Raw genomic sequence first — 144,179 nt, 5'->3', positions numbered from 1 at the left:
TCCTTGTGCATCAACGCGTTTCGGTGGTGAATGAGAAATTAGACCACCTTCATCAGGACAGTTGTAATGACAGTTTCCCAATAATTCTAAAGATTTAAAACAGAACCATTCTTAGTTACAGATAGTAATCACAGCAACATAATACAGTTCTTCTTAAAAAATATAGTGTGTATAGATTTATACAACCCTAACAAAATGTATCAACACTGCTTCCATGTTAAACAAGACAAACATTACACATTGTTAAAACAACATAACATAATAATCATACACATTACCTCAGTATGCTTATATATAGGAAACTAAATTCATAGTCAATACATTCACGGTGGTCATTTCACTGTTTATCTTTTCTAGACAGTAACATATATAGCTTGTACAGGTTAATCATAAATCATCAAGGGACATTGTAGTGCCCTTTCAATTCTCAAATCAATTGCACTAAATACTAAAGCCCTTTTGGTGCGTACACTTAATGTAACTAGATCCATTATAGACAAGAGAGGCGGATAATACGATACACTTGATATATCACCTACCTCAGTCATAAAAACCGTTTGGATTATAGTAAGGGGTACTCAGCCTCCTTTCCACTCAGAAAAGATATTCATCCAGCGAGATATCTTCTCAAATTAATTGTTATAATATAGTCCTATACAAGAAAATGAGCAAAAATTAGCAGCTGGTTTTTGTAGTAATGTATATAAATCACTCTCTATTGAGGTAGATGTTATTAGGCGAGCTAAAGAGTTTGAAATAGCTCTTGAATAATATTCAGAGTGCGAGACTTTTTGAAGATCGTCAACATATATAGACTGATCTCAATGACTGTTTGGGACAGATACTAATCGCTCTATAATACAAATAGATATAAGGAACCAAAAACTTCTAGAATGTCTGGCCTATTGAGCACATAATATATACGAACATTGTTTGAGTATAGTAGACCCAATTAAATGGTCTGTATATATACATATTAGTGGTATTCTTAGAGTATTTCAGACAGATTTATGAGGCACTATGAGGCCACGGGCAAACTTCTATAATGACATTTTTCCTGTACATCAAGAAGAACATGTCTGCAGCTACTATACTGGTAACTGATATGAATAAAAGTAGAAAAGATAAGCGTAACACAAATCGCAAAAAAGTGCTCGCCATCTCTTTCCCATGCAGAGAATAGGGTAACAGAAATGCTGGTCTATAATATGGTTTCTGAACCACCCATCTATAACATAGGTCTATAGGCAACAAAGTCATAATCATATATCGCTCGGTATACAGCTGATCGCAAGCTGATAATAATACACTCCTCAGTTGTACTTACATAAATATGTAGTGTTATGGATCTTAACACGCGGTATCAGTTGTTCGTATATAATTTAAAAATTGCGCTGCAGAGACAAAGAAGGAAAACAGAAGCCATGTCTAACTATTTGCTCTCTGTCTATTAACTCCATTGTTATGTCAAACCCGGGTCTAAGAGAGTATCACTTACTTATGATTTAGTAATCCCGGCGAAGGGGAGTCCCTGTATATTCTATGATTCTAAACTCCCGTTTCAGGCAGTGTAGATCTGTGGGCAGAATATTCGTAGTTAGACACTACCCAAAAATGCAGTTTGTTTGCCAACTAGTCCTATATAATCGATTCCTTAAACACTCATTGGTGGTACTTACTTAATGAGAAGTGCTTAGATTCTCTCCGGTAAAAGGAACCCGCAACAGTTCAAGCGTGCATTCCCTAGGGAGCACATATAACGAGAGTTAGAATACTGTTAGCGGAATTATTGAAAAAGGCTTCGCTCTCTAGCTAATAGGCATTAGTCACTTTCCATACCTGTTGGCGCCAAGATGTAAAGCGTCCCGCGTGTCAGCAACTATGAGTCCACAACAGCAAACAACACTGCCGCGTCCATTGCCGGTTTAAATACATCCTCCCTTTCAACGCTTTGCGTGACGTTCCGATCACATGACAATGAGTCCTAGATATAGAGAACGGACTATTCGGACGGTAATCGGAAGCAGAAAATACTCTCTTCCTTCTAAATGTAAACAGATGTAGTGCGTAAACAGACGCCGATACAAAGTCATAGATCTGTCGTTCTTTGGCCTTATTATTATGGAACTCTCTAAAAGTAGACGGCACTATATGGAGCTCCATGGTGAAAGTTATGATGAACCCATGTGGTCTAGGTGTAAAGAAACACCACATATATCATTTCATTAAATACAGATACAGTGTGTATTTAATGCAAGGCCCTAAAATGCACGTATTGCGAGCCCATTTCGCTTATAAGGTCGCCTATTCCCGTAGGTGTAGCCAAACAAAATTCACTCATATATGATTAATGAATGATTTAATGATTAGATGATTTCATATTAAGAAGCCGCCACTATAGGTCGACTAACCACTAGTTATGATGTTAAATGTATGCCAGATATATGGCATCTTTTTCCTCCTTACAGCAATCCTAAAAAGGGTTACTATAAGTGGAGCTGACTAGTTCCTAGACAATATCACTGCTAAACATACGGGAAGTGCCATAAATAGCATTGCTGCAGATCCCCATGTATGCTAACATCAGTCTCCTCCCTGAATAATAAATTGATCCAAAAGTGAATCCATATGAAGGCTATCTGAATCCAGATGTGCATTCATATGTAAACAGCTAATGCTAGAAAGGAGGCTGAGTACCCCTTACTATAATCCTAACGGTTTTTATGACTGAGGTAGGTGATATATCAAGTGTATCGTATTATCCGCCTCTCTTGTCTATAATGGATCTAGTTACATTAAGTGTACGCACCAAAAGGGCTTTAGTATTTAGTGCAATTGATTTGAGAATTGGAAGGGCACTACAATGTCCCTTTTTTTTTTTTTTTTTTTTTTTTATTCCTCATATACCAATTTGGGTGCTCTAGACGGAGATCCTCTCCCCTCCCCCTGGCATTACGATGTTACGACCACAAAATTTGACGCCAGAGAGAGTCGGAAAAAGGTACTCCCTTCTAGTATTTACTGTTTGCTTTATCCACCTCAGCCTCTGTAGCTTGGCGACCCTCGGGTTGGTTGAGGACTAAGCACCAACAGTACCCAGGTGAAATCATCGGAATACTCTCATCTGTTCCGCCATGCCACCAGGGGCTCCCAGATCTTAGACTCAGAGGAAACATCGCATGCTATATCAGACTCACTAATATAAATGATATACCTTAAGCAACCAGAGAAAGTGGGAGCATCTTCAGATTTCCATGCTTTACATATTTCTCGCCTAGCCAATAACATCACGTAGAAAATAAATTTAGTCTGCTGATTTGCAAGCTGGTAACCCGTCCCCAGACCAAACAGAATCATTGCCGGAGAGACCACAATCTGTGTTCCTAGTACATCCATCAAAAAACCCTCAATTTGTTTCCAAAACAAGTTAAGGCTAGGACATTCTACGAACATATGCATGTCATCTGCCTCTAACAAATTACACCTTGGGCAGCTATATTGTAAGTTTGTGATCCTTGTCATTCTTTTTGGGGAGAAATACACCCTGTACAGTGTAAACAGATGGTTTCGTTTAAGTGGAGCGGATTTTACTATTCCGTTCAACAATTAATTTGAGAAGATATCTCGCTGGACGAATATCTTTTCTGAGTGGAAAGGAGGCTGAGTACCCCTTACTATAATCCTAACGGTTTTTATGACTGAGGTAGGTGATATATCAAGTGTATCGTATTATCCGCCTCTCTTGTCTATAATGGATCTAGTTACATTAAGTGAACGCACCAAAAGGACTTTAGTATTTAGTGCAATTGATTTGAGAATTGGAAGGGCACTACAATGTCCCTTGATGATTTATGATTAACCTGTACAAGCTATATATGTTACTGTCTAGAAAAGATAAACAGTGAAATGACCACCGTGAATGTATTGACTATGAATTTAGTTTCCTATATATAAGCATACTGAGGTAATGTGTATGATTATTGTGTTATGTTGTTTTAACAATGTGTCTTGTTTAACATGGAAGCAGTGTTGATACATTTTGTTAGGGTTGTATAAATCTATACACACTATATTTTTTAAGAAGAACTGTATTATGTTGCTGTGATTACTATCTGTAACTAAGAATGGTTCTGTTTTAAATCTTTAGAATTATTGGGAAACTGTCATTACAACTGTCCTGATGAAGGTGGTCTAATTTCTCATTCACCACCGAAACGCGTCGATGCACAAGGAGTAATACTGGGTCAAGAAATTAAGGAAAATTCTGTATCATTGTTTGAATTTAGTCCTCAACCTGTACCTCCTTTTTTATTGGAATGTTTGACTGATTTATTGTATAGAAGTTCCGTCCTGTATGTTTCCCATTTTTTAACAAAATATAGTGTATGTGAATAAATTGTCTAGATTTACTTTTACTATAGTGTTTTCACTGGTTTTTAATATTGTTTACATTGCTTCCTTGTTGTTCATGTGTTCTGATATGGTGTATTTCTATATGTTTGGTCTGTAAGAACTAGTTGTTCTATGTTAATTCGCCCAAAGGGAATTACACTTTGACTTACTGTCGTTCATGGGAGCTCACAAAGCTTGTGGATCTGATCGTATTTTGGAGAAATCATTGCCTGTCTGATCTGTACAAGTTGTTTCTTATTGATTTCCTAACATTGGAAAGGAGTGTTTATTTTGTTCTCTGTATATCTTATATATATTAATATATTACTTATTGTGAACCTTATAACGGATGTGTAGGCAAAACAGCATGCAAATTGAACCTTGTAATGATGACACGTGGAAGCATAAGTCGTAAGTCTGGTATATATTAGTAACCCCAACCCAGAGCTGGGAGAAGAGCTATCCTACACAAGCTCCGTTCCTTGCAACTGTTGTCCCTGAACTCCCTACGTTCTTCAGATCATGACAGGGAAAGAGAATGGTAAGTATGAATGATGTAACACAAACATTCCACCAAATCCCCATACCTCTAGTTAAGTTTTTACATGAACAAAGTGAAACTCCCTATTCCATGGATGAGGTGGAAGAAAGTATTCATTATATGCATGAAAGCCATTGATGGAGAACGTATGAGGGCTGAAAGGAAAAATAGTATTTTACTACAGTGCTTGGCATCAGTATCAAGTAGATTTTTGAACATTACTAAAAGTTGCATCACAGAATGGACATGGGGAGATTCCTGTGTATTAAAAAGCTTTGTTAAGAATGGTACACAGATTTAAACTTACTACTAGTAACGCATTGAATAAGCTCAAGTTTTATACTAAATCTCAGAAGGATGGGGAGTCCTTTGATGAATTTCCTACAACTGTAAGAGCACTTTCTATGACATTCAATTTTGGACTCATGTCTGACGAAATGAGTAGGGATCAGATTGTGATACATGTAAAGAATAAGAAGATAAAAGAACAATTATGGGTCATGGGTGACCCCAAATTGCAAGATGCCATTGCCTTGGCCAAAGCATTAGAACAGTTTGAGAGATGGATGTCTTCTGTGATGAACAAAAATACTAGTGAGGGAGATGAAGTGAGTATTGCAAACTGTTCTGATTCTGGAGTGAGTATTGTTAGTGGGGTTCGCTCTTACAACTATAGTTCCAGTAAAAGAGAAAAGAGAACTACTGTGTGCTATATATGTGGCAGTGCCAATCATATTCCTTAGTTTGCTCAGTGACCTGCTGTTGGAAAAAATGTGGTTGTGTGTGACATTTTGCTCCGGTGTGTAAGGATCTTAAGAAAGGAGCCACACCCCAAAAAGGGAAAGCGTCTTGTGTGGGAGATGGCAAGGAGCAAAACAAGAAGTGTGAATGTTATAAACATGAGGGTATAAACATAAGTAAGGGTATAGCATTGTCCATCAGGAATTTTAGTACTGGTGATGTTGCCCTGGAAGTTAAAAGTCCACCTAATTGTGTTGTTAAGATTTTGAATGTTGATTTGGAACTTATGGCTGGCTGTGGTTTTCCATGGACCATGATCACCTAGGACTATTTCTGGGAGAAATTATGTGATATATTGGACATGAGCAGACTATACAAATCAGACATTATAGCTGAGAGTTGTAATGGATCTGCCATTGATATTGTGGGTTATGAGTCCGTATTATCGAAGAAATTGAGTCATCTGAGTGTCTATTCTCTATAATTTTGGTGCATAAGGCGGGCAAACAATTGAAGCTGTGTATTGATCTGAGAGTAGTGAATGCAAATATTATTGTGGATTGTCATCCTCTGGGTGATATTAATGAAGTGGTATACATGTTAGAGGGAGTGGTTATGTTTTGCATTCTGGATTCAAGGTCAGTGTATCACCAGATTCAATCAACGGAAGATTCTAAACACTTGACTGTTTTCCTTATGCCACTGGGGCTGTATCATTTCAAGAGAATACCATTTGGATTTGCCTCAGCTGCAACAGTATCCCAGAAAGAAATGTTCCACATTTTTAAGGATATGGATAAGTTTGTAAAGTGTTTTCAGGATGATGTCCTTATATTCTTAACAAATTAACAGGAACTTTTGGGACACATTAGAGAAGTATGTGAGAGATTGGAAGATCATGGGTTAGCTCTGAAAAGAACAAAATGTAAGCTGTTTTGTAGCTCTGTAGAGTACTTAGGCCATACATTGTCTGGTGATGGGGTTGAGCCTAAAAAAGTCTTTAGTGATACCATTGTTAAGGCACAGGCACCATACAGCAAAGAAAATCTACTTTCCTTTGCGAGGTTGTGTGAGTACTATAGTAAATTTATCAGAGACTTTGCAACCCAAAATTGAACCCATGCAATAATTGGCAGGGAACGATGCTACCTTTGATTGGACAGACATACAGCAACAGGAATTTCAACAAATCAAATTGGATATTGTGTAAGCGCCTACATTGAAGCCTTCCTGCATGGCTTAAAAATGTATTATCACGATGGATGTGAGTTTAAATGGCTTGGGGGTTGTTTTAGCTCAAAGATGTGGGAAGGAGGAGTGGAATATGACATTTTCCTCAAGAACTATGAATGATAAAGTGATAAGTTTTGCAGTATAAAGAACAAGTTTTTGGTGTGTGTAGGTGTGATTGAACATTTTTGGAACTAAGTGTGAGGGAGTCTTCAGAACCGATCTTTAACTACTAGTGAATATTTTGTCACCAGGGGAATATGGAATGCCACTGCTCATTTTGCAAGATTTACTTTGAGACTGCAAGATTATAATTTCAAGGTGGAATATGTACCAGGGATGAACAATATCACAGTAGATTGTTTATCAGATTGCCGTGAGGTGCTGACTGTGAAGGGTGTGAAAGAATGGAGGTGGATATGCTTGCCACTATTAAAGATGTTGGTTTGGGTAATAATAATGGACTAAATGAAGAAATGTGCTTGGAAAGTGAAACTACGGATGAGTTATGGCAAAGGGTTAAAGGGTGTGTCATGGAAGGTGACCTAGGAAAGGGAAGGTGACTCCTGAAATTTTACCATTTTGGAAATTGTCAGGTGAGTTGAGCTTGAGGGAGGAATGCTTTTTAAGGATGGTAAATGTGTTCCTCTTATGGAGATGCAGGATCTAATCTATGCTTTGCACACAAAGAGCATCTGGGGATGTCTTATATGAAAGGGCTTATTAGAACAAGATTTTGGTGGCCAGAGCTAGATAGAATGGCTGATAGAGTGGTAGGAGAGTGTGATCTGTGTGTGAGTGGTGAGAGGACACTTAAAGTGGTTTCTGCAACCTTAAAGCCTGTGACATGGCTAGAGTTTTCATGGCAGAAGATTGTATTATATATTTCTGGACCATTTTTCTCATTGCCACAAGATGCTCAGTATGCTTTGGTGTTGGTGGATAGCCATTCAAAATGTCCTGAAATTTAATTTGTGATGCAGGCTAACACTATGATGGTGACAGAGGTTCTTAAAGAAATGTTTCTAAGGGAAGGTTATCCAGGGGTTTTAATAATCAAAGGAAATTGAAGATTTTCTCAAAATGTGCAAAATTGAGCATGTTACTACAGCTTTGAATGAACTCCAAGAAAACGGCCAGGTGGAGATATGTAATGTGTGGGTATGAGTAGAGAAGTGTTTTGAGGGAGAAATTGAGGATTTGTTGCACAACACCTCCCACTGTTACGGAGGTCAGTGATTTTACCTTAAAGGAAGAGGTCCTGTTTCTAAATAGTGTCCATGATGGTTCAGGGAGACGTGTGTTAAGAGGGATGGAGAAATGGATGTCAATCAAGTGGTCAGGAGGGTGAGCAAAAGCAAGGAAAGTTGAAGGAGTAGTATGATTTGAAGTAGAAAGTGATTTTATGGTGGGGGATTGGGTGGGAATTTGGCTATGTGGTGTCAGGGCCGGACTGGCTACCAGTCTTTCCTTAATAAACAATGCAAAATAAAAGTTTTTAAAAGTAAGTTTTAAAGCTATTTGTTTTGCGTTGTTCATTGAGAAGCTCCAGCAGCTCCCCAGCAACAAAATCAGCCCTCAGCAGTGAACCTGGACCTACCACATCAGCAGAAAACGCCCTGTAGCCAGTACGGCTCTGCCTAGTGTGTTGGTAAAAGTTATGCCAAAGTATGGTAAAGCTATAAAAATAATAAAAGTTAATACCAATAGTGAGTTCACACAAGACAGGAAAGAGTGGAAAGTAAGGTGAGAAGCTAAGTGCAAAGAGAAAGTGGTGAAGGATGTTGTTAGGAAAGAGGATATGGAAGAGGGTGGGTTGGTTAAAATTCATAATTCCAAATGGGATTGGAGTTGTGATACAGAGGCGCAGAATATTATAAGTAATGATGACTGTGTTCAGAGAGATGTGGAAATCATTGATTCTGGGTTGAGCAAGGTTGTGGAAATGAATGAATTAGTGGCCTCTAGGGTTAAGGATACAGGTCGGATGAGACGTGACCCAGGGAAGAATGCAGAATTTATATGAATATGTCTTCTTCTGTTGAGGGGTTTTATCGTTTTAAGGTAAGAAGTACTTTGAAGGGTTCTTTTCTTTTGAAGGAGGAAGATATTTTGCATATTTATCTTGTTATATATATGTATATTTATGGGCACTTTGTTTATTCTTAATTGTGTTACCAACTGTAGCTTTGAGGACTGGCTAGAATTTAGAATCTGTAATGAGCATTTTGCTTGGAGCTTTTCAGACTGCTGGACCGTGGATGCTGTGACACTTCAATAAAACCTTTTTTTCCAATTTTAACTTGGATATTTTATTTTGCAACAACAACCCAGGGCAGTAGGGCAGTTCGTTTAACTACATTACTATCCACAGGCATAAAGCACAGTTCCAAGGAGAGCAGTAGCACCCCCAGTGCTAATGAGCTCTCTAGTTTATCAAACACATTAGGTTAATTGTAGACAGTAATCAGATTTCTGGCATACAAATTTTCCCACTGTCCATTTTCATATCTGCCTACAATTCCCATATGGAATGTTAGCACTATTATAAATGTCTGCAAACTAAATATCAGAGCCAGGAGACTTGCAATTGTTACAAAATGGTTGTCGTCCTTTGTATCTCTTGTTTAGATTCCTTGTGAATGTTTATCTATATGTTCTATACACAGTGAAATAATGGTCCTGACTGAATTGTATCATCCCACTCCAGGTATCCAGCATAAGGTCATGTAGCTGAGACTTCATTGTATGTTGTTAACCATGTACAAGAACCAGAGTTTCTTCATCACAACATATTCAATCCTGATTGGTACCCTTCATGGGAGTTGTATTTTTCTGTAGAAGAAATTATTTAAACTATGCAATGCTGAGTTAGATAGTTCAGATGCCCTTTTCTCACGCCGTAGAAGAGCTGCTTTCATTTGCTATGACCATAAAAGTTAAGACTCTAGGGCAATTCCGTTTGATAGTTATTTGACTGAATCTGCCTTCACACTGAAATGTTCTGCCTGCCTTCTCTCCAATTTCCCTGATTTCTCTAGCTTAGCATATCTGTGAATTTCCCTTCATGCAAAACAGTGTATGCTTTGATTTACTTTATGACTGACAACTTTAAAGAGTTTGTCTTTGTATTTGTGATTTTAAATTGATTTGAATCATACTGGTTAATGCATTCCTGAACAGATTACTGATTTAGACAAATTGAGTGGTTTGAGTCTGTAAGATTGCTAATAAGTACATAAAGGTTCATGATGTCTAAATCTGCCACTCTCCATAATTGTTGCGGGGAAAAATATGCTTCACTTTATTTAAATGTTTTTTATTTGTTGTGTCACACCTTCGGTCCAGGACTAAAGGTCTATCTACTTGAGTGCAACTTGTAATGGAGTTTGCACCAGAAATCTGCACAGTGCAAATCTGCTGCACAATGGTAATATGGTCATTTGACATGATGAAAACACACAGTTCTATTTCACGGATACACTTAGGGCCTGATTATGAGTTTGGTGGCGCAGCGTCGGGTCCGCCCTGAAGCCAAACCTGTGGTCAGGCCCACCAGATTATGAGTGTTTCTCGTGTCTGGCAGGCTTTTTTTAACATTCCCACAGCGGACCCTCAGAAAATGGGCACTGCAATGACAACGCCAAAAACAGTTCCGGCACTGCATGGACTGTAAAGTCCAAGCAGGAATTGTGGTGCATGCACACAGGGGGGCACATGTTGTGCCCCCATGGCCCTGAGGCACAAGGGGGCTCGTAGAGTCCCCTTTGTTTCCTCTCCGCCATGGTTTTCATGCAGTAGGAACCGCTTTTGTAAATATTTTTGTCCACCCTAAGCGTGGAAGGGTATTCTCAGATGTGAGACCCTTGCTCATTGCACCATCAGGATTCAAGCAAACCGGGCCGAAGACGGCTGTAATGCCAGAAACCGGTCCCCGGGAGCTTGTTTCCTTCCCAGTGTAAGAATTGGCTTTTGTAGTTTGGTTTGCCCTGTTCCCATCATGCACTGGGACAGGAACAGACTAATTTGCATACAGCCAGGTTCTGAAACTGGGATGGTGCAGTGAGCTAAAAAACGGTGTTGGATCTAGCCCTGATCTCTTGACTGGGTGAGAGCTTTCTGCTTAATTCAGAGACTCTGTCCCTCACCACCCCTTGTTGTAAATATTTTTGTCCACCCTAAGCGTGGAAGGGTATTCTCAGATGTGAGACCCTTGCTCAATGCACCATCAGGATTCAAGCAAACCGGGCCGAAGACGGCTGTAATGCCAGAAACCGGTCCCCGGGAGCTTGTTTCCTTCCCAGTGTAAGAATTGGCTTTTGTAGTTTGGTTTGCCCTGTTCCCATCATGCACTGGGACAGGAACAGACTAATTTGCATACAGCCAGGTTCTGAAACTGGGATGGTGCAGTGAGCTAAAAAACGGTGTTGGATCTAGCCCTGATCTCTTGACTGGGTGAGAGCTTTCTGCTTAATTCAGAGACTCTGTCCCTCACCACCCCTTGTTGTAAATATTTTTGTCCACCCTAAGCGTGGAAGGGTATTCTCAGATGTGAGACCCTTGCTCATTGCACCATCAGGATTCAAGCAAACCGGGCCGAAGACGGCTGTAATGCCAGAAACCGGTCCCCGGGAGCTTGTTTCCTTCCCAGTGTAAGAATTGGCTTTTGTAGTTTGGTTTGCCCTGTTCCCATCATGCACTGGGACAGGAACAGACTAATTTGCATACAGCCAGGTTCTGAAACTGGGATGGTGCAGTGAGCTAAAAAACGGTGTTGGATCTAGCCCTGATCTCTTGACTGGGTGAGAGCTTTCTGCTTAATTCAGAGACTCTGTCCCTCACCACCCCTTGTTGTAAATAGCTATGAAAACCGTGGCGGAGGTGAAACTCGTAATAAGCTTGGCGGGACCGCGATATTCTTACCAAGAATATGCCGCCTCAAGACCGGAACAACACCACCAGGGAATGGAGGTTGCCTGGTGGCTGCAGCGGCCAGAAGACCACCAATGACGAGCCCCCACGAGTCTGTCGGTCTGTGGACCACCATACTCATAATTGAACTCTTAGTGTATAATGTCCTCCAAGTTCAACCCCATTTAAAAGAAACAGAGGAGCATATTTAGCATTGTGTTGCAATTTAACACAAGGGCGACACAAAACCTAGATGAGATTTACTAAGCCACGAAGGCCACCTTATGGGGCCCTGATGTGCTTGGTAAATCTAGAGTAATGCAAGTCAGCACAAGTTGTTGCCTTGCATTTCTCTGCCTCAGCAAGGCGTTCCACCCATCTGCCCACGGATATTGGTGCATTCCCTGCTTTACCATGAGTGGAAGACCTGGAAATGCATCACAATGCTAAGCCTTCCCAGGATAGGCGTAACAAGGAGAAATATCTTTATTTTTCCTAGTTTTTTTCCTCTTTCTACATTTGCTGCATATTTGTTTTAATGCACAGGAAAGTGTCCCTGCCACACAAGGTAACGCAAGGGTGACGTAAGAGCGACAAGGAGAAATATCTTTATTTACCCTTGTTTTCAATCCTGCCTGCAACCCATAGGTGCAAGGGTTCCTGTGTTGGACTTAGGCAGCCAAAAGTGTGCCAGTACAGGAAGAGGGCAGGAATTCACCACATCTAGATAGATATGGCACATTCCTGCCTTTTCAAGCAGCGAATCAAGGTGTCTTGCCGCATTGAGTTCCGCGAAAAAATTATAAATATGGCCCTGAGTTTATAGCTGAAGACTCAAACAGTGCATCAGGTAGCCTTGATGTGTATATAGGAAATTCTCTCTGAAACAGCCCAGTTGCCTTGTAGGCGAATTATAATTTACAAGGAGCAAACAAATACTTCGATTGGAAATCAGCCTCGTCTGTCAGCCAAAATTGCCAACCCTTCACAAATTATACAAATACATATTCTTTCTAAAACCCTTAAGTGCTAAATCCTTGACTTGAAGTCGAGCTAGAGAATTAAGGAAGTCGTATTTAAAAAAAAACTGTTTCTGTTATGTTCAAATTTAGATGCTTTGTTCTGATATAAAAAATAAGCATCCTATTTACATACACATTCTGCCTTTTTTATTGCACCTCTATTTTGTATAGCACTGTGAAAAAATTGTTGTGCTCACAGTGATCCAGTTACTCTGTTTCACATGCTTAAACCGTCTTAATTCCTTAACCATGTTCATATGCAAGATAAAGAGCTGTGGATTGCGTAATCATTGTTTGCAGAAAAACTGGAATTTATTTGAGGTCTGAAGGTTAAGCAAATACTGCAGTACTAATTACATTCTGGATTTAGCTGTGCAAAGGTGTTTGAAAAAACTTTCGATTTCTGTTTGCAAATTCTGTTTATTTTAACTAGTCTTTTTATTTGTTCCTGGGACTAGTTTAATCAGAACATGTCTTGTGGAAAGCTGGTGTTTGAGCAGCAATTTGTAAAATGACGCACATTCACACACACCTTCTTCTTGGCTCTCCTGTCTAGGCAGTGCAATGTATTGGATCTAATCCTTCTCTGTTCAAATTCAGATTATGTCCTTGTCTGCATTCACTTTCTTCCTCCCTTTTACGTAAAGAGTTCTCCATGGGTCTTCGCTTTCTATTGTTTGACTTTCACATCTAAAGTTGTGCTGATAATTCTCCTTCTGTTGCCAACAAATTACTGTTTTAGTAATAGTACCCTGAGAGGGCAACAGGCATGTCTGACTACTTTTTGCACCCCTGGGGCACTTTGGTGTCACAGAATGGGCCACACACTCTTGCAGGACCCCTACTGCAATCAGGTCATCTCAGCAGAGAAGTACCAGCAATGTGATCTCCAGGGGGTGTTTACTGATTTGCATGGGGAATGGGCACATGCAGCATGGGCACTTCTGCACCTGTGCTGAATTATAGAAAGGGCCACTGGAATTGTGTGATTGTGCAGCGATTTTCTCATAATTTTACATTTGCCACATAATCCATCATCTGCCGCATAATCTGCAGATTTTAACAAAAAAGAATGGGTTTCTAGCTCAAATGGTTCAAAAGATACTAAAACAAAGGGACACGTATTGCCGCTCAGTGGAAGGCCCTTTGCAAAGCTGGACTGGTCGCCTACCTCTTGCTTATTGCTAAATATGGGTGTTAAACTGGTACTAATTAGATGCAACCAATGCCCTGTCAGTGTTAATAAGTGTAGGCATGTCAAAATAATGAAGTAATGCTGTACAAAATGTGCCGCATTATGCCACATAATTTGCCTTTTCTTGCCACATAATTTACTTAACCCTGCTGCATGACTGGGACCTCTCCTGCCGCATAATTCCTGATTAAAGAGGCAGGCACCATGGCTTGAGGCAAAGGAGCTGGTGGAGGAGTGAGAATACTGAGCTGTGCACCTCAAAAAGGTGATGCACAGGCAGTGCCCCACCATCAAAGAGCGCCTCTTGGCAGGAGAAAGAAGGGTCTTTGTTAACTCAGTGCTGCAGGGGCTCTCTTACCCTCTTTGAACTTCAGATCAGTTACCAACACCACAGTGAAAAGCAGACCGGTGACTGCAAACTGCATGTCAGCCTTTCACTAAGGCACTGCCCAAAGGACAGACACAAGATTGCAGCTGTAGTGTTGTGATAAGGTGCACTGAGCCGATCTGCACGGATGTATGACATTACAACGCATGCTTTTACCACGCATGCTGTTACAACGCAGTTTTTACAACGCATGCTGTTACAACGCATAGCGCTTTGGGGTGCTGGATAGTGAATAGTTCAATTTACTATTCCAACTCCAGTCCCCGTGGATAGTAGGGAAGGTGATGGATAGTAAATTAAAACTATTCCCTATCCTAAAGCGCCCCCCAGTGAAATGCGTTGTAATGGTTTCGTTGTAAAACCTGCGTTGTAAAAGCACTGCGTTGTAAGCGTTTCGTTGTAAAGGATGTTTCCCGATCTGCACACAGTGCACCAGGTGAAGGTGCACCATGACGCTGACAAGGGCAGAGTGAGTTCCCCTGTAATATGGGCAAAGGAAGTCTATTGACTAAAGTGCCAGGAATAGTGGTAAATACATCATGGAGAAGTGACGCCATATGCCTTTGACCCATACCTATATTACATACAGTTGCCGCCATATGATGCTGATCCCAGGAAGTGAATATGCATGATCTTTGCTTCTAGTGACATCACAGTAATGCAATTACTGACGTCAATAACGTTGTGCAATTACGAACATGTTACCAAATAGATAAAAGTCGGGTCCGCATACCATACATCATAATGCACGTAGAACTACGCCGGTGTTAATCTTCCAGATGAAGCCTAGATCAATTTATCAGAGAAAGAAATGCATGGAATAAATGGGTAACACAAAAAAGTGGTTGTTGTAACAATGACATCTTCGTGTTACTCCCTATTCCAAGATACAGTGGATCAGTAGGGATTTGCTTCTACTTCACGTGGACAGAAAAAAGTGTAATCCTTGCAGATATAGATGTAAAGCAGTTCATTTACAAGGCCTCAGGCAACACCCTAGGTATCACAGAAAGTGTTCTGTGCAGTGTAACCCATCATCACCGATAACCATATCAAAAATATGGAAAAACTAATGTACTTGAGGATGGATCAGCAATTGACTACCTACTACTGGATTCAATCAAATAGTGCCTAGTGACATGTCAAAAGGAATAGCTTCCATCACAGTTTTTTTTACGGAGGGTGGCATTGCTTGCCCTTCATGCCGCTGTGTGTGATATTGTGATTATAGATGAAGACAGATGGCGTAACTCAGCAGACATGGAATTGTTGCATTATATCTGGCTATAAACATATTTTCAGATTTATTTATGTATTCCTATAATTTGGCCCATTGTGTGCAATATTTGTTTTCGGATTGCACACCTACAAAAGCTTGAAGTGACTCATTTTTTGTTGTTAGTACTTTCCAATGTATTGTTAGCTGACTAGTCTCTATCGTCCCAGCAACTTGAAGACAGTCTGTATTGTAGTGCTCACAGAAGTTTTTTTTCCCAAGTAGGGGTTTACCAAGGGTTTAACTTGGGACATATATTTAGGTGCTTTTCGATCTGGCTTTTCTCACTTAGCAGGTTTAATTTGGAAGAAGCCATGTATGCTATGTCACGTGCTCACTGAATACTTCCTTGTTAGTATCCGTAATTTCCTTGCAAATAGTTTTGCATAGTCAGGGCGATTTGCAGAACATGTAATTGTAGACCAAACATACCGGGTAGGGGTCCCCAATAGTTTGGGCACAAAGCTTTATTTAAGTGCATGTAAAGTGTCATCAGCTTGGATGTCGTTTTGTAAGGCCAGGTGTAGCACCACTACCCTATCTTACCTGGTATCATGGTACTTACCTTGCTAGTGCAGGTCTCACAGTGAAGAGGACATAAGCAGCAAAGGTAAGTTGAAAAGCAGTGGAGGCTCCTCCGTTATGACGGAGGAGCGTTGCCCCACTGCCGGAACCAGCAGACACATGTAAAAAAAGTATAATGAAGCAGTTATAAAACTGCTTTATTATGATTTTATTTTACTCCATGGCCGAGGCTTGAGGGTGGGGCCAGCAGGAGCAGTGTTAGGGCCAGGACACACTGTCAGTGCGCATATCGGTTTGTCTGGCCGTCCACAGCCGGCCAAACTGACATGCGCACTTGGATATCTCCAGGCTATTGCTTGGAGATATCACAGGCTCAGGGGCACAGGCTCTCAGTCTCTGGTGGAGCCTGGAACCAGCCCGTTCCACCCAATCCCAATGCTCCTCTCATGCTGGGTAATAGCAGCATGAGTTGTGTCTGTATCGGCGCAGGGGACTCTAGGAGCCTATGCGAGCATCGGAGCTGAAGAGGCGGTGAAGCGGCGGCCGTCAGGCTGAAAGTAAGTTTTGTTTCTGTTTATGTTTTATTCCTCTCCCTGCCCCAGCGATTTCCCCTGCCTGTGGCACCTACTACTAAAAAGGTTCTGGAAGTAGCACATTGGGTAAACTGTTAGGTCAATGGGGTTCAAAGAGTGCGTTATTTGTATCTCTGCAAGCTGAGGTATTTTGGTGAATCAATGTGTATGGTCATCTGCACATGGAAACCCAGAAAATGAATAATCAGTTTAGATTCTGTGAGCATTGCCTATCAAAATAGTGGAAAATCCACCAGGTGACTCAATTTTCCAAAGTTGTGAGCAGGGTAACGAGGTCCAAGCATGGGTGTGCCAGCTTCAGAGTCCATTGGCAAAGTTGTAACAGTCTACGAACATGGATCCTTGTGGCTATTCACAAACAACTACATTTGCCACTTGCGGAGTCTTGTGACTCATCAACATGGTTGTTAAGTTGTCCCTCTGCCTCTGCCACGTGTGAGCTGCTACACTCTGCCCCCGGCCCCTGCTCACAATTGCAGTGCATTTATCTTGCAGTGCTCATGACATGTCTGTCCCCGAGAAATTTGAATGCAGGGCTCACAATGTAAATTCTGCTTTACACATTACGCTATGGTAAAATCTTTTGATAAAATGGAATTTTATCTAACAATGGCTATGCTGGTTACCCACAGAAGATCTTTGACATATTTCCGTTTGAATATGTTTCCGCAACTCGTAGCAGGATGGCATAAGCCACAAGACCCTCCTATATGCTCTTGTGATGAGTTATTTGCACTGGACACTTTACATATTGTTTCAATTTGCCCCAAATAGAGCATGTTGCGAAAAAGTATATTTGCCTATTACTTGTTCATTCGAATTTTAACCAAGCAAGACCCGCTCTCTTATCTTATACCTACAATTTTTAGAACATTTTACTGTTTTTTTTTATATGTATTGAGATATTTAATAGCTATGTATCGTGCCTGTGCTTGAGACTGAACTTGCATGAATCATTTTATGGAATGCTATTAATTGATGTTTTTATTGTACTTTTATGATTACTGATGCTAATCAAATAAAGTAATTACTGATTGACATGTCTGACACAGTTTAATGTGTTCATGCACACTGCTCAGGAGGAAGAGGAGAAGGACTCAGAGGTCTGAGCGATGAGTACTGGGTTAGATAGCTACTCTGCAAATGGATGTCGGGATTTGACATGTGAAGGTGTACTGCAGCTGCTTCCGCCCCCACTGGCATTTGCAATGATGTGATTTGCATGCACTATCATGTAAATAGGAATTGTATGAGGGAGGCATTCTAGCAAGGAATGTTAGAGATCTTTCAAATATATACTAGTTCAGTTATGACTAGAGACTTAAGGAGATGGGAGGCTGATCTATATACATACCAATAAAACAATTGAGAGTTTCTCTGGTGTCTGGAACAAATCATTATATTGGCTACGATTTGGAAGAACCAGAAGAAATGACTTATGAAAGGCTTCACATCGCAGCGCTGCCTCGAGTGGCTTTTGTTTAGAAGAGTAGTACCACTGTTCCTGAGGCTGTTTTCTTGGACAAAAGGGTCTTGTCCGGATGTAAGTTGTGGCGCTGGCGCTCGAGGTGAATCGGAGACAGAATTGAAGTACTTGTGCATTTGACGCGCATGTCGGTTATCGGCATCGGGACATGGTACTGGACGACACGTATGTAAGTTGTTCCCACCAGAGCATGGTGAGTGTGCTGCTATAATGATGAGATGCACATTTGTGCAGATTTGTACAAATTAATTGTAAAGGGAGCGAAGATAATTAGACGCTCATGCACATTGCCAGTCTGATGCTAATCTCTTGTCAAGTCTGCGCATGCGTGAAACACGTCACATGCGTCGGCCATTTTAAAGTCAGGCCATGAAGGTGTTGTGCGATCGGCAGAAATGTGCACATTTACTGTTAAGCACTGTTGTGGTTCTAGTTGTTATTTTCTGTTACTCTTCCTATTGGTTGCTAGGCACGCGCCAGCATAGGATTGTGCATGTATTTAAGTGACGTCATGTGGTTGTGACTGGAGAACCTCCTGTGACTCTGCAAAGTCACTGCTCCTCTCACAAGCTCTTTAGTTACCAAATTTTAATAAATATACTTCCATCATATCTTCGTGTGTTTCCTTCCTGATTACACACTACAAGCACATTCAAACATTTAAATATTGATGAGCACAGCAGCTAGTACTAGTTCGTCAACAGCAAAGAAATCACAAAGTAGATTTCATCCAATGCCAATGGAAGTGACAAAAGTTCATGGAACAGCGTTAACAGCAGAAAATGAAAAAAAGACAATAACAAGAAATAAGACATTCTTCAAGAAAGCTAATTTTACTGAACATGAAAGTATGTAATCAAATACTTTTCAAGACAAACAATTGAATAGGAAGTCTGAAAGAGCTTAAAAATACCTGTTTGTTTTATTGAACCCTGCTAATTGTTTTTTTGTTCTAAAAGGGGGGATAAATGTAATGATGTGGTTTGCATGCAATATGATGTAAATAGGAATGTATGAGGGAGGCATACTAGCAAGGAACGTTAAAAGATCTTTCAAATATATACTAGTTCGGTTATGACTAGGGACTTAAGGAGATGGGAGGCTGATCTATATACATGCCAATAAAACAATTGGGAGTTTACCTGGAACAAATCATTATAGCATTGATGGAGGGACGCATGCCTCTTGAAGTGCAGCATGTTAGCTATTATCAGTCTGTCATGGCACTAATCAGTGCATTCCTTGGGCCAAATTAGTATCGAAACAGGGCAATAGGAGTGGGATCCAAAGCCCCACCCACCACAGCTTCTGACTCTGCCTCACTTCCTGCTTGTCCATTGTCGTACCAATCGTGTCCTAGCTAGCTGTCTGGCTTGTCATTTCTAGTGCGGAATCATGCCCTAGAACAGTTGTCAAAAGAAAAAACAATGGAAGTAAAAAAAAATCTATGTAGTTCTGTGGTGTGTGAATGAGAGTGAATGATTGTGTGTGTGTGTGGGGTTGTGTTACTATGCTTGTTCACTTGGATATGATAATACTCATGCTATAGTGACTTGATTAACTTTGAGGACCTAAACCCAGCCCCCTTCTACCCACATACACACAAAAGGCATTGCCTTCTAAATGATAGAATATTACTTTTGGAACATCTTTGCCAATTTTCACCACTTTTTAAAACTTGATATTGTGGGGGCCTGTGCTTCATCATGCATTTATTTTTTTGGGGCCAGCAATGCCCCTGTAGACAGGAGGCGATACTGCAGCCTTAAACACACCAAGACGTTTAAAACACGTCTTTTTCTAGCAGCTGTCAGATGAATCATTTTAAGAAAGCGACCTGCAGAAAACCCTGTATCCTTGAAAGAAGCTTGGTTTGAGGTGAAGAATAAATAAGATGAAAGGTCATTGACATGTGCCTCACTAGGTCAGGGTTCCACAAATTGATGAGCCTTTATCAGACCGACCCACTCTAGGCCTGCTCACCAATGCCCTTGCTATCTCTTTATGTGCCATCAATTGTGGGGAAATTACACACTTGTTGCGGGTAGGGCCTACAACACCTTTCAGTAGTCAGGTTATTATGTGTGTGTGCACTTGCTCTGCACTTTCCACTGCTAATTAAAAATGCACTGCAACAACTAACAACGTTGGTGTCTGGCTCATCTATTACCTGATTGAAGATTAAGGAGTTGTTTTCGAGGTCTGCGCTCGCCAAATACTGCGACCATAGCAGTTGGGAGTCTGCTGTTTTCATATATATATATATATACATATATATATATATATATATTCCCTGAAAAAAACATAGGTTTTAGGGACGTTATAGTTAGTTGGACATGTCTCTCATACAAAACCATAGAAATTCCCCTGTTATAGTTAGTTCAGTTAACTATAACTTGCGCCCCCGCAATGCACTGCTGATGACATCACATATTACATAATTCATGACATAGTAGGTGACATCACTGATGACATCTCAAATGACATCACTGATGACATCATCCAAGTGAAAATCTGATCCACCTCCTCACACTCTAATATAACCTTTGATACACCCACTGTAAAATGTTTTTTTCAGTGAATTTCTAAGGTTTTTGAAATGCTAATTTCTAACTATAACCTGCCTGAAACCTATTGGTTTTTTTCAGTGAATTTCAAAGGTTTTTTTAAATGCTAATTAATTTCTAACTATAAAGTGCCTGAAACATGTGAATTTTCAGTGAATTTCAAAGGTTTTTTAAAAGCTAATTTCCAATTATAATGTTTATTAAACCTATGTTTTTTCTGTGATTTAAAATTATCATCCCATTCTCAACCTGGTGAAAACGGACGATATCGCTAGTTTTCCATCGATAGCTTCTGCAAAAAAAATCGCCACAAATGAGAGCGGCAACTAACGCTAATGATATTCAGAGTAGGGTTCCTGCGCAAAAATAACACAAAAACACCACTTCCCGATATTTTCAACGACCAGTCAAATCTGCGATGCGATCCAAAACCAGGCGAAAAGCCGTGTCAGCAGTAAGAATTTAATATCTGCTTTTTACAGGTGTAAAGCAGGATGACTACCTACAGTATGAAAGGGAGCCCAGCCCAGAGCCACATCCTAAGACCAACACATGTCATAGAGCTACTGATAATGCAACTCCGACACCCAAGAAGGCCACAACACCCACCGCCACCACCCCCAGGACCTCCCTCCGGACCACACCCCCCAACTACCACCGAGGCCGCGCAGAACAGGACAGCAGACCTTCCCTAAATGACATGGCCCCTCAGCCTCACAATAGCTGAATGTTGGGAGATGTGGGAACCAAGTATGTGTGAAGAACGCAAGTAACCCATCAATAACAATGCACACAATGCCAAGTGTGCAGTGATGTGCTGGACAGACTCCACTATGCAGAGCACAGAACTCTCTATGTGTGCTTGTAGTATTGTGGACAGTGGACGCAACCATGTTACCTCAGGCAGTGGGGAAGATCTCTGTCATGTAGCTGTGTCGTCCCCCCTGTAAGAGGAAGCAGAAGGGGAGTGGGCTGGTCCAACGTACGCCACTCCAGCGTGTGGTGTGGTTCACTTCTGGGAAGACCAACGTGTCTGTTAGAGCGGCGGCCCTCACCCTGCAACAAGGCTGCCGCCATGACTGCTGGCCTCCATGACACAGGCCCCCTGCGAAACCCAGCGGCACAGCACCGCAGAGTTTTGCCTGTACAGACTAATGCCTTCAATGTACACTGCGGACAGCAGGGCTCATAATTCAGATTGAGTCGCAATTGCAGATGACGCAGTCCAGTAGGCAACTGACATTGCTCCCAGTGCGGCCCACCCGGACAACGCATCATCGCAGGTTGCGCAGACACTGAGTGCTTCAGGTGCCACAAACTCAGTGCACCACAAGTCACTGCCACATAGCCTTATTAAGGCAGAATTCATTAGACAAAAGACATTGCTATTAGTGCGGCCTGCCCGGACCACGCATCATCGCAGGCTCCGCACACGCTGGTTGCTTCATGTGCCACTAACTATGCAGCTCAACTCAACCCCACGTGGCTGTGGGCCCTTGCTGACCGCTGCCTTCTGCCTACACTGCGCGCATCAGGGCTCACAATTAAAATTGAGTCTTGATTCATTATTTGAAGAGTCCAGTAGGCAACTAAGTATAGCGTCCCTAAAACCAACATAATATCCTTTTAGTATCCTTGCTTCAAGAACTTTTTTTATATCAGTTATAGCTTTAATACAATGACCAAATTCATCTTGCATGTCCAAAGGAACACTGAATGGCAGCCTACACTGCAGACAGCAGAGCTCACAGTTCGAATTCAGTTTTGATTTATTAGTCAAAGACTGAAATGTACTCTATGTCCTTGGATTTTGTCAAGAGTAAGTGACCAAAAGCATTCCTCGATGTCTTTGCTGACTACTGCCTTCGATCTACACTGTGGACAGCAGGGCTCACAATTCAGATTGAGTCCTGATTGCAGATGATGCAGTCCAATAGGCAAGAGACATGGCTCCCAGTGCGGCCTGCCCGGACCACACATCATCGCTGGCTGCACACGCACTGAGTGCTTCAGGTGCCACTAACTCTGTGGAGCTCAAGTCAACGCCACGTGACTCTTGGCACTCGCTGACCACTGCCTCCAGTCTACACTGCAGCCAGCAGGGCTGACAGTTCAGATAGAGTCGCAATTGCAGATGACACAGTCCAGTAGGCAACAGACATTGCTCCCAGTGCAGCCCACCGGACCACGCATCATCGCTGGCTGCGCACATGATGAGTGCTTCAGGTGCCACTAACTGTGCAGCTCAAGTCAACACCATGTGGCTGTGGGCCCTTCCTGACCGCTTTCTCCGGCCTACACTGCGGTTAGCACAGCTCACAATTCAAGATTAGTACAGATGTAAATTGTGTAAGAGACTATAATCGGTTAAGAAGACCAAATGCTCCCAATCTGTGCAGCTCAAGTCAACTCCACGTGGCTGTGGATCTTTGCGAACTGCTGCCTCCGGCCTACACTGGTCAGCAGGGCTCACAATTCAAATTCCGTCTCAATTCATTAATTTCAGAGTTCAGTAGGCAACTAACTATAATGTCCCTGAAACCTACATATTTCGGCAATGTATTCCATGCATATTTCATCTTTTCTTCCAGACGCCTACACTGCGGTCAATAGAGCTCACAATTTGAATTCAGTCTTGATTTATTAATTGCAGAGAGAATTGTACTCTATGTCATCAGATTTTGTCAAGAGGAAGTGACAAAAAACATTCCTCAATGTCTGTGCTGGCTACTACCTTCGATCTACATTGCAGACAGCAGTGCTCACAATTCAGATCGAGTTGCGATTGCAGATGACGCAGTCCAGTAGGCAACAGACATTGCCCCCAGTGCGGCCCGCCCGGACCACGTATCATCGCTGGCTGCGCACACGCTTAATGCTTCTGATGCCCCTACCTCAGTGCACCACAACCCATGGACCCTTTTTGATAGAATCCTTTGTATATGATTTCAGATCAGCTGCCCCTACCTCAGTGTACCACAAGTCATGGACCCTTTATGATAGAATCTTTTGTGTATTATTTCACATCTGGTGCCCCTACCTTAGTGCAGCACAAGTCATAGACCCTTGATGATTGAATTTCTGTGTATGATCCGATAATTATTGTTGTACTTGTTGCCAGCACCAACCATTCCCTGAAGACTGGCTTACACTCACCCCAAACGCATCCAGCACAGACTTCACTGGACATGTGACCCTGGTTATAAAAAGGGGCAGAGTGCATATGCCCGTACCGAGTTCCACTATCTATCTAACTGTGTCCCTGTGTTCATTATGTATGCATGATACTGCCCCTGGAACCCACCACATTACATTGTGCTGTGGATAGCGCATGCAACCAACAAAACTTCAGTTATGTAACTTTGTCTCGGTCATTGTATAAGTACATAGGTAGAGACAGGATCATTAGAGTAATACAAGGAGAGTGTATAGTGTATAGTGAATTTATGAGTGCTTGGCAGAGTGATTGGATAAGTACTTATGTTGGTGGAGCCTAACCCCCGAGCACAAACTTGGCTCTAATTGTCTGCCCTCCATGTGCCAAAAACAGAAATGTGGGCTTTGCATGGCCCTGTATTACTACAGATGCAACACTCCACTGAATGTGCAATAAGCATCCATATCCACACAGATATGTCATGTCCATGATCTTTTATGTGTGGAAGTATGAATGAATGTAAGGTCCGTGATTCCCCCTACCTTCCATTTTGGCCATGTTGTGGGACTTGGGTCACAGGGCGATTGCGGCCCTCATGGCAGCAACGCTACAACAGAGACACCTGCATACAGGCCAGGATGGAACCACTCTCACAGCTCCAGAGTCATTATTCACAGCCTCACGCAGTACTGGCATACGCCAGACCAGCCCACTCCGCTTACGCTTACAGGGAGGAACGACAATGCTACATGTCCCAAGTCTTCCCTCTAGTGATCTGCTGATCACAGGTCTAGTTGTCAGCATGCCACAGCCACTCCCGGACGGCTGGTTTACACCTACACCACACCCATGCAGCACAGGCATCACAGAACATGTGATCTTGCCAATAAAAAGGGCCAGGCGCAGCATGTGCTGGAGGCCATTTCCATTCTCTCCCATGACTTGAAGTACACAGAGTTGGTGGCAGCCGAGGCACTTTGCCTGACACGGATCTCCCGCCACGTGACAATGACTTGATTTCCACTGAGTTAGTACCACCAGAGCTGAGCAGGTGTGCAGCCTGCGATGATGTGTGGCCTAGATACACCATCCTGGCAATCAAGACCGGATTTGAATTGTGAGCTTATCTCGACCACATGTATGCCACGGCGGAGAAAGTTGCTTTGGCATGTGGTGGGCCCTCTTGGACACACGCCGGTGGCGGAAGTTGAGCAGAGGCTTGTTTGCGCACCTCTGGGCAGTGGGAGTGGATGGTGTGCAGCAGCCTGGGTGCACAGGGGTGGGCAGAGACCTCTGGGTGGTGGAAGTGGAGAGAGAGGAAGGGAGATTCTCATTTGTCCAACCTCACATGCATCTTTTTTATTATAATTGTGAAATTTACATTCGCCTCGGGTACCCCGTCCCCTGAGGCACGCCCATATCTACATATTTTATTAAAAAAAATAACAAAGGGGAGTGGGGTCGCATGGCCCCCCTGTCCCAGGCCTTTCTGACCCCGGGAACCCCATCCCCCGGGGCCTGGCCTCTCTGTTGGGGACTGTGGGGGGAGCCCCAATGTTACATGGCCGTTTTTGCAGCTTAGCTGCAATATCCGCTTCTGTAACAAAATCGGCCGAAACCTGCCGTGCAAACAGCTCGGCTGCACCCCCAACCTCCTCCCCCCCCCGGGGTCCCGCCAAGCACCTTGCCAGGGCCGGTTCTTGTTCCCAGTCAAGCCCTTGACCTGGCCCTGGACAGTGAAGGTACCCAGGGCCATCAAGCGCTCCAGGAGGGTGCCAAGTGGCCCCCTCTATCTATTTTCAAAGCCCCAGGGTGGTGGTGGTCCCCGGGAATGGGGGAAGGCTGTGTGCCCTCCCGCACCTAATTTACATAGCCCGAGGAGGTGGCGGTATGATTATACGATTGCCCCCGGGACCTGGCCCACCTGGGGGCTCATTTAAATGAAGTGGGGGAGACCCTCGTAATTTTTTTTTTTTAATTCATCCGAATTCCCGCACCCTGCTTGCATTCCGAAGTTTTAAAAAAAATAATTGGGGTGTTCTTCTGGGACCCCCTGAGCAGGCCTAGGGGGTCAGGGTGTTTCTACCCTGCCCCCTTTTCTTCATTTTTTACTTTCTTTTACTGTTTTCGTGTGACTCGGATCTACCGAGTCACAAGATGGCTGCCAACACTTCCTGGTTTGGAGTGTTCGCAGCCAATTAGAAGGACACACGTGGTCGGGAGGGTTAGCGAACCCACCGTGGCCATAGATATCAATATTTTTATTTTTGGATTTTCACAGCAACTACTGAACGGATTTGCACCATTTTACAAAAGGTCGCTTTCTGAACCAAGAACTACCTTTTTGCCAATTTTGGTGTAATTCCGTTCAGCAGTTTAGGCTGTAGCCTTGGCTAAAGTTTCCTATGGGAAATGTATTTTTTGACTTATTTTTTGAATTTCTCAGCAACTACTGATCGGATTTACACCATTTAAAATAAAGGTCGCTTTCTGAACAAAGCGCTACCTTTTTGGCAAATATGGTGTAATTCCATTCAGCAGTTCGAGCTGTAGCCTTGGCTAAAGTTTCCTATGGAAATTAACATGGAGAAAATACTTTTTGGGACCCCCCTTTTTTCTCAGTCCCTGCTTGACGAATCACCCCAAAACTTTCAGAATAGGAGCTGACCTGGATAGACCTTTTTTTTTTTAGAATTTCGCGAAGATTTGTCAAACGACGCCAAAGTTATTAGCGAATCAAAAAATGCTTTTCCTATGGAAACTCGTTTCTAACTATAACTACCTACTGGCGACCGCCAATAGGATATAAATATATATATATAATGCAAAAAAGTTCACCATGGGGATATTTGTTGAGCAAGTACTTTATTGTCGATAGTCAGTAATACAAGTGCCTTCATGGTGCTTCCAAATGCATTTCCAATTATGTCTCTTGTAGTGTATCTTGATTTGATAGACTTGTGGCCCCAATACAGTTCAGTTATCCTAAGATGTGATATTTGTATACAGGATGTTCTAAACTGTTTTGTTCCTGATGCAGCCAACATGTGTTTCACTCATTTCTTTGGCGTAGGAGATGTAATCAGAACTGTATTATCTGTACAGATTGATACCCTGGATAATCGTATGAAGCACCATGCTGCCTCAATCCTGCTCCTATTTAGGAAAGATTTGAATGTCCACCTTGTTAAAGAAAACCAAATTACAAAGAATAGTTCTTATCTTTTCTCAGAAACCAACTTCAACAACAATAACCTTTTCTTTACTGTATTCATGCCTTTCTCCCTGCCTTTTGTTTATGTTTGGACACTATGAATAGCACATACACATGCATTGCATAAGTCCACGAATGAGTACGATTGAGTTGGGTAACAATAAACATCAACCAAGTAACAAGAGACAAGAAACCTAATATCAAACCACCAAGAACTTCTTGTTACCCCTCGTTTTGCCAAGGCCAGACTGGGTGGACGCTCTTTTTCAGTCAACGCAGCCATCCTCTGGAATTCCCTACCCCTACAAATAAAGAAGCCCCATCGGAGCATAGCTTCCGGGCCACAGTGTGCTGACTTTCTTACTCCTTTTCTCCGCGCAGCGCCTGGACACTCCCGTTGGGGGTAGCCGCGTGCTTTACAAGATACATAATAAATAAACCATTCAGCATCAAAACTCCCTCAGTGGTGAAAGCGCAAAAAAGAGCCTAGGAGTAATTAGGTTATGGAGTGCATGTCTGGACCCTACATCCGAAGAGCCAGAGCCAGCAGCTGTGTCCCCTTGTTACTGGCTCCTGAAACCTGGAGAAATCTCCCCCTTCTCTTTAGGGACACTAGGTCAGTCCTAGAATTCAGGAAGACACTGAAAACATGGCTTTTCACATAGTATTCAGAGAGGGCCCCTCCCCCTTCTCATTAGAGGCAGGATACCTTCCCTGGTGAGAAGTGATCTCTAATTGTATAATTAACAGAAAATACCATAACTATCACATCATATGCAATCACCTAACACACACTGAGTTGCTACCAACTATTAATGCGAGGACTAGGTCTAGCCCTTTCTCTGCATCAGTGATGGTCAAAAAAAGTAAGTTAGAAAATCCATTCACTGTGACCCATAATTTAAAACAATGTTGCAAAAAGTTGTAATAGCCGTATTGCTTGAATTTTGCATTGTATTAACACAATTTCCTTAGACGTATATCCACATGTCGAGAGATATCAGGCGAAATTAGAAGATAGTATCATTTGTATGTAGCTGGGCTAATAGTTGCACGAAGATTTTTCTCAACAATGCTTACAGTTTAAGTACTTAGGTTTCATTAATATGTGTGCACAAAATGCCCACCCTACTCAAAGATCTCTTCTGTAGTTGCAGCCCAAATTTCTGCAAATAGACACAATTTATGAATACATTTTGTACCGTTTTTAGCCTTACACCTCCTTCTGGAAAACATAATTCACTTATGAGGGTAGTTCATGTACCTACTGAACAGCATTTCATGTCAGTCTAGACACATTTCCTCATCATTTTTAAAGGGTTTAGGTAGAGGTGCTTTCTTTTGCATATGCTTGATAAGTTGGTCATCCAGCCACAGCAAGGTATCCAAATGTACATTTAAGTTTTCTAGATCAGGGATCAAATGTTCTTTCCTAAAAATACTATTAGTGAAACATCATTTTAATGTAGTTTTGACACAGTAAGTGCAAGAGAGATATAGAACCTCATTTAGAGTTTGCCGAAGTAAGAAGAGGTCGGAGTTCTAACAGTTCATAGTTGTGGCTCCACTGCCTCATTAAAAGTCAGAGTAATTTCTGTGCTGCCATTGGGGGCCTCAGCAGGCTATTCTGGCAGAAAGAATAGGTCTAGAGACTTAGCATCACTAAGAAGTCAGTTCATAGTGGTGTGCCACCCTCTCACCCCTCCCCGCAGTGTGGAGCCTCACTGGATCGGACTGCAGGGCTGCTCTGCGATGCATTGTGGTATCCTAGAGGGAAAGCTAACAATGGCCCTGATACATAGGGAAGAAACAATGGCCCTGATACACAGGGAAGAAACTCCCTGCACCTCATAGCCAATCATTTTTTAACTCAGTCTACCCCTTTTGTTGAGAGATCAAACTAAATATAAATGTGGAATGGGCAAACACATGGCATCCGATTGGCATGCATTTGTACCTTCAGAGTGCCTGCCACATTAGCGTATGCAGTGATGTGATAGATATCCTCCCAAAAAAGACTGGGGATCTCTCAACATTGTGGACATTATCCACCAGGTGAGTGAAGCCTAGAGCCTCAAATGACCAAATGACTGCCAGGTCCTACCAAAATACTAGATGAGGCCTACAGTTTTATAACACTCACATAACTAAGTGGGATCAAAAGGTTTAAACAAAAAACTTGTTAAAACCCCAGTAGCCACAAAGTCTTTACGTCATCTGTTGGAATCAAATGCAGTAAAGATATGACTGAAACATCAAGATTCTGTTTTGGGTTACATTAGAGCACTGTCCTTGTATTAATTAATGAGAGGTTATCAATATTACCTTGTTTCCATGAAAAAATTATTCACAATTAAATTATTTTTTAATATGCATTTGTAGATAAAGGAGCACCAGGAATATGGAAATAAATTGACAGAAAAACCACCAGACTTCAAGAAAATATCCAATCTGCATCATTAGGGCAATAAGAGGTAGTAGGGAAGGACAACACCTAGGCTATCCGGAGGACTGTTAGTTTGTTAGAAGGTGATACTGTGTGACAATACATTTAGAAACAAGGCACTAAACATTGAAGCATCCATGCTCCACTGGAGAATTAAGCCCCACTCTAAAAAGGATGCCCATTTTAGTGGATGTCAAAAATGTGCACAGTGTAACATTAAGTAAAGGCCTTGACAGCATATATGGGCCCTAGGTTTCTTCACTGGATGTGAGCTGGAAAAATTTGCACAATCCCTAGTAATGGTTCTCTCTTTAGCTCGTCTTACATATTCTGGAAGCATTTGCTTTCAGTGTGGCCACTAACATTTGTAACCTTCTGGCTAGGACACTATATAAAGCGCTATCTGCTCTTGTGCGATACATATCCTAATCCTCTAGAAAACATGCATTGGATGGATGGGCCTGCATTACCATTGGATTGTAGGATCACCGTATAGCAGGCATAAGAGTGTCCTGTGAATGCTTAAAGATATTACTTAGTCAATGAAGTGAGAATATCAGAAAGCACATCATTTAAGCACAGTTTAATGCAGGGTTTCTATGAAGTACACAATTTAAATTGGTTTAATTTAGAAACAGGTTCCTCAGGCAGTATGCCCATTTTTCCTTTTAATGCAAGAAAATTGTGAGATGACATCAACATGTCTCAAACTCATAACCCTAAAATCTAAGACTATCAAAAAAACATAACCCAAATTCTGCGTAATTACCAGTACATATTCCAAATTGTCATATTCTGTCCCAGGTACTAGCATGGACAGGCACATTCTGATAGACATCTCCTTGTAGAAGGACAATGTAAGCCTTTTGTCTCTGAATTGAAGTATCTCTTGTGTTTCTCCCTAGTGCTAGCAAGCCATGACAAACTTACCAGTTTGTAAATGAAGGAGTGTTTGGTACGCTGATTTGGTGTTTGGGACCCTTTAGGACGAGAGGGAAAACTGTATGCTTACATATTTCCTTTTACAAACCATGTGCATTGCTCTTGGGCATTGAGGAGATATTGTAATGTGCACAAGAATGTTATGATCAATTCTCATAAACAAGAGTTTTGTGATCATTTATGGCATCTAGGATTCTCAAAAGTAATGGCCTTGCACATATTGCAGACTTTGTAGTAAGCACTTGGACTCCTTTTGGACTGACCCTGTGTTGAGCTGGTAAGAGTCCCAGGCACACCCTGCCCATGTCATACTTGTGTCAAGTAAACCGAACTGTCAAGCACTAATCTCTTGTTTTTGTGTCCATTTCTAGCAGGGGCAATGTGGATCCCACTCCACCATCCCAACCTTAGCTTCCTTTGATATTATTACTCCATATGGTTGCTCTGGGCTGTTTTCTGCCTGGACGGGGAGGACTACACCTACCAGGCTACACTACACCTTACCAGCTGCCTGGGGAAAAAGAAGGAAGCGCGCTTGCTGACCCCACAGAGTGGATTTCTCTAGACTGTTTTCGGCCTGTAAGTGGAGGACCACACCTCTCAGGCTAAATTGCACCTTGCCAGTTGCCTTGGGCAGGAAACAACCTTTACTACGCGGTTTTTCACCGCAATACGAACACAACGCGGTTTTTACATAGACCGCGTTGTTACCATGCAGTGCCTCTACATTGCAAGTTGTTACAATGACTTGCTCTAGATGGCGCTCTAGACTAAGGAATAATATGATTTACTATTCCAACACCTTTCCTAGTGTTGCACACACTGGAGTTGGAATAGTAAATCATACTATTCATAAGTCCAGCACGCCATCTAGCGCAAGTTGTTGTGCAACCTACTTTTCATCCCCCCAAAGAGGCGTAAACAAAAAGCCCTGGCCGGCTCATTTTCGGGCAATGCCCCAAAAATCTGGAACTCCCTACCAGCAGATCTCAGGATTAACCCCTCCTTCGTGAACTTCAAAAAAACCTCAAGGATCTCCTCCTCGCTCTGCACCTTTAACCTCCGGCTCAACACATCGTTAGCCACCAACTCCATTTTGATATGCTATTTGATATGTGTCTGTTCTTTCTTATTTTCTGTGAACTTGCTGTAAAGCGGTCTGATGCCCTCGGGTCCTGCCAGTGCTATATAAAACTCTCTAAATAAAATAAAATAAAGATCCTTTATTGCTGCCTCAACAAGCAGCCCTTTAAAGATCATCAATATATCACAAAGCAAACAGAATGTTCAGAATACATATATATCCAGTGCACATAGACATCCATGTGTGTGTTCCCTTTATTTTGTAAGTATTTCTTTATTAATAAAATTTATCATTCACTATGTCTGTTAATTCCATTCTCTGTCTCATTAAGTTCTGTCCACGTCAGCATTAGGTTCTAGATTGCTGTTAGTGGACGTTGGAGCTGGGCGAGGAACAGAGGCTCTTGCTGTACCAGTGTTTCAACTTAAAATAAAGCTTCAATACAATTCACTCTTGTCCGGCGACAAGTGGAACACTGGTAGTATCCATGCGTTTCTACGTCTTAGGACTTGACTGAGAGATTTCACTTAAGGTGCCCTTTTAATCTACAGAGAACCGTCGGGGAGGAGCAGTACTCTTCCCCACTTGGACTGAGCCTCTGTTTACAGGTCATATGCTTGAAATTATCGCATTTTTGACTGTTTGCTGTTTTTCACAGTCAAGCTTTGCTGTTGGTCACGCAACTGTTTTATTTCAAATGTTACGAGCGCTCGTGCTTACTTGATTCTTTGTGCTCCTGCGGAACCTGGAACTTTCATTGTGGGTTCGCAACCACAACTCCATGGAACTCTGTGTGTTCGCAGCCACAATACCGTGTTATCACGTAAAGTATCCAGGAATGCGATTCACGTCTGGGGTCATGTTGAGTGACTTTACATGCTGCCATCTTGTCAGACACACCCATTACTATTTGTCTTCAGCGCGGTGATACGCACACCTAACTGCGATTATTAAAGGCATTTTATCTGCAAGGGCATCCTTCTCCTATGCAGCAACGCTTGCTACGCCCTTTCAGCTTTAAGTATTTAACTCTGCACATCTGTTGTTCCAGTGCATTTCCATTGTATGCAGTGATACGCACACCTCAAAGGAATTAATTACACGGTGATGCGCACATCATTTGTTCAAAGCAATTAATACACACATCTCAGGCAGGCAGGTCGCTCCCCACACTGCTGCACTGCTCTGCCTGCATTGTTTTTGCCTAATCTTGTATTTTTCCAATGTGCCTAACTTGCTTTCTTGCCCAGACTTGTTTTTATTCCCCTGTGCCTGTACTTGCTTTCTTGCCCAGACTTGTTTTTATTCCCCTGTGCCTGTACTTGTTTTCTTGCCCAGACTTGTTTTTATTCTCCTGTGCCTGTACTTGCTTTCTTGCCCAGACTAGTTTGTATTAGTCTGTGCCTGTACTTGTTTTCTTGCCTAAACTTGTTTTTCCTTCCTGTGCCCAGTTCTCCAGTGGGCTGCCCTTTTTCCCGCCGCTGTGTCCCTGTGGCCTCGCCCCACACCCCTGCAATCCAATTCGCAACCCTGCTCCCGCCTCCCAGCTACTCCTCCCTCTCACATCCCCTTATATGGAGGCAGTGCAGCGGACACGCGCAGAGGGCGGGCCGCTGGTGCGCCAAAGGTGTGCCTAAGGCAAGCCCGTTTGCGCTCGTCCGTGCCCAGCGCCAGGATTCCTGGACCCCGCAAACGCCACGACGCCTGACACCGCTACGATGCCAGAACCCTCCACGCACTGACACCTGCATCCTGGCCACCCCAAACCGCACCCACAGAGCTTTCACCTGCCGGAACGCAGCTTCACAAGCATCCGCCCCACCATGCTGCCGACCAGGAAAGAACCCAACCACCTCAGATGCATCCTTCTCAACACCCGCTCCACCCGCAAACACGCCATTGAAATCTGGGACCTACTCTCCAGACATCGCCTTCCTGACGGAGACCTGGCTGAACCCCGCCTCGACACCCGACATAGCCATAGCCGTCCCAGAAGGGTACAAGATCACCCCCAGGGACCGCACCAACGGAGCAGGAGGAGTAATCGTCCACAGGAACACTCTCAGAGTCTCGACCAACACCGACGACACCCTCAGCACCGCGGAACACCTGCACTTCCAGATCCACATCGACCCCAACACCATCCTCAGGGGAACCCTCCTCTACAGACCCCCCCAGACCCTGACCACAGTTCAGCGACTCCATCGCCGACTTTGTCAGCACACATGCCCTCGCCTCGATGGACTACATCCTACTCGGGGACCTGAACTTCCACCTCGAGAACAACAACGACACCAACTCCACCACCCGGATCGACAACCTAGCCAACCTCGGACTCTTGATCTTTCTGCTGCATACCACTAGATTTCGTTAGCTAAGGAGAGTAAGTAGCTTACTGCATTCATTTCCCCTTTTGAATGTTTCCAGTACAAAACACTCCTGTTTAGTTTAGCCTCTGCTGCTGCCATTTTTCAAAGGTCAATGTACCAATTATTTGGCAAATTTAAAAACGTTAGTTGTTTCCAAGATGACATTCTTGTTTTGGGGGAGGATAGGTTGGAAAACAATACGATTTTAAATGAAGTTCTTGCTGTTTTGGGGAAAAAAGTGTTGACAGTAGAGCCTTCTAAATGTAAATTTGCTGTTGATTCTATTACATAGTTAGGTCAAGTCCTTAGTTGTGAAGGTGTTTCACCTAAGCCTTCTTTGATTGATGCCATTCGCGATGCTCCCAGTCCGTGGAATAGGGAAGAGGTTAGCTCCATCCTTGGACTTGTGGAGTTTTATTCCAAATGTGTTGAAGATTTCTCTACAGTAGTGTTTTGCATTAGGCAATTACTTAAAGGCAAAGTTAAAATTTTGTGGGACAAGAAATGCTAATCTTAAGGGGTTTGAACCTGATTTGGATAATGTGGTCACTGTGGATGCTAGCAACAAGGATTTGGTGGAGTTTTATCCCAAATAAGGGCTGATGGTAAGGAAAACATTGCAGCCTATGCTTCTTGTGCCTTAGCTCCTACTGAGGAGAAGTTTTCTGTAATTGAAAAAAAAAACCTTGCATGTGTGTGGGCTATGGAACATTTCCGTTCATTTGTGTGGGGAAAACCTTATGAGAGACCACAAACCTTTAGCTAAATTACTGACTACAAAGGGGTTTTTGAATGTAACAAATGCAAGATTATCAATGCATCTGCAAGACTATATTTACAAAGTTATATACGTCCCTAGCAAGAAGAATGTTATCGCTGATTTTTTTATCCAGGTTACTGTGATGGGTCTCCACAGAGGATGGCCCTGCATGTCTCGGGGGCACCGGAAGACTCCGACCTCAGCCGTCTCTGGTAACTTCAGGGGGGCAGAGCCCTGCAAGTCAACTAGTCCCGGAAGAGGATCCAGGCAGGTTGTCGGAGGCGAGTGAGGAGAACACAGGAGTGGAGAACGAGATGGAGGAGAGCAGCGAAGCAGAGCGGGAGGCGGAGGAAGCAGAATCGGGAGGAGGAGGCCAGCTGAACAGGATGAATGAAGCAGAGGAGGAGAACAGAGGCATGAGGAAGAGGTCAGAAACACCCAGAGGACAGGAGAGGCGTCCCTGGAGAAAGGCTCCACGGGCGAGGCGGCTGCGACCATGTCCACGGGTCACGGCTTCAGGCAAGTGCTACGGGAGACAGGGCACTTGCTGGGAAGGTGGTTGTGGTCACAAGGCACTCTCACAGGCTCAAGGGAGGAGAGGGAGGGAGCGGGACCGTTCACCATTCCCCTTTCACATAAGGAGTCACTACCGGTCCCCTTTCAGCGTGGAGACCGGCACCATCCAGTCAAGAATAAAGGTCACATCACGTCACTGTATATAACTGCACAAAGGGGCCTTGACAAAGGGATCACATAACGGGCAAATACCCTCTTCAACCAGCATTCCCCAAACGGTGTGAAGAAACACCAATGACCCTCACCTTTTCTAAGGAGGGACAGGGGACCCCAGGAAGGAAGGGATGACACTGTAGTCAACCGTAAGAAGGGCAGAGACCAGATTACTGACAGCCTCCCCTTACTCTTTTTCCTGAGAGGACTTGTGACACAAAGAGAGCCACCAGCGGACGCAGGCGCAGGACAAGAAGGGAAGGACAAACCGGAAAGGAGAAGAACACAGGAAAACATAACAGAGATTGTCATGTCTGAACCGTGCTCCCGGCCTCAGTATTCACAATAAATCCTTTAAAACATGCAACCGGTGGTTTGTGATACTTGGGTCGGTGACAGTTACCCATTGACATGCAGGAGTGTGAGAGTTGTGACTCGGATGTAGAACAAAATGCTTTAATTCATGACCATGGTATACTCAATATAGGAGAGAAGGAATGGTTGGAACGTTACACTTTAGACAAAGATTTACAAAATGTATCTGAACTTTTTCAGTCTGGTTGGCTAAGGAAAACTGGTCTACCTGATGTTTTGAAACCCTTTTGGGACCTTTCACGTGAACACTCTGTTATCAAGGGGTCTATCTACAGAGGAGACAGAATTGTTCCTCCTTCCACTTTAAGGTCTGATATTGTCAAACTATGTCATGAAGAACATGGCAGTATCGTTAACACCAAACAAAGGATCAAACAATGGTTTTGGTGGCCTGGAATTGATATTCCTATTTAAATAATTGTGCGTGATTGTCTGTGGTACACCAATTCTGACTAATGTCTTGTTACCCTGAGACCAAAAATGTGTGAGTCCATTATACCTACTAAGCCATGGCATACCATTGCTGTTGATATCATGGGACCTATTGGTTTTGAAGCAAAATATATCTTTGCACTCATTGATATTATTTCTAGATGGCCTGTTGTCAAAATTGCCAACAAGGTTTCTTCCGGTGAAGTTTTGAAATTCCTTGACAGGACCTTCATTGAGGAAGGTTTTCCTGTTCAAGTTATTTCGGACAATGTTGTCCTATTTTCATCCAATATTGCTAAAACATATTTCAACAGAACTAGAATCAAACATAGGACAACTTCTTTATGAAACCCTTCTGGTAATGGCATGATCGAGAGGTTCAACAGAGAGTGTTGAAGGACTCTATTCAAATGGCTGTTCGGAATGGTTGTGATTGGGAGGTTCAAGTTTTTAAGACCATGTGGATGTATAGGACTACTCCTCATGACACTGTAGAAGTGTCCCCTTTTGAAGTTATGAGAGGTCGTGGTGTCAGAACTAAGTGTAATCCTGAATGGATGTTGGAAGCTGCAACCAGCTCTGTGCCAGCGGATGTTGTCAAATATAGGATTGCTCAGAAACATAACAAGTATAAATAAATGTATGACTTTAAACGGAATTCAAAAGATGTTTTTTTATCAAGGTGGGTTGCTGGGTAAAAGTTAAAAAACCCTGGAAAGTGAGGAAGGATGAGAGCCAGTTCACTGAGCCTTTAAGGGTCAACAAAGTCTAAAGAAATGCAGTGCAATTAACTGATGGTAAGGTCTGGAATCTTAAACGTGTAGCTATTTTTTGCCACAGTTCTAACTCCATCCCGAACCCTTCAGTCTCTGCTGATGCTCGTTCAAGGAAGTTGCTGGGATCTTCTAATACTCATTCTGATTAGGACATAAGTGTTGATGATGCTGGTTTGTCTAATTCCGAGGATAACACCAATAGAAGCACTATGTTGATGTAAGAAAGTGGCTCTGTATATACTGGACCAAAGTAAGGTAAAGAGTCCACAGAGTCCGCAGTCCCCGGAGGTATGGCAGAGGCTAAAGTTAGATATAACCTTACTCTTTAAAGTGCTAGCTTGGTCGAGCAGTAAGGCAGTATCAGAGGACAGTGTAAAGCATTTGTTGTACACACCCAGCCAGCAAATGGTCTCACACACTCAAGAACTGAACTCTAGGCCAATTGTTTTATATAAAAAATATACAGTTCTTTTATTTTAGAACCAACAAGGCATCAAAATATACTTTTTTTTAAAGTTTCCAAAACCTTTATTGTAGATAAGAAGGTACGGTGCATCAGTGCAATAAGGACATCCAATACAAAGACGAATAGGCACATAAGCGAAGGGCACCTTCCCGTACATGTTGGTATACATCCGTAGAAATGAGGAATTAACAACTTCCCCCCACATAATTTGTGCATGCATCGTACCAAGGTGTCTTATTACTACAGGAATCAATCTAGAGAATAGTCTAGAGAATAACAGTGCGACAGGTGTTGCAATGCTCCGTACTGGTGTTACTTGCTATGCGTCCATGCAGTTCAGCTGCGGTAGGCCTACGCCGAGTACTGGTTCGGATACGCCCTCCAAACGGTCCAATCCATTCTAGTGCATGAGGTGGAACTCGCGGTGTAGTCAGTCCATATGTGTCGTGCCCAATGTACATCAGTGTGCATGTAGACGATATCTGGCAAGATCAGTGAGCTGTCTGGGTATCTTCTGCTGGTGTACCCCCGGCCTCGCCCGATCCCTCGGCCCCATCCTCATGCCGCCTGAGAAGGTAGGTTGTGAGGGGTCCCCAGACATCTTTTGGGCGTGATATTTGTGGCAATTGTTCCGCATAAGTGTGTAGCTGGTCTTGCCACGAAGTCATGATGGATATCCAGGCCTTGAATTTGGGGGCGCGCCCCGACCCCATCTACATGCCACCTGGCATTTGGCTAAGAGCAGACTCAGTGCCAGAAACATTTTGTGTGTGGTCGTAATGGTGTGCACTAGGCCTAGCAGCGCCACTAGTGGGTACGGTGTGAGCTCTGCCCCTAACATATATGACAGGCCTTCAAAGACCTCAGTCCAGTACTTGGCTAAAGTGGGACAGGTCCATGCCAGGTTGAAAAAATCCGCCCCCTCCCTCCCACAGCAATAGCAACAATCATTATCTCATAGGCGGAACCTATGCAGTTTGGCCGGGGTGTAGTATAGGCGGTGTAAAAATTTTAAATGTACCAAGCGCAGCCTAGCATTGCCCGTTACCGTATTTGTCTGAGTGCAACTGACCTCCCACTGCTCGTCCGTCAGTGGTTCATCGAAATCTCCGTCCCAGTCCGCGCGTGCTCGCAGTGTGGTCGTCAGTGGTGCGTTCTGCACGTGTTTGTAAAGCAGTGACACAACGTGGGCGTGCGGTCCCCAAAGAATTGGTGAGATGTGCGGAACTGCCCCTGGTTATACAAGTCTCCCCAAGTATGGTATGCTAGCTTGGTTAACATTTTGCTCCCGATTTCCTCGCGGGTAACCTGTAATCGGGGTCATTCATCAGAGTCATGCAAGGCGAATACAGGAACGAAGTTCCCATGGCGCTGGCCAGGCGTTTCCACATCGCCACTGTGCAGTCCTCCGTGGACGGATCGCGTTCTCTCTCCTGTACTTTCGTATAGATATTTCCAGAGGCTTTCTCGGGTCTAATGTACCCGGCCTCAACCGCTAGATGCGCCATATATGGCGGTGGGTGGTACCAATAGGCGGCGAAGTGACTCTGAGCACAGTCATAATACTGCTCGAAGTTAGGGATCTCAAATCCACCTTGGTGGTACGGCAGCATTAGCATAGCCAGACTAATCCTCGCCTGCTTTTCACCCCATATGAGCCTAGTCAATTGAGCCCTTAGGGCACGGAAAAAGTGTTGCCCCGGGTTGTATGGGATGTTAGTGAATAAATATAGAAGTTTTGGCAGCACCGCCATCTTGATGAGGGAGATCCGGCCCGCCATTGACAGCGGGAGGCGTATCCACTTGGTGATGTTATCTGTGATTTGATCCAAAGCCGCCCCGTAATTGGCTCTGATCAGGGTGTCACGCTGTCTGGTAATTCGGATGCTGAGGTATTTCAGTTCCTCAGTTTCCCATACAAGGTGGTAGTCTAGTTGGTACGGTTGCGTTTTGTCCGTTAGAGGAAACACCACAGATTTGGTCCAGTTCATTTGTACCCCAGCGATGCCACCAAGTTTCGTAATTTCGCGTAATATGGGATTAAGGTTGTCGTGAGGTCTCTTGACATAAAGCGTCATGTCATCCGCGTATAGCGAGATGAGTAACTGTCTCTCTGGGTAAATTAGCGCCCGATGGTTATGGTGTTGTCTGAGTTTGGCTGCCAATGGCTGAATGGCCAGCGCGAAGAGAACCGGGGATAGTCGGCAGCCCTGGCGAGTGCCTCTGTTAATGTTGAAAGGTGTAGAACGAGACCCGTTCAGTAACACAGTCACGGTCGGCTGGCAATATAGCAGCTGCACCCAATCAAGAAAGCTGAAGGGCATCCCCATGCGCTCCAGAATGCCTAGTAGGTAGTCCCATTCTAGCGAGTCGAACGCCTTTGTGGCGTCGAGAAATATGGCGGCTGCTTCACAGTTGGGGTCTATATCTTGCAATACCACATGAAGCATGCGCAAGTTGTGAGACGTCGCACGGTTGGGGCCAAACCCTGCCTGGTCCGGTAGGATCAGCCGGTCCATCAAAAGATTGAGGTGCTTAGCCAGGACTTTTGCCAAGATTTTGCCATCGCTATTTAATAGCGACAAGGGCCGATATGAGTCGCACTGCTCGGGGGCTTGCCTGGTTTAAGCAGGGATGTGATCAGGGCTTCACGCATGGAACCGGGTAAACTGCCTTCCTCCAATGCTGCATAATAAACATGCTTAAGGATAGGGGAATTTAAATGGGCGTAGGTTTTATAAAAATCGATCGGAAGACCGTCCGAACCGGGGGCTCAACCGGACTTCATTGCCATGATCGCTTCGGTTATTTCATCAAGCTCTAGTTCCAAGTTAAGGAATTTTTGTTGAGTCGGTCCAGTCAGGCTATGGCAGTGTCTCCTAAGTAAATATTTAAGTCCAGCGGCCTGCTCCTATGTGAGGTATAAAGTGCAGTGTAATAATCCCTGAGGATAAGAAGTTGGTCTGGGAGGTTTCTGTAAACGGTACCCTGTTCGTCCTGCAATGCAGTAACATAGCTAGCAAACCGAGGAGGCCTAACTAAGGACGCTAAAGCTTTCACTGGGTGGTCCCCTTCTCCGTAAATGCGTGCTGTGTGCGGTTTCCCAAGGAATTTACACTCCCTATCAGCTACCGTCTCGTATTCATTTAACTTGTCCCTCATTTGGGCTTTAAGCTCGTGGCCTCGCGAGTTATTTTCCAGTGTGTGTTCTAGCTCGCGCAGTTCAGATTCCAGCTTCCTAAGGTCTCCCCGCGGGGATTTAAGGATCCCTCCCCCTTTGGCAATGCACCAACCCTGCACGGTGACTTTGGAAGCCTCCCATACTGTTGTGACGCTGGAGAATGACGTTAGGTTGCAGTAAAAAAAACTATCGAATGTCTTGCTCTAATACGGCCTTAAAGGCAGAGTCGCTAAGGTGAGAGGGATTGAGTCGCCAGTTCAGATAGGGGGAGCAATCTACGGGGATCCGGAGCTCCACAAGGACTGGGGAGTGGTCCGAGAACGTGCAGGCCAGGTGTACCGCTTGTGTCAACCAGTGTGTAAGTCCTGCCGCCAGAAAAACATAGTCTATGCGCGCCCAGGTGGAGTGTACCGCCGAGTAATGAGTGCCTTGTTTGAGCGTGGGGTGCGTGTGTCTCCATGAGTCCAGCAGGTGGTGGTCTCCTACTATATCAGTTAGCGGTCTCTGTGTGGTCGTATAGTGTGTCGAGAGGGGGTGTGACCTGTCTGCGTGTGGGTGTATTAGCATGTTAAAGTCTCCCCTTAAAATGACGTGCATGATGTCCAGCGCCTGTATCTTACCCCACAATAAGAGTAGGGCATCGGGATTGTCAATGTTGGGTCCAGAGTAGCACACAAAGAGAATGTTGTGCGATAGTAGTCGCCACCAAACCAAGCAGAATATGCCGTCTGCGCCGGTGTCTGTTCCCAGTGGTGTAAACTCCACTCCCCGCTTGATTAAAATAGTCACCCCTCTAAAATAAGTAGAATAAGAGGCAAACACTCGGCATGAAGCCCAGCGGGATGCAAATTGGGGGCTACCCCCCGGAGCTAGGTGTGTTTCCTGCAGCATGGCAACTGTCACCCGTGCCTGTCTAGATAACCCAGTATTTGTTGTTTCTTCCTGGGGTCATTAAGTCCCCGGACATTCCACGAGGCCACCTTAATGTGTCGGATTGCCTGTGTGTCACCTGTCATCCCCATGTCGATGCATAAAAGTCAACATACAATAAGAAATATGTGATCTATCCTTGATTCCTAGCAATGCATTAGTGAAAGCTAAGTGTCCCCCCACCCACTCCGGCGTCCCCAACTTGCCGGGTACATAATTCCCACCCAACAACATTAACCACATTTCAAAATGAAGGATAGCCCCCACCCAAAGGGGGGGGGGCTCCAGGGGTTCACCCTTAGGGGGAAAGAACCGCTAGGGGCGCCCGACCTCCCATACACCTCCTTATTTCCACCCACAGGCCCCTGTGCTAGTAGCTAGTTACCCAACCATGGGACGGAGGTGGGTGGCCGAGCGGTATATATTTTATAGACCATAAATTCACATCCCCGTGTATACGTCACCAGAGAGGAGTAGTCCATCACCACATTAAAGTTCGTGGAAGTGTTCCGTACAGCGACCACCCGGTCTTTGTGTGATGTGTCGTCCACTAGAGGTGGCTCCATCTTCCAGGTCCGAGATTCTGCTCTCCGCTTCCTTGATGTGCGTGTCATGTTGTCCTAGTTTGGCGACCACAGTGTCCATTCTCATATTGAGAGCATCTATTTTGGAGTCGATGGATGTGAGGCTCTGTTTCATACTTAGAAGAAGCGCTTTACAGTCCTCCTCCGGAGGGGTGACCGTAGCGGACTCCCCGTTCGCCGCCGATTGGGACCTGGGGGCCCTGCGGGATTCGAAAGGTATCTTGGATTGTTTAGCCTCAGTGCGACCCATTGCGAGATAAGGGAGAAGAAACACAGTTGGATGTAGTTTATAGGGCGCAGGGAGATCGTCCGATTCTAGGTAGTATGGCTTGTTTGGTCCAAGTTCTCCCAGAAGGCAGGACTCTCAGCACGCCTCTTTCCGGGTTAGAATCTGTTGTGGCTGCGTCCCGAGAAGTACAAGTGGGTCTTCGCTAGGGGGGGGGGGGCAGAGGAGATGCAGGGGACCTCACAGGTTCCGACCATCGCCCAGCCAGGCGAGCAAGCCGTGGGTGTCCACCTGGGCTCGTGGCGAAGGGCAAACGTGAGTATGCGGGGAGCTCTCGCCGCAGGTATCTTTGGAGGATGCGTTTTGAGGGGCCGGCTTCCTCCGTCCCGTGGGTTTCTGGTGCTCCGCAGGTATCGGCTGTGGGAGACAAAATGGCGGTACAACGGAGGGTGGTGCAGCAGTACGATGGCGCCCCGGTCGTCACTCAGGGCCTGTAGCTCTCCCAAAGTCTAGTCGTCACTTATGCATTCATGCGCTCAGTCCCTGTGGCCGCTTCCTTAGGCGCTACAGTGCTATTGGCGCCTCGCGAGTGTTGACAGCAAGGGACAAAATGGCGGTGTTCAGAAGTTAGGCGCAGTAGGGCACCGGTCTTCCAAGCTCCACTACAGGCCTTTCAGCACGCACGTTGTTTACTCGCCACAATAATCGCCGTGATTACTCTCCTCTGGGACAGGTAGGCTGTCGCACCGCAATGCGCCACAGCGGTCCGCTATGTATGTAGCGCCACGATGTGTGCGCAGTCTATGCTGCCACAGCTTCCACCCCCGGGGGCCAAGTGTAGTGGCCTCTGACGAATGTTCCACTGGTGGGGGAGCTTGGGGGGGGTTAACTGCCCTTCGCGGGGGGTTGGAGAGGCTCTTCCCGCAGTTCTGTAGTTATGTGGTAACGCGCCAAACCTTGAGCGCAGCAGGGGGGGGCTCCTCACCTCGGCGTTATGGCTGTATGAGGTCAGACGCGCTATCAGGGGCAGGCGCCTGTTATTTCGGCCTCCGGGTGGCTTCTTTCTGCTTCGAGGCCGCGTCACCTCCCCAGGCCGCAGATCCCCGGTCTCGCCTAGCGGGCATCCCCCGGCTGGCGGTCTCCACGGTTCAAAGCAGGAGTCCACGGTCAGGTATCGGCGCTGGTAACTCGCACTCCGTCGGCAGCAGGTAGGCAAGCGCAGTATCGCCAAGTTCCTTACTGCGTCACATTTTCATACAGGACGGTCACAGGGAACCTAATCAGGTCAGGATGCCACTAAAGGATGTTTAACTGCTCGGCCTGGCAGGAGCCTCACTAACGCTTGGTCATCTTGGTCCGGCGCCACCTAGCGCCCCAGGTATCAAAATATACTTTCTCAGAATAAATTACTTTAGGTGATACTTTTCAAATAGGCACTAGACTTTGAAGTACAGTAGTTACAGTTGTTGCAATAGGCAACACAATTTTAAACACAATGCAACATTGAGCTCAATGGGAATTTCTAGTTAAATGCAATTGGTTACTTTATGGATTACTTTTCTAACCACAGGACTGGATCCTGGATTCAGTCCCGTTACTTTTCTAATCACAGGACTGGATCCTGGATTCAGTCCCGGGACATATCCTGTAAACAGTTAGGTAAAAGCGTTTTGGTTATAGTAGTGATTTTTAAGTAATATTATTGTATTTTAAAAGTTGCCACTTAGAAACTTTTTCAAGTTAATTCACCAATGTTATCCTATGGAAGAAAAATCAGATTGTAGGTAAAGTACGTTCTCATTACTTTTGAAATCCAATGCTGGACTCCTGGGTTCCGCACTGGGACATCTATCTAAACCAGGTAAGTGATCACAGTTTTGTAGTTGGTAAGATTTTTAAAGGAATATTTGTAGTTTGCAAAAATCGACACTTAAAAGAAATTTCACAGAAAAACAGTCAATTGTTTCCTATGGAAGAAAATTCAGGTTATTGGTAAGTACGGTTAAAATTACTTTTCAGGGTCAGTACTGGGCTAAAAGATGCAGCACTGAGGTCTCTCCTGATAGCAGGTGAGTACATCAGAATTCGTTGTTTGGCTGATTTTAGATGAATATTTGGAAGTTTCAAAACTCCACACTTCGAATAATTTTTTAGAGAAACCAGTCAACGTTACCCAATGGAAGATAAGTGAGTTATCGTATTTTAGGTAAGTACATGACTGGCAGAGTTAAGGTTATGGGCATAGACTCAGGTGTCCCCCAGGGTCAGGTAGGTATAGTTGGTACACTCTCAACGGCACAGGGGCAGCCGGGTGCAGAGGTAGTTAGGCCCAATGTTATCCAATAAGAGGCAAGGGGCCTTCGGTTGGGGGCTGCTGGCAAGCAGGCCATGCGGCTGTGTGAGCTGGGCTCCTGGTCACTTGCTCAGGGCAAATGGGGAAGTAGGTTAGGACTAAGGTTGCACTGCCAGGGGCACTCGGGCGGCAGGGGGAAGGGTGCTTTTGAGCCTTCGGGCGCTCAATGTTATCCAATGGAGATCATGAACAAAGGCTGCAGGCTCGGGACGGAGATTCTTCAGGAGCGAACAACACTTCGAGAGGTAAGTTGGGATCTTGGAGGGTAGGTAGGCTCCCATGAGTTAGGCAAAGGGGTAGGGGCTCCGGGTGCAGGGGTGTCTTTTGGCGTCGGAAAATCTTACCCTCTGCTGGTCGCGGTTGGAGGGGTCCCGGGTTGTGAGGCTGCAGGTGTCGTCTGGGTCATCGAGGAGGGTCTTTGGGCACTGGACTTTCGGTCCCAGTCACCGGGGGGATGTCCTCATGGTCTTGATTCACTCAGGCACAGGCCGGGCTTGGCGGATGCAGAGTGTGCTGGATTTGTGGCTCCTGGCTGGCACCAGGGGTATTGCTGTTTGAGCAGAACCACTGCTCATGGGCTTCCCAGTCTTTAAGAGGTTCAAGGCAGGCAGGTCCTCTGGGGTTTTTGAGGTTTCTGTCCGCAGGAGCCTCCGGGATTTAGCAGGAGCAGGTTCAAGGATCAACAGGCCGGTAGGGCTGGGGCCAAGTCAGTTGTCATTGTCCTTTTGTTAGCAGCTGCACGGCAGGTCATCCTTCTTCTTGTTCTTCTGGTTTTCAAAACAGGATCTGTTGAAGGAAGGTTCAGGGTACCAAGTTTAGGGGCATTACAGGTAGGATAAGGACCAATGGTGAGTACACCCCCTATCCTGCTCCTCTCCTGTGGGAGGGGGGCAGTAGCCTAGTCCTGATTGGGCAGGGTTCCCCTTCTTCAAGATGGCGAGAGCCCAGAAATGTGCTTCACCTCGCCTCCCCCACCTGAGGGGTGGGATTGGCAGAGGCTGGCATTGATTGGCATTTGATTTATCCCTCCACTTAGTGGAGGGATATTGATTCATCCCTCCACTTAGTTGAGGGATAAATCAAATGAATTATAAGGCAAGGCAATAAAACGTGTTGATATGCATACTTCATTTGAAAAGTCAACTGATTGCAGTTAATTCTTTTTCCTGCGCGTTTTTATAGAAGCAGGCAAAGTAATGATGTACACTGATGGTGGTGTTTGATTATGTTTTGTTCTGTAGATAGATACCCCTGATGAAGGGAATTTAAATTCCCGAAATGCATTGGGTGAATTTATTAAAGTCGTGGCATGCGGAAAGGTACACTCCTTTTGTGCTGGTGTTATTATTTACAACATGAAAGACAAATGAGTAAAATAAATCGATTACAAAAAGTGAAAAGTTGAGAATGAACACAGAATAAACAAGGAGTACAAAGAAGAAGAATCGGTAGAGTTGATTTATTGGTTTCATGCAGTCCAGGACCTGGCTGTGCAGCAGGAATGGTTCCAGAAACGTGGTTCCTTAGTGTTGAGTTTTCATTGCAAGCGCAATGGGACAGGGCGCGGACCGCGCTTGCACGCCTATACAAGCTTTAATCAGTTAAACATTATGAACAGTTATGATGACGTAAAAAGAAAGGTGTGCATCTCACCACTGCCTTGTTTTTCACAATTGATTTCTTGTCCCTCGGTGAGATTGCACCCAAGTAGTTGACAAGTTGATGACAAACGGAGTTCGACTACTAAATTAACATTGTCTTTGAACACGATTAACAAACGTTGGAGTGACGTCGCTGATCATTAACGGCTTGGAAGAGCAGGGGAAATCAACAGACTCTTGACAAAAAAAGAAAGATTTAAACATTGTTTTATTTTGCTTTTGCTTAAGTGTTGAATATTTTAAAACTTCACATGAAAGTCTGGACTCATAAGTCGAGGAGGAGCAACATCGTTTTAGAGCAGACATGGGGCTTTAACATTTAGATGACGGAGTTCGGGAAAGAGTTGCTCACAGTTAATAAGATCATTATTTGAGGCATGCTGGGACATGTAGTTTGGGACGAATTGGAGCGGGATAATGTGGAAGGATTTGCAATCCACAGCATGGTTTTGGGGTTACAGCTACATGTGTGACACATCACCTAGTGATAATTGAAAGGGTAGTTTAAAAGTGAAGTAAATCTACAGCAGTTAATGTGGGTGTTGTTGAAACAGAGAAGGGTGCTTCGGCACACCGTGAACACGGAGTTATGTGATGGCTGCTAGGAGTCTTGTGGTTACGTTGCAGCGTTTGAGGATGCAGGTGTTTTTTAAATGAAATACATGTCATGGTGAGTGAAGGGAGGACCAGAGGGGATGATTAACGAAGGGGTTTCTTTCTATCTAGAGAGGAGGTTTAAAAGAGAGGGGATCAAGGTGGGTTGTTTGAACCGTATATGTACAGAGGTTCAATAGAGTGGGTACTAAAGGAAAGTGGGGGCGAGAAGTGGAGGGATAAATCAAATGAATTATAAGGCAAGTCAATAAAACGTGTTGATATGCATACTTCATTTGAAAAGTCAACTGATGGTGGTGTTTGATTATGTTTTGTTTTGTAGATACCCCTGACGAAGGGAATTTAAATTCCCGAAATGCATTGGGTGAAGTTATGAAAGGCGTGGCATCTGGAAACATACACTCCTTTTGTGCTGGTGTTATTATTTACAACATGAAAGACGAATGAGTAAAATAAATCGATTATAAAACGTGAAAAGTTGAGAATCAACACAGAATAAACATGGAGTACAAAGAAGAAGAATCAGTAGAATTGATTTATTGGATTCATGCAGTCCAAAACCTGGCTGTGCCGCCGGAATGGTTCCAGAAACGTGGTTCCCTAGTGTTGAGTTTTCATTGCAAGCGCAATGGGACAGGGCGCGGACCGTGCTTGCACGCCTATACAAGCTTTAATCAGTTAAACATTCTGAACAGTTATGATGACGTAAAAAGAAAAGTGTGCATCTCACCACTTCCGTATGTTTTCCACGCAGGGATGTGTGCCATGTCGACTCTTTGTTTAGTTCTGCACCAGGACACTCAGCCTGCAAAGGAAGTGTTTGTGTGTCAGGGGACAGGGCCCCTGAGGGTGGCACAATAAGTGCTGCAGCCCTTTGGGGTCTTCTCTGGTCACAATGTCCTGGGTACCTAGGGTACCATTTACCAGGGACTGACAGGTGGCCAGAGATGCCAATTGGGTATTGTTTGTAACACAGTTTTAGGGAAGGAACACAGGCCCTGGGTACCTGGATGGCAGGAACCCAGGGCACACTCAGTCAAAGTACATCACCATTTAGCAAAAGGTGGGGGCATATCATGCAAGAAAAATGACACTTTCTCACACAACCCCCCCCTCCCCAAACGAAAGGTGATGAGACTAACCTTGCCCAAGGGAGTCCTCTTTGTCTAAGTGGAAGAACCTGGAAAGTCCACCGGCATTGGCATGGGCAGTCCCTGGTCGGTGTCCCACTTCAAAGTCCATTCCCTGTAGGGAGATGGACCATCTTAGTAGTTTTAGATTTTCCCCTTTCATCTGCATTAGCCATCTGAGAGGTCTGTGGTAAGTTTGAACCAGGAAGTGAGTTCCAAACAAGTAGGGTCTCAACTTCTTCAGGGACCAAACCACAGCAATGGTCTCCCTCTCAATGGCACTCCAACGTTGCTCTCTGGGGAGTAGGCTCCTGCTTATAAAAGCAACTGGTTGGTCTTGGCCTTCATCATTGGTCTGGGATAGGACCGCTCCTATCCCTAGCTTAGAGGCATCAGTCTGCACTATGAACTGCTTGGCATAATATCGTGCTTTTAGAACCCCTGTCAACTAGGTAAGTAACCTCACTCTTCTTTTCTAGAATATGGTAAGGGCCACTCCATCTATCCTGGAGGACCCTTGGTGCCACTGGCTCCAAAACCCACACCAGTTGCCCAGGTTGAAATTCAACCAGTGCAGCTTTTTGGTCATAGCAGTGCTTCTGAAGCTCCTGGCTGGCCTCAAGATCCTTGGTTGCCTTTTTCATGTACTCAGCCATTCTGTGCCTTATGCCAAGTACATAGTCCACAATGTATTGCTTTGGTTCTTGGAGAGGCCTCTCCTAACCCTATTTCACAAGACAAAGTGGTTCCCTCACAGGATGGCCAAACAGAAATTCAAAGGGGGAAAACCCTACTCCCTTCTGTGGCACTTGCCTATAAGCGAAAAGCAGGCATGGCAACAGGACATCCCATCTCCTCTTGAGTTTTTCAGGGAGTCCCTTGATCATACCTTTCAATGTTTTGTTGAACCTTTCAACAAGACCATTGGTTTGTGGATGGTATGGGGTAGTAAACTTGTACTGCACTCCACACTCCTTCCACATGTGCTTCAGGTAAGCAGACATGAAGTTAGAACCTCTGTCTGAAACCATCTCCTTAGGAAACCCTACCCTGGTGAACACACCCAGGAGGGCCCTGGTTACTGCAGGTGCTATAGTAGTCCCAAAAGGAATTGCTTCAGGGTACCTAGTAGCATGATCCACTATTACTAGAATTAATGTGTTCCCTGAGGCTGTGGGAGGCGCAAGTGGATCCACAATGTCCACACCTACCCTTTCAAAGGGAACCCTTACCACTGGCAGTGGTATCAGGGTGGCCTTTGGGTGGCCACCTATCTTGCCACTGACCTGACAGGTAACACTAGAGCTAACAAACTCCTTCACCTTTTGGTGCATCTGGGGCCAGTAGAAGTGACTAACTAGCCTTTCCCAAGTTTTTGTTTTTCCCAGATGGCCAGCTAGGGGGATGTCATGAGCCAAAGTTAGGTGGAACTCCCTGTACTTCTGTGGCACTACCACTCTCCTGGCGGTTCCAGGAGTAGGGTGTCTTGCCTCAGCATACAGTAATCCCTCTTCCCAATAAGCTCTGTGGGTACCACTGACATCTCCATGTGCTTCTGAAACAGTTTGCTGCCTCAGGCTTTCAAGAGTGGGACAGCTCTTCCCTAGTGGGCCCCCCTGGGCCCAGGAGTTCAACCTGGTAAAGCTCAAGCTCCATAGGTTCAGTTCCCTCTAGGGTTTCCAAGTCCTCTACCTGAGGAAAGGGGTCCTGAGAGGCTTGCTGTGTAGAAGCTGGTTCCCCAGTCTTCTTCCTTTTTCTCTTGGTTGGTTGGGCCATTCTTTCAGGCTCCAAACCTACTTGTTCACCCTTCTTTTTGCTCTGTGCTCTTGTTTGTACACACACCAATTCAGGGATTCTCAGCATGGCTGCATGGGTTTTCAACTCAACCTCAGCCCAGGCTGAGGTTTCCAGGTTATTGCCAAGCAGACAGTCAGCTGGTAATTTCTGAGACCACTACCTGTTTCAGGCCAGTAACCACCCCCCCCCCCAGCCTAATGTCACCATAGCCTTTGGATGATTAGTGGTAAAACTGTCAGCATTGGTAACTGGGTAAGTTTCCCCAATCAGGTATTGCTCAGGGGAAACCAGTGTCTTTCTCACCATAGTGACACTGACACCTGCATCCCCCAGAGCTTCTATTCTAGTCCCATTTATCCAGGGGTACTGTAAATACTTCTTTAAGTTGGGTGGCCACACAGCTACATTGACAAACTCAACCTACCCCATGGAACCTAGACTTGCTTGAGTGTGCATCCAGATTTGCTCAGGACACTCTTCTGATCCCATTTGTAGACTTAGGGGCCTGGTTGTGGGGGCAAGATTTATCTACAGTTAAATGTCCCAACTTCTTACCAGGGCAGGACTGGTATTTTCGGGCACTGGACAATCCCCCGGTAGGCTGGTTTGGGTGGGGGCCGGTTTTCCGGCAGGGGCCGGTTTTGTGGCTGCCGGGACCGATTTTCAGCCCGAGATGAGTAGTGTTGACTGGTGAGTGACGTGAGTCACTTCAAGCAGCCTGCAGCTGCAGATAGGAAAACAAGCAAACCAACACGCAGATTGATTGACCCGGGGTCAATCAATCTGTGTGTTGCTTTGCTTGTTTTCCTGGCTGCAGCTGCAGGCTGCTTGGCGTAATAACCCGTGCCACTGCAGTGCAACCTAACTTTTCAGCAGGAGGAGGTGCCTGTGCACAGTGCACACTGTCTCCTCCTCTGCCGTGTCTGCACTCCTCTCTAGGCCCGAGTGCAGGCGGCCGCTGATGTCATTCCCCCCGCATGCGCAGTGGGCCCTAAAAGTGTGTGTGACTGGCCTGCAGCAGCAGCATCACGAGTGAAGAGGACTGGAGCAGAGGCAGTTAATTGTGGGCCGCCATAATTTTAATTTTATTCCATCAGTTGCCGACCGACGTAGCTCCCCCTGTCTGCCACCAACACAGCAGGTGAGTTTCTCCGGCATTGATTCCCCTGATTGATGGGAGGTGGTCAAGCGGTTATACTGCCTGTGTTGTGTTGTTGTGAGTGAGTGTCGTGTGAAGTCACAACAAGTCTTGTTGTGACTTCTTGAGCAGGGCGGAGAATGGAGGGAGGCAGTGGGGGTGAGGTGGCCTGCCTCTGATCACTGATGACGTCTTCTATGAGCTGTGGGCCACAACTCATAGAAGACGTCATCAGTGATCAGAGGCAGGTCATCTCTGTGGGTACGTCTTTTAAGCTGTCTGGAGGCCTGCAAAGACAACTTTCATCTCCCAAGGGCCGGGGATCAAGAACTCCTGTGTCAAATATTTTGCTGGAGCGCCTCACAGTCAGGGGAACTATGCACACCCACCATGGTATACCAAATTTAATATGATTTTTTATTGTACAGGAATAATTTTCAATTTTGTTTATTTTACTACACCAATTCAATTCACAGATTATTTAACAAACTGACGACAGTCAGTCATAGGCATCATGTTGCCATAAAGAAGATATTGCACTCTGTCTTATTGAGGCAATTAAACATTCAAACATTGGTACGGTAATGGTGTTTTGAGTTGTATGTTGAATGCTACCTTTTTCTTATGTCTTAGCCACTGATGCACTGCTACTCTGGAGGTCTATGAGAAATAGTACTTTGATTTGCACTGTGTGTTATATAAGCTATGTATAAAAAATATATTAGGAAAGTTTAAGCTGTGACACTGTCCATGGGAGGTGTGTTCAGAAAAGCTGCAGCTCTTCCACAAACGACCAGCTGTGTGCATGGGCTATGTCAAATGAGAACTATTCAATCCTTGCGTTAGTATGATCCTGATAAGTGGCCACTGTATAAAAGGACTGTTTTCCTTCCAAAGCCTGCACTTCGATCAGTAGCACTCTTTGTGACGAAAAAAGATGAATATTAAATGTAATGTAATAAAGTGCATTTCAAGGTGCAACTGTCATTGTGACTCTCAAGACACACATTGCCAGTCTTTGGAGTCTCAAGGCAAAGGGAATGGCTCAGAATCATTCTCCATATGTTTGCAACTCTCAAGGATGAACATGAATAATTTGTGCCTGTTCCTGCAGTCCCAAAGCATTCAGTGGCCACTGGTAGCTGCTAACCATTTGCAAAATGGAAGCGCAGGCCCGGACTGGTGAGTCTGCCCACCGGGCAATCCCCCGGTAGGCTGGAGGGGGTGGGGGGCCGGTTTTCAAAAAGGGGGCCGGTTTTGTGGCTGGGGGGCGATTTTCAGTCGGACCGTCACAGCCTGTGACGGTTGGACTGAAAATCGGCCCCCCCCAGGCCCCAGCCGCAACAGCGTGCGTCACTCACTTAGTTTAGGGACATCAGTAGCTTAGGAACTGCCTGAGGCAGTTCCTAAGCAGAATAGCAGTAGCGCCAGCAAGCCTGATTGACTGGTGCATTGCTGAATGTTATGTGCAAGTGCAACCAACCCAAAACGACGGAGGAGGAGGTGCCTGGGCGCGCAGTGCGCAGAATTATGCCCTGTCTCCTCCTCTGCCGCGTCTGAGCGCCTCCAGGCTGGGGCGGGGGGTGTAATTCCCGCATGCGCATTGCAATTAACTACGCGTGACTGGCTGCCAGGAGTGACGAGAGCGAGGAGGCAGAAGTGCGCACAGCGCCACGGACGGACGGTATACAGTTGGTTGAAGCGGCCACATAACATAATTGTAGGCTAGCACCGCCTAGCCCGACCCCCCCCCTGTGAGGTGAGTCTGTTTTTCCGCCCCCCCCCCCACCCCCCAGACTCTGTAAGAAGAAAGCAGCGCGACCGTGATGTCACTCACGTGACTATGTACCCCTGATAAGTTATAACCTAACCAGGCCTGGTTAAAAACCTCCCGGCCCGTGACTGGGGGCATATACAGTAAAATGGCTACCAATGCGCAGTGGAGGGAAAATAGGTCAAACCTTTGCCCTGCAATATGCTGCGGTCCCTGGTGGTGCCCCCAGATGACGTCACAGGCAACTCTCCTTCGTGGCGGCACCGTTGAGGTACTCCCCACTTTGCTCATGCCCGTGGAGTGACTAATGGCGTCCCTCTGCTGTTTGCAGGGGCCGTCTGTTCATTCCCTTAGTTCGCTGAATTGACAATTCGCCAAGCAAACTACTTAGTGCACCTACAATTTTCATCCAGTACTAAAATGGCCTCCTGACTATTACTTGACACACTGTCTTACATGTCAATCATCGAGCAATCACGGGGATGGTGGTTCTATACTATTTCGGAATACTATGAATGACGTAATGCTGTCTTTGTTTACATATAAAGTAGTTTTAAAAATTATTACAGACATTTCCATTTCTCCTGACGTTCTAGCATTCTTCCAGCCCTAGCTTATCGAAGCATCCCTTCCTGACACTAATCTCCTGGTTAACAGTGACCTTATAAGTAAAATGGGGAAAGGGCAGAGGTGAAGGGATAGCGGCGATAGCCGTTATTTATTTTGCCTCAATCCTTTGCAAGGAAATACAAGGCATGTGTTACAGCTCTTTTGAATACTTGCTAACTAACTGCATCACTAGCATGGTCTCCTTCCTCAATTTTAAACTATTTATCCCAAATCCCTATTGAATGGAATTAAAAAAAAACCCTTCCTGTCTACCTGAGTAACCTTCTGTACCTTTTCCCTCACATGACCTACAATGCGATCTGGGTTGGCCGTGTCTCCAGCTGATGTATAACCACTCAAAGATGGCGTGAACAGCTTTGGTCTCACTCATGTTCGAGAAACCAAACCGCTGAGCAATTTGTAGCCTTGCTATCCTTTCTTAATGAAACTGAACTCTAAATCACCTGTCACTGTTCTGTTGATCCAATCACAGAAAGCAAACAGTGTGTACCAGTGACGGATGGTGCAGAGGGGCGCTTGGGCAGCACCCCACCAACATGCACATATGGAGCTGCTGCTCTGCTTTGCGGTGCTGTAATAAAAACAAGTGCCATATTGTGAGTTTGCATGTTTTAATTTCTGTGGACTGGGCACTGGTAGCGAGCATGTTCCCAGCATAAAAGGGGAGCTCAGGAACCAAGTAAGACAGGTATTCTATATGTTAGGGGCATATTTTAGCATTGCGTCTATCATACAAACACAATCTTTAGCTAAAAGGCTGTGAATTCTCCAGGCAGTGTAGCATGCCGTATAGAAGAGGCTACTTGGTCACTGACCCCTTTAATAAAATTGGCTACCTACATTTTAAGGAGCGAGTATGAGGATGGAGCCTGGATGGATTAAGATCAGCCATATCCAGACTACTGATACAGCTGTGAGAAGGCCCCTGGCCTGGTGAATCACTGGTTTGATGAGGCCACCTATAGTACTGGATAGGAGCCCTGTATGAGCTTATAGGTGGGATGAAGTGTGTGGTGTGTCCCAGCAGGGAGTTTTATGGTGGCTGTCTTCTGAGGGTGGGTGTGTAAGACTATGGTTGCTGGTGATCTGTGTTATGCAAGCCTGTGCTCGTGTGAGGTATCTGCTATCTGAGTGTGTGTTTCCCAAGAAATGGGTTGCGGTGGATTGTAAAGGGCTTGAAGCAGTGGATGTGCTCTTGTTGACATATTGCGCTTTGTTGACAACATTCTGTCTGCAAGCACAATAGGGGCCCATCTAGAATATATAGTAGGCATTCCAATGATATTCTGGCTGCCTGGCAGTCTAGAGTCACATTCTTGATATTATGGGGATAATTTCTGTAACACTTTTGGCTATTGCTGGCATACTCGTAGCTCATCAATCTGGCATTCTGTAGCATAGTAATTGCCCACCAAGGTATTTCAAGCACATTCCTATTTGTATTGTAGGATTCTGTGGCATTAGAGAGGCTTATCCTTGAAATAATGTGGGTGGCCATTTTTGCTCTCCGGCATACCACTGGCCTATTTATAGCATACTGGGGCATCCCTGGTGACATTCTTGCTAACCCTGGCATAATAGTGGCCCATCCTTCTCATACTGTTGGCAATGTATGTGTCATTTGAGCTATCCCTGGCATATCCTTAGGTCTTGATGTTGGGGGCTGGAGCATAGCATACATTTCTGCCTGTAGACTATAGTAGGCCATGCTGTGCGTCCACACCGCTATTGTAGGTCTGGTCTGGGCTCCCCAATGGACTGCTATTTCTCTTTTTGCTAACAGCAAGGCAAGTGCTTCAAATCTTCGATAACAGAGTTTAATGTGAATGATCAGGCCTAGGAGGCCGAGCTGGGGAGAGGGGATGAGAGGGGCGCCTATATTGTTCGCTATCAGTCAGAAGACCTGTATCCAGTATGACAGGACATGCGGGCATATCCATGCCATGTGAGCGAAAACTGCATCCGGCGTCCTGCATTTGGGGCACTTGGACGATTTGGAAGGGTAAAATTGAGCTAATTGTTGCGTGGTAGCATAGATCCTGTGAATGAATTTAAAATGGAGCTTATGCCTGTGGTTAGGTGCCATTGTACAAACTGCATTATGTTGTTCTCTGTTCTGTAGTTTCTTCCCTGAAACAGCTCGGAGTTGTCCCTACAAGCTGCCAAGCTTCCAGTGTTCTTCTCCACATTTGTCATGGAGTTTATCCTTTTGGCTTTCACCCTGCCCACAGGTTACATGTGCTGATCACTTCCGGAGAATATCAGGAACTGTGTGCACTGCAACCCTACCTATTCCTGAGCTATTTATAAGTAAATAGACAACCTACATAAGTTCAAGTCAAAATATGTTTGTATAAGGTTGAGACAATTGTGGATTTCAAAGTTTTTCACGCAACGATGAGCAAATGTGCCGGTCTTTTGTGGTATTCCATATGTTCATGATCTATTCATATGGTCACTGCGCTGGGTTGTCTATATGTAGCAATAGTGAATTTGTCAAGGGTATCCCATGTGTTTCCCATAAATATAACAAGTCTAGCATTTTTCTGTTGCATTGTAGATGCTGCTTCTCTTAACTGCAATTTATTTCTATTTCTTCAGTACCAGTTATTGTTTGTTACTATACTTTTTGGCTATGCACTCTCCTCAGATCATCACTCTGAATAGCTCCTATTTCTTTGCGCTATATTATTTAGCATTCTCCTTCAAGCTTCTCAATAAGGCCCGAACAGTGAACCTCCATGTTGGGATCTTAGTTCTGTCTTGTGCCTGATTTTACCATTCCTCTGGTCTGGAATGTGACAGCAGGGAGTTTGGCCTAATATGCAGACTCTTCATATTTAAATAGGAAGTCCTTCGTAATAATGATGTATTCCAGGTAATTAGGAGTGCCATCTATTCACAAATATTAACAGGTTCTCCAGAAGTGTATCACACTTATTTTATCCATATTCTGCTATGATGAACTCGCCACCCCTGGCTTAGCGCTGTCTCTTGGTGGAATCTAGCCCCTGTCTAGAACAAAACTTGTATTTGCCACCTACACCAGTTTTGCTATATAAAACAGTATAATCTAGAATTGATTCCGAAAAAGGCTAGCATCTACATTCAGCACATACAATTTAATGAGATATATTTCCTGACCGCCTAGCGTCCCAGTAGATATCTCCCCTTTGTGTCTACCTTACCCTCTCTCATCTGCAGCAAAACTAGGGCAGCCACATGTAAGTACACCATATGCTTAACTAGAGACAGCCCCAACATGCACTAAATGTTCCCATTCTTTGCGCACTTCATGTATTTCCGCTAGAGGTATGTTCTTCTCTTGTAACACTGGGATTACGATTCCTTTAGTTTTCTGGTAATAGTGCACCCTTGTGTCTGGAATGCATGTTGCCCCATAGGTGTCTGAAGCAGAGCCAGTCGGGGGTGTAGAGATGAAAGGTAGAAGAAAAGACATATGCGGATAGAAAAGGGAACCGTTTGATATCTCTCTCTCTCTCTCTCTGTCTCTCTCTCTCTCTCTTCTCTCTCTCTCTCTCTCCCACATTCTTTCTCTCGTCTCTCTCTCTTTCTCTTTTTCTCCCTCTACTTAGTTTCTCTTCTTCTGCCTCCCGCTCTCTCCCCCTAACTTCTCCCCTCTCTCTCCTCCTCACATAAAAACATAGACAGACCTATTCCTGCAGTTAGTGCTTGTTCGTGCTCCCAGCGTTTCTATACAATATGTTTTGTCACTGAATGTATTATGCAGATGTCTTCATTTGTTTTTCATGAGTGTTCAGACCTCTTGGCGGATCCGCCTGGGGGTTGGGGTAGAGGGGGCAGGGAGCCTCATCACTATTCAGAAAATGTGTACCCTGAACAACTGATCTTGCACAAACTGCTTAAATTCAGAGGAATAATTATAATCATTATTAAGAGTTACACTGCATGGGTGTGATGTTTCAATAGTTTCTGGCCTCTGTGCCCTAGGTGCTACTGCTAGTTATCAGATGCTTATGTGTGACATTTCCAGAGTCTCTACCCTCAGTGCCTAGGTGTTTATGAGTGACATTTCACCAGTTTCTGACCTCGGTGACCTGTGTGACATGACATCTCAGTGCTTAATGTGTGACAACGTGAGTGGCAATTAATTGAAAGTACAATAAAGATTATCAGAATGTAGTTTTTATGCTGTAAAGTTATGACGTTGAAACAGTGTTAAAAAATGCCTAAAACGCATAGCACTTTGTTGAAAAGACAAGAGTGGCCCAAAAGGTGTTGTGATCATCACTGTAGTGCCCCTTAAAGAGTCCTGGGCAGCATTGTATGCAATGTCACTCTCTTTTACACCTACCCAGGGAGTCTGTTGGTTGTGATTTCACCCTGCCTGTACTGTGCGATCTCTGAGCATGTCCTATGGAGTGGTCTCTTGACTCTCTTCTTTGCTTGTCATCTTATTCTGTTTCACACCATGCCTCAGTCTGACTCTGTTCAATGATGCAGTTTCTCCTTCTGTTGCGATTTTAGCTTCTATAGAGTTTCTCGGAGTATGTCCTGGGAAACACTCTCTTCAAGAGATATGTTCACTCAACATTGTGCAGTCTACTCTTGAAACATGTTCCCGCACTACAGAATTCCTTTTTCTTAAACTGCACTGGAGAGAAGCCTCTTACTCTGTCTTGGACACTACCACTCCCATCCTTTACCACATTATAGCTGCCTGAATCTGTAGGATTCCCTGTTAAGGAAATGAAATTGTGCAAAGAAAGCTCTACGCACATGACGTGACACAATACTTTCTGTGTACATATAACCAAGCCCCATGCATTAGGTGTGGGATGTCTTGTTTCAAATTTATCAGTTTGCATCCACCTTGAAACCCCTCTTGTCTATCATTTTTAGATTTTCAATATGGATATGAAAGGTTCTGGGAAGAGAAAATCACACAAGAAAGGAGGAGCTGAGAAAGAACGTGAAAAGAAGAAAAGAATGCAAGAGAAAGAAGCAAGCCAATACCAAAAAGTGACTGATATGTTTACTCCCAAAAAAGATTTCATTTCTTTCGAAGGTGGCAGCACGTCTACCAGCCTCTGGATTGAAGGTGCTGAAGAAACTGCTGAAGACAAAAGAATTGAAATAAGCAATGAAGGCACTGTAACGCAGGCCACTTCCACGCATATAGAAGGTTACATTAAAGTAGAAAGTGATGTAGATTCCGAAGAGAAGTGTGAAGAGGACCCTGTAGTTGAGTAATCAGCATGTGCTGATGTGACTTTAACTCATGCAGCTCTTGGAAAGAGGAAAGTGCACCAGAAAGGAGGAGCTGAGAAAGAACGTGAAAAGAAGAACAAAATGCAAGAGAAAGAAGCAAGCCACTACAAAAAAGTGACTGATATGTTTACTCCCAAACAAGATTTCATTTCTTTTGAAGGCGGCAGCACGTCTACCAGCCTCAGTACTGAAGGTGCTGTACAAACTGCTGAAGGCCAAAGAATTGAAATAAGCAGTGAAGGCACTGTAACACAGGCCGCTTCCAAGCATATAGAAGATTACATTGAATTAGAAATTGATGTAGATTCCGAAGAGAAGTGTGAAGAGGACCCTGTAGTTGAGAAATCAGCATGTGCTGATGTGACTTTAACTCATACAGCTCTTGGAAAGAGGAAAGTGCACCAGAAAGGAGGAGCTGAGAAAGAACGTGAAAAGAAGAAAAAAATACAAGAGGAAGAAGCAAGCCGCTACAAAAAAATGACTGATATTTTTACTACCAAAAAAGATTTGATTTCTTTAGAAGGTGACAGCACGTCTACCAGCTTCAGAAGTGAAGCTGTTGAACAAACTGCTGAAGGCCAATGGACTGCAATGAGTAGTGATTCTACAGTAAAGGAGGCAGCTCCCAAGTGTTTAGAAGGTGACATTGAAATAGAAAGTGGGGAAGATTCCAAAGAAAAGTGTCAAGAAGACCCCATCGTTGAGAAATCAGCATATGCTGATGTGACTATGATTGATCCAGGGGAGGACCAATGGTTTTTGAGACCAACATCTGAAAATTTGAATGCATTTTTTAAGTTTCATCCCTGTCAACCTGATGGTCTATGTTGGAATGCTAAAAGATTATATCAGCAAAAAAATGGCAAACCAAGGCAGTGGTTGACTTATTCAAGCAAAGCCAAAACCTTTTTCTGTGTGGTATGTCTAGCTTTTAGCAAACAGACAGATAGAAGTGCTTTTATTGATGGCTGTTCTGATGAAAGGCATATGTATTAAAGAATAGATGAGCACGAAGACAGCATCCTTCATCACAGTACTTCGGAATCCTTCATGATGCGACCCAAAAACATAGATATATGTAGTCATCTTTTTAAAAAACACACAACTGCAAAACAAGAGGAAGTCAAGCGAAAACGTGCCATTTTGGAAAGAGTAGTGGAAACAATAAAACTGATTCGGAAAAGAGGCCTGAGCTATCGAGCAACTACAGAAGCTAGCTACACCTTAGAAGATGAAATATTGGATCATGGGAATTTTTGGAACTTCTTCAGTATCTCAAAAAATTTGATCCATTATTGAAAAGCCATCTTGAGGATGCCATTAAAAAGAGTAAAAAACATCATGAGGTTGCAAAGAGTGGTAAAGGACGTGGCAGTTTGGTTACCCTGATTTCAAAAACAACTGTAAACTGTCTCATAGATATTATTTCCTCATTAATAAAAGAGGGTATTGCTGAAGAAATAAGGGAAGCAGAAATGTTCTCAATGCAGCTGGATACAACACAGGACATATATGTGTAGACCAGTGCTCTATTATAGTCAGATATGTCACCGATGTTGTCCATGAATGTCTTGTGGCTGTGGTTAATTGCACAACGACAACTGGAAAGGCATTGTGTCAGCTAGTTTGCACTGTACTTGAATCCATGAACATTAGCGTTGCAAATTGTGTTGGTAACTCAACAGATGGAGCCTCCAATATGCAAGGACAGTATAATGGGTTCACAGCATGGCTGAGTAAAGAAGCACCTGGTCAGATTCATGTGTGGTGCTACGCGCATGTACTTAACCTTGTTATAACTGATGTCACTAAAACCTCAGTATCTGCAATTTCACTGTTTGAGCTGTTAAATTCTTGTGCCGTATTTCTCAGAGATTTATACCTTCTAATGAATGTGTGGCGAGACAAAAGTATTGAAGCACGGTTTCGCTCCATCTCATAATTGGAGAAACAAGATGGTGGGCAAAAGATGTAGCACTCAAAAAAAATCTTTGGTCTATGCAATGACCCAAGCAAATCTGTGTACATTGAATTTCTTCAAACTATGGAAGAGATATCCACATCAGATAACTTCAATGATGAGATCAGATACAAAGCCATTTCATTTCTAAATTCACTAGTTACATTTGATACCATTTTGACTGCACAGATGTATCTATTTATTTTTCATAACACCACTCCTTTATTGCTGTACTTGCAAACACAAGGTCTGGACGTACTGCAGGCATATCGAATGGTGACTAAACCATTGACTCCCTACAGCAACATGATCGGGATTTTAGCAGCATAATAGATGCTACAAATACATTCAATTGGGCAAAAGAAAAATTGGTTCAGTGTGATAGTGAAATTTTGATTCAAGTTGACTTCCCAGAGGTTCGAGTACGCAGGAAGAAGATGATGCCTGGCGAAACTGTGACTGATGAACCCATCAGGTCAGCTACTGATAAATACAGGATAGAAGTTTATAATGCTGCAATGGACAAAGTAGTTACCAGCCTGCAAAGTCGATTCACAACTCATGGCCAGTTGTTTGCAGATTTGGCATGCCTGGACCCCAGAAACTTTAGAGACATCCTCCAAAACTTTCCACAAAATGCTCTTCAACGACTAGGTGGCTTGTTAACTAGATTTGATCCGGAAGCATCTGTTGAAAAACTGCAGCATGAGTTGCTTGATTTTGCATCTAAGTGGAGCAGACTAAAACTCAGTCTCGAAGAAGAGTACAGTATCATCCAAGAAGTTTAAGATGAGCAAGACTTAGACACAGTATCTCAACTTTGATGATGAGATAATACAGTCCGCAAATGTTGGGCAAAAAAAGTAAAAGTGTAAAACTTGCAGGGACGGTATTGCTTGCTGCTATAGTTTATTATTGCGTTATAACCTGTACAGTAAAGCCTACCCTTCTCTCTTTAATGCCTATAAGTTGGCATTGACTCTTTCCTCCTCTCAGGTGGCTTGTGATAGATCTTTTTCTAAGCTCAAGTACATCTTGAATAGGCTGCGTAATTGTCTCTCTCAGTCACGTTTGGAAGCCTTTATGCTTATGTCTGTGGAAAAAGACATGCGAATAAGCAATGAGAAAATCATTGATCTTTTTGCCTCCAAAAGCAAATTGATGCAAGGGATGTTAACACTTTAAAATGTGAGCTCAAGTTACCACATTTCTAAGCTGAGCACTTCTAATAGAATATTTTCTTTGATGGTTGCACTCTTGACATGAAAAGCATTTGACTTTTGCACGTTACCGTCAACATTTTGAGGGCCATTTATAAATATCAAACAATGCAGTGCAATAACCAGAGTTGACCTCCTTGCGTTGGCTCTCTTTGAGCCAGCTTTACACCACGCACACACCTTTGTACCATAGTGAAAAAACTGTGAGCATTATGTCTACTGTCTAGCATAGGCTTTGCACTGAAACAACAAGTAATATCCATCCAATACAAAATCCTATGCTTAGGAACACTTTAAAATGTTTACTGAACTGTATTTATGCTGTACTTTACAGGGTACATGCATTCTTGGAAAACCTCAAGAAGGCGTCAGCTTTTGTTTTAAATCCAGGTCTACCTTTGTTAGTAGGTAGGACTTCACATCAAAACCCATGGGTGGTTGCTTGGGGACTTGCTCCGTCATCTCATCTGCGAAACACCCTCTTGACACAAATGAATGCAAAGTGCAATTGAATATAACACTTGTTTGAGAAGAAGTATGTTGTTATGTTTTATAGTATATAATATCATATTAAGGATTTGCTACTACAGGCAGGTCATGTTAGCTGTTTACAATGTCAATATACCTAGTCATAATGTTGTGCACTGTTGCACTTTACATGAGATCCTTTATTTAAGCACTGTTTATAAAACTCAGGATATAAAAATCATTTAATGTTTGCACATTGTCTTGTACACTTTTTACTCTAAACCTTTGCACACTTGTTTGAAGTTCAGTGTGTTTTTAAATGTCTTTATGCTATTTTATATGAAGAATAAATTGGTTACATTTAAATTCATGTTTCATGCTTGACATTTCATGTTTTAGTGTTCACTGTAGCAATGTCTGTGATTTATGATTGGGTATCCTGGTACTCTATAAGGTAATCATTTACTATGCTTTAAACGTTAATACAATCTAATATGTAATGAAAAATGTGTTGAACAATGCTTTGTTTTGGCCTTTCTGTCTCCCAAATTTTCTTGGGGGGTAGAAGTTCAACCCCTCAAACTCCCCCTAGTCGTTGCTCACAGCGCTTGCTCGCTACACACCATCTGGGGGTTGGTCTCACTTTTACTTTGTTCTCTCTGATTCACTACTTGTGTCTATTTTTGGTGCTCTCTGAAAGAATGCCTATGAATACATATGACTGGGTGGGTAACCTGATGTTCTTTAAGGTCATCATCTACTGTTTACTGGGCTTTGAAAGTTGATACAATTTGAATATGTAATGAAAAATGTGCTGTAAAATTCACCATTTTGGTCTGTCGTTTTTCAAAATTTTCTTGGGGGTAGAACCCCCCCAAACCTCCTAGTGGCCATCGGGCTCGCTCACTGCGCTCGCTACGCGCTGGACGGGGGCTGGTTCGCTACGCGCCGGATGGGGGCTGGTCTGGCAAAAAATAGGGCTGCTTTCAGTTCCCAGTCCGGCCCTGTGGAAGCAATACATGAGGGAAAGGTACTCCCGGGAACTGAAAGCAAACACACTTGGATAATTTTCGCTGACATCTGATGGGACAGTCTTAACAATAATAGTGCTTGGAGAAGGGAATTATTAAAGGTTGCGTTCTTTGAGGAAAAGTCCCTAAAGTTGACATTTGAAAACAAACGTATTGTACCATTTGAGAGAAAGAATGAACTAAAGAGAACATCCATCTAGCAGTGGGGGAAGAATGAATAAATGTCTGGAGTGGTGGCTTTGCAGCCATGTGTGTTGTGCATGATTTCCTAAGGACGACTGAGTGAAAGTTACACTGAATAGTGCCCAGGTTTTTCGGGCCCTCTTTGTGGACATGAACATTATGGTGGCGCTTTATATGGATCGCTGTCTCAGAGAGTCCATAGGTGTCTGACTGACATGGAGAATGTTCATCCTTTCCTCCAGGTCAAAGATCTCTACCTAACAGGAGCACCTCGAGCTGCTTTGCCCTTAGCCTGGTGCTCGCTTAGCATAGCAATGAGAGTCCGGCCCTGAAGCTTTCTATCTGGGCTCACATTGAAGCACACAAACATACTGTTGCCTATCAGATTCCCATCCCTTTAGAATAGAAGTTCCAGCTATAATGCTGGATAGGTTGAACAGTGGTGGTGAAGACTGATTTCAAAACGTAAATGTAGCTGGGTCTTTGTTTTGACCTTGTACCTCGCGATTAGGATACTTACTGGCTGCCTCAATCCAATAACTGCACCTGCATCTGGACCACTAGAACATGCTCTATTTTACTAGTACATAAAAACAGAAACAGGGCTAGGCATTTCACTCTTACCCCTGAAAGACATGACCACACCTAGGATCTGGGAAAGCCATACGCCTATAATCTTCTGTATGAGAATTAGCTGAAATGCTCAGTGTTGCTGTCTACTGTCCAGGAAGATGAATGGCAAGGTCCAGTGGACACAGTCCTTCTTGGAAGCCATCTTGAGGAAAAGCTGCCTTGGATCCATGAGGACCTTGCAGTGCAGGAGGTTATAATTGACTCAACAACTTCTGAAACATCACATGCCCTTTACAACCAGACAGTGGAGACTATAAGTTGTGCTTCCTTCACATGATACCGGGAGTCGAACGAACCGCTAGACCTTATGGGTGTATGCGCCGGGACACCCCGTTGGGGTAGTTGCGCGCAATACCAAAATACACTAAATAAATAAATAAATATATGCACAGCTCTGTGTACATGCTGAGGCCTCTCGCCTGCTAGCGCGGCAGTTCTTCTCTTACTAAGAACCGTGACTTCAAGATGGGGTTCTCACAATCTTTCCTCGCCTTTCTTTGCTCCCCTGTGAAATGGATCCAAAAAAGAAAATCACTTTGGCTGGAAATCAATGTCGTATTTTTCTCACATTTAATCCCAAAGTGTAGCATCGGGAATAAAAGTTTAAAAATATGAAAAATAAATAACTAAATAAAGTAAGAAAGAGAGGTATCAAAGTGGCCAGATTGATTTTATTCATACCCAAACACATTAGCGCCACTTTTACAGATTTTGCCAGTGAAGCGCTATTTTTGTTGTCTTGACTTTGTTTTCCCTGGGCTTGGAAGTAGTGCATCAATCCTGAAGCTACTGCAATGTGAGGATTGAAAAACAAAATGTGTACTGCTGCCCTGCATCTAGGGATGTTGTCTTTTTTACCATACTGCTTACGTTTTGTAAGGATATAAGCAATGGCCATTGAAATGGGTCCATTCAGGGCCCTGTAGTCGTGTCCTTAACTTTTCAGGCAAAAGCACTCACTGATTTCTGAACTGTGAGTGTAAAAGTGTTAGGGTAACCATGTTGTTCCTGCTTACATTTCCATGGTTTGCAAAATTGTCTATTCCCTATGATTGTTTGCTTTTTCCAGGATGCTGTCACTTTTTTTTTGTAGGCCACATATTGCTCTTGCCTAGTGCGTAATTTAAATTGAGCCGCATCCAGGTGTTTATAGCTGGCAACAATTGGGTGGTAGTTGAAGGCAGTCTGAGTTTTTCTCAGTGGGGGCAGTATGGTGTTCAGTGGGGGAGAGGATGTGGCCCTTTGGCCAGATCTGCTGAACTTGGAACTGTGGAACCAGGTTCATCCTTAATAACCAGTCCGCCAGACCACTCTCCTGAGAGAGCACTATTTCATGCTAGACCTTAGAAGGCTTCACAAGACATTAGAAGTCCCGGTGTCGTAGCACCAGCAGGTGGACCCTAGCATGACAAGTGTAGGTTATCCTTCAAGGCTTGTCCACCACTATCCATACTAAAGTTCACCTCCAGTAATGCGGGCAGGCCTATGAAGCAGCACACCCTAGAACAACAGCGACCCTGTCACTGAGATCACAGGACCCTTGAGAAGGGCCAGCTCTAAGGCGGTGCAACTGGTGTGACTGCACCAGGTACTGACTTTAGGTGGAGGCATCATTTTTACAAGGATATTATGGTTTAAAAAGCGCTTGCTGCCTCCTTCCTGGCCTCCAGCAATTTTCTGTAAAAATACAAATCTAATGATGACTCTGGTGATTAATGTTCTTCCTAGAGAGAGATCGGAATTTTGTCTAATGGAAGATTTGACTCATAGAAAGGTAGCTCAGAGAGTTAATGTACCTTCTGCAAAGAACATGTACCATGCAGATCACAAAGTGCACATAATGTAAATAGGCCAGTGGGCTACTGCTTTTGTCATAGAGATCCTTTTGTTACTTGCAGTTTATAAGTTAAAATCCTAACATTGAACAGTGAGCTATTAACTGACATATACTCCGCAGCAACACAAGTCACATTTTTTATTAACTTTTCATATGTTTGAGCTACAAACAATTTATTAGTTTAAGTGGTCAGATCATGTAGCAGATCTTGCATTATGAGGCAAATATGGCAGAGCAATTATTGTTTAGAAAACATTTGCAAACTAGGATATTTAGCCATTCATGTTTGAACTGCTGTTGTGGAAAATGGAGAAGTGCTGATGACAGAAACTCCATGGCTTGGAGACAAATGTCTTGTGCTTCCACATTTTATCGTATTTGGCGACATTTTGTGATAAGAAGCATATCCCACTTTGTGAATACATTTCACTGTCAATAACTCATTATAACCCTAAACAATCACGTGTATCCGTTGGTTGATACAACTGGGCAGTGAAACCAAACAAATACTAAAAATTGGGAGGTTTGCGCATTCTGGCCACACCTCTGGCTCCGCCAACTCATCCAATCCTTTGGTTATTCCCGCCCTCTGATTCTCCGCCCATAGTTCCCCTACTTTTCCCCCCCCCTTCGACCACTGATATATATCGTGTTGCTGGATAGTGGGAACACCACACCAGTACAAAGTACCATACCTATGATATTAGAAATTCCAATAAACTGTTGACTAGCAGGTAGCCCACTGTACGACCTGATTAATGGGTCATTATAACACTGTTGTTACCAGGCACAGAGGTCTCTGTCTGCAGAGGCACGGCTAGGCACTCACTGCCTACACAGATTTGGGTGGTAGTAAATATGTCAGAAGCCTAAGCAAGCCCAGGAAAAAAGGAGCGCACAGTAGGATGCTCACGCATCGGGACACCATGGAGTCTGCAGCCTGGCATCTGATTGAGCCCAGTTTTCTGCTGAGCTCGGCTGCCTAGCTATCCCCCAGTGCCAGGGATCCAGGAGCTATATTCGGTACAAAGATGGCTACATCCGGAAGTATAGTCAAGGGGAAATTCTGTTCTACATTAATGGGCATATACTGCTGTACCATAATGACATGGTATTCGGTACGTTGATAACCGTTTTGTTATAATACAATAAGATCTATACTATCTAGTTCAACTATTCCCTTATTTTGTAGTGAAAGAATATTGCCATTATGCAGAACAATGATGGCGCTTTGGTGTAGTGAGGGTAAAATTATAAGTAAATTAGTGATAGGTTTTGTAGTGAAATGATCTCTCTCTCTCTCTCTCCCTCCCTCTCTCCTTAACTGTCTCTCTCTCTTTCTCTATCCTTCTCTCTCTCGCGCCCCCTCTCTTTCTCCCTCCTTCTCCCGCCTTCCCACTCTTTCTCTCGCCGCCTCTCTCTCCCTTTCTCTTTCTCCCTCTGTTGCTCCCTCCCTCACTCCCTCCCTCCCTCTCTATTTCTCCATCCCTCTCTCTCCCGCTCCCTCACGCGCTCTCTATTTATCCCTCTCAATCTCTCTCTCTTTACCTATCCTCTCTCGCTCTCCCCCGCTCTGCCTCTCTTTTCCTCCCTCTATGTTATGTTATGTTATGTTAAGGTGTCTTATATAGCGGGAACAGCTGACCCAGCAAAAGGGCGTCCTGGCGCTGAGAAAAAAGACTGACACAACACAAGGCAATACCAACTAGTTAGTGGGGAAGAGAAAAGTCTTGATACCCTTCCTGAATTCTAGGTAGTTGTTAAGGCCCCGTATCTGCACAGGAAGTGTGTTCCATAGCATGGCAGCTCTGTAACGAAAGGAGCGGCCGCCAGCCCGGACTCTTCGAATCTGAGGAACCACCACCAAATGCTGGCCCTCTGACTGAAGGGGGCGTGATGGAACATATAATGAGAGAAGATTGGCCAGAATAGGCGGTGTGGCAGATTTCACAACCTTAATGGAGGTGCATAGGGCCTTGAATTCAATGCACCTGGCCTCCGGGAGCCAATGGAGTCGACGGATGGCACTGGACACAAAGCAGAACTTCCGCAAGCCTAGGAGTGTTCTAACTGCTGCATTTTGTATTCTTTGCAGCCTCTGAACCTCTGCTTTGGTAGACCCTAAGTAGAGGGAACAGGCATAGTCAAGTCTGGACAAGACCATCGCTTGAATGATGAGCTGACGTGTAGAGGCATTCCCCCTTTCTCCCTCTCTATCCCCATATCTCTCTCGCTTCCTCTCTCACTCTCTATCCCGTTCTCTCTATCCTTTTCTCTCTCTCTCGCTCTCTCTCTCCCTCCCTCTCTCCTTTCTATCCCTGTTTTCCTCTCCCCCTTTCTCCATCTCTCTCTCCTTCTATCTCCCACGAGCCCCTCTCTCTCTTTGTCTCTCATTCTCTTCCTCTCTTTCTCCCTCTTCTTCTCCCTTTCTCTTCTTCCATCTCCCTCTCTCTCTCCCCCTTCCTTCCACCCCATGTAAAAACATAGCTAGACCTATTGCGGCAGTCAGTGCTTGTTCATGCTCCCAGCGTTTCTATACAATATTTTTTGTCAATTAATGTATTAATTACATGAGTGTTCAGACCTCTTGGCGGATCCACCTGGGGTTTATTTATTTATTTATATTCTTATATAGTGCTGGAAGTCAACCCTCGAAAGGGTATCTCCGCGCTTACGAATTACCAAAAGAGCCAGAAACTAGTAGTTAGATAGTGAGATGAGGGGGAACAAACCTAACAGGCGACAAATAAAAAAGTTTTCAGGGACTTCTTGAAGGATTGAAAGTTGGTTGTATTTTTGAGAACAAAGGGCAATGAGTTCCAAAGGATGGGGCCTTTGTAGGACAGGGCTCGCCCTCCCTGCCTGGCTTTTTTTTATCCCAGGAACCTGGAGTTGTTGCTGGCTACTGGATCTCAGAGCTCGACTGGGTATGTAGGGTTTGAATATTTCTTTTAGATATTTGGGTCCATTGCCAAACAGACATCTATGAATTGTGTAGCAGATTTTAAATTTTACACGCTGTCTAATTGGCAACCAGTGGAGTTTTGTCAGCAGGGGGAGTGAGGCAGACCTTGGCTGGGCTGGGTTGGAGTAGAGGGGGCAGGGAGCCTCATCTCTATTCAGAACACGTGTACCCGGAACACCTGATCTTGCACAAACTGCTTAAATTCAGAGGAATAATTGTAATCATTATTAAGAGTTACACTGCATGGGTGTGATGTTTCCATAGCTTCTGGCCTCTGTGCTATAGGTGCTAGTTATCAGATACTTATGTGTGACATTTCCACAGTTTCTGCTCTCAGTACCTAGATGCTTATGAGTGACATTTCCCCAGTTTCTGGCCTTGGTGGCCTGTGTGACATCACATCTCAGTGCTTAATGTGTGACAACGTGAGTGACAATTTATTGAAAATACAAAAAAGAATATCAGAATGGCATTTTTATGCTGTAAAGTTGTGACGTTGAAACACTCTTAAAAAAAGAAACCTAAAACGCATAGAGCTTTTTGTTGAAAAGACAAGAGTGGCCCGAAGGGTGTTGTGATCATCACTGTACGGCCCTTTAAAGAGTCCTGGGCAGCATTGTATGCAATTTCACACTCTTTTACACCTACCCAGGGAGTCTGTAGGTTGTGATTTCACCCTGTCTGTACTGTGCGATCTCTGAGCATGTCCTAGGGTATGGTCTCTTGACTCTCATTTTATTCCGTTTCATACCATGACTGAGTCTGACTGTTCAATGAAGCAGTTTCTCCTTCTGGTGCGATCTTAGCTTCTATGGAGTTTCTCTGAGTCTGTCCTGGGAAACACTCCCTTGAAGAGTTATGATCACTCAACATTGTGCAGTCTACTCGTGAAACATGAACCCACACTATAGAATTGCTATTTCTTAAACTGCACTGGAGATAAGCCTCTTACTCTGTCTTGGACACCACCACTCCCATCCTTTACCACTTTATAGCTGCCTGAATCTGTAGGATTCCCTGTTTAGGAAATGAAATTGTGCAAAGCGTGACACAACAGTTTATGTATACAATATAACCAAGCCCCATGCATTAGGTGTGGGATGTCTTGTTTCAAATTTGGTATCAGTTTGCATCCGCTTTGAAAACTCTCTTGTCTATCATTTTAGATTTTCACTATGGATATGAAAGGTGCTGGGAAGAGAAAATCACACAAGAAAGGAGGAGCTGAGAAAGAATGTGAAAAGAAGAAAAAAGTGCAAGAGAAAGAAGCAAGCCACTACAAAATAGTGACTGATATGTTTACTCTAAAAAAAGATTTGATTGCTTTTGAAGGCAGCAGCACGTCCACCAGCCTCAGTACTGAAGATGCTGAACAAACTGCTGAAGGCCAAAGAATTGAAATAAGCAGTGAAGGCACTGTAACGTAGGCCGCTTCCAAGCATATAGAAGATTATACTGAATTAGAAAGTGATGTAGATTCCGAAGATAAGTGTGAAGAGGACGCTGTTGTTGAGAAATCAGCATGTGCTGATGTGACTTTACCTCCTGCAGCTATTGGAAAGAGGAAAGTGCACAAGAAAGGAGGAGCTGAGAAAGAACGTGAAAAGAAGAAAAATAAAAGAGAAAGAAGCAAGCCGCTACAAAAAAGTGACGATATTTTTACTACCAAAAGAGATTTGATTTCTTTAGAAGGTGACATCACGTCTACCAGCTTCAGAAGTGAAGCTGTTGAACAAACTGCTGAAGGCCAAAGGACTGAAATGAGTAGTGATTCCACAGTCTTTAGAAGGTGACATTGAAATAGAAAGTGGGGAAGATTCCAAAGAGAAATGTCAAGAAGACCCCATTTTTGATAAATCAGCATATGCTGATGTGACTTTGATGGATCCAGCGGAGGACCAATGGTTTTTGAGACCAACATCTGAAAATCTGAATGCCTTTTTTAAGTTTCATCCCTGTTAACCTGATGGTCTACTTTGGAATGCTAAAAGATTATACCAGCGAAAAAATGGGAAACCAAGGCAGTGGTTGACTTATTCACACAAAGCTGAAACCTTTTTCTGTGTGGTATGTCTAGCTTTTAGCAAACAAACAGAAAGAAGTGCTTTCATTGATGGCTGTTCTGATGAAAGGCATATGTATCAAAAAATGGAGGAGCACGAAGACAGCATCCTTCATCACACTACTTCAGAATCCTTCATGATGCGATCAAGAAACATAGATATATGTAGCCATCTTTTTAAAAAGCACACGAGTTCCAAACAAGAGGAAGTCAAGCAAAAACATGCCATTTTAGAAAGAGTAGTGGAAACAATAAAACTGATTGGCAAAAGAGGCCTGAGCTATCGAGCAACTACAGAAGCTAGCTACACCTTAGAAGATGAAACATTTTATCATGGAAATGTTTTGGAACTTCTTCAGTATCTTAAAGTTTTTTATCCATTATTGAAAAGCCATCTTGAGGATGCCATTAAAAGGAGTAAAAAAATCATGAGGTTGCAAAGAGTGGTAAAGGGCATGGAAGTTTGGTTACCCTGATTTCAAAAACAACTGTAAACTCTCTCATAGATATTATTTTCTCATTAATAAAAGAGGGTATTGCTGAAGAAATCAGGGAAGCTGAAATGTTATCAATACAGCTGGATACAACACAGGACATAAATATTGTAGACCAGTGCTCTATTATAGTCCGATATGTGACCGATGTTGTCCACGAACGTCTTGTGTCTGTTGTTAATTGCACAATGACAACTGGAAAGGCATTGTGTGAGCTAGTTTGCCCTGCACTTGAATCCATGAACATTAGTGTTGCAAATTGTGTTGGTAACTCAATAGATAGAGCCTCCAATATGCACGGACAGTATAATGGGTTCACAGCATGGCTGAGTAAAAAAGCATCTGGTCAGATTCGTGTGTGTTGCTACGCGCATGTACTTAACCTTCTCATAACTGATGTCACTAAAATCTCTGTATCTGCAGTATCACTGTTTGGGCTGTGAAATGCTTGTGCCGTATTTCTCAGAGATTCATACCTTCGAATGAATGTGTGGCGAGACAAAAGTATTGAAGCACGGTTTCAGTCCATCTCTGTAATTGGAGAAACAAGATGGTGGGCCAAAGATGTAGCACTCAAAAAAAATCTTTGGTCTATACAATGACCCAAGCAAATATGTGTACATTGAGGTTCTTCAAACTATGGAAAAGATATCCACATCAGATAACTTCAATGATGAGATCAGATACAAAGCCATTTCATGTCTAAAGTCACTAGTTACATTTGACACCATTTTGACTGCGCAGATTATTTTTCAAAATAACACTCCTTTAGCACTGTACTTGCAAACACAAGGTCTTGACGTACTGCAGGCATATCGAATGGTGACTAAAACCATTGACTCCCTACAGCAACAGGGTCTGGATTTCAGTAGTATAATGGATGCTACAAATACATTCATCAATTGGGCAAAAGAAAAATTGTTTCAGTGTGATAGCTAAAGTTTGATTCAAGTTGACTTCCTAGAGATTCGAGTACGTAGGAAGATGATGATGCCCGGCAAAACTGCGACTGATGAACCCATCAGGTCAGCTACTGATAAATACAGGAGAGAAGTTTATAATGCTGCAATGGACAAAGTAGTTACCAGCCTGCAAACTCGATTCACAACTCTTGGCCAGTTGTTTGCAGATTTGGTATGCCAGGACCCCAGAAACTTTAGAGACATCCTCCAGAACTTTCCCCAAAATGCTCTTTGACGACTAAGTGGCTTGTTAACTAGATTTGATCCGGAAGCATCTGTTGAAAAACTGCAGCATGAGTTGCTTGATTTTGCATCTAAGTGGAGCAGACCTAAACTCAGTATTGAGGAAGAGTCCAAAAAGTTGAAGACTTAGACACCCATTACCTCAACTTTGATGATGAGATAGTACAGTACGCTAATGTTGGGCAAAAAAAGTATACGTGTAAGACTTGCAAGGACTATATTGCTTGCTGCTATAGTTTATTATTGCGTTATAACCTGTACAGTAAAGCCTACTCTTCTCTCTTTAATGCCTATAAGTTGGCATTGACTCTTTCCTCCTCTCAGGTGGCTTGTGAAAGATCTTTTTCTAAGCTGAAGTACATCTTGAATAGGGTGCGTAATTCTCTCTCTCAGTCACATTTGGAAGCCTTTATGCTTATGTCTGTGGAAAAAGATGCTTTAATGCAAATAAGCAATGAGAAAATCATTGATCTGTTTGCCTCCAAAAGCACATTGATGCAAGGGATGTTAACACTTTAAAATGTGAGCTCAAGTTACCACATTTCTTAGCTGAGCACTTCTAATAAAATATTTTCTTTGATCGTTGCACTCTGGACATGAAAAGCATTTGACTTTTGCATGTTACCGTCAACATTTTGAGGGCCATTTATAAATATCAATCAATGCAGTGCAATAACCAGAGTTGACCTCCTTGCGTTGGCTCTCTTTGAGCCTGCTTTGCACCATACACACACCTTTGTACCATAGAGAAAGGCTTTGAGCATTATGTCTATCGTAAGTTTTGCACTGAAACAACAAGTAATAGCCATCCACTACAAAATTCTATGCTTAGGAAAACTTTAAAATGTTTACTGTATTTATGCTGTACATAAGAGCATACATGCATTCTTGGAAAACCTCAAGAAGGCGTCAGCTTTTGTCTTAACGAGAGGTCTACCTTTGTTAGTAGGTAGGGCTTTACACCAAAATACATGGGTGGTTGCTTTGGGACTTGCTCCCACATCTCATCTGTGAAACATCCACTTGACACAAATTAATGCAAAGTACAATTGAATATAACACTTATTTGAGAATAAGTACGTTTTTATGTTTTACAGTATATCATATTAAGGATTTGCTACTACAGGCAGCTCATGTAAGTTATTTACAATGTCAATATGCCCACAATCATAATGTTGTGCACTGTTGCACTTTACATAAGATGCTTTATTTTAGCACTGTTTACAAAACTCAGGATATAAAAATCATTTAATGTTTGCACATTGTCTTGTACACTTTTTACTGTGAACCTTTGCACAATTGTTTGAAGTTAAGTTGTTGCGTGCTTATCTAGGTTCCTGATCGATACTGTGACCTTATGCCCCTATTCGGCTATGAATCCATTAATTCCCTATATTGGCATAACCGTTCAAGTGCGATTTTCTGAAAAGTCATCTCTGGCCTCACACGAACAGAGCCACATTCCAGCATGACTCTCTGCTACTTCCTTTGCGACCAATTAGTGCAATGACAGAGCAGCAGTCACTATCTGATATTTCTAGAAAACACTACGAGTTCTTCAACAAGATAAAAACTTAGCAAACCTGGAAATCCCCACTTGCTATGTTTTGATTAGTAATGGAACTCTAATGAGCAACTGATAACTGTCACTTCCTAGTGACATCTTTAATTGACGTCTTATGTCCAGCAAACTTGCGTCAAACCCGGCACCTGTCAGGTATAAATATTACCAACGTTGCCTTAAGCAATGAGAGAGATACGAACTGCGAGTTCGTTGCCTGTTGCTGATGCCAGCTGCCTGCATGACCCTGTGTTGGTAAAAACTAGCACTCTGTCGCTGCAGCCTGCTATCCTGTGGTGGTGAAGCTGCTGATTACCATTATCGCCGCTACAGCGCGACCTATGGTGCAGTACGCTTGAGGAGCCGTGCAGCCGTCCTCTGCGAAGACATCCAGCCCAGCTGCCCGCGGACGCTGTCACCCCTCCTTCCTCGACGCGCTGAGAGAAGCCGCTGCATTTCTCGTGCAGAGAGATCCAGTCCCGGCGCTTCCGGTTTACCCTCGCGGGTGACTGGGATATCGAGAGAGACCCCTGAAGGAGATACCAATCCTCCATCATTCTATTCAGAGGTATGGTGTTGACTAAACCCTTAGACGAGAATTCTTGAAACAAACCTTGGCAAAACCAACTTAACTTAAGCTACTTACTTACTCCCCCTTCTCACGTGTTAGGCTTAGGTCAGGCACACTGGGGTAGGCTTAGTTAGAAGCACCAGTTGAGTATGTTAGCCTAATGTATATATGACTGTATATATGTTTTATTACTTTTAAACCATTGTATGGCTAAGAAACCATATCAATGCTTTTACAGTTCTATTTCGCAATACTTATCTTACTGTACGTACTTTTTATAATAACAGTTATTGCAATTGTGGCAATACATTTCTCTTGTATGAGAAGAAAGACTGTTCAATAAATGTTAACCCTTTATTGACAAACGCCCGTCTCTCTATTCTCTACATACTGTGAAAGTAAACTGCACTAGACTGACTGAGTGAAATCTATGTCTATTGTTTCACACGACCCTAGAGATCGACTCTTGATCTGAGGAGCAAAGTTGTCATGTTGCACGGTTGTTGGAAAACTGAATCCCTTCTTGTCTGTGCCAAGGAAGCTGATCACTTCCTATGCAGAGAAGAAAGTTTCCAGTGACCTCTGAGCTAGTTGGTAACACAACCCAATTAAGTTTAGCATAGTCAGTGGAGGCCTGGAATATCCGCAGTTCCACGTCGATACTACTGTTTATGTTATTCCAATGCGCAGGGCCTAGTGGGAAACTAGGAACTACACTACATGGCGCCCTAACGTTTGGTAAGGCGATAAACTAACGCAAGACTTGTAGAGTAACTCAGTCGTGCATATTTCACACCCCTTTCTCCCGTAAATACTCCAATAGACGTCTGGAGTGGGTGAAAGGTTAAAATCCGCCCGATCTTAGTAGGAAGAGATTCCTATGTAAAGCTCTGGTTTATTCAACGTTGAAGGATACAGTGTTCCAAAATATTGTGCATCTAATCTTTGTCTCCTTGGAGACCTACTCTGCAAACCTCGCATTTTTACAATGCCAGAAAACGGAACCTCTGGGGCCGCTGCAGATGCGACTCAGCAAGGTCCCGAATACACAGACCCGGATGCTATTATCATCCCGGTCCAGTTAAGAAGATCTATAACTTTAAAACATATAGAACACGGACTGACACCTCAAGGTGGTACAGTAATTTTCGTGATAGAGGCTCACGAATATCGGCAGACAGAGGTATTCTATTCATGGATAAACTTTCCAGCGGTAAACGCTATAACACAAGAGTTTCACTATTACAAAATAGAGAAACCTCCGGAAGAGTACGCTCCTTTCGAGGAGATTGAAATTCCTCCTAAATTTCAAGAGCACCTGCTCTGGTTTAATGGCGCCCTAAAACACAATGATCACATAACTAGGCTCGGTCCACTAGGTAGACCAGGAGCCACGTGGCCGGTTCTAGCCAGCTACACACCACATCCTGACATTGCAAAAATGTCTAGAGAAGAGCTGTTGGTACAGCTAAACACATTAATAAAAATACATAGGCAATTAGTCCAATATGTAATGCGGACTGCAACAGTCCAGCCAGCTGTTAATGTACCACAGCTGACCCCTCATCAGGGGAACACAAATAAAATTACACCACAGAACATACAGTCATGTCTTGGTAAAACACCCGTAAAACGGGAACAAATTGCTTTCTGGTTAGCCCAGAAAATCACTCAAATAGAGGCAGTATTTCCTGATACTACCCCTATAGAGAAACACAGAATCTTGACCATCTGCCTTCCTATGGGAATCGCACCACACGTGGAGGACTGCGACACTTGGGGTACAGTCTTTGCTTCCATTTACACAAAAACACACGGTGTTCCGTCTATGGCGGTAATACCAGAAGTGCTAAAACAGATTCAAAATGAATTCGGTCCAGAGCCCGCTTTAAATCTAGGTATGAAATTACTGAAAGATTTCAAGCAGGTCACGGCTATATTATTAGCCAACATAAAGGGAGAAGCAGCATCTGTGGCGATCCGCCAGAAGTTGAGGGAAACAGATATAAAAGATCCTGTTGAGCTAGCAAAAATCATAGAAAAATGCTATGAAGAATTAGGTAGAGACAGCTTGGGTGGGAAACCAGTAAAGCCCCAACTGCTCGAAAATCCTGAAAAATTATTTATTAAAAATAATTCAAACACTCCTAAAAAGAGCTGGGATGGAAATAAACAATCCACTCCCAAGGAAAAAGTTTTCCAGTCCAGAGGAAGGTCTCCTCGACGGAGGGAAAGAACTCCGACTCGAGAACGCCAGTCTCCCCAGAGGGAGCCCTCTGAGAAAAGATATAACCTTAGAAATAGGGATAATATAAAAAAACCTGATAGATATCAAAGTATTGATACACGTCCCTCTCGATCTTCTCCACAGAATTCGGAAAGAAGAGGACGGTCAGACCCAGGAGAGCACACCAAGTCCAAAGACAAGGAACCTGCTCAAAATAAGAAATCTCAATTTCAGAAAAAGAAGGTAGCCAGTATTAGAGTAATCAACCATGCAGAGAATACTGAGGACACAGTTGAAAAACGGGGAGTGGGCATTGACAATGTTGGACAGTGCAGCAGAAATCAGTATAGCGCGCAAGATCTTGATGAGTCATCTGGAGACAGTGGACACGAATGAATTCATTCAGGTTGAAACTGCTGACGCCAGACTTAGCGAGCCCCATAAAATATACGAAATAACATTGCGTATAGAGGGTGATAAGACTAGGAAAATTAAGGGTCTGTTTTGGGATAAGCTCTCAAAAGGCTATGATATTCTGTTAGCTGAAAAAGATTGGCCCCCGGAGTTTGTCAGGGAGTGCCCTCGTGGCGAAGAAGTGATTATGCCTGCCTTCTCGAATCACATACCGATTCACAAAAAATACACATATGCAAGGAAATGGGCAGTGGCCCATGCACCTGCATTATATAAAAATCATGTGGGATGGGATGAGGATTCACCGCCTCACAAAATCCAACTAAAAAGTGAACCAACTGCCCAACGGCAGTATCCCATAAAGCAAGAAGCTAAAAAACAAGTCAGGGAGATCTTAGATCAACTTGAGTACCAGGGGGTGATTGAAACATGCACCTCTCAAATGAACAATCCTTTGTTTCCTGTCTCCAAGCCAGACAATTCATATCGTCTAGTTTTGGACTACAGACATCTTAATACATGTTGCAAAACTTTTGCAGTACAAAACTCGCATAGTGCAGCCCTAATGAATAACATAGTTAGGAAAAAATATAAAACGACATTAGACATTTCTAATGGTTTCTTTTGTCAAAACATTGCACCAGAAAGCAGATACTTGACCGCTTTCTCCGCATTTGGGTCACAGAAAAAATTCTGTCGACTCCCACAGGGGTTCAAGAACAGCCCAGGACTATTCTCAGCTAGGGTAACAGAGTTACTACAAATCTATGATGATGAAGCATTGTCTTACGTAGATGATATTTATCTCACAGACGACGACTTGGATACTCACTTGAAGAGAGTGAACACCATTATACTTGGGTTCGCAGCAGAGGGTTACAAATTCAACTTTAAAAAGTCCCGAATTGCCCATCTGACAGTACTGTTTTTAGGGTACGAATTATCAAGTGAAGGGAAAAGCCTAGCGGACAACTTCTTAGAGAAGTGCGCTGTACTCCAAGCTCCAAAAACGCTGAAGAATTTACAATCCATACTAGGTTTTCTGAATTTCGGAAGAACTTACATACTAAATTACGCAGAGAGGGTTAAACCTCTCTACGAACTAATAAAACCTGATTTAAAACAAATCAATTGGACTCAAAAACACACAGAAATTTTGAGATCACTGCAAACAGACATGTTAGCAAAAACAAAATTAGATACACGTGACAACACACGTGATCTTGTAATCCGAGTCATCCCAGGAAGATGCGGATTCACATACCTGACCTCTAATGAGGGAGAAAAGGTACCAATTTCAATTAAATCTCACTTGTACACACAAGCAGAAAAAGCATTCAGTCGCACAGAAAGAACTGTGAACGCAGTGCAAATCGCATTAGCAAATGAACGAGAACTAGCACACGGCAAACGGATTAATATCCTTACAGCGGAATCCGCCTTCGAGGCGCTATTCAGCCCAGTAAACCTGCCTACAGTGTCACTGGATCCGAAATGGATACAGTGCATAGATTCTCTAGGAGCGGAAGACGTGAAATACTATTTCGACCCGCAATTTGAAGAACTGAATGATTTAGAATATGAAGAAGAATATCCTCTGCCAATCGAAATTTTGCCTCTCCCACAATACGCCTGTATAATCTATACAGATAGCTTTGTACAGCATTTCAACGTAGAGAGAAAATCCTACGATGCAGCATGTGCGATCATTAAAGGTCGTTGGCTGTGCGGTAAATTCAGACCGAAAGTAACAAAAACTGAATCTGTAAGAAACTGTTCGGTTCAAAGAACTGAAATCAGATCTTTAAAGATGGCGCTCGAAAATGCAGAACGCGAATTCCCCACACTTATAGTGTGCGATTCTCATTTTTGCGTCAATTCTTACAATAACAAACTGCAGAGTTGGATCGAAAACGACTACAAAGATGACACAGGTGCCACAATAAAGCATAAAAAGCTCTGGAAAGAGGTAGCTCTTTTACACAAAGAACTACAAAAGACTCACGTGATTCACGCACAGAGTCTTCAGCGTGATGGCGTTCACGTTGCAGGGAATTCATTGGCTAATACAGCCACCGCGGAAGCAACTAACACGGCTTCCGTAGCCACAAAAAAGCGTACAGATAAGTACATAGACGGGGAAACCATGCTAGCAGTAAAAACGACCGTAAAAGGCGACTGTGCAGCACTACCCGTGAACTATCCACTCAATTATGCATACATAATCGATGCAAACTCCGTTCCTTTTGCTCGAATCCCTGGAGTGGGGGACAGAGTAATTCCAAACATGAACAGGAGAATATTTTTAATAGCAGACGCACACATGGGTTTGGGTCTACGGCACAGAGAGATCAAGGAATCACTGACTGAATTACAATCAGTATTCTGGTGGCCGGGAATGAGTGTAGAACACCAAATATATGCAAACAACTGTGAGAACTGTAATAGGGATCGCAGTAGCGAACCTTGCTACCGGCTACCAGTCAGAAAGAGCGTAACGCTGCCTACACCCCATCCTGCGTCCTATTAATAAGTTAAGACGAAAAGCACTTAAATAATGAGGCCTCCAGCGCTCGGCTGACGCTAGAACGGTTATAAAAGATTTGCGAGTCCATATCGGCATATACGCAATTACCACGTTCCATTCTGACCAGGGTCCTGCTTTCAGCTCTCGAGCATATAAGGAGGCCATGGCCAGCATGGGAATTGGGTTGCGGTATTCTTGTCCGTCATACCCCGGAAGGGAATAGTGTGGTAGAAAGAAAAAACTGTGACATAAAGCAATCTATAACAGCGAAGGTATTAGGTTCAGGCGCTGGGTGGGTCAAACATTTAATAAGTGTCCAGACTAGTCTTAACAACATGCCAAGAAATTCTCTAAAAGGTTTCAGCCCATACGAACTATTGTTCGGAATTAGAATGAACGTTCAGGACCTCGATAGTCAGATGTCAGTGGTACAAGAAGAAAAAACGCAGTTTGATGTAAAAGACCGTTTGGCTGTTTTACAGGAACTGAATGAAACAAGAAAATCATTAAGCAACATAAAGTTAAAGCAACAGCCAAGTACCACTGACGAGGCACCACCCGCAACAGCCCCAGCAAGGCCTGTCTGGATTCCAAAGATTGGGGATCTAGTCAGAGAAAAGATCGCGGTGAAGAAGGAATTTGGGCCTTCCTACAGAAAAGCAGTACCTGTCTTAGCAGTCACCGGAACAAGATCAGTTGTGCTACCGCCCCTTGCTGGTAAAAAGGAGAACAGAGTCGTGTCTATCGATCTGGTAAAACCACAAGCATGTGGCCTATAATCAACAGTAGGCCCAGTGGACTCCCAAGAAACAACAGAATACCCAAACTTGCAACAATCCAAGAGGTTCAAACTGAAAGACTAATCACATTCGATCAGCCTGCAGTGCACAATGAAGGACTATGCAATAATGCCATGGAACTCGTGCCTCTTGAAACACAGATTGAAACAGTTCGTCATGAAACAACACCAGTCTACAATGATGTGGCATCAGAAAGTGCTACCGAGAGACAGATTGAAAGAACAATCCCATCAATTGACAGAACTGCCTCTGGTTATTTCATCAACTTCGACAACTTCTCTGAAGATTTAAATGACCCCGAAGTGATGCCAGAAACAAAAAAGTCTTTTAAAGAAAAAGCAACGGAACTCTTTCATCAATTGAAGGAAATCTACCTCATTTCCCCTTGGCTAGAGTTCTGGTTTGGTCTAGGTGTATTCTTCCTCCTGCTTCGGCTCATCATGGTACTGTGTTTGGGAAAATTCATTGAAGGAAAATATATTACAATGGACACAGCAAGTCAGAACATCAACCTAGTCCTGAAACCACACAGATCATCCCACGTGAAGAAAAGAGAACTGTCAACAGTAAATGTCACAGCAATTCCAATACCTGGTGGGGTAGTATGGGAGAAAACAGACTATGAGATCTATGGTCCGGTCGAAATCCTGAAGTATCCTCATCAACTAAAGGTTTCCTTAAGTGACTTTGTGACACCAAATACATTCTCTGATGATTGGGACTTTAACAGTATTAATGACATGATGTCTGATTTAGTAATGTCAGCTAGATTCACAGATCATGATTATTTACAAGGTTCATCTAGTTATGAGCAGTTATTCTGTTACACCCACTATGGGGATCATTACTTGCATAAATCTGCACAGCCTAGAAATGTTTTTATGTATAATCAATGAGAACATTGTTCTACACCACCTAAAAGCAGTTCTAAAGCATTTTTTGAGAAATTCAAATACTTCTCAGGGTTTAACACCAGTGATGCAGAAACGTTTTATTATAAACTGTTAGATAAAACAGGCATGAAAACAATGCTGACAAATTCTAAATTGATATATTCAGAAGCATTTTATGACAAAATGATGACATTTGGTTTTGATTATTGGAAAAATAATATTGAAACGAAAACGATTTGGGGTACAAAAGATTGGCAGGTGCAAGGCATTGAAGCACTGTTTAGAACCTGCAAGATACCAGAACAAATGTTATTTTTAAATGACACTGTACACCAAACATCTTGTCTTGGCCTAGCTAAGATCAAAGAAATGAAAACACCGTCTATACCAAAGCCAAAACCTGAAAATACAACAGCTGATATTGAGTTAGACGTGTCACAAATTTTACATTTCAACAGAACACATCCTGATTGGAAAAAATGGTTAATCTGGCCTACAGACACAAATATCTGTCAAGATAGGTTCCTGAATAAAACACAGGGGTTAAAAATGACCAGATTAGACCCTAGATACTCCCAGAGACAACATCCAGGAATTATAACAACATACAGTGTAGGGAAACTCTGCCTAGAATGGCTAACTACATCCACACTGGCTGAAATTAAGCAACACTTGTCTTTATTAAAAGATGGTGCTGATTTACGCGATTTCATTCTTGGACCACGCAAACAGCGTCAAAAGCGTTTCATAGCGACCAGTATCTATGCTGCTTACAACGAGGCTTGGAAAGTAAAGCAAATTGAAACTGCTGAAAAAATACGAGAAATTGATCGTATTAATTTGGAGAAATCACTTTCTGTGGTAGACAATGGGTTAATGACTCTGTCTTCCAGAATATATTCTTTGGACAATATTGTATCCTCTGCCTTTGATGTGATAGACAGAGATTTGCTAATGTTACAACATGGCCAGTCTCAATTACGCTCTATTATAGAATTAGGCTGGACGCTGCAAAATCTTCGTTCAGGCTATGTGCCTTGGCGTTTAATCAACACGACGTCATTATTTTCCATTTTTAACCTTACTGATAAACAGATCAGTTTGGCACAGAAAGGAGCAGACTATACAATCTTGAGCATCGAGAAACTCGAGAGATTACCATTGACAATGTCAGAGAGCCCTGTCATTGAATGGATAATACACGGAATTATCACAATTCCGATAACAACTTTCCGATTTCATAAATGCCTTGAGTACATACCTGCTGGCCAATATGAACAATTGGGTGAGGGATATGTAAAATCCGAATGGAAATTACCATACACTCATTCTTGCTATAGTGACAGCGACAAAAATGTATTTCTTAGTGGTGACAACTGTAAACACTCACTAAGCGGTATACTTTTGTGTCAGGGTATTAATTTACACGGAGCATGTGATGGAAATTCAAACAACCTCTCATGCCACCAGCTAGTCACACCTGCAACTCAGATAGAGCCCTTCTTTATGCAACTCGCAAACGGGAGTTACATTCTTAGAACGGATCACAGGTGCTGTGGCCTCGCGCCCGGAATAAGTTATCTAGTACAAGTAACGTCCATGGTCAAATGTTGTATGCAAGCATTGTTTCCGAGCGGGCCTCCAGACATAGTGACTCCCCTCTGGCCTCGTCTGAATCTCTATTCTATACGAATTGATACATTAAGCAAAATGAAATCTGTGCTTTTACAGACAACAGTGCCTATAACGTCATCTAAAGAGACGTATGATCTTCTAGTCGCAAGGACGGCTACTGAAGTCCATGACCTTTTATCAACAAATTGCCACGTGCATTTCGTAGAAATGTTCAGCCAACTCCTTAACATGTCTAGTGCAACAAGCATCCCAGGCATATTTAAGACAGTCTTTACGGGACTGCTGACACCCTTCCAGGCAATTTTGGGAATCTTTCCTAATTTTGTGCACTCCATCTTTGGCGGCATACCACTATTTTTGGGACTCATCGCAGGGATTCTATTTTTGACCATCCTGCTACGTTATGGCAAGCCTCGGCTCAGACATAGCTCCCATGGGAATGGAAGAGACAATCCTAGCAATGCGCTACAGGGACAGGATAACTAACGTCCTCGGATTGGCCAGGCTGAGAGATCTAAACATGACCTGGTTCCTTTCATTCAGACCGATATGGCAAAATTGCATTTTACCTGTGCTACGGTGTATGCTTTGCGGCGATGAATGCGTGTTGGACATCTGTCTTTCACTTCCATCAGCAGTACCAATGGACGTCGATACTTTGCTCAGTCCAATAACGGCTCACGCATTGTGTTGTCCCCAGCGGCTACCAATCCTGATGACGGCATTTGTGGAGACTCCTGTACTACAGCCAAGTGGTAACAGTGGAGCGAGTGACAAAAGCAACATCATCCAGGTACAACGTTCTGTGAGCATTGCTGGTCCTGCCTTCGATGACAGCAATCATTCTGACACCTGCCAAGTTACAGCGCTATCTAATTTGGTTGAACTATCACCTGATTTTGTAGACCAATTCTTTGCGAGCCTGTCTGATACGATGTTCTCACCCATAGAGAAACAATAACTTTTGAAAAGCTTTCCGACACACAGCGTTCCCATGAACTCTGAATTCGGCCTTCAGTTTTGATCAACAAAAACTGCCAAGTGCTTTGGAAATCTATTTTCTTTCAATTGGACAATTTTTTTAAAATATTGACCCTCTCTTTTTGGCACGAACAATTCTTTGCTTAACGTAAAAACTATTCTTAGAGAACAGAAGCTTCACACTTCTATTTCTAAACACATCTAGAGACATAACAACATAACACCAGCCTCTAGCACACATGTTATTACAATACATTTTTATGTGATGATTTATCTCGCATTTCTTCTGTCAGAGATACTTCATGTGTAATTCCTTTTGCATAATCGTTCATTGACTTCATATGCAATAATTTTTTGAATGATTACTATGCTTTAAAAAACGTACAGTACCTAAATTCCATGTATTGCAAGTACGCCTATTTCGAACGCATTTATGTATTTTGGGGTGGGCAATGTTACACATACATCTAATTGCTTAGTTTTAGTGATTTTGATGGACATGAAAACGTGGAGTGGGTGTTGCGTGCTTATCTAGGTTCCTGATCGATACTGTGACCTTATGCCCCTATTCGGCTATAAATCCATTTATTCCCTATATTGGCATAACCGTTCAAGTGCGATTTTCTGAAAAGTCATCTCTGGCCTCACACGAACAGAGCCACATTCCAGCATGACTCTCTGCTACTTCCTTTGCGACCAATTAGTGCAATGACAGAGCAGCACTCACTATCTGATATTCCTAGATAACACTCCGAGTTCTTCAACAAGATAAAAACTTAGCAAACCTGGAAATCCCCGCTTGCTATGTTTTGATTAGTAATGGAACTCTAATGAGCAACTGATAACTGTCACTTCCTAGTGACATCTTTAATTGACGTCTTATGTCCAGCAAACTTGCGTCAAACCCGGCACCTGTCAGGTATAAATATTACCAACGTTGCCTTAAGCAATGAGAGAGATACGAACTGCGAGTTCGTTGCCTGTTGCTGATGCCAGCTGCCTGCATGACCCTGTGTTGGTAAAAACTAGCACTCTGTCGCTGCAGCCTGCTATCCTGTGGTGGTGAAGCTGCTGATTACCATTATCGCCGCTACAGCGCGACCTATGGTGCAGTACGCTTGAGGAGCCGTGCAGCCGTCCTCTGCGAAGACATCCAGCCCAGCTGCCCGCGGACGCTGTCACCCCTCCTTCCTCGACGCGCTGAGAGAAGCCGCTGCATTTCTCGTGCAGAGAGATCCAGTCCCGGCGCTTCCGGTTTACCCTCGCGGGTGACTGGGATATCGAGAGAGACCCCTGAAGGAGATACCAATCCTCCATCATTCTATTCAGAGGTATGGTGTTGACTAAACCCTTAGACGAGAATTCTTGAAACAAACCTTGGCAAAACCAACTTAACTTAAGCTACTTACTTACTCCCCCTTCTCACGTGTTAGGCTTAGGTCAGGCACACTGGGGTAGGCTTAGTTAGAAGCACCAGTTGAGTATGTTAGCCTAATGTATATATGACTGTATATATGTTTTATTACTTTTAAACCATTGTATGGCTAAGAAACCATATCAATGCTTTTACAGTTCTATTTCGCAATACTTATCTTACTGTACGTACTTTTTATAATAACAGTTATTGCAATTGTGGCAATACATTTCTCTTGTATGAGAAGAAAGACTGTTCAATAAATGTTAACCCTTTATTGACAAACGCCCGTCTCTCTATTCTCTACATACTGTGAAAGTAAACTGCACTAGACTGACTGAGTGAAATCTATGTCTATTGTTTCACACGACCCTAGAGATCGACTCTTGATCTGAGGAGCAAAGTTGTCATGTTGCACGGTTGTTGGAAAACTGAATCCCTTCTTGTCTGTGCCAAGGAAGCTGATCACTTCCTATGCAGAGAAGAAAGTTTCCAGTGACCTCTGAGCTAGTTGGTAACACAACCCAATTAAGTTTAGCATAGTCAGTGGAGGCCTGGAATATCCGCAGTTCCACGTCGATACTACTGTTTATGTTATTCCAATGCGCAGGGCCTAGTGGGAAACTAGGAACTACACTACAAAGTGCGTTTTTAAATGTCTTTATGCTATTTTATGTGAAGAATAAATTGGTTATATTTAAATTCACATTTCGTGCTCGACATTTCATTTTTTAGTGTTCTCTGTAGGAATGTCTGTGATTTATGACTGGGTATCCTGGTGCTCTATAAGGTAATCATTTACTATGCTTTAAAGGTTAATACAATCTAATATGTAATGAAAAATGTGTTGGAAAATGCTTTGTTTTGGCCTTTCTGTCTCCCAAATTTTCTTGGGGGAAGAAGTTCAACCGCCCAAACTCCCCCTAGTAGTAGTTGCTCACTGCACTTGCTCACTACACAACATGTGGGGGCTGGTCTCACTTTTACTTTGTTCTCTCTGATTCTCACCTTGTGTCTTTTTTTGATGCTCCCTGAAAGAATGTCTATAGGTACATATGACTGGATGGGTAACCTGATGTTCTTTAAGGTCATCATCTACTATTTACTGTGCTTTGAAAGTTGATACAATTTGAATGTGTAATGAAAAATGTGCTGTAAAATTCACTATTTTGGTCTGCCGTTTTCTAAAATTTTCTTGGGGGGAGAACACCCCCGAATCCCCCTAGTGGCAGTCGGGTTCGCTCGCTGCGCTCACAAACTAGGTGCCGGACGGGGGCTGGTGTGGCAAAATTTGCCATGGCTGCTTCAGTTCCCAGTCCGGCCCTGCTTCTTACAGTTGTTACAATAGGCCTTTAAGGGATCAACATTCTTCCCCCTATAGGGATGAGGCACATAGGGAGTAGTTTGGGACCCACCCCCCTGTACAGGTCTTAGGGGCCCTTTGAAAGACTCAGACTTTTTATCTTGGGGATTCTCACCACCTTTCCCCTGGGGAGGTTTTGTAACCACCTTCTTCTGGTCACCCCCAGTGGTTGTCCTTGTCACCCTAGTCTTGACCCAATGGTCTGCCTTCTCTCCCAATTCTTGGGGAGAAATTATACCCAGGTCTACAAAATGCTGTGTTCCTTCACAAACAAATTATTCTAAAGTCCACTAAAATCATGCACATTATGTCCAGCTACCCAACCATCCAGTGTTTTTACTGAGTAGTCCACAAAGTCAATCCAGGATTTGGTCTGGGTTTTGTGAGCCCCCCTAAATCTAATTCTGTACTCCTCAGTGCACCCCACCCCCGAGAGGTTTCTTTACTCTTGTTATTTCACAAGCCCTCTCAAAGGCTGTGAACCACTTGGTGATGTCATCACCTTCCTCAAATTTAGGGACAATCCCTTTGGGGATTTTAGTATCAGACGTTACCTCCCTAGCCTAATCTTTAGTATTGCTTCCACAATTCATGGGTGCTAAATCCATCTCTTTCCTTTCTTTTTCTAGGGCCAGGAGCCTGGACTCTAGGCCAATTCTTTTGGCCAGCTTTGTTGATAAGCTGTCCTCTTCATTGGCGTTATACCCAATGTTTTCCCTGGGACCTGGTCCACCTGTGTGAGGCCTAGGATTCTAGAGATTGATTTTTGGTGTCTGAAGGTATGTAGGACCTCTCCTCCCTAGGCATGATTGGAGGGGGGGGGGGATTATCCTCCTCCTCTATCACCCCTTCCTTTTCTGACTGGTCATCACCATGTTCAGAGGGGTGGCCTTTAGCATACTCAGCCAGGATCTCCTGGAGCCATTGTTTGGTTGGATGCAGGCCCATTGTTACATTTTTAACTTTGCATAAGGACCTCAATTCCTTGAAAGAGAAGGTGTGAGGTTGAGCTCCTCAACCAGGTCCATGGTATTATCTTCACTAATAGCTTGGGTCTGTTGAGACATTCTAACCTGACAGTTCTAACCCTCTACCCTTGACTACAGTGACTTTTATTTATTTAAAATTCTATTGGGACTTAAGCAAGGCCCTGACAATACTTTTAGTATTTTAGAGAAACTTATTTAGGAAAATCAGAATTCTAAAGGCAATTTGAGAGTTCTGTTGTGTGATCAGATGGTAACCAAGTAGTCCAACAAATGCAAGTTTGTATCCCACCGCTGCCACCAATGTAAGAAAGTGGCTCTATATATACTGGACCTAAGTAAGGTACAGTGTGTACAGAGTCCACAGTCCCTAGAGGTATGACAGAGGCTAAAGTTAGATATAACCTTAATCTCTAAAGTGGTAGCTTGGTCGAGAAGTAAGGTAGTATCAGAGGACAGTGTAAAGCATATAAGTGCTATAAGTGCAATAAGTGCTATAAGTGCAATAAGTGCTGCAGCCCTTAGGGGTATTCTCTGGTCACAATGCTCTGGGTAACTAGGGTACCATTTACCAGAGACTGACAGGTGGCCAGAGATGCCAATTGGGTATTGTTTGTAACACAGTTTTAGGGAAGGAACACAGACCCTGGGAACCTGGATGGCAGGAACCCAGGGCACACACTCAGTCAAAGTACATCAGCCATTTAGCAAAAGGTTGGGGCATTTAATGCATTTAATGCACAGTTGACCACCTAGGAAAGTAGTGTTTGTAGTGGTGGTGTTGTACCTGATGTTGGAGTTTGCAATGAAGACAGTGGTTTAGTGTTATGTAATAAACGTGTCGCATAAAACCCAAATGGATGGCAGATTTCGTTTGCGATGAGTGTAAATAATTAATTTTTATATTTATTTTGTTTCAATGGGGGGAAGATGTGTTGTGTTCACTTTATTTAGTAAATATTATTTTATCGTATAATTCATCATTCACTAAGTGTGTTCATTCCATTCTCTGTCTCGCTTAGTTCTGTCCACGTCAGGATTAGGTTCTAGATTGCTGTCAGTGGACGTTGGAGGTGGGAGAGGAACGAAGGCTCCTGCTGTACCAGTGTTTCAACTTAAGATAAAGCTTCAATACAATTCACTTGTGTCTGGCTCCACTGTACACTCCTCTTCTGTTATTCACTGCTTCAGACAGGATAAGTATTTCCTTCTTTACATGCTTCCTATTTGAGTATACTTGTCTATTTATTAATTTTTGACTATGTTTTATTAGTGATTTTGTTGTTCGTTTAGCCAGTATGCCCCGCCAATGTACGGTCGGGCTACATATTATGTCTTTTAAGATTCCTTTCCAATTGTTTTTAAAGCAAGGTTTAAATCAGCAGTTTATGTATGTGGAGCGCTTACAACTTCAACGATCTGTGCAGGGTGTTACCCTTGTCGGCAGTGCACACATAACTGCTGTGGAGGTCTCCATGGGTCTGGGGCGGTGCCCTCCCTTTTCCACAGCATCCGCAATCCCTTGGCAGGCCTCCCATCACTGAGGGCTTCAATCCGGCCGACCGCTTTTGGTAAGGAGTGAAATTGAGGCCTTAAAGGAATTTTTCCTTTGCGCCAAATGTAAGGAAGCCCAGCAACGTCGCTTCGGTTGTGTTGCTAGGCAGTAGTTAAGGAAGCCTGGCAACGTCACCTTGAGCACTTTGCTAGGCAGTATCCTGGTGCTAGCACCACTAGGCTGCAACGTTGCTGCCAGCAGCAATCCGTTGTTTGTTTTTTCTAACAAAGCACGCAGGTGGAGCGCTACTTTACGCTTTGCCTGGAAACCAAGACAGTTGCGATTTTAACACCACTGGGAACAGCAATGAGCACACACAGGCAAAACCAATAAGCAGTACCAAGACACCCCCTGCTGTCTTCTGAAGTATTCATGGGCGTTTTATTTTCATTGCATTGAACGGACTCCGCAGGCACACGCCGGGAGCTTTTAGAGCCGATTTCTTTTAAAATTGTTGATTTCTGTGTACTCTTCTTCTAACAAAAGCCTACCTAAGCCCACCTTAAAACAGCCGAGAAACGCTCCTTAGCGCCGGCTGCAACGACCACACAGACGCCATTCAGGCGAGACCTTGGGCCACGCCCACACTGCAGGCCACGCCCCCTCTGCCTAGGAAACAGATAAAACGCGCCAAACAGAGCGCCGCCACAGAATTGAACGGACTCCGCAGGCACACGCCGGGAGCTTTTAGAGCCAATTTCTTTTAAAATTGTTGATTTCTGTGTACTCTTCTTCTAACAAAAGCCTACCTAAGCCCACCTTAAAACAGCCGAGAAACGCTCCTTAGCGCCGGCTGCAACGACCACACAGACGCCATTCAGGCGAGACCTTGGTCCACGCCCACACTGCAGGCCACACCCCCTTCTTCAGCTACATCATGTGTTGCCACCGGAAGCGCAGCGGACGAGCGCAGCGGGAGCGCCGTTTGCGCGCCGAAGGCGCGCTTAAGGCAAGCCCGTCTGCGCCCGTCCGCGACCATACGGGACCAGGGGCCACCCCCCCTGCCTCTCCCGCTCCTCCGGTCAGGACCTACAGCCCCACTGCCCTACGGTCCATAGGAAGCAGAGCTACTGCCTCAAGTACCCGTACTTTCGCAGCCATATCCCTTCCTCCCTGCTGCCCTGAATGCAAACACTCCTTCCGAAATGCCTTAGCAGACCCCTCGACACTGAAATATTGCATGCTGGCATTAAACTGTCGATCATTACCTAAGCATAGCACCCAAATGTCCATACTGCTAGAGGAGCGCAAGCCAGATGTTATCTTTTTAACAGAGACCTGGCTCTCCACCCATTCTGACCCAGACATAGTCGCAGCTCTACCAAGTGGATACCACATCGTTAGATCGGACAGACCAGTAGGGAGAGGCGGCGGTCTGGCTATTATTCTCAAAAACCAGTACCGTTGCCGCACCACAACAGAAAGTATTCCCGAATGCGAAAGCATAGAATTCCGCATAGAGTTCAACGCCAATACTTCCTTCTCGGGCACCTTGATCTACCGTCCTCCTGACCCAACAAAACTGTTTCATAGGTCGCTCCTGGAGATCATTGGTAAAAGAACTCTCTCCGTGGCTAACTACACAGTCTTAGGAGATTTGAATCTCCATTTCAACTCCCCCTCAGATAATATTGCCAAAGAGCTAATAGATGACCTAGGAGCTCTGCAGTTGTCCCAGCTGGTCACAGCTCCAACTCATGAGAAGGGCAATCTGCTTGATCCAATTTTCAGCAGCTGCAGCGAGCTGACTGTCGACCTTCCTATCCCCCTCCCATGGTCGGATCATTTTCTGATACCGTTTTCCTGGGCAACCCACAAGGTCCCTCAGTTACCCCCCCCCGGACAACACTCAGGAGAAACTGGTCTAAACTCCAGTTGGAATCCTGGCTGCATAGCCTGGACGCTACCCATCCGCCTCCCTGCTCAGACCCCAGTGCAGCAAACGAAAACTATGTTAGCTGGATCACTAACTCACTAGACACGATCCTCCCTCTCCAGAGATCCTCATCTAAAAGAATGCAGAGATCAGCGCCCTGGTTTTCTGACCTTTTAAGAGAACTAAAACGTCGTTGCAGGCAACGAGAGAGAGCCTGGCGTATGGATTTTCTCCCGGAAAAAAAGGACGCCTATAAAGAGGCGATAAAAACTTACAGAGATGGGATCAGGACGGCGAAAGCAACATTCTACTCTGATAAAATCATAGAGGCCAAATCAAAGCCCAGGGAAATTTTCCAGATAATAAAACACTGCTCAAATGTCACCACCGCCCACCCTCCGAATAAAACCCAAGATCAATGCAACGAGCTTGCGGACTTTTTTCACAATAAAGTCCTGAAAATATACTCCACCTTTCAAACAGGAGCCACAGTTCCAGAGATAGCTGACCCATCCTCTCCTAGAATACTCCCTCCCCTTGTCCAGTCAACCCTCGAGCACTTCCCTCCCTTGGACCTCGACACCCTCGGTAAAATGGCACGGCAAGTCAAATCGGGTTCCCCACGCGACCCAGCCCCACCAGAAGTTTTGATGCAAGCACACGAAGCCACCCTGCCTGTTATCTTGGAACTCATTAACACATCTATAGCCTCATGTGTTGTTCCTACAGCATGGAAACAAGCCATGGTGCGGGCGCTGCTAAAAAAAACGAACTTGAACCCCGACGATCATTCCAACTATCGTCCCATCTCTCTTCTCCCTTGGGCTGGCAAGGTGTTGGAAAAATATATAAACGTCCAACTGGTCCAGTTTATTGAAAATCACTCCCTACTGGATACATCCCAGACAGGTTTCAGGCCGAAACATGGCACCGAAACTGCCTTATTAGCGGTCGCCGAGGAATCTCGAAGGGTTCTGGATCAGGGAGGATCAGTGGCAGTGATCCTCCTTGATCTAAGCGCCGCCTTCGATACGGTCAGCTATGCCACCCTGCTGAACCGTCTCCGGGACATCGGAGTCTCTGGCGACGCTCTAAGGTGGTTCGGCTCCTTCCTGTCCGACAGATCTTTTCAGATCTTCGATGGCGACACAATATCAACCAGCAAGCCTCTCAGCTGTGGAGTACCACAGGGCTCCTCTTTGAGCCCTGTGTTATTCAATGTCTACATGAAACCACTGACTGGAATCGTCGAACCGTACGGCATCAAAATTGTGTCGTACGCCGACGACACTCAGTTAGTGGTATCATTGGCTCAAGAGAACATCAGTCACCCCCAAGGAGGCCTGCTGAGCTGCCTAGAGGACATCAAGGAGTGGATGACCAGCTCCTCCCTCAAATTAAATGGAGATAAAACAGAGCTCATGCTTCTAGGCCCAGCCTCGCCAACACCTTTTATCTCCTTGTGGCCCCAAGCCCTGGGCACTCCTCCCACCCCCAAGGAAAGTGTCAAGAGCCTAGGAGTGTGGCTGGACAGTAAGCTGTCCTTTTCCACCCAGGCTACCAAGCTGTACGCCACCTGCTTTGGTATCCTCAAAACTCTAAGGAAGGTCCTTCCACTTCTGCCTCTAGAAGCCAAGAAAGTGGCAGTCCAAGGCCTCATCCAGTCCCGCCTTGACTCAAACAATGCTCTACATGTGGGGGCTCCCGAGATTAGGGGTGGGCGGAAAATCCGTTCCGCTCGCGGATTTTGCGGATTTTCGGGAAATCCGCAATCCGCGAGATTTGCGAATTTCCTGAAAAATCCGCAAATCCGCGAGCAGCGGATTTTGCTCGCACTGCTCGCACTGTTCGCGTGAGTTCGCGCCCCGCGAATAAGTGCGAAATTGCAGAAATACGATTTTAGCAAAACTGAAAGTAACTACTTACCAGGTTCAAAAGTTCAGGCTCATCATTAGTAGCCATTTCCTGTAGTGCTTCCTGAGGGGCCCCTCCAGAGTTCAGTTGCCAGTTGCAACTATTATGTGACCCTGCTCTGAACCTCAGAATAGTTACACATATGCCACAAAGGTCCTGAATTACAGCTAAGGGAGACAAGCAGGAGCCAGGCTGGAAGTTAAAATCCATTAATCAGCCCCTAATTCATTATTGTCAGTTGGGGCAGGGCAGGTGTTGTAACTAATTTTGCAACAATGAAAGCACTTAGCAAGTGCAAAAGATCACTAATCAGGGCGCACTAAGGAAGCAGGTGCCAGCTAAAAAAATATTCTGTGACACATTAATCAGCCCCAAATTAATTCAGGTCACTTGAGGCAGGGAAGGTGTGCTTTGCTTTGCCAAAAATAATGTACACTGGACAACCAGAGGGTGTGGTGATGAAACAGAGGGTGGCATGGGTGGGCCAGAGGGTGGCATGAGTAGTCAGAGAGTGGCAGTGGTGACAGAGAGTGGCAGTGATGACGAAGAGTGTCCCAAACAGGTTGGACACGTAGAAACAACAAGTTCGCAAAACTTGCGACCCGACAGGTAAGTTCTCAAATTGCGAAATTGTAAAAACCCCTCGCGAACTGGCAGAAACACGGGCGAACACAAAAAAAAAAAAAAATCCGCAAATTCGCGGGAATTCGCGGATTTTGCGGATTGCGAGTTTGCAAATCCGCAAATTCGCGGATTGCCAATCCGCAAAATCCGCTCATGCTTACCCGAGATGACTCTCCGGAAACTCCAGGTAGTGCAAAACTGCGCAGCACGTACCCTGTTACAGATTCCACAAGCCCAGTCAGCCAGACCTGCACTGAAAAGTCTTCACTGGCTGCCAGTAAAACACAGAGTGTCATTCAAGGCGTTGTGCATCGCACACCGGGCATTTTGGAAAACAGGACCCGCTATTAACAGCAAGCTTGTCACTCCCTACTACCCAAATAGGAATCTCCGCTCCTCTGAGGCCTTCTTGGCAGTGGTTCCTAGAGTGAAGAGAGCCAGATCCGGGGGTAGGCTGTTCTCATTGAATACCGCTAAACTTTGGAACACCCTCCCCCTCTCACTCCTTTCCAACCCGGACCTGCTGTCATTCCGTAAAAAGCTGAAGACCTTACTATTCACCCAAGCCTCCGAGCTCTAATGTGTCACGTCGCTTGTCCCTCCGATTCTTACCCCAGCGCTTGGACGCCCCTGGGCAGCAATCGCGCTCAATAAATCTATTTCCAATTCCAATTCCAATTGCCAGCCTTTCTGAGCCTAACCGATCACTATGAAGCCTGCCAGTCAGCTAAGATATCTCTGTTAGTTTGGATATAAGCTTAGACAGCTTTAGATCTTGGCTGCAATTGTGTGTTGCATATTTAATTGGTAATAAGATTATGGAGGGCTCTAACACCCAGGTGAATCAAGTAGTAGATTCCGTGGGGTAATCCCTCAGAAAATGTATAGGAGAAGAACTAAGATCCTCTGTAAGAGAGGTGGTGGATGCCGCACTAGCTAAGAGGAAGAGGACGCCTTGGAGAATAAAATGTATTTTTTCCTTTCAGATGGGGACTCCCCTTCTACCTCTTAGACCTGTGTTGAGAGAAAGGTTTCCTATAGAAGGAAACACACTGTGAAAGGTGTTATGCCACACCCCTGGGCAGCACAGAAGGAAAGGGCCACCCTTGAGGGGAACAAAGAAAGATTACCCATAGTAGCATGAGTGGATAAGTGACCTTCATGGTACCAGAGAGTTACAGGTCAGTTTGAATTCTTCTGAAAATGACAATGATGATGTTGGTATGGAATGGAATGATTATATCCTTGATCCCCAAGAGACATGTGAGTTAATTGGGTAGCCTGGACAAGGACCTCGTGCAGGTTTCTGATTCCACGAATGTTAAAGACCCCTCCAGGGAAGACATGTTCAATCCTACTACAATCAAACACCCAAGGAGTGTGGAATGGTGGCCAATGGATCATATGCCAATTATTTGAGCCATTGGGTGAGGAAGTCTCTGGATAAGGAGACCCAAAATCTCATTTAAAGAGAGTGCCCTAGACCCTCTGTGGAGGATGAAGTCAATATCAACTCTAACTTAGACCTAAAGTTGATATCCTTTTTATTCAAATTTGGGAAATATTCAAGGAAAGGAATTGAAGTCCTGGGCCCACTTACTTGCATCCTAGACACGGCAAAGGAAGCAAGGGGAAGAGTGGCAGAGTAAATCCGGAAATGCTATGGGTTTGAGCTCAACGGGCCATCAGTATGTTAGGCAAAGCCAATGCGGGCCTAATAACTGATAGACAGCAAGCAGTCCTGATGCAAATGACTACTAGGAAGACATGGGAGATGCCAAGGGACTTCTCTTTGGATAGCTTTGTGACATCCTTGGGAAAATATGTGTCCACATTCACTGCTTTTAGTAAGGCCCAGACAAGTATGCAGAGAGCTTTTGGATCCAGGGCTGTTTTTGGAGGGGCTGACAGGAGGGGACTGGCTGTCAGCCGTGGTACCTTCAGGTCTCAGTATTTACCTCAAGAACCAAGAAGTTATGGCAACTATGGCTGAGGATACTGCCAATACTCCAACTTCTACCCTAAAAGAGGGAGAAACTCAAGGAATAGAGGGAGAAGATCTAGACCTTCAGGCTCTGGGTCACAAGGTGAGAGATACTGGTTCTTCCCATCTAAAGGTCGGGGGAAGGCTGAAGTATTTTATCCACAATTGGGAAACAATCACCAGGGACCCCTGGGTACTGGAAACCGTCTGAGGTTTCAAGATAGATTTTTGGGATTCCCCATTACCCAAGGAGGTGTCTTTAGACACAGAAAAAATGATTCTGGTAGATTCAGAGGTGTCTCAGATGTTAAACAAGGGTCTTTAACTCAAGTTACAGATTGAAGAATATCAGGAGGTTTTGTGAGAACAGTTTTTCTCATAAAAAAAAACAAGGGTTGGAGTCCCGTCATAAACTTACAGGAATTAAACACGTTCCTGATCTACAGGTATTTCAAGATGGAGGAAATCCATGTATTGAGGGACATCTTACGATCAAAGGATTGGCTAGTAAAATTGGACTTAAAGGATGCATACTTTACGATACCCATGGACGATAACAGTCAGAAGGACCTACGTTTCAGGGGGAGAGGTGTACTTTATCAGTTCCTTTGCCTCCCCTAAGAATGGTCCTCAGCAAAATGGTGTTTTACCAAGGTGCTGCATCCTGTAGTGGCAAGAGAGAGGAGTGTGGCTATTTATTTATTTGGATGACATTTTGATAATGTCTCAGGACAGGCTAGAGCCGCAGAAACATTTGGCCTGGACGAGTGAATTGCTGAAAAAACTAGGGTTTATAGTGATTACAGAAAAGCCCGTTATGGTTCCTACTCAGAGTTTGGCATTTTTAGGGTTTCAGGTGGATACTATTTTAGCTCAGTTGATTCTTCCTCAGAAAAAAGTGACCAAGATAAGGAAAGAAGTGTCAGCCGCTTAGTGAAATAAATGGTATGCTTAAAAGATCTGGCAAGAGTGTTTTGGGACAGCTCTCAACCTCCATTCAGCCCATTTCTCCATGGGCCTTACATTACAGGGGCCTTCAGAGGTTGAAAGCTCAGGTATTAAGGAAAGGCTTATGGTATGGGGATTCCCTTCCCATTTCAGTGGATGCATGGAAGGACCTTATCTGGTGGTTAAGAAATCTCGACATTTGGAACGGCAAGACTGTTTTCGGGAATGTTCCTGAGCTAACCTTGGAATCGAATGCCAGCAACTTGGGCTGGGAGGTGCAATTGAACAAGTTAAAAACGCGTGGAAGATTGTCCAGGGAGGAACAGGAGCTCTATATAAATTGCTTAGAGATGTTAGTAGCTCTGAATGCTTTGAAGAGTTTCAGAGGGATATTAACGAACTTAGGGGCACATGCATCAGGCATTTCTGCCTTCGCAAATGGCCTTAACCTGTTACCGAATCGCAAAATGGATTTGCGATTCATTATTTGTAAGAGGCTTGTTTAGGGCATCCCTTCCAAATACCAAACCCTGATGGTATGCATGAATATTTTGTGAATGTGAATACGGTCACAAAACTTTTGCATATTACCACCATCTTCAAGTAGGTGGTAACCCATTCGCGAATGAGAAGGGTCCCCTAGAGACTCCTTCTTCTTTGGGAATGTTTGCAAAAGCATTTGTTAAGAAGAGGGAGTGTTCCCACAAACCACTGTCTGGTCTTAAAAAATGAAAAGAAAACTTTTCATTTCACTTTTTGTAAAGCATCTTATTTCCTTTAAGGAAAACGGGCTGCTTTACAAACAAAAAAGGTTGCTTTATTTAAAAGCAATCTCGGACATGGTGGTCCGCTGACCTCAGCAGGCCACCAACCTTGTGATTTTTGCGATTCCTAGAGGATCGCAAATTGCGAACTATCTCATTAATATTAATGAGGTAGAACGATTTGCGACCCCATAGGAATCGCAATCTTAAACTCTTCGAGTTTCATGCTTTGCAATTTTGATGCATGTAGCCCCTTGGTCTCTGTGATTTGGTTAGACAATTTCTAAAACATACATAAACTGCTTGGGCGGTGCGAGCTCAAAAGCACTGGAAAATCTAGCGAATTCAAATTTGGTATTTTTGCTTGGACCACAAGATTGTTTTGAGGGCGGAGTTTATTCCAGGCCTGCAGAATGTAAGAGCAGATTGGAATTCCAGGTATCTCAGGGATTCAAGCGATTGGAAACTGAAATCGGTGGTATTCAGGCAGGTTCGTGCATTATGTGGCCCAGTTCAGGTGGATCTGTTTGTGAGCAAGCTTACCTTACATATCACCAGTCTCTTTAGGGTTAAAGCTCAAACCCTTACCCAGTAAGGAAACCATATCATTGTCTAGAATTTTTGTCGAGAGATTAATGACCTGTAAGTCCCTGTGGGTGGAAGCTATTTCCTCACATTGCCAGAGCGAAGTTTCCTCTTGTACTCTTCCTGATCTGTTTGACCCCTTTGGACTTTTCAGGTTTTGGATCTTGTGCTGTTATCCCTCCTTGATTTCTGTTCCCCTTGCGGATTGTTCGGACTTCCAATAAAAAAGCAGACACTGGTGTGGTGTTACTATTCTCATTTTCACTATTGCTTATGTCAGGTATACTAATAAGGGTAGAGCCCGAAGCTACAGAAATATTATCAGCATCTGGTGTAGCACCTGGTTTAGTGTTACCCTTTACTATTGAGTCATATTTGCATGCATATGTGAAGACTCTCCCGGTTTTATAATCTATCTCATCACGTCTTAGTTGTCTAGACTTCCTCTCCTTGATATCTTTTTGGTGTCTTGCTAGTATATCTTGTAAAATCACATAGTTATTATCTGTGGCATCTTTAAGGTTCATGTCCCTTATTTCCTTTTCTAGGGTGTCAATTTCTGCCTGTAGTTTACTGACCTTTCTATCAGAACTTTCGATTAAGATCATCATCAAGGTTTCAGATTAATATTCAGGGATTGCTCCCACTTAACTAGGAGATCTGCGTCCAATTCGTCATAGGTAGGTAATACTTGGGACCGCAAGCCTCTCGGAATTCTCTTTAATCGTAAATATTGTTTTAAAGTGGCTCCGTCCCACCACCTAGCATTTTCGGGTTTTTTCAAACATTCAAGTTTAAGGACTTTGTCCCTTAGTCACTACTTTGTGACACGAAAATATCGGGTAAGAGACTTTGGGTTTTGGTGAGGGTTTTTATTTAAGATCATTTACGAAAGTAATCAGTCGTACTTTATTCTTGAACCGGGGCATTTGAAGGTTTAATGCTATATGCTGACATAACTACTTGTGTTGAGGACTACTAAATTTGTGAGAATTCTAGAACCTTACGGGCCATTTTGTGCCTCTTAGTGCAGTCCAAGTTTATATACAATAAGCAGTGTTTCACAAGTTGAATTTGTGGCTGATATTGTACTGGTTCCTCTGCACATTTTTGATGAGTCAGGTCTGATTTATGCAATCCCTAATATTGGGTTAATATTACTTTACAGAAGACTTTACACCGTCGCCATCTCATTATATGGTTACCCTGCCGGGTTAGAATTAACACCGGACGTGGGGTAAGAACCTCTTTGATATGACGCTTTGCCCCCTTGGGGGTTACCTTCAATGTATATACAGGTGGCAACTAAAACCCTGCTCCTTCTGTTTCTCCCTCTTTCCCCTTCCTTATTTTCCTTTACATGATTAGCCCTAATAAATAAGGATCCAGCCATCGAGGTAGCCTTTAAATATATTTTCTTTGAATAATGAGCACTACACGTATGAGGTTGCTTCCGGTTGATATGTCACGCCATTTGCTTATGTATTGATTACATTTTTGCATTTGTTAGTGGAGAAATTCATGCTATTATGCATGAATATTCCCTACTAGGTTTAACAAGGGTGTCTTTGCACTTTTCTTTACCGCAACGAACAATATTGTTGTCCAATTGAATTCTATACTTATTTATGCATGACGGAACATGACTTTCTAATCACTTATGGGTTCCTTATGACATGGTGCATAGATTATGAACGTTCTGTTAACTTGGTTACTACAGGTCATACCTTTCTGTATTTTTCCAGCCCTGAAGAGTTATAGCATCTGTGATTGTACAGACCTATAACGAAACACGTGTCGACTGGCTGTAAAATTACCATTGATGTGATGATCTAATAAAAGGAGATATACATCAAACTCCAGGAATCAACGTTGGACACTTGTCTCTTTTAAATTACATTTAACAGTATTCTACTTGTTATATTGAATCTGAGCGCGCAGGATTTTGTGTTTAAGGAATAGGTGTTAGCCTAAGCCACACTCAGCAAAGAATCAAAGATAGCATAGAGGGCTAAACCTCTCAAAGTTCACAGGACAAGTGTTCCAAGGGTCTGGAAATGTTCTGAAGAGAATTTGAAGAGATCTGAATGAATCTGTTCTCCAAAAGTGTTAACTCCAAGATAGAACACACAAGAGCCTCCTGGGCAACAGCCCATTTGCACGCATCATCATGGGTCTATTATCTTTGTCTACTTCTCACTTTGTAGAATGTAAAATTCGCAAAGTATTCCATACTGGACATCGGAACAGACTCATCTTCTCACCTACAGGCCAGGTTGTAACATTGCTGAATAGGCCTTTCCGTAAATGCTCTGGCTCTGAAGAACCAAATATTTACAATACTCCTTCTCAGGGGTCTTACCAATAAGTAGTCCATTCAAAAGTGGCAAAGAAATCAACAGAGAATCTGAAATATGAAAAGACATCTTTATTATAATTAATTGTGAGGCTCTGTCGCCCAGTCACACATAAAGCAACTGGATGAGGGAGTCTCTCTGCATGGCCTACGCACAGGCCTTTTATACAAAATATTGTGCCCTAAGCACACATTCCTGCTTTGAAGTGCATTATGTTGGAGATTCCCAGGACGTGCACACAAAGCACCACTTTCAAGATAAGTCCAGGCTAAAAAAGGATCGCACACATGCTTGGTTTCCTGTTCAATCAGGCCGGACAAACCCATCATAAAACCTTCAACCCAGATCGATGAACATGTCTTAAAGGAAAGGCAGAAACAGATGGGAAGGAAATAGAGGAGTGGGAATGGTGGGCCATAAAGTTGGACACGTCCTGCTCTTTAATCTTTATTGCGCCAGCTGCTGAACAAGGAACTGGCTTGGCGAGGTTAGCCTCAAGCAACAGGGTCAGCTTTCGTCAGGTCATGCAGAAGTCAGCACAAACCCATGCTAAGGTTATGTCCTTTAAATGCTTGTTCTGCCATGGTGAGAGCCTACTGTAAGGGCAATGCATACCATGGCTGCTATTCACAAGATGGAACCCCAGTGTTCAATACAAAACCTTCAAATGCACAGTGAATCCATTGGTGTAACATGATGAAAATACTCATGCATACCGCATTTGTTATTTGCGGTTCGCTGATACCAAATTCATAACAGAATTCTGATATTTAAAACACAGGTTCAGAATGTTCAGAACCACAGAGCATCCTTTTGCCCTTACATAGGCAATAACCTATACTCATGCTAATCTGAGTCCATGTCTATATTCATCACTAGCTGGTGTTGATGTAGAAACTGTACAAAAGGAATTATCAGTAAACTCTGACCTAACCAGTTCATGTTCAGGTAAAATATGAAACTCATGTGAAGAAACAGTAGAAAAAGAAAGAGTAGGTTGAGAAGTTGGTGCAGACATCAATTGTGTAGGAGAAACAAACCAAAATATAGTAGCCAATAAAATACATAAAAGTATTAAAATAGATAGAGCTATACCGCACTTAGAGAACAATATTCTATAATTTCGGTTTTTCATCTCTTGCTTTATATCGTCATTCCTCAATACAATCTCCATTTTCTAATGTCACTCACGCAATCTTGGTAGAGTACTTCAGCTGTGATTATTAGCAGGTCATAGGGACACTGCAAGTCCTGCAGACCTATTGCCACTACTCAGGTCACAAACTGAACCGTTGGTACTCCTACGTGACCCTGCAACTGGCAAATGGTAACCAATCAAAAATTTAACAAAAAACCATAATACAATTTCAGAGAAAGCAAGAGAAAAAGAAAAACAAAAGTCAAATGCAAAATACTTGCACAATCCTAAGCAGAAAGCGAATCCTAGAATTATCTAATAACATTTTATATAGCTTCCTATGCATTTCAGTAATTCATTATATGTTTAAGTGAAACAATGGTGTTCCTGATCAATGCTCTCAGATGAAAAGGGATACTGTTCCACAGAGAGTGGACTTTATTCTGCTTTTACTAAGCAGAATAGTACTTTAAAACAATGCCAGCAAAGCAGCAAAAATTAGTTTCCAAACTTCAAGTCTATTCAAGCTCACAGAAAATACCCAAAGTCCATCAAAGCCACTCCTGGCAGGCTTCTATTATCCATCAAATCCGCTTCCAGTGTTTTCTTCGCGTTGGGCCTCTTCAATTCAGGCTTTTCATGAGAAAACAATACTGTTTAGTTGGAGTGCCCTCCGGGCAAAACACTCACAGCTCACTCGAAAGTCTCAATGTCTCAAAACAATGCACCAGTGTCTCTTCTTTGTGGCAGACACTACAAATGATGTGCTGTTCATTGATCAAGGGCACAAAGCATCTCGTGCAGATCCAAGCACTACTTAGAAACGACCCAGCAAGATCAGCAGCACTTTCAGGCTCCAACACTCATTATTTAGTGTCAGAGGACGCTCAAGCTACTCTCTCATGGGCACCAGAATGTAGTGTTTTTCCAAACGTGGATCCTTGGGTGGACTGCCTTTCCACTGGAGTGAAGCAAAAGAGGTGTGAATATGGCCAAACCTCGGGCCAAGGGCTCAAGGGAATGTACACTTACAGAGGTTTCCAGCACATAACAGGTACAGAGCCCAAACAACAAATAAAAGAATCAGCTCCTCCTTTCTTCTGCAACGCCTTTCGCAAATCAAATGCCTTGCTTTGGAGGTACCACTGATGTCGCACTGATGATCGCTGTTCAGCTTCGCGACTTTCTTGTTGCAAGAATTGTAGAGCCAGGAAATCTATTCATCTTAGAGCGGTCACTGATGGGGAGTGAGCTTAGTGTTGATCACAGGTCTGCAGGGAATCACTCTTCCTTTAACTCTGGAAGGTCTAGCAGGACCTAGTGATGTAGGGAATATAACACAATTGTTACTTTCCTTCAAATCAAGCACAAAAAATAGTTCATGTGTTTTAACAAGAGGACTACAGACAGGTGGCCTGCAATCTGCAAGGGAATGGCCACGCGCCATGGGACAATTTTGGTCCAGAACACACTGCCACTTTCAAAAAACAATTTCAAACATAAGGGCAGTAGGAAAAACAGTGTCTCTAGATTTTTCAATTGGGTTTCCGTGTGAGAGCATATCCTTCATCATCTAAGGGTAGTGCATCAGGTGCACTATGCAATACAAAGGCTAATGATCAAATGTGCGGACAAAGGACAAACACGAGAAAGTCCTGATATTTGCATGTTTAGAACACATCTAATCCCACCCAAAAATTAAAGCAGCAGGAACACAAGAGAACTGAAAAATTAAAAATAGACATTGGAAATTCGTCGTCTTTAAAAAGGTAAACGTAAGGTATCTTCTCTCGGGATGGAAAAATTGTCTTACTATAATATTGAGCCAGTTAACCAGCCTATCACTACCTTGACAGTCAGTCTGAAAAAAACATTTTACATAACATGGGGGGTCCCTAATACATAACTACAGTCTAGAAGTGTGCACATAAACAATACACCCATAATAATAAATGGGCTGACTGGTGAAAGGAATATGGGAAAAGGGGAAATGGAATTAGGACACAACTAAAATGCCTAATAACTAAGCATAATGCGACATTGGTCAGGGGCGGAACAACAAAAGAAAAATCTATAGGAAGAAAAAGAGTTTGCTTGGGTGCCTCAGGCATGTGACACAGCACCTAGAGAACGGGGAATACACAAAAGCCAAAGTTACACACATTCTAACTCCACCATATACGGTAATCTTAGCTAATGTTCCAATTCCTTCTTCAGGGAGAGAAAAAAAAATGAAACCTAGTTTCCTTTCAAGGGACAAAGCCATATGCTATTTGGGAAACAAAACATTATTAAATAACGCAATATAAAAATTAGGTCACCTTGAGTCACAGATCTATAATTCTATCCTTAGGTTCAATCAAGGATACTTAACAATTTAGGGCTGCCTATTCCTTTAAGGGAATGTGCAGTAAGTAACATCAGGTGATACACTTTGAACCTGTTATATTTGTTTAGTTTTCTTCAATATCAATATAGCCAAATTTAGGCATGCACTGGTAAAAGTGCTGCCATTCTTCCTCACAGTATGCAAACCATATCTGTGAAATTTATCATTATACCAAATTCATCCAACTGTTTTGTGCAATTGTACGTATCGTCATACGGACCCCTTCACAACACAGGAGAACTTGTAATGGTAACAACATAAAACAAAACATACAAAAAATGCAGCACCATGGCATATAGTAACGACATATAACAAGGCATACAAAAATGCAGCACCATGGCATATGTACTTTATGCACTGTTAATTTGCAGCTAAAAATGCAATATTTGGGCCTGTCTAAATTTTGTCAGGTCTAGGCTCCATACAAACTCTATACCATCCTTTTGACAATGAGCACAATGCAGTTGTAGTTCTATTGTCAAATATAATATGTCATGACAGCGTTAAATACCTCAAAAAAAAAAAACATGAACATTTGTTTTCTCTGTCAAAGAAATGACGCAAAAAACACATCTTTTGTCAGTTAGCCAAACTCACGTGTCTTCTCCTCTTAAGAACAATCCATAAACAATCTGTTGGCAAAAAGCAGAAAAATACACAACACCAAAAAAAACACATCGGAACAGACACAGAAATAATTTTACATTACTTAATATTGTGACTCTCTTGCCAGTGCACTTCGCAACATCAAACCACCTTATTCTTACCGTTCTAAAAGAAATTGTTACACTGACATTCCATATGAATGTGGCCCCCATAATGTGCACTTGAAAAAAAATAATACCTAATGAGCAATTTTTTTTAACTAGGCCTATAGCCTTCAAAATTGTGTTAAAAGGCTGCATGTTATTTTTATCTAAGACTGGATGCAACACTTCATTGTCTGTAAAATAAACACAGTTAGCAAACATTATTTTCCTTAGCGTGGAAACACGATGTATCATTTCTGCCAAGCATTTAACACGATCTTTGGGACTTTCAGAAAAACCCCTATTTTTTTCTTTGAAATTAAGTTCTTTCATTGTATTTATTTTCTCACAAAGAAACCAGAAACCTCACCCTTAGCAGCCCGTTCAGAGAGGTCATTCTGCATTCCTTGGAAACAAAGTCCTAATTAAGAGGCTGTAAATGTCAACACACGAGGGGCCTTCTCCATAATTTATGGGGAAACACTTAAAAGAGAACATCTCAGCGAGCGCGCTGAGCCAGCCTTTGCAAATGCTCCAGGCGCTGGCCTCTGCCACAGTGGAACTGACAAAGCCAGTAGGCTCTATTTAATCCTGCAAAAATGCAATCTATTTTGAAAAAAATTTAGCTTTTTTTAGGCGCCAAAATTATCTCAATTCCCATATCATTAAACTACATTCACTGTCAATATTTCTGTAAACCTAAAGACACACATACCAGTATTTTAGAGTAAATGCTTGTTGCAATCCTATAGCACACACTTCATCAGTGTTAAATAAGCAAACTTTCCATAGGCCTAGCTTGAAGGTAGAACCTCCAATCCTTATATCAAAACAAGCCATTGCACTTTCACATTAACCCACTGAATCAGAAGAAAGCACAACCTTATATCAAAACCTAAATGCATGCATTTGCTTAAGGCTGAGACACTTTAAAGAGTACTCTGAAGGAAAGCAAAATGCAGTTTAAAGAGTAATTTTACTCAAAATCGACTTTCTCATTTTAGGCATTAAAAAATGAATATCCTACAATCTTCTTGCATAATATGCATTACTAGAATGTCTATTACATAACCCATGAGTCAGGTATTTGAAAATAATAATTTATACGTTATAAAAATGAGCTTGCTTGCGCCTATGGCAAGCGAAATTATACACATGAATTCTTGTCATTTTAGTGATGCAACATAACGTAAATCACATTTTAATGCTAGGAGGTCATAGTGTGAGTGTTAAGCTTTATAAATATTAAAAAATGATTTTTGTAGCACTAATTTTTAATAATTATTTTTCCATAATTAATCATTTTTGTCTTCTAATAAAACCCAATTATTTCTGTTTATGATTGTTTTACATATAAGAGCCTGCTGCATCCCTTGCCTATTATTTAGATGCATTAACTCACAAACCTGAGCGCATATGCCTAACTTAAAAAGCGTCACATTCTGCGTCACTTTTTGGGCCTCTTTTATGTAAAAGGGCCGTCATGCAAAATTCCACCCGTGTTTAACTGCAAAAAGTGCTGGCTGAAGAAACATTCCTATATCAAATATACTGCAGCTAAAAACGTTTTGCCTGTGAACATTTAATACAGTGCAATTTGTGAAAATGCTTTAAATGTATTTATTTTTGCAGAAACATGTAATTTCGTTTTTGTCTGGGGCCTTATTTATATCAATTGAATGTGACCCACACACACTGAGCTCATTTCAGACATTGACAGAAAGTGTTGAAACATTTAGGACACACAATACAGCGCTCTCTAACCATTTCTTGTAAATAGCGCAGTCGCAATTTACAACAAAACCCACAAACAAAATAGACATTTAAACACACATTTTAACCACACATTCAAACACACATTTAAACCCACAAATCAACACTCAGGACGAAAACAGGACAGTCCAGACTGTACGTAGCTGTAAGTCATGTTTACAAGAAACACTGCTCAACAGTGTAAAAACCAAAAATACACTCAATTCACTAGCTGTAGCTGGCAGAACACCAAAAAATCATTCTGCATATCCATTCATAAAATTGCACAGAGCAAAGGATCCTTGTTATGTATTATGTCATATTTTAATTCCCTGGGGATACAAAATCACCAAGGAAGAAATATGTTTGTAAATCTAACCTATTTAGATAAACCGGCTAATTCAAACGTATACAAAGTTGGCCAACACAAAGCTCCAAATTTGCTAAGATCAGGCATCTTATAGCTCACTAATCTAGCATCAAACTTCAAGGGGTTATCTCCATCGATACATTTGCAAATATACAAAAACCCTCGGTTATTGAAAATTGCAATCTTCAAATAATACAAAGAACCAAACAAAGAACAACAAAGGACTGGGAGCGACCCACTTATACCTCAAATAAAGCACATTACCTGCCTACACAAATTGCAATTCGCATTTACAAACCTATACAAACTTATCAAAGCTGTACCAAACAAATAGTTGTCCAAATTCTAACTGCCAAGTTCTAACTGCACTAACAGTCTCTTTAAAAAAAACTTACGCCAAAAAAAGGTTGCTCAGTCAGGAGTGACATCTTTTGGAGAGTTTTAAGTCAGAAAAATCAAAAATATGCTGGGCCGCAAAGACAGAGAATCCCCCAGAACCTCCAGGCACAAAGTACCTCTTTTAGTAGATTTCTGTCTTGCCTTCCCCAGCAGAATTCTGTTCTCTGACAAAATTTCTCCTCCAGGTAGTCAATTCATGATGAGGCCCGCGTTGGTTGCGCCAACTGAAGAACCAAATATTTACAATACTCCTTCTCAGGGGTCTTACCAATAAGTAGTCCATTCAAAAGTGGCAAAGAAATCAACAGAGAATCTGAAATATGAAAAGACATCTTTATTATAATTAATTGTGAGGCTCTGTCGCCCAGTCACACATAAAGCAACTGGATGAGGGAGTCTCTCTGCATGGCCTACGCACAGGCCTTTTATACAAAATATTGTGCCCTAAGCACACATTCCTGCTTTGAAGTGCATTATGTTGGAGATTCCCAGGACGTGCACACAAAGCACCACTTTCAAGATAAGTCCAGGCTAAAAAAGGATCGCACACATGCTTGGTTTCCTGTTCAATCAGGCCGGACAAACCCATCATAAAACCTTCAACCCAGATCGATGAACATGTCTTAAGGAAAGGCAGAAACAGATGGGAAGGAAATAGAGGAGTGGGAATGGTGGGCCATAAAGTTGGACACGTCCTGCTCTTTGATCTCTATTGCGCCAGCTGCTGAACAAGGAACTGGCTTGGCGAGGTTAGCCTCAAGCAACAGGGTCAGCTTTCGTCAGGTCATGCAGAAGTCAGCACAAACCCATGCTAAGGTTATGTCCTTTAAATGCTTGTTCTGCCATGGTGAGAGCCTACTGTAAGGGCAATGCATAACATGGCTGCTATTCACAAGATGGAACCCAAGTGTTCAATACAAAACCTTCAAATGCACAGTGAATCCATTGGTGTAACATGATGAAAATACTCATGCATACCGCATTTGTTATTTGCGGTTCGCTGATACCAAATTCATAACAGAATTATGATATTTAAAACACAGGTTCAGAACCACAGCTCTCCATGTTCTTTCGTGAATATCTTCTACTCAGGCTCTCTCTCTCCATCACTAATACAGTAATGTATCTATTCTTCAACTAACAATGTGCGTGAATACCTGCAAATAATGTCATGTCATCAGAAAATGGAAAATGCAGCACGTTAATCGGACCTACTGAAGACAATATAAAGTATTATCTCAATGGTGCTCATTTAATATACATGTGCACAATCAAACACAAATTAATATGAATTGGTTAGTACATTAAATTAATTTTACATAAAGCTTACACTAAAATCTTAAATGTATATGTGCCAGTATGTCTAAGAACTACCAACTGAATCAACATATGAAGCATTAGTGTACACATTACATAACCTTTTGTAATTTCTAGAGTAATCACATTCTACATACATGAGGATAGTTTCTATTCAGTCACCTAAACAGTTAATGTCATCTGATGAATTAAGTCACACATTGTGAATCAGATTCGTCTATATAGTGAGTACATATCTACTATGTAAGAATGGTTTATTAATATCTCATTTGATACGGGTAAACACATAGTGCCTAAGTAAGATAGCGGTCGGACCGCAATCGACAGCTCATCGCTTGTGGTCCAACCGCCATCTGCTGCTGCGGTCCGAGAGGCGCATTAGGATGCATGCGTTTGGAGGCAGCACTCGGAAGGACCGACCAACGCTTTCAGACGAGAGTCAGAAACTCCTCATAATCCCTTAAAGACGGCGTTTCCGCCATCGGGATTTTGATGTCGGTTTCCGACAGCCATTACATGTCGGCCTTTCTCACTCTGGGGAGGCTGTTGGAAAGTGACATGGGGGCCCTTATTAGGGCCCATTTCCCCCCTGGCCCTCCGCATTTGGCCCAGGGCAGCACCTATGTTGAGGTGCATGGTGCCTGCCACATGGTGCAGGGATGTTTCAAAACGTCAATTTTTCAATGGGAGCTTCTGCTGCAGGAGGTTTTGGCCCGTCGCACGAGCTCTCAGTGAAAAATTGAAACTTGTGACCGCACCATGGGCGGTCGCATCCTAATTGCGGGGTCAGAACACTGACCTATGTTGGGCGGTTCCTACCCTGCAATGCTGTCAGTCAGACGCAAGACCGACAAACATCGTAATCAATCCCATAGTTTGAGTAAATTCACAATTCCAACAGTAAATGCACTTTAGAAATAATGTTAAATGCAACATTTATTTAAATATCGCTAGACCATAGAAGAAACATGTGCTAAATGCACATTCATGTCATGTATCTGTTATGAAATTGTGATGTGTAAAGGGTGGGCAAAATTGCGCTGCACCAGTGGTGATGGTTGTAATGGGACTGCTCTAATTTGTTATGGACCTGCTAGCAGTTTGCAGGCTCTGCTAAGCACAGTCATAAAAACACACTACTGAGAAAACAAGAATCCCTGTATAGGACCTTCCCCACTGCAGGGCTGAGAGCAGCTTTGCTTACCATCTGTTGGCCAGCCATGCTTCTTCCCAGTACCAGAATTCCTATGTAAGGACTGCTAGGCTTCTGATATCCCCTGAAGGGATCACTGAAATATTATCGACGGTCAAAATATCGACTAGCAAAAATATCGTTGATAAATTATCGACTACAATAATATCGACTTTCTATACTTATTTAACAAAGTACACAAATATCGAGTAAAATATATCGAGTTTTGAAAATATCGAGAACATGAATATAGACCAACTATATATCGACTACAAATATATCGTTTTTCATCAAATTACTCCTAACACTACAAAAATATCGACTGCAAAAATATTGACTACCATAATATCGTCTTTTGATGATTATCGACTTTGGATTATAAACATTTCATGTCTAAAATAATATAAAAATAGTCTTAAAAATACATAACGCTATCGTAAATACATAGAACATATATTATTACATTCTTTTATTACATTCCTATTTATCTACATTTTCCATACATTATATGACATTCGTGCTATTATTTTATGAATTTTTATAACATTCTAAGAAGAATATTTCACATTATTTTCACATATACATCTATTTGCTTAAACAACTAACCTGCTTTAATGCAGAAATCTGCACATATCACCATTAGCACATCAACAAACACACCAATTTACTTTAAAAAAATTCAAACTAGCCTATAAAAAGCTTTTTTTCTTCCTACACCCATTCAAATGAGAGAACACAAATTAGACATACTATAAAAGGAATACATGCCTACTACCATTTGTTGCTGCTAACTCTATAGAAAGAAGAAGCCAACACTTTGAGGATCTTGTTCCTGAACAAACAACAGAAGTAATCCAGCTTGCTACCAAAATATTCAAGTAAATTACACTGAATGATTTTAAATACACAAGTAGTAGAGTACTATTTTTCCTAAATCTCCTAACTCTTTTACTTATTTTATTTCCTCTCCTCCTACATTTCTGATATAGACTACTCCTAAAAACATCTATATACCTGCTCCTATTTGTTCACCAGAAATATCTGATTGTAAGTATATCTAAATGCTCTGTTATACAACAAATACAGTTCTTAAAGACTATTTTATAATATCTATACTTTATTTCCTCTATGTTCTTAACAGATAGTCAGAGAACTTCCTAATTCTACTCTACAAAATTCTAAAACTACACAAATTAAACATGTAAGTATATATGTAATTTTAACTAAACATCACAAAATACAAAAGCTATTTTCTAAACAACATATCTTGCATATTATATCTTCCTTACAGATCCTGTAAAGACATCCTACATCTACTATATCAAAAGACAAGACTACACTTGGAAAAAATGTAAGTATACTTTTTATTTTCCTAAAAGTCCCTAAAAAGCTAAAGCTATGTTCTAAACACCATGTTATATTTTTTATATGTCCTCTACAGATATTCTGAATACATCATACATCTACTCTACCTACAGCAAACAATACTAAATTTTAACAAGTATTTAAATGTGATTTCCAAATGTTCCCTACCATTATTAATATTTTTACTAATAATGTATTATTGTTTATTCTATCTTCTCTACAGATCTAAACTTTACATCCTTCATCTACTCCACCAAATACAAACACTCAACTATTGAAACAAGTAAGTATTTCTAATGTTTTAATTAAATATACTACTAAGCTAAAGATAAAACAGCTTTATCCTAGGAAAATCGTTTGTCATGTGTAAATATTTAATTATAATTTATATCTTTTCATACCGACAGGAAATAAAGAAGAAAATACAAGATTATAATTGAAAACACAGTTTCTGCATTTTTGGAAACAACCTTTACTAACTGTAAGTATAAATGCAGAAATAAATATGTATGCACCCCAAACTGAAATATCTTTCTTTTACATATTTTCTTTCTACTCTTTCCTAGAACAAGTAAAACAAAATGACAGAAGGTGCTGAATTTGTAATGTCACAGAAAAATAAATTACTGTTATGTTATATGGGGTATGTTTATAATCAGGAAAGACAAAGTGGAAGAAAAGTATTCTGGAAATGTACCAAATATTACTCAAACAAATGCTATGGGAGGGCTACTACTGAAGAGACAAATGTCTTATTTACCAGGGAACACAATCACCCCCCCAATGTCACCGAGATAGAAATAAGAGATGCATTGGAAAGTATAAAAACTGCTAGCACACAAAGTGACAAACCAACCACACAAATCCTAAAAGAAGAACTGTTAAAAATTCCAGCCCATGCTTCAGGTCAACTACCCTCTATTGACTCCCTTAAACGCACAATAGCACGAACTAAAAGACTAACTACCACAACACAACCTAACCCTACTACCTTTGAGGAAATTATAATTTCCCCAGAAATGAGCGTAACACACAGTAATGAAAAGTGTATACTTTTTGACAATGAAAGCAGTACAAACAGAATAATAATGTTTGCAACTGCAAGTAATTTAAGAAAAATACAGCAATGTGACCAATGGATGATGGATGGGACTTTTAAACCATGTCCAAAACCTTTTTATCAACTATATTCCATACATGGATTATACCATCACTATAACACCCCTTTCATTTACTGTTTGTTACCTAACAAACAGCAAAATACATACACAGAAATATTAAATGTTATCAAAAATGAAATCAATAATTATTTTCCCCAAAAAATAATTATTGATTTTGAGCTAGCTATGATTAATAGCATTTTGAAAACATTTCCCCACACAGCAATCCAATGTTGCTACTACCACTTCAATCAGAGTATATGGAGACATCTCCAGAAATCCACCTTAAGCATTCTATACTCAACTGATAGCAACTTTGCATATCAAATTAAAAAATTGATAGCACTAGCCTATGTTCCAGTTACTGATGTAGCGGAACATTATAAGTTATTAATTGACAGCACATATTACAAAAGGTATGAAGATAAACTGGCCCCACTACTGGACTATTTCGAAGATACTTGGGTGGGAAGGTTACATAGATCTGGGCACCGACGCCAACCCAAATTCCACATACCTTGGTGGAATGTATATCTAAGTACATTAAACCAAGAGGCAAAAACGAATAACAGTGTCGAAGGGTGGCACAATGCATTCCAAGCTACCACTAGCAGAGCCAAACCCACCTTCCAAAACCTACTAGAAGCTTTAAAAAAAGAACAAAGCTACCAAGAGCTAAGAATACAACAATCTGTTACCCAAATTGGACCGAAACTAACTAAACAAACGAAACAAATGTTCAGACTCCTGCAAAGCCAAGTCACACTATATCCTACAACCAGAGGACTAGAATACCTGTCACTAATAGCTAAAAGCCTACTATAAATAATCAACCCAAAAATACAAATGTCTTCTGACAATAATGTTAAATATTAAAAACATAACCATTTCCAAATAATTATAAATAATACATATTTGTTTTACATATTAAGAACATTTTGTAAAATGATTTCCGAACAAATATGCAATATTTATGATAACATCAAACATACACATTACATCAAAAGCGACATTTCCCACCCAAATAAAATAACGTAAAAATACTTACAATTTATGTAGCAGAGAAAGACGTAATCCAGCCACATATAATCCATACAATCCCTTACAATCCATGCCAAATCCAATATCGGAAACCCTCAAAAATCCGAAAACAATGTAAAAATAAAATAAACGCTCCAGGAAATCCCGAAAAACACAAGTGTGGACACTTTAGTATTTAAAGTGATATACACACACCTTAAAAAAACTGTAACGCATTATCGTTTCTCCAATCCAATACGAGCCCCTCCAAAACCCGAAAAATATTAAAAAGTAAAAAAAAACGCTCCAGGCAATCACGAAAAATAGGAGATAGATGTAAAAATATAACTGTTATGAGTTATACACTAATTTCTCCCCCCAAAAAAACGCTTCCTTCCATGTAATTCTCATGCGAGGAACCGGAACCTGTAAAAAAGCATACATAAATAAACCCACCCACAAAAACCCCTAAACATTTCTAAATACACTCACAAATAATGTTGAACATGTAAGAAGACATTTCCTAAGCCTTAAAATAACACTAGTACTGAAACATACACGACGCATCCATAACAGCGACATTTCACCTAAAACATACCTAAACAACGACTACATACACACTACAACACTACACACTTCGAATATACCCTCAAATATTACTACTCTGTAAAAAATAATAGTTAAAAATTACCTTACCTCTCTCTACGCGAAGCAGCTCCCAACCGCGAGCTTCTCCAGTCCTGAATGAAGCTCAATAACCTTACGCGGTAAAAAAGTAGTCCCCTTAAACCATATTAGAAAACGCATCATAGTAAATATAATGTTATAATAAAAAATAACATACATACCCATACTTATTATATGATAAATAATTTGCAAGACTCATAATAATTTTATGAGTGAAAATATATATATTTTTTTAATATTAAATATATAATAATTATTATATAATATTTATATTAAAAAAATTGTAAATAAGGTAATTAATATATGTTAATATTTTATATTCTTGTAAATTTATTGCAATTACTTATTCATTTATTTTAGTGACTATACATTATTATTGCTTTTGTAAATTATTAATATTAATAAATAATAATTATTATTTATTTTTATTAATATAAATTCTATATGTCAATGTGAAATATAAACAATGACTTAAATACAATGTAATTTGTATTAGCTGAATGTATGTATTTGTGAAAAAAATGTTCGAATTAAGTATAGTAATTAATTATAATAATTAATATATATTATTAATTATTAGTATTAATTATTAAAACAATTAATATAATAATTACTAAGTTTTCAAAAATGTGATAAGTACCAAAGTCATTAATTTACAATGTCACATATTATTATTATACTTAATTTTGCCCAATACTGGTTTATACATAACAACATAATATATGTTTATGTATTCTTTATTATGAACATTGTATTTAATATGTACCAAATAAATGTCTTAGGGCCCCATTAGGATGGCGGGCGGATTGCCCCCGCCAGGCTGGCGGTAGCCACCGCCAGCCTGGCGGGGGAAATCCGCCCGCCATCCTTCCCTGTATTCCCCCCGCCATATTAGAATGGCGGGGGGACCACGGCGGAGCAAAACACCGCCCGCCACTTTTCCGCCCCGGTCGCCTTGCGGCCGGGGCGGAAAACGAGCAACATGCAGGCGGTGTCTGTCAGACACCGCCCTCATTATTACAATTGGCATTTTACAATGCCTTTCCGTGGCGGCATTGCCGCCACAGAAAGGCATGCGGTGTTCACTCTGGGGGCCCCTTGTGGGCCCCCAGAGTAAATGTTGTTGTATACTTGTAAATGTTGTATACTTGTTAAGCGCACAGCTGCCCACACTGCGGGCGTCCCGGCGCTATATACCGCTGGGGAACCCGTCCTGGCTTTCCCTGTGAGATGGTCCCTTCTGGGCACCCCCAAGGTGAGACCAGGCATCCACGGCGTTGAAGGGGCCGTTGTGAAGATTAAGCAAGCTATTGCCCAGAGTTGCAGAGTGGAGCCCAAGGTTAGAGTAGGCACCGAGGTGAGAATTATCAAGCCAGCGGACAATTTGACCCAAGACCCTGCCGCGTTGGGAATCGAACCCTGGTCCCGGGCCGATTCCAGCTTCCGGGTCTGCCACCTCTAACCATTGAGCCACACTTCTCCAGAGTGAAGGCCAAAGGGGGGTGGCACAGGGGGGTACCTGTGGTACCCCCCTGCATTTACATGATCAAAGCGGTAGGCACTGCGCGGTGCCTGCCCCTTTGAATATGTAAATGCTGCACAGCATTTTTAGTATTGTGGCGGGCGGAGCACAGAGCTCCGCCCGCCACAATACTAAAAATACAGGATGTGCCCGCCACAGTGGCGGGCACATCCTAATGCTGCGTGCGGGACCCCCGCCCTTAGGGCGGGCCCGAATTCCGATAGGATGCCCGCCCACCATCCTAATGGGGCCCTTAGTTTGTAGTTTCATATATAGAACAAATATAATAATTTTGCTGTTACTTTATAAATATGTATATATTCAAAATATATATTTAATAATATTAATATATAAAAGATTAACATTATTAAATATAAATTGAACAAGCAGTTAAATATGTGCATATTATTAGTATTTAATATTTGTACTTGTTACCCAAACATAAAGAATAAAAAAGGGTTTTTTTCCTGTATAAATACTGTGAAATATTGTTTTTGGACAATGTACAACATTTACATAAACGATAATGTGTTATTTTGCTAATACTACTTTCCAAAATACTTTTATGATATGTTTGCTTTTTATTATATTGTACTGTACATAATGAAAAAATTAAATATCTGAATAAACTTTTTTGTAAACATCCATGTTGATTTTTTTGTCTAAGATAATGACACAGTTATGTAAACTTTTCTGCAAGTGTACTGGACACTGACCAATTATAATGTACTATTCCTACTCCAGTAAAGCTAATTTCAGGGAAGGTGCTGGGCACTGACCATTTATAATTTACTATTCCAACTCCAGTCAGGCAAATATCAGGGAAGGTGCTGGACACTGGCCAATTATAATTTACTATTCCAACTCCGGTCAGGCAAATATCAGGGAAGGTGATGGACACTTACCAATTATAATTTGATATTACAACCCCAATCAGGCAAATGTTAGGGAAGGTGCTGGACACTGACCAATAATAATTTACTATTCCAACTCCAGTCAAGCTAATATCAGGGAAGGTGCTGGACACTGACCAATTAAAAATTACTATTCCAACTCCAGTCATGAAAATATCAGGGAAGGTGCTGGACACTGACCAATTATAATTAATTATTCCCACTCCAGTCAAGCTAATATCAGGGAAGGTGCTGGACACTGACCAACTAAAAATTACTACTCCAACTCCAGTCATGCTAATATCAGGGAAGGTGCTGGACACTGGGCAATTATAATTTACTATTCCAACTCCAGTCAGGCAAATATCAGGGAAGGTGCTGGACACCTACCAATTATAATTTAATATTCCAACTCCAGTCAGGCAAATGTCAGGGAAGGTGCTGGACACTGACCAATAATAATTTACTATTCCAACTCCAGTCAAGCTAATATCAGGGAAGGTGCTGGACACTGACCAATTAAAAATTACTATTCCAACTCCAGTCATGCAAATATGAGGGTAGGTGCTGGACACTGACCAATTATAATTTACTATTCCTACTCCAGTCAAGCTAATATCAGGGAAGGTGCTGGACACTGACCAATTAAAAATTACTACTCCAACTCCAGTCATGCTAATATCAGGGAAGGTGCTGGACACTGGCCAATTATAATTTACTATTCCAACTCCAGTCACGCAAATATCAGGGAAGGTGCTGGACACTTACCTATTATAATTTAATATTCCAACTCCAGTCAGGCAAATGTCAGGGAAGGTGCTGGACACTGACCAATAATAATTTACTATTCCAACTCCAGTCAAGCTAATATCAGGGAAGGTGCTGGACACTGACCATTTAAAATTTACTATTCCAATTCCAGTCATGCAAATATCAGGGTAGGTGCTGGACACTGACCAATTATAATTTACTATTCCTACTCCAGTCAAGCTAATATCAGGGAAGGTGCTGGACACTGACCAATTAAAAATTACTATTCCAACTCCAGTCATGCTAATATCAGGGAAGGTGCTGGACACTGGCCAATTATAATTTACTATTCCAACTCCAGTCAGGCAAATGTCAGGGAAGGTGCTGGACACTTACCTATTATAAATTAATATGCCAATTCCAGTCAGGCAAATGTCAGTGAAGATGCTGGACACTGGCCAATAATACTTTACTATTCCAACTCAAGTCAAGCTAATATCAGGGAAGGTGCTGGACACTGACCATTTAAAAATTACTATTCCAACTCCAGTCATGCAAATATCAGGGTAGGTGCTGGACACTGACCAATTATAATTTACTAATCCTACTCCAGTCAAGCTAATATCAGGGAAGGTGCTGGACACTGACCAATTAAAAATTACTATTCCAACTCCAGTCATGCTAATATCAGGGAAGGTGCTGGACACTGGCCAATTATAATTTACTATTCCAACTCCAGTCAGGCAAATATCAGGGAAGGTGCTGGACACTGGCCAATTATAATTTACTATTCCCACTCCAGTCAAGCTAATATCAGGGAAGGTGCTGGACACTGACCAATTAAAAATTACTATTCCTACTCCAGTCAGGATAATATCAGGGAAGGTGCTGGACACTGGCCAATTATAATTTACTATTCCAACTCCAGTCAGGCAAATGTCAGGGAAGGTGCTGGACACTGACCAATAATAATTTACTATTCCAACTCCAGTCAAGCGAATATCAGGGAAGGTGCTGGACACTGACCAATTAAAGAATACTATTCCAACTCCAATAATGGAAATATCAGGGAAGGTGTTGGACACTGACCAATATTAATTTACTATTCCAACTCCAGTCAAGGTAATATCAGGGAAGGTGCTGGACACTGATCAATTAAAAATTACTATTCCAACTCCATTCATGCAAATATCAGAAAAGGTGCAGGACAGTAGCCAATATTAATTTACTATTCCAACTCCAGTCATGCAAATATCAGGGAAGGTGTTGGACACTGGCCAATTATTATTTACTATTCCTACTCCAGTCAGGAAAATATCAATTAATGTGCTGTACAATAATCTATCCAAATTTACTATTCCTAATCCTGTAAATGTAATATGAAAGCATACCTTTTTCAAAATATTATGTTATAATTTATTATATTTTTATTGTTTTTAATGATATTAAAAATAAATTTTTATATCATCTTATTACTTTAAATTACATCTATTTATTTGTTATTATTAACAATTATTTGTTAAATAAACGACGTTTCTCTATTAAATATATGTATTATTTTTAGGTATATAGATAAAAAATGATGATAAATAAAATTTATTTGGCATAACATTAATATATGTTGCAAATAATATATTTTATTTATAACTAATTATTGTTTATTTTACCTGTAATTGTATGTGATATATTTAAAAAAAAAAAAAATTTTAGATATTTATTTTAATCTTTTATTTTTGATGATTTTTAACATATTTTTTTCCTTTCAAAAAAATATAATATCATTTTTTTGTAAAATTTTGTAAATAATATTTGATTTTAATATTTTTTGCAAAAATTATTGCAAATTTTTAAATTTGCAATTTTTATTTTGCAATTTATTGTTTGGTCCCTTTTTTATTTTAATGTTTTTGCAATATTATATTAATATATTATATATTTTTTACTATTTTTTTAAATTACTCCCCACCCAACATCCTGCTCCTAAACATTTACAAATTTTATTGTATATATATATTTTATTTTTTATATATATATTTTTCAATTAAATATTTATATTTTCTACAATATTTTTAAATTTTACTATATATTTTTTAATTACTCCCCACCCTTATCCCCTACTAACCCAACATCCCGCTCCTAATAATTAACATACATTTCTATATTTTAATTAGATTATTGATAAAAAAAATATTGATTTTTTTACTATTTTTCTCGATATTGTCGATATTTTTGCCTATTACTATTTGTCGATATTTTGTGTACTCGATATTTTTGATACGATATTTTTGTACTCTATATTTTTGTCACATTATATATTTCGATATTTTTTCCTACGATATTTTTCCTTTCGATATTTAACTATACTCGATATTTTGGACACAATATTTTCTTCTATCGATATTCTGGAGTCGATATTATGCCTAGTTACCCCCCTGAAGATCTTCCAGGATCAAGCAAAACAGCCAGGGAGACTTCGGAAGTCCTCCGTGATCACAAAGCACGGAAGCTAGGTTGGTTTTGCAGCCAAGTCCCTGAAGCCAATCTGCTATTTCCTTAGATGAGGCATGAGGCTAAAGACTTATTGGGTTTTAACTATTTTGCATAACAGGGGAAACCTGGGAAATGTCACCCTTTATGAAAAGTGAAACAATCTCCAAATTTGCCAGCTCATAGAGACTTAATTAAAAATTTGAACCACCCCCAACATCTGAGACTTTGATCTATTTCTGGTATTCTGTCTTGGAATTTAATGATGTCTTAGGGATTATGAGGCTGTACTTATTCCTATGATCACCAAATCCTTGGTATATGATGGCTGCTCCCTAGATTATACTTGGACTGCAACCAATCTAGATGTTTATCATCTTTCTATACCATTTCTGCTATCTTTTTATTGTTTTATTTTGTGATTGAAACACAGAACATTGCTATAAAAATATCAACACTATAGCATCACACAGCAGCAGTTCTGTATAGTGAGAATTATCATACATGGCGGAGCGCACCACGTCCGCCTATTAGGACATGACTCTGAAATCCGTCCATGAGACTGCCCCTTTTTTATATTTCTACAGATAGCCCCTTGCCCTATACACTATGCACCAACCTTCATCCACCTGTCCGTGGCTAGTTCCCAGAGCCCCATGGTAGGAGGCTCACCACTCCCCACAGCTGCACTATGTCCCTCCTGGAAACCATTAGCACCACATTGCTAAACAGCAAGGTTTATTAAGGCAGCATTTGTTCCCCCAAATTCTCAGAGTGGCTAATTTCGGGTACATTACCAGATTCTCCTCCATGACCTCAGAAATATGTCCACCCATCTGCATCCAGTACGCCACAGCCTGGGGCAGTCTAATAATGTGCAAAGTATTGTCCCTTGTCGACCACATCTCCATAGTCATTGGTCATTGTCGGTATACCCCATGCATAACAACCTGGTTCTGGTGTAGTATGCCTGGTGTACTATTTTTAATTGTAAAGGGCTGAACCTCTTATAGCAACTTCTCTTGGATGGCAGTATGTCTCCCCTCAATTTTAATCCACTAATTTCTAAATATTACATTCCCAATTGTCCTGCATTGCGCCAGAGGATGGCTGCCTATTATTCAGTAATGTCCTGTAAATTTATGAGACACTCACTTGGCCGCTCAGACCAATGCAGGTACTGCTCTCACGGCATGAGCGCAGCATCTGGATTGGGTGGGGAGTCTAGGAGCCTGTGCTGGCCTAGGATTTCCGGAAGAGGAGCACCGAGGCATCCGGCAGACAGAGCGGCAGAAGCAGGTAAGTGTGTGTGTTTTGTTTTTTATTATTTGCCCCTGTGTTACCCCACCATTTTTATTGGGCAGCAGCCGCTGCTGCATCTTTCCCTTCCACCCCAGTTTCATCGTGGCCTTTCAGCATTATCGGTGATGGGTGTCGGGGAGCCTGACTCCTACCATACAGCCTACGTACATACCCCCCACCCGCCCCGGCCCATCACCTGCCTCTCTGCCGTTCAGCGTTTAAAGGTGTGTGATGATTGTTCCTCTTTCCCCACGCATTTTGCTGAATTGGTGTCCTTAATTCGAGAACAGAGGAATCCTAAACATAATTACAAAAAATCAAAGATGAAAAAATAGCAGGAGCCATAGTGATGTGAACGTGGATAAAAACCTTTTGCATTGCAGAAGCACAAACATCGTACGTCATAAGGAGATTGTACCAAATGCTCAGTCATCTGGCTCGGTAAACAGCTATGTTTACATAATTATGTGAAATGGTTTTATGAGTGTACCAGCTATATGGTATTAAGCTGATTGCAGTACTACTGGATTCATATTTTCAAATGTCATCAATGTATTGCAGGCCTTGGAGAACAGTAGGCACACAAAACATGTACGCTGTTTTGCAAAATGCAGATGCACTCAACGAAGTAAGATGTGTGTTAAAATCGAATGCTTCCTTTTTATAGCAGAATACTCAAAATTTGGGAGGGCAAGAGGGAGGTTTAAAAAAAAACTTTTTAACCTTCTCCCTTATTTATAAAAGTCAGATTCCATTCACAAATTGTAACTAACGTGTTCCAAGCAGAACGAGCACAGGATGGGAAGGGTTTGTAGAATGTTTTCTTACAAGCCAGGGGAATTTCCATTCGCTGTATCAGTTTGCTTTTACAGCCCTTTCTTCCCCCATGAGTCAGTTTGTGGTCATTAGGGAAGAGACCTGGGTGCTTTCAGATACATTGCCTACTGTGACAAGTGAATTCAACAGTATTCAGATCTTTAATAAAAACGTAAATACCTTTTAAAGGTAATTGAAGAAGTTAATTGAACATTAAAAACCTTATTAGAGATTCCCATTATTTTGTGAAGATAATAACCCACTGGGTAAATACCACTACCAAAAGCACGAATATTAACTGGGTGCAGAATTACCTCCTCATTTAGAATGCAGGATTTCAGAGCGGGCAATAATGTGGTACTCTGACACATGATCCCTCACTCTGAGCTTTACAACTTGGCATTTTCCTCACTCAAATTCCATCTGGTTTTGTGCAGTAGAATTTGAGGAGTCTACAATGCTTTTGTTTTCCCTGCCCAGTTGGCAGCTAAGCGTGCAGATTTATGGCTTCCTGTTACATTGTATTTAGATAAGTGTACAACTCGTTCCTTTTCTCCACGACCTGCTCAGCAAGAGGTTTCCAAACCTCCTTGATGCCCTGTTTTCATTCCCTCTCTTTGTTATAGCATTTCACTGAATAACCTTAACTGCATTTGCCTTTATTGTATAACTGTTATATCCTTTCTTTTTACTTATTAATACCCATGTTGAGTTGATTATTGTTTCTTCAATGCTACAATGTATTCTGATTATTCTTCTTGAGCTTCCCCTTTTCCCCTCCCTTATTCCCCCATATTTCTCTTGCTGTAGTATGTATTCTTATTTTATGCCATGATTAATAAACTTTTATTGAACTGAAGAATTTGAGGAGTCTTATTGCACAAGTTGTAATTTTCATGCAAACGTCTGTTTGCACCCAAATTGGGATACACAGCTCTCGGAATGAGGTTCTCAATGTATCTTTTAAATAAAGATGTGTCTTGTACCTTACCTGGTGGATGAAGATACCATTAGTCAGAGCTGGTCAGAAAGGACACAGAAAAAAGTCTAGTAAACTGGGTGCAAGGAGTTGTTCACCGGGCTAGATGACTGAGCATCTGGTACATTCTCCCTATGCTCTCGGAATGAGGTTCTCAATGTATCTTTTAAATAAAGATGTGTCGTGTACCTTACCTGGTGGATGAAGATACCATTAGTCAGAGCTGGTCAGAAAGGACACAGAAAAAAGTCTAGTAAACTGGGTGCAAGGAGTTGTTCACCGGGCTAGATGACTGAGCATCTGGTACATTCTCCCTATGACGTACGATTTTTGTGATTCTGAAATACAACAATATATTGTTGTGAAATTTTAGGATTTGTAGATTATATATTAGGAAAACTGTGTAGACCTCGCTATATTGAAAAGCAAGCGCTGGCAAAGCCAATAGGTCTGACATTTGCAGCCAATGCTTGTTTTGTTGTGATGGTTTTTGTAAAACTTCATCTTTTTAAGGAGCTTGCCAATATATATAAAACATTTTGGCTAAAAACAAAAATACTGTTTGGTCTCAAATGGACACATTGCCATATTAGTCCTTGGTGCCGAAGTGAACTATCGTTTGTGCAGATGTGTCCCTTGTGAAAGAGTGAAATCGCTTCACTCATAGTGAAGATAGCCAATAGCTTCAGTGAGCCGACCTATCTCCCTTTGATGTTTGCTAAGACGGGGGAAGAAATATTTAAATGAAACATGAACAGACCAATGGATGAAGATGACTTACTGAATTCCTCTATAGGAAAAAATATGATTTATTTACCTTTAGTAAAATCAAAAGGTCTAGGATAAAACCAGACTTTAAAATGTTTGACGGTATGGCTTCAGACTAAGTTGCTACATTTATCTGCTAGAGGCACCATTCAGATGGTGTTAAAACGTGTTCCATGGTTCTTTTAGCACCCATTTCAGCTATGAGTACCAAGCTGCTCTGCATCATCTCCCAGTCGCTCCACTTAAATATTAAAACAATGAGTGCTAAAGCAATCACAAGAGCACTTCCCATATTGATCAGACTATGGGCAGTCCTTGTGACTTGACACACTGAGCACAATATGGCAACATTAATCCATTATGTAAGACTAAGAACCCCAGAGGAATAAATACATTGGGAGAAAAGAAAAAGCAATCCCATCTAAAGTTCTCAGAATATTTAGAGTTACAGGATCGATCAGTGCTGCATGATTTGGAAGCGAGATGCATATCGTCAAAAGGTACCCAATAGTCTAATACAATTGGCTGTTTTATTGTCTAATGCTCATTATGGAACCCTACACCTGCCTGCCATCCATTACTACTGTGTTTTCTTTCATGAGTTTTTCATAGAGGTTATAGAAGGTGCTCCAAAAGCTAAAAGGAGAGCATAGATTCTGTAAAGTCGCACTATCTTCCTCAGGCATGTAAGAATAAAGTCAGACATACTGAGTAAAATATGATGATATTGTCTTGGCTGGGCTGCATAAAGAGACAGGCACTGGCACACATCGCTCTGACCTTGATGAATCTGTTGGCATGGGCTGGGGGGAACTACATGTCCCAGCATCCATGCGGCTCGCAACTACGAAGGCAGCGGAAGTCAGCTGAGCGGGTAGGCGGTACTTAGCCTGCGCAGCTCCGCTACTCCTTGCTTGTCGTTCAGGATCTGTTCTGCTTTCGGCTTGCCGCCCGGAATTTGACCTTGGATTACAGGATTGCTCTAGCGCTCTGGTTCTTGGTATCAGAGGACCTTGGATGCTCCCAGGGTTCTGCTCGCTCATTTTTTTTCCTCTGTGATTGGGACCAACGCTGAAGTACGCACGTCCCGAGGTTCCTGGCTCATGGTGTTTCTGTGTCCTTGCTTCCATGGTGATCCTGCTCCTGTGAAGAAACAAGGAGACTGATATATTTTTTCTTCTTCTTTGTTTTCTCTGCACAGGGTTACTGTGCCCTCAGCCAGGAGTGGCTGGGGTCCTTCCAGTCTAACTTCAGTAATCACCCCTAGTGGAACACCGGACTCCCGGCTACAGATACGTTATGGGGGCTTTTCTGTTGGTGAGCCACTGTGACTATTGGTATGCACTTTGGGAGTCTGTAGGTGGCTGGCGCCCTGGAGCATTTTTGGATTAGTTCTTTTTGACATTGCATATTTCTCCTTCTGCATCATTTCATTACTTCAGGCCCCAGGGTCTGCTACCACTCTGAAAAGACTGATTCGCTGTTTCTACCACGCTGCTGTGGATGCTGGTGGATGTGAGTGAGGAGATCATTCCAGTAGTATTAGAGTGCATCATTAAGGGAAGAGGTGTATGTGTTTACACTTTCCTTTCTCTCTCCTCTCTTGCATACAGGGTGCGTCTCAATTGTATTGAGTCTAGACGCCTTGAGGGACGTCCCATCCATCCAGCGATGTGTGTTATGTTATCCCATTCCCTTTTTCCCCGATGCACTGCTCACAGGGTGATAGTTCTTATTCTTGCTCCCTGTTTTGAGTGTGAAGGGAATTAGGGGGATTAGCAGCTTCCATCATCCCCGCTGGGCGTTCTTATCCAATCGGTGCCTACACCACCATTGAAACCCGACACCTATGTCAAGACAGAGGTGAGGATTATGCATTTCTTTCTTCACTTTATTTTCACAGCAGTATTTAAAGAACTTTAAATAAAAACAGTGACGCATCACAAACTACACATCCCATCAACCATAGGGGAGCAGTCTCCATGGTAACAATAGTCCAATCACAGATCAATCCATTTCATATAATCATGTGACATCCTTTCCACTTCCTCTTTCTTTACTGCTTATCTGCTAAGTGCATTCCGGTCTTATTTGACGTGTTTTGGTGTACTTTATGTAGTGCTTTCGCTGTTTATCAACTGTTGTATATTTGCCCATTATTCAGCACTTTAGGCTGCCACCCAAGCGATATTTCCCTCCGCCATCACGGACCCCTCGGTTGCACGGCCGCGTGCTGTATGGTCTGTAGGGCGTGCAGAACCGAACAAGGTGCTCTCGCTGGCTCGCTGCACTCAAGTGGAGATCAGGACTTCTGAGCATGCGGGCCGGTCCTTTCTCCATCCAAACCTCGCTGCACTGACACCATGAAGCAGTGAAATTCCCATGATGGTCGGCTGACCACAGCGCCAACTGGCGGCGGTTAATAATATTTTTTACAATTTAACACTAACAGCTTATGCTGTTGGAGTACCGGCAAGGGGGCTGCCCACATTCAATTCTCAAGGGTATTTTTTTTTTGTGTGCATGCATCCTCAATAAAAAATAAAATATATCCTCAACTGAGGACCATGTTTACTTCTTATTCCGGGAGGTGGAGGAAGAATTTCACCTCCAGTGCCTCCCACCTGCGGTAGACCAGGTTCTGTCGTAAGCTTTTTCTAGGGCGCTGGCTCAATCAAGTGGAGGCAGGACTTAGTGGTTGCCAGATTGAGAATAAAAGGGCCTCAAAGCGTGACGCGGGGCACTTGAAGGATTTGATGGACTCAGGGTAGCCATCCAGAAAAGTGAGCAAACTATGAAACAAATACCCTGCCGGGGGGAAGATGAGCACGGAGAAAACTGCGACCCTGTTGTTGCAAATGTAGACCCCAATTGTGGCTTTCCCTGTAAAAGGAGGGTGTGTAAGAGGGAGACTTCTCCAAAAAGGACAAGGACTTGGGCAGTCACTGTCACCTGGGATCCCAAGCCCCTGAGTACACAGGGGGGGAAGGACAGCCACCCGGACAAGTTCAACCCTACACGGATATATCATCCAAGGTTGGCCGAGTGGACCTCTGATGCCAAAGTGGTGAAGCATGTGGCAGAGAAGATCTGCCAACACGTAGAAAAAGAAGATAGGGCTAAACTTCACAGTGACTGCCCCAGACCATCGCTTATGGGAAGAGTGCCAAACACGCCAGAGACTGACGAAAGGTTATGTACTTTTTTCTCTAAGTATATGAGAGATCCCAAAAAGGGAATTGATTGGTCCTGGAGAAATTGCCAGGACAAATTCCTGTATGTAGTAGGCCCCTTGACCCAGATTATCCAAATGGTGGAACGATCTAAGACTTCTGGCATCCCTATATCTACGGACATAGTATCTGGTTGGGTGCAGAGAGCAATATGCCTTCTCACCAACATGAAATGGAATGAAATAGTTGGGCTTTCTGAAAAACACTAGATTTGCAAAAGATTTGTAAGTGTGTGTTAGGCAAACAGATAGCTTGCAAAAATATTTTTTTCGCACCAGGAATGTCAAAGTAGTGGACATAAAACCTGATGATTGGGAACTGTGCCCTGGCGGCAGAGAGGAGAAGGTCCCATCACATAAAGATCAACCCCAAACTAGGAGACCTAGCTACCTCTCAGGTAGGGCTCATAACGCAGGGTAAGCTCCTTGGCAAGCCTTTTGTTAAAGAGCTTAATCAGTTTGTCACCACCTTTTCCACCCTGGATAAGCCCCAAGCCTCCATCAAGAAAGTCTTTCCAGGGCGGGTTTTTGCTGGGACTGGAGGAGGAGGGGACGCTACTCCGGCTGGGCCCACCAGCGAGGTCCGTCGAGAGGCAAGCAGTGACAGAACAATGGATGGAATGATGGCCGTCAAGGAACCCTCTACCCCAGCAGAGGTTCCAGCAGAGGGAAAGGCAACCAGACCAACAGAGGAGGCGCCAATGCTCCAAGGGGACTCTCTGGTAAGGCTTAGCCTTTCTTCCCTGAAAGATCTTGAGGGAAGGCTTCTGCACTTCGCCGCACAAGTGGGGCAGGATCACAACAGACACCTAGGGGCTTCAGACTATAACGGGCTTCCACATAGAGCTCAACAGCACCCCTCTTCAGGACTTGTGCCCGAAGGCCCTTGATTTGTTTTGGCAGAAGAGGAGTGTCTCAAAGATGCTGAGGTCTCGGAACTCCTAAAAAAAGAGCCATTACTACTTTTTCTGGTCAAGAAGAAGGACAAAGGTTTTAGAGCCGTCCTTAACCTAAAGGAGTTCAACAAGTAGATGGTCTATCGCCACCTCAAGATGGAGGGGATACATATGCTCTGGGACAGCCTCCTATCCAGGGATTCGATGGCCAGGTTAGACTTGAAGGATGCTTACCTAGCAGTCCCCTTCTTCCCTCCTCATTGGAGATTTCTCCAATTTGCATGGAAAACCCAGATCTTCGAGTTCAGAGCACTTCCCTTTGGCCTTACTTCGGGCCCATTGTCCTTCACCCTGCTCCATGAGAGTGGAGTGAGAATGATTTTCTACCGGAATAACATCCTGATTATGGATCAGTCTCTGGTGCAGCTCACCCACAATATGAACACAACTATTGCGTTGCTCCAAGACTTGGAATTCGTCATCAACAAGAAAAAGTCGGAATTGAGACTGGCGAAGCAGATGATCTTTCTGGGATTTCTCTTAGACTCAGTCTCTGCCTCCCTGAGCCTACCAACTTCGAAGGCGGCCAAGATACGGAAGAAACTTAAGCAAGTCCTTCAGAGAGACAGGATCTTGCTATGACAGCTTGCCAGGATAGTGGGCCTCTCCCCTCAACGATTCAAGCCATTTTCACGGGCCCGCCACACTACAGGGCCCTCCAGAGACTGAAGTCTTAGCATCTAAGGAGAGGCTTAGCCTACTCGGAGATCATCTTCCTGACAAAAGCAGCCAGGATGGCATTCCAGTGGTGGATCGACCCCATGGCAGCCTGGAATGGGAAAGTGATTTTCGGAATGACTCCGGATATGGTCATAGAGTCAAACAACACCAGACTGGGCTGGGAAGCCCGATGCGGGGAGGTCTCGATGGGAGGCAGATGGTCGAAGGAGGAGTTACAGTTGCAATCAACTGCCTGGAACTGTTGGCTGGATCCTTTTTTTTTTTTTTTTTTAAACCTTTATTAGGAACAAGAAACCATACAGTGGCACATACACAGATTGGTTACAGGAGAAGCAGGCACATTGTCAGGTACACAATAAGGACAAAAAAGGAAATTGGAATGCGGGCAGTCTTCAAATCTCACAATACATATTGTACTTGGTGGCACAGGTCAGCATGAAACAGGAATGGCACTGCACAGCAGGAGCACGTCACCCCGAAGAGGGAGAGCAGCACACCCAGTGGGGCCCCACTTAACACAAGGCATAAATCAGAACATTAAGAGATAATAACAATCCCCAGCAGGTAGCAGGTGTCGAAAGCAGATAAGGGAAGATCAGAGCAAGGGGAGCAGGAGTAACCAGTGCCGCATCAGAGACTATGGGTAACAGCCATGACATGCTCATCTCAACCCACCAGAGCATACAATACATGGAACATTGATGGGCAACCCAGGAGACTAGCGCTGTAAAGTCATCAAGGATGAAACTCCCTACGACAGCTCGCCCCGGCCAGCATCAACAGAGTCCTCACTGTGGGCGGGCCTGGTCAGCCAGTAAACTTGCAGTGGGCTCCAGAAATCTTTAGGCCTGCACCGTACAGGCATCAAGTCAGCATATACATTGTGTTGGTCCTGACAATACTCCATGTCGTCTAGCCAGTCCTTGAATTTCGGAGCCCTGCCTCTACCTCATCTACAGGCTATCCTATGCTTGGCCAGTAGCAGGGCCACATCTGTAAACCTGCGGTAGGGAAGAGGTATGTCCTTCGTGTACCCCAACAGCATAATTAGGGGATCGAGCGGTACAGCCTTTTCAGTCATAACATCCAATGCCTCATGGATTTGGAGCCAGTAGGCATGGATCGCATCGCATTCCCAGGCCAAATGAAGAAAGCCAGCCCCCTCCGCCCGAAAGCGAGCACATCTATCATCGTCCGCCAGGCGGAACCTGAATTTCCTAACTGGAGTATAGTAAAACCTCTGCACAAATTTATAATGTATTATCTTCAATCTGCAGCTAGAGGAGATACTAGCAGTAACGCCACAGCAATATGCCCAGTGTTCATCAGTGAAATCCATACCCAGCTCAAGAGCCCACTGTCCTCTCGCATGACTAGGCGGAGTATCTCGCTGCTTCCTAACGGTGTTGTACAATTTAGAGACCAGATGTCTACCATCAGATACTAGCAGTGCATGCAGCGGTAAGGCCACCCCAGGTTCATTCGGAAATTGTGGCAGCAGAGCGCGTAGACCCTGCCGAAGCCGTACATAATAAAAAACTTCCAGGGGGGAGGGTGGCTCTCCACGAAAAAATTGATCCTTCGTACGAAGAGTGCCCTCATGAAAGAGGTCGCCCCATGTGAGCACCCCGTTTCGCTTGCACATAGTCCGAAACCCAGTCTCCTGTAGCAAGGACAGTTTCGGGTGGTATGCGAGTGGCAATGCCGGGGAATAAAGTAGCGCGAGCCCCAAAGTGATTGCAATACGAGCCCACGCATCCATAGTGCAGTGTACCGTGGTGGATCGGGTATCCACATCACGAGATCTTCCCAGTACCATGCCCTCCAGTGGAAGTGGATGCACTATCCATTCTTCAGTTGCTATCTGTGGCATAAAGGGGGTGGGACGCATCCAATGATAGGCATAGTGTGCCTGAGCGGTAAGATAGTAGATCTCAAAATCCGGGACATCAAACCCCCCCCTGTCATACGGCAGTGTCAAGGTGGACCACTTCACTCTCGGCTGCCTGCCTCCCCAAAACAGTCTAAGGAGCTCCGAACGTAGGCGTTTAAAAAAATAGGCACCGGGGTAGTAGGGGATGTTCTGAAACAAATAAAGGAAGCGTGGAAGCACAACCATTTTCACTAGGGAAGCCCTACCCGCCATAGAAAGTGGCAAAGACATCAACCGCGTAATGTTATCAGCCAGTTTAGAGATAGCAACTCCATAATTGAGCCTGATCGTCTCTTCCCTATCCAGAGAGTTCACTATGCCCAAATAGCGAAGGTCCGAATCGCACGACTCCAGCGGGTAGTCCAGTTGGAACCTCTCGACAGACGGAGTCAGCGGAAAGAATTGTGATTTCTTCCAATTCATATGAATACCGGAAATGCCGCCAAATACAATAAGCTCCTGCAGGATCGGATTGAGATTCAACTGCGGGTCCTTCACATACAATGTAATATCGTCTGCATATAGTGACACACCTATCTGGCACTGGAAACAGTTAAATGCACTATGCTGATGTAGTTGCCGGATACGGCACGCCAGAGGTTCGATGGCGATAGCAAATAACAACGGGGAGAGGGAACAGCCCTGCCTCGTGCCTCTCGAGATAGGCAATTGAGGGGAAAGAACTCCATTCACTACCACTCTGGCCACGGGTTGGGTGTACAGTAGTTTCACCCATGCAATAAATATTTTGGGAAAACCCATTCTACACAAAATGTCGATCAGGTAATTCCATTCAACCGAATCAAATGCTTTAGTAGCATCGAGGAAAACCGCAGCAACAGGGAGTTCAGGAGCAATAGTTGGAAGCAAAGAAAACAGTGTGCGAAGATTATGGGAGGTTATCACAAAGCACAAATCCTGTTTGGTCTGGGAGCACCATAGTGGGCATAAGCAGAGATAACCGTGCCGCTAGTACCTTCGCTAAGATTTTTGCGTCACAATTAAGTAGCGACAGGGGACGATAAGAGTCTGTGTCCAACGGATCCTTTCCAGGTTTCAACAGGGACGTAATGGCCACCTCCCTCATCGACCCGGGCAGAATGCCCTCCTCCAGCGACTCCTCCAAAACCTCTTTAAGTACCGGGGCCATAATATCAATATAACACTTATAGAACTCGGCGGGGAGTCCATCCAACCCCGTCGCCTTCCCATTACTGAGTGACATAATGGCGTCTCTTATTTCCTCCACTTCCAGCGGGCCTCCAAGAAATGCTCTATGACCATCAGAAAGCCAACACAATGCAATATCATCGAGGAATCCACCATAACGGACCTCCCCCACCTGTTGTGAAGTGTACAGTTGTTCATAGTGATGCATGAAGGCTCTTTGGATCCCCAACGCATCCCTACAGCGGGTGCCGTCTCTCAGTGCTAGTTCCAGGACCCCAGTGCTAAAACGTGGGTGTCTTGTGATTGAGGCAAGTACCGTACCAGGCCTCTCACCCTCACAGTACTTCCTAGCTGTCCAGTGTTTTCCTCTATACTTGACTTCACGAGCAGCTTCCTCTTCATAGTCCGATAGCTTCCCCCTAAACGTATGACGAAGTTCCGGGTCAGGGTCAGTAACCATCCTGTTCTCTAAGTCTTTTAGGTCCGTCTCTAGTGCCGTTATGGATTTGACAATAGTTTTAAGCACCCCACAACTCTTGGCTAATGCAAACCCACAACTTGTCACCTTAAAAGCCTCCCAAATCAATTCCACACTATCCACCGACCCCTTATTCCGTGGAAAAAAAGCCTCTATCTCCTCCCCGAGTTCTGTCTTAAAGATGGGATCCAACAGTACTGAGGGAAATAGCCTCCAAGGTGGACGCGACCTGTTAAGACCCGGCATCGTCACAACCTCTCTGACCGGGCAGTGATCTGAATAAGTTCTGGGGAGATGTTGTACCTTGTGTAAGCCTACGCTAAGCCCCCGTGACAAGAAACAATAGTCCAAACGAGCCCAAGTGCGTGCATGCGCGGTGAAGTGAGTGCCCTCCCTACTGTCAGGATGTGTAAACCTCCAACTATCCACTAGTCCAGCCTCGTCTAGTATGCCCCGTAGAATGTCCCTCACTTGCGTGTTATATTGACTGCTCCTATCAGATCGGTCTGCCCCAGGCCACAGTGCAATGTTAAAATCCCCGCACCAAATAACGTGTGTGGTGTCAATGGCAGCAACATGACCCCAAAGGGTAAGAAAAAATTCAGGGGAATCAATGTTCGGTGCATAACAGTTCACAAGTACAACAGCGTCTGAACCCAGCCTACCCCACACAATCACATAACGCCCTTCAGAGTCCAGCCTCTCCCCCAGTTCCTGAAATGCGAGTGTTTTCTTAATCAAAACAGCAGTCCCACGAGCATAGGATGAATATGATGAAAATTTCCGAGTGGAGGCCCATCGAGCTGCAAACGTAGGGTCAATCTTTGGACGCAGATGTGTCTCTTGTAAGAAGGCAATCTGCACCCGATGCCTATCCAAGTATGCCAGCACGTTTCTACATTTTCTGGCATCATTAAGGCCCGCACATGCTAGGTCAGGATCGCTAAAGTATCCAGTGTGCCATCAGCCATTCTCCACACAGACGACCATCAATGCTGAGCCACACACACACCAAAGCCACCTATCAGGTAAAGAACAGTACAATGAGCGCATACCAAGCAGTCCCATCCGCAACCAATCCGCACCACAAACACACTGTAACAACCCACCAACCCTAACCTGGTAGTTCCAACCCAGTACAACACAAGTCCATACTAGCCCAGAACAGAAAGCTTCACCCACAAACAGTACCCCATGTAAATACCTACACCCCAACTCACGTTAGCCATCCAGCAACATCCCACTACACCCTGGTGGAAGAGTCGGATCTGCGTAAGATGCATAGGACCATGCCACATTGCAACACACCAAAAGGGGCTCGAAGGCATGCTGGGAAGTCCGAACCCTCGAGTCAGGAATACAATCATAATCACAGCAGTAAAACCAGCAGCAAAAGGCACGAAAGTGGTCCCATGGGCCCAAGGCTCACGAGCACAAGCACTCCCTCCCGCCACCCACCTGAGCAACCCCAACCGGTCAGGACCCCACGCCCACCCCCCTCCCATAGCGAACACTCCCAAACATAACATTAGCCTCAGAAAGAACAAAGTCAATGGGGAATACCCGTCAGGGTGGAGTCTAGAGGCACACATAACCACCCCCCACACCTCGCCATTGACCCGCATAGCTCAAGTAGGCACGACCCAGGTAGTGGGGGGGGGGGTCCTGGAGTAAATTACCACCATAGTCCGGCGCACGTCCAGCGTCCTCAAGTAGTATGTGACAAAATCCAATACACAGTTCTCCACTGTGTGGGGGTAACAAAAATAGAAGGCTATAGGATAGTAAGACAACTCACAGCAGCCCCCCATGTGTACACAGTACGCACAACGACCAAACAGTATGCAATATCACTCATCTTCGTTGGCGGAGTGGAATCCCTCCTGTCCATCATCTCCACCGCGTCGGTCAGCAGCACGCTCCCTCTTAAGCCGTTTCACAAAGTCCTCTGCCTGCTGTGGATTGGTAAAAAAATGTTATTTCGCCTGATGTGTCACTCGCAATTTGGCAGGGTATAATAGGGCATAATCCACCTGGAGGTCCCTGAGTTTCTTCTTTACATCTAGAAACGTACGCCTCTGTTCCTGCACCACTGGCGTGAAGTCCAGGAAGATGGTGAAATTGACTCCGTCAAAAGAGAGTGTGCGGGCGGTGCGAGCCGCACGCAAGGCCGTGTCTCGATCACGATAATTGAGGAGACGGGCGATTATCGGTCGCAGCGGAGTTCCAGTGGCCGGTCGCGGTCCAAGAGATCGATGCGCCCTCTCCACGATGAATTGCTTAGAGAAGGCCTCCGCACCAATCGCGCCAAGCAATATCTTCTCCACATAAGTTTCCATCCTACCCACATTGGTCGTCTCCTGCACGCCAATCACGCGTATGTTATTGCGCCTACTTCTGGCCTCCAACTCCTCATTCTTCGCAGCAATAACCCGAAGTACATTGTCCATACGCGCCAGTTGAGTAGTGTGGGTAGCCGCCGTATCGTCGTGGTCAGAGACGCGCTGCTCCACCGCCGTGATTCGCTCCTCGTGAACGTCCAATTTTTGCACCACTGCATCCATTCGTGATGATAGCTTATCAACTTTATCCACTATGGTCGCGAACCCCTGTCGCATTTCCTGCATCATTTGCTGAAAGTCAGGGGCAGCAGGTTGAGGAGCAGCGTCAGGAACAGTAGAGGGAGAGCGGGAGCCCCCCATATCCTGCGCAGCCCGGGAACTTCTTTTGGCCGCCAGAGAGTCAAAAACTGTTGGCTGGATCCTTTCCTGTAAAATCCCTCACCAGAGATAGGTTATCTTGCTGCATTCTGCTGAGAATGGACAATATCTCAGCGGTCCAGTACATCAACCATGTGGGCGGAGCTTAGTCGAAGGTCTTATTGAACCTAGCAAAGGACTTCTGGCACTACAGTCTCCAGAAGATCTAAGCAACAGTGGAGTACCTTGCCGGCCTGCAAAAAACGGTAGCAGATTGGAATTCCAGGAACTTCTCCGAATACAGAGATCAGCAACTGGATTGTGCGGTCTTCCTGTCTTTGATGGACAGATTGGGCCTCTGCAATCCGGACCTATTTGCCTCACGATTGAACCACCAACTTCCACAATATGTGAGCTGCAGACCAGACCCGGAAACCATGGCAGTGATGCCTTACTCCAAAATAGGTCAAAGGAGTGCCCATATGCGTTTCACCTGGTCATGATGATACTCAGAGTATTGACTCAGGCTTGGCGGCAAGCGGCTTCCTTAGTGGTGATCACACCAATTTGAAAGGCCCAAGCCTGATGTCCGATGTTGTAAATATATTCTGTTATGAGAAGACAATTTGTTTGAGAGCTTTACTTAAGAAAGGCTGTAAATTTGTTTGGGGTTCAGAGCAGGATTCTACTTGAAATCAAATTAAAAATTACATCTGTGAGGCTAATGTTCTTGCACCCTTTGACACTAGGTGTGTTTCTATACTCATGGTTGACGCCAGTGCAACTGGTTTGGGTGCGGTGCTCCTACAAAAGCATGGTGCAGGTGAACGCCCTATCGCTTTTGCTTCAAGATCACTGTCTGTGTTTGAACAGAATTATAGTGTAATAGAGAAAGAGGCATTGGCAGCTGTGTGGGGGGCACACTATTTTCATACTTATCTATGGGGAACCAATTTTATTCTCAAGACAGATCACAAGCCCTTAATTCGTATTTTGTCTCCTGGTGGCGCGATCAGAGGTTCACCTAGATTGGCAAGAGTAGCAGCAAAGCTGCAAGATTATCATTTTGAGACACAGCATGTCCAGGGTTGGTGGAATTTACAGGCAGACTGCTTTTCCAGACTCGCCATTAATTCAAAAGAGGAGGTTTTAAAGATAGATCTCATGGATGAAAGTGTAGCTTGGATTCAGGATGTTGTTTCCATTGGTGAAGGTTCATTTTCGCAGGATGAATGGCTTAAAGCCATGCAAAATGATCATGTTTTGAAAGAAGTTATAAGTATGGTTAAACAAGGTTCTAGGAGGGAGAGTTGTCTTCAGGTTGCTGTTCGTCCTTATGTTAAGATTTTGGATGAATTGTCTACTTGTAGTGACAATATGTTATTGCATAATGACAAGATTGTTCCTCCTTCAGATCTTAGAAACAAGCTTATTTCTATTGCCCACGAGGGACATCTTGGTCAGACCTAAACACAACAGAGATTAAAAGAAAAATGTTGGTGGCCAGGGAGGGATTCTCAGGTTTCTGTGTGGGTGGAGAGTTGTGAAACATGTAAAGAAGGTGAAACAAGGCTGAAGGTTGCTGTTGGTACAACCATGGGTAAGATAGTTTCTCCGGATATCCCTTGGCATACCATTTGCTTGGATGTTATTGGGCCCATGGAGGAACTTAACATGCATCAATGTTTTGCCATAGTGTGTGTGGATGTTCACAGTAAATGGTTGGTTGTTGAATTCGTAAGAGACATTACCACCGACACTACTATCAAATTTTTGAAGTTGCTTTTTCAAGGGGAAGGTTATCCTAATATTATCATTACTGATAATGGGACACAGTTGGTTTCGCACAGTATGCGTTCTTTTCTTTCTCATTGTGGTGTGTCACATCATCACACAGGGTAATGGACTTTGTGAGGGGATTAATAGACTTGTAAAAGGCACAATTCAATTGGCATTTTTAAGAGGGGGGAACATTTTGGATCTTGTACAAGAAATGGTGTGTGCCTATCGCACTACCGTTCATTGTGGGAGAGCCAAATCTCCTTTTGAAATAATGTGTGGCAGAGTTCCTGGGACCTAGTTGAATCCTTCTTGGTTGAAAGATCTTTTTACCAAAAATCTCACTGTGGGTACAGAAACTTTGGGTGGTAAAACAATTTGTAAAATTTCCAGAGGTGATTTTGTGAAAGTTAAACCAGGAAGAGTTTCAAAGGGTTTGTCCAAGTTTGGGGCTCCTTTCTGTGTCAAAGAAGTTTTTCCCCATTATGTTGTTCTTTCCAATGGAGAAAAATGGAATTTGAGTAGAGTTGCCCTATATCAAAGAAACAGCTCACTGGTTTCTGACATTTCTTTGAAAGATTCTGTTGTTGTTCCTCACAATTGTAAGAGTAGTGGTTATATGTTTTCATCTCCAGAGGATTGTGTTCCATTGTCTTCTCCTGAGAGGAGTTGTAATGGGGGTGGTGATGTCTCGGATTCTGGTTTTCCAAGTTTTCCAAGTACCATCATTGATTCTCCTTTTTCTCAAGCATCTTCCCCTGATGTCAGTCTCAAAATTCCAAGGTACCGTAAACCACCTACGTAACTGAATGATTATGTCTGTAATTAATGTATTGTTGTTCTGTTTCTTTGCAAAGGGGGAAGATGTGGTGTAAATATATACTGTTACTTTCTGTATCTCTCCTCTTTATGTTCCTAGTTCTCCATGTGCTTATTTCATTCTAGAATTAGCATGTTGGCACCGCGACTCCATGTTCTGCTGTTGGCAGTTTGCAGACTGGTCAGCAGGCGTTGGGTCTATACTCTGCTGTGCTCCCTAATAAAGCATCTTTCTAAGCCTACAAAGTGTGGAGCCTATTTACTACATCCGACTCTGATGGAACTGTGTTGGGACTGCCCGATATAACTGCCCTCATTCCCTTTGATTGTCAAGGATCCTCAGGGCTGCTCTCATCCACTGGTCCTCCAGGTTCATTTGCCCCTCATGGCATGGAGGGTTTCATGGGAAGCTGGCAAGACAAACAACTTTTATCAGATGCTGCAAACCTCATTCAGCAGGCATGAGCAACAGGTACAGTCAAAAGGTACCGCTCGGCCTGGTAGACAATGGCCCCATTGGTGTCTGGAGAAAAACGTGGATTCCATGGGGCAAAGGTTACTCACATTCTGAACTTTCTAGCGGAACTGGCTCAGGTTGGACTGACTTACCGAACTGTTAATTCCTTTCACTCTGCCATTCAGCGTAACAAAGCGAGATTGATGGCAAACCAGCAGGGGAGCATCCCTGGAGCTGTAAGTTAATGAAAGGCATCCGCCTGTGTAAACTCCCAGAGCCTTGATATGCTGGCTTGTGGGACATTAATGCAGTGCTGAGACTTCTTCTTAGCTAGCAGGATAACCAATATTTATCTCGCAAGGAGATTTCCGCCTAACTAGCAATTCTTCCATATCTCATTTCCTGCAAACGGGTTTCGGATGTGAGAGCACTGGATATCTAAGCGAGAGATTTTACCCCAGAGGGGTCCCCTTTACAATATCCAGGAGGAGAAAAACCAATACCAGGTTGGTATCTTAGCCTTCCTTTCCAGAACATCCTAGGTTGTGTGTGGTTAGGTGCATTATGGCATATGAAGAGAGGACCAAGGAACTCTGACCCCCTGGGGAAAGGCAACTCCTTATCGCCATGCAGAAACCTTTCAAGTCGGTTTCTTCTCCTTCCATTGCTAGGTGGATACAATGGATCATGGCAGAGGCAGGTGTGGATGTGCGTAGATTTGGTGCACACTCCACAAGAGGAGCTATAGCTTCAAAAGCCACTCAGGTAGGTGATAGTCTGGAAGATATTATAAATGAAACTGATTGGTCTTCTGAGTCTACCTTTAAGAAATGCTATTTCAAACCTACTTCAGATGTGACATCTCTGGTTGTAAGTAAGCTTTGAACATGCATAATGCTCGCCTAAGCCTTGACATGGAATGAAAAAATTCCTAGCTAACAAGAAGGAAAGTTTCAATTCTTGTAAGGACTAGGAGGCAAGGATTATCCCGCCTGAGAATCCCTTCGATCTCAGTCCCTTCCAGGAGAATTAGTTTCCAGTAAGTACTATGTTTCCATGCTAATGAACATTTGTTGAAACATTGCTTGCAATTAAATGTATGCGGTTTGAATATTGAACTCTGAATTAATTTAGTGAATAGTGTTGACATATTGATATTCGGGAGAATACGGTAATGGAAACTCTCCCTGTATTGCAGGTAATGATCAAAAGTTCGATTAGGTCAGTGATCCAAGCTTAACATCCTCCAGTGAACCAGAGGAATTCTAAGAGATGTCACGTGATTATATGCAGTGGACTGATCTGGAATATAGTTACTATGGAGACTGCTCCCCTATAGCTGATGGGATGTGTAGTCTGTAATGCTTCACTGTTTTTGTTTAGAGTTCTTTTAAAACTGCTGTGCAAATAAAGTGAGGAAAGAAATGCATAATCCTTGCCTCCTAGTCCTTTTCATAGAATTAAAACTTTCCTTCTCGTTAGCTAGGAATTGCTTCCTTTCCAACAGCCTCAGCATCATGGAAGTCAATTCTCCAGTGTTCTAACTGCACCCTTACAGTATTCTACTAAACAAATAGTGTGCTAACATTCTGTTATTATGAGAAACGTGTGGCACACCTGAAGTCCTCTTTATGGAATAAAAGCAGTAAAACCTAAAATATTTCCTTTAGAAATAAACAAAATTAGAGGGATAATTTTGTCACTGAAATTATGGTTAGTGCTACAATGTAGGACATATTTTCTATGATTTCTCAAATATCTACTTCATTCATTTCAGTAAAGCATTCTTACATGCAGATTGGCAGGTGTACTTTCAACATCAGCAGCAGCCTGTCAGTTATTTCCCTGGTGATTAACTACAGCTTTAATGCAGTGAACTAATAAGCAACAGGAGTGATAGGATTCTGTATTTATGACAAAAGTGTCCCACACCTGAATGCCAACTTGATAGATTCAAAGCTGTAAAACAAATCCCAAAACAGCAGCGTAAGAAAGAAAATAACCTAAATGTAGCCCATAAATAGCCCAATAATAGAAGTGTGCAAAACACTTAAGTAGCTAGTGCGGCCACCGCTCCAATGGATATATACTGGCCATTTCCTGTTGGCCAGTAGACCTGGACATGATACTAAAGAGGACTTTAAACAAAATCATAAGTACTAATTTGTCATATTACTGTTCTGCCCATGTGTACTTTAATTATTAGTCAGGGATCGATAATGCAATTTTATCACTCATTTAAAAGTGATTTCTTTTTCTATTTGCTCTTTGAAGTATGTACAGATACATGCTAAAAATATCGGCTTAAAGTGATTTTGCTTACTCTCATACTGGCTGTAACATTAAATTACTGGTGGTGCTTGTATAAAACCGGTTAGGTGGCAACCATATAACTTACTCATGCAGTACAAATTGATTTAAAAAAACATAAAGATAGCACCTAGTTTAAAATAATTTTTTCACTAATAGAGAACTTGGGAAATATGTTGTCATTTTAGCTTTCTAGAGCACTAACCATAATTTCTATTAGATAAATAGCTCATTCAGTTTGTTCATTTCTAAAGGGAATGCTTTAGGTATTACAGTTTTTATTCTATCAAAACGACTTCAGGTGTGTCACACTTTTGTCTTAAATACAGAATGTTAGCACTGTCATTGTTCATGAGAACATTGTGGGAAGGTTTGGAGCTGTGGCATTGACTGAACCTGAATAAAAATATAGTGGTGGATACGTTTCCATTACCCAGAATTGACAAACGTCTGGCACAATCCAAGGGTGTTTTTTAGCGTATATTTAACAAGGACCCCCTGAGTTCATAGAAAATACATTCCTAGACCAGGGAAAAGTAACCATTTGATATTTAACAATCTAGGCAACCATAAGAGACAATTAAAGAAGTTTTAATAAATGGAAGGGAATTAAGCTACAAAATGTTTGTAAAGAAAACAATTTATTAAGAGTTAAAAAGAACAATATCACATTTACAGATTTAATATGTACGTTAAAAGAGTGTAGTTTAAACAAACTAGACTTAAAACAACAATCTATAAATCACATGGCATGAATCACAATGCAAATGAGAACATATATAAAGTTAAAAAACACTGGAAGTGGCAGATTGGTACTCTACGCGTGTTTCGGCGGCCAGCGCCTTCTTCTGGAGTAGCCACAAAAAGTTTCTAAAAAAATAAATAAATATAGACAGAAATAAGGATTACACACATAGGTAAATGACTTTACAACAAGAGAACAGTTTACAGATTTTACAGTAGCTTAAAAATTGAACCATCCTATTTAAGATAGTCACCAAATAATGACAAATCTTATCAATTGTTTTCATTTCCTCGTAATACTGACTAATATGGAAAAGTAATACAAATTTACTTGAATAGGCCCTGTGGTAGAAAATAGATAGGGGCAATGAACCCTCTTTAAGACCATGTAGATATTGATGGCCTTTTAACAAAACTGGCAGAAAAAGATTAGAATGATAATCTATACTTACAAAAAGTTGTTGTAATGATGTAAGGAAAATACTTTTCTTTCTTAGTTTCTTTAGAGAGTGGTTCTAGCTGTCTGGTAACAAGAGTCTAAAGAAACATTTATTTTCTATATTAATCCTAGCTTTATGCGACATTGATATATATGTATATATTTTAGCAATTATAAGATACTTACATGATATGTAGATATAGCGTGTAAAGCTCAATGGCGACGTCTAGTCAAGATAGGACATTAGTATTTTATTTCCTAGATGGACGGATTCCAAACAAGACAATATCACGCTGTAAAATCACAAGGGATAAAAATGATATTTAGAAAAAAGGCCAGGTTTGTTATCTTATTCTAGCCATATCATCATAGTTAAGTTGTCTTTTTGTATTTTAAGGGTGATTTTATGAAAGGGTTCCTAGGCAGATTATCTGAAATATTCATTGCTGGTTAGTATTGTTAGGTAATCAGTCTACAACTCATTTAAATCCAGGAGATGCAGGTATTGGAGTTTTTAAATTTATCACCCTTATCTTATTCTAAGAAAATTAAGCGAGATAGCGAATGATAGAATCCATATTATTTTAGTTAGTGTAATGATCGGTTAGATAAATTGATCTCAATTTGAGAATATGGATAAACTACCAACCTATCAGGAAATACGTGTTATTCTAATTATGTTGTTCTAAGGAAAATTTCAGTGAGTTACCTGTATGAAAAAAAGGTTAATAACTGATCCCGCCGACCAGAACCTCTTATTCATTCAAGTGAAGGATATACTTGGTAATTTAAAATAGCGAGATCCTCCTGATGTGGAGATATTTGGTAGAGCAAAACCCCTGTATAATTAGAAAAACACTATATAAACACCCGCGCAGACACTTTCAGTCACTTTCTGCTTGTGCACGCTTGCACAAACCTCGAGTCCCGCCGCCGGAAGTAGAGAGCCCTGTTGAATCATTTTGGGTAAGTACACCTTTAGATTAAATAGCACAATCCTAACTCTTAAATTTACCTATTAGCTACATCTCCCTTTTCTTTTATTTTCCAGACAGGGAGTTATTTTAACCTTTAACTAATCATCTCGATTGGAAGAAGAACCACCTTATTAGAGGTAAAACAACAAGAGTTCTCATACAATAATTTGTATGTATAGTGATATCCTTTCTTAGGAATATTAAAATAACAGAACCTCAATCGCTTTCTTTGCGCTCCTCTCTTTTTAAATAAATTAAAATGACCTTTTTCTAATTATGCAGGGGTTTTGCTCTACCAAATATCTCCACATCAGGAGGATCTCGCTATTTTAAATTACCAAGTATATCCTTCACTTGAATGAATAAGAGGTTCCGGTCGGCCGGATCAGTTATTAACCTTTTTTTCATGCAGGTAACTCACTGAAATTTTCCTTAGAACAACATAATTAGAATAACACGAATTTCCAAATAGATTAATTATAATGATAGGTTGGTAGTTTATCCATATTCTCAAATTGAGATCAATTTATCTAACCGATCATTACACTAAATAAAATAATATGGATTCTATCATTCGCTATCTCGCTTAATTTTCTTAGAATAAGATAAGGGTGATAAATTTAAAAACTCCAATACCTGCATCTCCTGGATTTAAATGAGTTGTAGACTGATTACCTAACAATACTAACCAGCAATGAATCTTTCAGATAATCTGCCGAGGAACCCTTTCATAAAATCACCATTAAAATACAAAAAGACAACTTAACTATGATGATATGGCTAGAATAAGATAACAAACCTGGCCTTTTTTCTAAATATCATTTTTATCCCTTGTGATTTTACAGCGTGATATTTTCTTGTTTGGAATCCGTCCATCTAGGAAATAAAATACTAATGTCCTATCTTGACTAGACGTCGCCATTGAGCTTTACACGCTATATCTACATATCATGTAAGTGTCTTATAATTGCTAAAATATATACATATATATCAATGTCGCATAAAGCTAGGATTTATATAGAAAATACATTTTTCTTTAGACTCTTGTTACCAGACAGCTAGAACCGCTCTCTAAAGAAACTAAGAAAGAAAAGTATTTTCCTTACATCATTACAACAACTTATTGTAAGTATAGATTATCATTCTAATCTTTTTCTGCCAGTTTTGTTAAAAGGCCATCAATATCTACATGGTCTTAAAGAGGGTTCATTGCCCCTATCTATTTTCTACCACAGGGCCTATTCAAGTAAATTTGTATTACTTTTCCATATTAGTCAGTATTTCAAGGAAATGAGAAAAATTGATAAGATTTGTCATTATTTGGTGACTATCTTAAATAGGAAGGTTCAATATTTAAGCTACTGTAAAATCTGTAAACTGTTCTCTTGTTGTAAAGTCATTTACCTATGTGTGTAATCCTTATTTCTGTCTATATTTATTTATTTTTTAGAAACTTTTTGTGGCTACTCCAGAAGAAGGCGCTGGCCATCGAAACGCGCGTAGAGTACCAATCTGCCACTTCCA

Source organism: Lissotriton vulgaris, chromosome 10 (assembly GCF_964263255.1).
Source record: "Lissotriton vulgaris chromosome 10, aLisVul1.2, whole genome shotgun sequence".
NCBI classification, from domain to species: domain Eukaryota; kingdom Metazoa; phylum Chordata; class Amphibia; order Caudata; family Salamandridae; genus Lissotriton; species Lissotriton vulgaris.
The sequence above is the reverse complement of the archived record's forward strand: the minus strand, read 5'-3'. Positions refer to the sequence as shown.